Here is a 144,179-nt window from a genome sequence, read left to right on the forward strand (position 1 = left end):
AGTTTTAACTCCTCCTTCAGTCTGTCTGGCCTACAGACTTTGGACTTGCCAACTCCCAGTCACATGAGCCTATTCCTTAAAATAAATACCTCTCTCTCAATATACACACGGATATATCTACATCTTACTGGTTCTGTCTCTGGAAAACCCTGACCGTACATGTGGCTTAAAGTTCTGTAGCCTTGGGGCTGGCCCCGTGGCCGAGTGGTTAAGGCCGAGTGGTTAAGTTCGTGCACTCAGCTGCAGGTGGCCCAGTGTTTTGTTGGTTCGAATCCTGGGCGCAGACATGGCACTGCTCATCAAATCACGCTGAGGCAGCGTCCCACATGCCACAACTAGAAGGACCCACAACAATAGAATATACAACTATGTACTGGGGGACTATGGGGAGAAAAGGAAAAAATAAAGTAAATTTTAAAAAAATAAAATGAAGTAAATTTTAAAAAAAAAGTTCTGTAGCCTGGCTACTCAAAGTCTGGTCTGCAAGCCAGCAGCAGCATCAACCCCAGCTGGAAACTCATTAGAAACCCACAAGCTCACCCCACGCAGAAGCGTCACTCCATCAGAAACTGGGTTTAATGAGATCCCTAGATGATCCCTAAGCCGTCAGAGTTAGAGGACGTTTAATGCAACACGAAGAGGATAAACCACAACGCGTTTTACCTGAATACAATCCTCAACACTTCAGCCTTGAGGGACGTCCACTCTGGAACTTCTGAAAAGAGAATAAAGACCCCAGCTTGCACCCTTTGAAGGAGATAGCCCACTGGCTGCCTGTGTCAACGTCATAAACCGGATGTACCTCCTCTTAATCCCCTGGTTGTGGAGGTGGTCGTGGCCCAGGAACAGGCCTACTTGCTACTATCGAAGATACTTCTCGCCTCTCACTGTACTCACGTCCCAGGTCGCATCCTTCCTCAAGGAAATCAAGCATTTCTTTATTCTTTTTAATTATAGGAAAATAAGTCCTAGGCTGACGAAAGTATTAACTGATATTCAGTTTCTTCTAAAAGCAGTTTCAAAATAATGATCTAAAAGACAGACTAAGACATCTTACAGGCTCAAGTCAGATGAAATCCATAAGATTTAATAAAATTGAGAATTTCTTTCCTCTGACTGAAATTCCACCTGCCTCTTACGAAGCCTCGCGCTCAGTCCCCACATGATGGGAGAGAAGATGAGGAGAGAATTTAACCGCTGCTTCTCAGCCCGTTTGTCAGGCCGGGGTCCTCCACACCTGACACGATTTATGTCATCCTCTGCAGCTGGCTTCTACATTATCAGCAGGAAAGCAAGTCACCACCTGCACTGGATAATATAACTCAGAATTATTTAAATCCTTTCCCGCTTCTGCTAGAACCATTTCCGTAATTCATTTAGTATCCCAAATAGCTTTTCAGGATGCCGTTTTACATCCCAAGAGTCAAAACAAATGACCTCATCTGGTAGGAGACGGGGAATGCCTTTGTCCTCGGGCGTCATAGCAATTCTTCTCAAAGAACTTAAAACGCTCATGAAATTCCCCCTGGTGGGCAAAGGCCGTCCTGCCTTGTCTTTTGTGTCCCCCTCCTGTGGTTCTGGGGTGCTGCGAGAGGAGGAAACCAACCTGACCCAAGTTGAATGCTGAGTCCCCAGGATTGGGCCTTCTTCCCTTGCTAACTTGGTGGCCAGACCGGAGCTGGTAACCCGGGTTAGGTCGCCCTGAGCATCAGTGGTCCTCAGCTGGAGGGAGTGTGCAGAACAGATCTGTGACAGGCACTTCCTGAGGCTGCAGCCGCACCTGGAGCTTCTCGCTCCACAGACCTGGGCCGGGCACAGAAATGCGTGGTGGAAACCTCTCCACAGGTACTTCTGAGAATGTCCTCACCTTGTTGGCTCTCTGACTTTAGGTAAAGGTACCACCTTGGCTACCAAAGGCTCTACACCCAATTCTGAGTGGAGGGGTTTCCCACACCAACAAGCAATTCTCCAACATCAGCTGGGTGTCCTACAGTTCAACTCGATTCTGACACTCTCTAATGTGTCAGAGCGACAGGTTAGGGGCTCAGTCCTACAGGACTGCCCTCCCCCACACCCCGCCACTTCAGACGCCAGTGGAGAGTCCCGGTTGTTACTGACCGGCTGTAAATCAGAGATTCTCACCACCCCCTCTCTTCTGTTCAATGAATTTGCTAGAGTGGCTCACACAACTCAGAGAAACATTTTACTAACCATACTACTGGTTTGTTATAAAAGGATACAACTCAGGAACAGCCTCATGGAGGAGATGCTTAGGGTAAGGCACGGGGAACGAGCGCCAAGCTTCCTCACCCTCTCTGAAGGCACCACTCTCCCAACACCTCCACAAGCATTCCCCACCCGGGAAGCTCCCCAAACCCTTTCCTTTCGGGGGTTTTATGGAGGCTTCATTATGTAGGCATGATTGATTAAATCATTGGCTATTGGAGACTGATTCAACCTCCAGCCTCTCTCCCCTCCTGGAGGTCTGGGGTTGGGACTGAAAGTTCCAGACCGCTAATCAGATGGCTGGCTTGCCTGAAAGCCAGCCCCCAAGCTTAGGTGCTCTCCAAAAGCCACCTCATTCACAGAACAAGAGACACCTTTGTCAATCTGCACTCTCGACACTTAGGAAATTCCAAGGGTTTGGGGAGCTGTGAGCCAGAAACTGTAGACAAAGACCAGATATATATGAATGAGAAATATCTTTTGGTCATCTGAATGACCAAATATATGTTTTTTACAAATCGCAATAGCACAGCTATACATTAGAATCTTTTGGGGTGGAGGTGAGGGGGCGTGAAAAAATATTAATGTCCAGATTGTGCCTCAAATCAACTAAATCTGATGTTCTGGGTGTGAACCCAGGCACTCGTATTTTTAAAGCTTCCACGTGATTCCAGTGCACGGCCGCGACTGAAAACCATCGTATCAGGGCCTCTCAAACTTCAACATGTGCACATTTCGCCTGGGGATCCGGACGCGATGTGGATTCTGATTGAGCAGGTCTGCAGTGGAGCCTAAAATTCCGCATTTCTAGTTAGCTTCCAGGTGATGTTAATGCTCCTGGTCTGTGGACCAAATTTGACTAGAAAGGCATTTCTCCAGAGCCCCAGTGTTAATAAATTTGAGCTAACTGAGGTTGTGAGGTAACAGATAGGATGCCCGGTTTAATTTTAATTTCAGATACACAACAAATAATTTTTTAGGATAAGGATGTCCCAGATATTGCATGGAACATCCTTTTACTAAAATAGTGTGCATTGTGTATCTGAAATTCAGATTTAACTTGGCATACTATTTGTTTTGTGTTGTTTTTGTTAAATACGGCAACTTTTCTGCTTTGTTTTGATGGCAAAGTGTTGCTTAGGCAAAAGTGATGAATGTCAAGAAGCTGATCTTACTTTATGTCCACGGTCCTTTATCTTTTCAGGATGTGGATGCCTGAGAACATAATGAGTGTCCCGGACTGTCTCCCTGGGAAGAAAGCACATGCCTGTACGCACACTCGATGCTGTATACATGTTTCCTGGGGTTTGTGGCACTGATCAAGGCCACCCGTGGACCGGCCAGTGGTCCGTAGACCCTGGGGGAGAAAGCCCACGTCATCCTCTTGCTCAGCAAAAGGAAGTTGTCCCATCACCTATGTTTCCCAAAAAGATATTCTATGGGTACTAGTTTCACGAAATATTTACAGATTTTGCATGAAGAGTGTGTTTGATGGAAAATGCTGGATTAAACAAAGTTAAATAGATTTCTTTTTTGAAGGCTCTTGCAAGTGTTCAATATACTATTTTGTTTGGGGACTCTCCCAGAAGAAGATAGTGTCTAATATTTCCCCTATTTATTTGGTCAGCTATCTTATTCCTTGCAGGATATTCCCAAGGATTAGTATCGTCTGGAATACTCTGCGTACATGCACCCCTATGTTCATTGCAGCATTATTCACAATAGCCAAGACCCGGAAGCTACCTAGGGGCCCATCAAGGGACAAATGGATAAAGAAAATGTGGATATATACACAATGGAATACTACTCAGCCATAAGAAACAATGAAGTCCAGCCATTTGTGACAACATGATGGACCTTGAGGATATTAGGCTAAGTGAAATAAGTCAGAGGGAGAAAGTCACATACTGTATGATCTCACTCATAAATAGAAGATAAAAACAACAGCAAACACATAGAGACAGAGATTGGATTGAGGGTTACCAGAGGGGAGGGGGGAGGGAGGAAGGGAGAAAGGAGTGATTAGGCGCGTGTGTGGTGATGGCTTGTGATTAGTCTGTGGGTGGTGAACATGCTGTAATCGAAACAGAAACTGAAATACAATGATGTACACCTGGAATGTATATAATGTTTTAAATCAACGTTACTGCAATAAGAAAAAGAAAAAATACTCTGAATAATGCTGCCTAAATAAATGTTTCCTTGTTTTTCTTCTTAGTGTGAAAAGAAAAAATGCTCATTATGGAAAATTTGGTAAGTACAGAAAAACATAATAAGAAAATGTTACTCATAATCTTGTGATTCAGAGGTAACCACTGTTAACATTTTAACCTATTTCCTTCTAAACTATGAAGGTTGATGGCTCAGGAAATGGAAGTTTTCACGAGGAAAATAGGATTTGTGTGTGTGTGTGTGAGGAAAATTGTCCCCTTATTTTGTATGTGGGGTGCTGCCACAGCACAGCTTGATGAGCAGTGTGTAGGTCCACACCTGGGATCCGAACCAGTGAACCCTGGGCTGCTGAAGCAGAGTGTGGTAACTTTACTACAGCACCAGGCTGGCCCTGGAAAATAGGATTTTTGAATGTAAGAAGGTAGTCTTGATGGGCTGGAAGAGAGAGGGTGGAGTAAGAAAAGATTTAATGATTTGAACATTCATGGAAATACATAGGAGGGATCAGGAGAGAATTTTCCCATTTTAGAGTCTCTTACTGTAGATAAGAGACCATATAATTAGATTTCTGGATATCTATTCCAGCTGCTAAACTTCTGAGAAACGCTGCTGAGATCTGGCCCAATTCGCATGGCAACGGCTCCATAGCTTCAGCTTGTACTCCACCATTATTTCCTGCATTTACCACTTCATTTGATCTTGAAGGCAAACAGTATTGCTCACTCAGGCAGTTGAGAGTTTTGCTCTAACCATTGAAAGAGGATTATACTCTCGATGGTCACAAAGTCATAATATGCTTACATCCTTACCTCCTCACTGTAAAGAATAGCTAATATTCTTACAACCCTTAATAGTTGGCTCTATTACTAATCCCATAAGTTACGTCACTAGAGTCTAAAGCCACCCTGGGAGGGGAAGAATTTGGTGGGGATAATTGCTTTTTAAATTTTTAGCAGATAAAGAAAATGAGACTCAGAAATCAAGTGGCTGGCAGACTAGTAAGTGACAGTTCTAACCAGAACTAACATCTTGGACTCCACCTTCTGTGATCTTGCATAAAACAGCCAAGAAAACAAATTTTGTGCCATATTTGGTTTTATAAAGACTTCGACAGTTTTATGTTTTCATGGAAGACAGAAGAAAATGCTTTCTGAGGTTAGGATGTATAGGCACTCCTTCAGCGTGAAATTGATTTTTAAAAGGGTCTCATATCTCCTTCTTCTGCTGCACCCTGGGCCCCACTATGTGAGTGTTTCAGAATAATAATAACGCGTCCCTAATGCTGAGCACAAACCTGAACCAAATCTTGAAACTTTGACTCCATAGCTATTTAGCGGGCGCTTTCCTGGGTCCCACGGCGGGTGCGTCCAGGGGTTCTGACTCCCCGAGCCATGCTGTCGACGCTTGCGAGGGACTCGCCAAGCATTCTTTTGAGGCAAATCCTGAACAGAGTAAATTTTTTGTTTTTTCCCTGAAAGTTGTTCCATCTTGAAAAGTAGTTTGAAGGCACTGTCTCCAGTGAGCAATGGATAATATAATGCTGTCATGTAGTCAATATTTCCTGAGCACCTGCTGCTCCCAAGGAGTGGGGACACAGTAAGGAGTCAGACAGAGAGGATGCTACACTCAGGGACATTCTACAGAAGACAAAGAAGCAAGAGAATTTCAGATGATACATGCTGTGAAAAAACCGAAACTGGGCAACGTGGTGACACAGAGTGACGTGAAGCAGTGAGCACTGAGAACCAGATGGCAGCTGCTGACCCGGTGCACAGGGAAAGTCCTCCGAGGAGCTGGCGTTTGGGCTGAAGATCTCAAAGCTCCACAAAGCGAATGGGTGCCCCAGTTTGTTTTCAACTAACGCTCAATCCAAATGTTTCTACTTCCTGCGGTTTCATTGCTTTGGTTTAATATTTCCAAATATTTGAAGTTTTCTCCTGTTGGCAAGGTTTCTTTGTGAACAGTTCTATATCAACGTGATGCTTGAAAGGCAGGTTGGTAAGATTTATTTTTATATGAATTAGTTCTCTATTCCCCTTTTTCTTCTCAATGTGTCTGCGTCAGCTGCATCAACAAACTGGCCTTAAAACCACGTTCGTTCCTGGTGCGGGAGACGTAGGTCGGAGCGTGTAGGGTCTCCTCGCCTGGTGAGAGGAGAGCAGGCATTCCCAGAAGGGCAGGGTGTTTTCCCCTCTGCCCCCAGGCAGCCTCGCACAGTGGAAAAGAAGCTGCCTCCACTCCACCCAACTCACTGAGCTGCTGTCCATCTCTTTAGCATCTGAGCAGCCTGGGAACTCCAGAGCCCAGCGCCCACGGGACAAATGCCTAGGAAATGTGTGGCTTCTGAGTGTTTCTCTTTCCTCAGGAAGATGAGAAATAGGTGGATCATAAGCATCTGGGGGAGTCTTTTTGAAATACACCCCTTCCATCACCACTACGTGTGTGGACAGGAAGGGAGGAGGAGCCAGACAAGGCTTGCGTGAACCGTGTGAGTTCCACACCACCACGCCCTTCTTACACCGCACGTGAAGGCAGTGGCCATGCCTAAATTGTAACTGATGGATCGACAGTGATGAATTATCTTTCATCCAAGACAACTATTGGGTCAGAATACTATACTCAGCAGTAGGGAATAAAAGGATAAAAAAACATGATTTCTACCTTCAAGGGCTCACAGTTTAGTTGATTTATTTGAAGGCAGATTTGAGAACAGATAAGCTATAATGAAGTGAGATAAGTGATTCTGTAGAGACTTAGGTTCCACTTAGTGTTGTATTTCCTTAAAACACAGTAAGAACTAAATGATCACCAAGACTATGAGACTATTTAATAAATGTTGCATTTAAAAGGAATAAAATTATAATGAATGAGCAACTTCAGGAATCTTCCACAAATGTTTCTTTTAAGGAGATGGGCATGTATCTGTCAAGGCTCAGCTTACAGAATGTAGAAACTGCTTCATCGCTAGGCAACGTGAAATGAGGTGGGGAAATCTTCCAGGCGGAAACCATCCATCATAGATCCACATTTTCCACCACAACCAAACCACCATCCTTTACCGAGTTTCATTCATGCCCATTGAAACAGGACATGTGAACAGGCACAAAAACCCTCAAATGAATTTGATAGGAAAGTTGTTGGCCCTGTAAATTTTAGCATTGACAAGGACTTTAGAAATCATCCTTTTACCGATAATACATCTGAAGCCCGGAGAGTTTAAGTGGCTTGCTCAAAATCACACGGCTGGTTAGTGGCCGAGGCAGAAGCCTAGCATCTCCCAATTTCTCTAGCACTACTTGGCAGATGGCTTCTCTGATTTAGCTGGAGATGTTTGAGTAGAAGGAAATAAATAACAAAAAAAATCCTTCTCAGCCCACTCATATGATAAGATGTGATCAAGAACAACAGACTATTTAAAAAGAGACAGTGACAGGCTAAGAGAGGTGTATAGGACGTATTTGGCATCGTGCCTTGTTCCCTCCCCCTCCCCCATTCCTGGGCCCGCCGCTGCAAGGATCCCCTCCCAGGCTGGCGCTCTTCCTCAGGATGGACATGCTGTTAGTGACTCTCGGAGACCGCACCTGGTCTGATCCTACACCCCTGTTCTCGGGTGCTTTTTCTATGTGGGAATTTGTAAAGCATCACGTCAGATCTTAGTGGTCGTCACTGCAAAAACCTGCCTCTGACTGGGGACTGTCCTGGTTTAGGACCCCCCCCCCCACACACACGTACACACACACACACTTCTGTCCATATACTGGCCCCTCCTCTACCTGGTATTGGTTCAACAGTCCACATGGCCAGGTCTCACTCGCCAATGCCATCCGGAACCATCCTTCATTCCAAACTGAGTGTGAAGTACCTCTTTTACTCCTCCTTCGACTCGAGGTGACACAATCATCAATAATTTTCCGTAAAATCTTCCACAGGCTGACATCTGCTTTTCTTTCCTCATCTCCCAAAAGGAGGCCATCATAAACAGAGCTTCCAGAACTTTCTCCTACAGCTGTTTCCAGTCATCATGCTACAGCTTCTCTAGTTTCAGCCCCGAGGCTGTTTTCTACCATCTGTTTATATTTGTGTTACCTGAGAAATAAATCCTCTTAATTTAAAAGCAAATAAACAGTGTGTGGTGCAAAGTTCTAGGCACAATATAAATCTCACCAAATTAATCCTGTTCCCTAAGATCTTCCAAAAAATGGCTTCAGCCTCGTCCACACCCCCCATATTACAGAGCAGTCTGGTATGCCACCAACAGTAAAGGCTTGGTGTTCTCTTTTCAAGCGCCCATGCTGAAGACAGAAAGAACTCTGCGTTTGCTCAACAAAGGGGGTCTTTCTAAGGAAAGACTCTTAAAAAATCCAGACAAAGGAAATCCCTCCTCCGTGTGAAGAGATTTGTGATTCTGGATACGTGCCTGATTGTTCTGTAAACCATAGGTCTGTTGCTGAAAAGAAAAAAAGTCAACCTGTCACACACAACCCAGACCACCAGGGCCACAGCCCGGCAGAGGCCACAACGCGGGCCATGCGGAGTGTGAGGTGTCCGCGTCCTCGCCCCACATCTGCCCCCTGCCTGGAGAGCAGGCCCACAAAGCTGTGGTGGGCGCTGATTCTGCACTCAACAGTGATCTGCATCCTGATCCAGGTCCACCGATGACAGTATCTGTGAGCAAGGTAACTTTTCCCAAAGGTAAAACGGAGTTAATTGTATTACTTTCTTTGTAGGGTCACAGTTAGGATTAACTGAGATGATTCACATAAAATGCCTAGCCCTGTCCCCAGCAAACAGCAAGTTTGCAATAAATGTTAGTTAATAAGTAAGTGAGTTGACCTGGCAGCAGAAGCAGTGGTGACGCGAGCCGGCAAGCTACCCTTGGAGAGGAACGAACGCAGTCCCTGTGCTACGGGGCCTGAGCCAGAATTCCTGCTCCTGGTGTGGCAGACGGCAGGGCATGCCCACTCGTCCAGTGTGGCCAACGATGTTCCCGGCTGATTTTAAAAGTTGCTCAATCCGTTACAGACTTCAAGGATAATTGAGCATTCTTTGTTTCTCTTGGCAAAATCATGCTTTGCAAGATCCTATTTGGCAAGAGAAATGTTCCAGAGTTCTTTTTTTTAAAGAAAATTATATTAATAGCAAAATGAGTTACATGGACAATCTCTAAGTTTCCTTTCCAGTGAAAGCATTCCATTTCTCTACCCGCGTGGAGGTGGTGGTGGAAGGAACAGGCTTGGGCTTTGGTGCCAGACTGACCGAGGGCTCCGCCTCTCACTGTGGGTGACTTGGTCAAGGCCCACCATCTCTCTGAGGCTCTGCTGTCTTCTCTGTGTGCGTGGGGAGGGTAACACCTACCTCGCAGTATGCTTGTGGGAGTAAATGGGAGTGCTGTATGTGGAAGTGCCCAGCACGGTTCTAACCCCATGGCAGATAAGGAATTAATGGGAGTGTCTCTACCCCCACCCCTGGGGTCATCCAGCAGAATGAGGCGCGCCTCTGTGACCTCCCCCAGGAGAGCTCTTCCTTAGGGAGTTACAGCTTTTGGGTGAGGCTTTGCTATCTGGGCAGGTTGCGGCTTATTCCTTAAACCACCCCTTAAGAATGTCTTTAGAAGGAAGGGGAACGAGAGAAGAAGTCACTGGCCGAAACTATGGGCTGGCATTTTGGCCTTGCTCACCTGGCTGCTTTGAGGACATCACCCCACCCTCTATCCATCCAGCTACCTACTCATTCCACAGATATTTACTGAGCACCAATTTCATGTCAGCCCTGCGCATGGGGCAAGGGAGGCACAGCGGAGAGTCAGCAACCCCCGTCCTTAGGACTTCACAGTCCGCAGGGAGAGACAGAGAAAGACAAGGACGCAGGCAACTGACATGCCATCCAGCGAGGTCGTGCCAGGAGAGCACGGCCAGAAGGAGCTGTGTGCTGCCTGGGGCCATGCCTTTAAACTTATTCCGTGAGAGGTGGGGACAACGGATTTTTAAACTATTTTTTTAAAGAATAATATAATAAACACTGGTATATCCATTACACCACTTAAGAAATAATACACACCAGGGAGTGGGGAAATGGGTTGAAGGGGTTGAAAGGTACAAACTTCTGGTTATAAGATAACTAAGTCCTGGGGATATAATGCACAGCATGGGGACTATGTTAACGATACTGCCTTGTATATTGGAAAGTTGCTAAGAGGGTGGATCTTAAAAGTTCTCATCACAACAAAAAACATTGTAACTATGTGTGGTGATGGATGTTAACCAGACTCATTGTGGTGATCATTTCTCAATATATACAAGTATCAAATCATTATGTTGTACACCTGAAACTAATACAATGTTATATGTTCGTTAAAGCTCAATAAAACCAGAAAAAAAACCAAAACCAGCCCACTATCAATACAGTTGAGACCTCCTCGGTACCTTCCTCCCCGCCACACCTTACACTTTCACTCCAGAGCTGTGCCGGCGCCACTAGATACACAGAACATTTTTAGCGAAACAAATATTCTATTAGTAAAACTGTTTAGGGTAAATGTCCCTAATTCACTTCCACCAGCTGAAAAGCAAAGCAAATCAAAGTGCTGAAAAATTTGGCAAAGATTTTTATTTTTCACCTTTTTATAATTATTATTTCCCAAGTTTGCCTTTGGGTTTCTGAACCCCACACATTCTTGGTAGGACTATTAATATTTTTTAAAAATTTAGAAAATAGAATAAATCACTCACTCATGGTAAGTTTCACTATACCCTATATTATTCAGTTTCAGAATTTCTGCTGCCTTGACTGTCACCGCATATGCACACTGTAAAGATGCTCCGAAGAAATAGGGCTGTGCTAACGAGGACAGCTGTTTAATCTTTTTGTTAACCTTCCATTCTGGAATGTTGTTTGCTGCAGAGGCGTAGGACCGATTTGCACGTCCTCAGCTATGTCAGAGCTGGGTTTGCAGGTATGTGACAGCACGCTCTGGATGGGCACCCCGGGAACTCTGGCTACGAGAGCACATGAGACGGGCACCTACCTGGACATAAGGTTTCGGGACATTTTTGAACATTGCTGGATGGAAATGTAAAGGGTTGGTAGAAATTACCAGACCAACAGGCAGAGGCGAGGAGAAGTAAAGGCACCATTTCAGGCATAAGGAGAGAAGACTCAGTCGCGAGAAGGAGCATGGCACATCTGAGACAGGAGACGGCACTGAGCGTTGCTAGGGCGGGGAGTTGGAGGGCATGGGAAGTGATGAGATGTGACCTAGAGGCCGGGTGATGCAGGAGAGCACCATCAGAACTCCCCACACCGCAGACTGCCGTTACAGGATTAAACAGAGTGCGCAGCGCATGGGAACTGCAACTTGATGTAGAATTTGAATGCCCTCAAATGCTCAGCGTAATTCCCCCTAATATTCCTCTACAATGCCAAAAATGCACCCTATTCTTCATCTGTCTTGCTGATCATTTGCCCTGTTCCTCGTTTATCCAATAATGGAGCAAAATTAAACTAAAGAACAAGCTGAGTGAATTACATTACATCTCCTAATGACTTGTGCAGGAATGGCCCTCTCCTGTCCTGTTTATTGTGACAGGAGTGTGCCCGTGGCCTCCACCGTGAGAGGAAACAGCACTGGAGAACCAGGCCGTGAGGTCAGCAAGCATCCAACAGGGATGCTCTGTCGGACTGGCTTGGAGGGCGTTTTTTTTTTTCTGGAACTGGACGGAGTTTGCCCCAGCAAGGGTTTGGGGTCTTCCACTTGGAACTCCAGCCCCCCAGTGTGTCTGGAGAAGGGGAGAGGGAGCTGGAGGGGGCAAGCAGGGACACTGGGAGGAACTCAGAGCCGGGCACCCTCCCGAGGACAGACGATCAAAGGCCAAACACGGACAGAGAGTTTCAGTCCAGTTTTAGACCTGCCATCCAAGGTCTGGACAGAAACTGGACCCCCGTGCGCAGGGCACGTGGACACATGGCAGGTAGCTAGGCACCTGTTGAAAAATCGTCATGGAGACGAGCCCGGGAATTCAACCATCCAAAAGGAAGCAAAGGAAACAAGAACTGGAAATATCCCCAGGGAGAAGCAGATCTCAGGCAGTCCCTGGGGGCAGTGAGGGGTGGGAGATGGCAGAGTAGAACTATACGGATTATTCCAGAGACCCAGGAAGAGAGGGGCTCGCCAAGGTACAGCCTCCAACAGCATCATGGAGTGCTGACCTGGACTCTTGCAAGAGCAGGAAGCCACATGGTCTGTACACAGGGGCGATGGGAGACGGTCCCAGAGCACTTGGAAGTAAACTTCCCCTCTGAGTTACAGACACATTACACCAAGTGCCCAGAGATATGCAGTCAGCTCAGAGAGAGAAAACGGTCCTGAGGCCAGCAGGACTTGACCCGGGTGAAGGCATTAAGAGATCTAGCAAACGTTAATACAATGCAAAAAGCAGAGGCATCCTTGACTTCTTCTCTCTGTTACGTAAGCTACACCTTTGTATATCACAGACACTCAACCACCTTTTCATCCACTTTCTTAACTCAGCTGACCAGCGGATCCTTGGAGCCACCACAAGGTGGCACTGCCTGCCACCCAGTAGCTTACCCATCGATGTGGAGCTTGTGGCTCTGCGGATCACTGAAATGGTCTGCATATTTGATTGCCTTTTGCCTATTACCGTCTAAAGGGAGAGACTATAGGAAGTTGCCGCAAGGAGAGGCTGTGCTGGCAGGAAGACTCATTACCTAGTCCCTTTTGTAGTTGTATTTCCTCTGTGAAATATTAAATTGTCATTCCCATTTACAATTTTCAATCTCTCCTGAAGCTTCAGTAGTATAATTCAGCATCCCCAATCACAAGATCTCGCACAGTCCCCGGCAAGGTCAGCCCCTGCCCGTGGGAAGCCCATCCGATAGATAGCACTTTGCGAGTCTCTTGGCAGATTTCTGGCTCTTCCTCTTTACACAACCCTCATTTCTAGTCACTGTGTGCTTTTCCATTTGGATTTCTTCTGAAGAACTAAAAACTGCACCGACTCACAGGGTGCCTCGTTTGGAGGCCCTCTGTGCCCCACTCAGGGGATCAAGCAGACAGGACGGTGGTGTCGGGTTAGTGGGAACCAAGGGGTGGACAAGGACAGGCGTGGGCATGAATCCAAGGGAGGGCCCCTGAGTAGGAGCAAAAAATCAGGATCAGAAAGACCCAAGGCCAACGCCAAGGTCAGGAAAGGAAGAGGATGTCCGCGGAAGAGGAAGTCAGAACCCGGCACGGGAGAGGGGAGCACAGAGAGAAGCGTCGGGTGCGACGAGAGGGTCTGGGGAAACATCCCACCTGTGCAGATAGCTTTTGCACCTTGGTGAGGCTGCCTGTGCTTGGAGTGTGCATCAGGTGGGGTGAAGGCTATAGGATCAGGACAGAATATTGAGTTCTTGACCTATCATGTTCTCATTGGCTGACTGGGAGTGGGAGGAGCATTCTGCAAAAGACAAGAGCCTCCGACGGGCTCAGAAACTGACAGACGCCTCTGCTCCTTTAATCCCATGGGCTTGGAGGGTCCAGCTGACTTTCATTCTCCCTAATAGATGGCAGTGCATCCTTCTCAGGTTCCCACTGAGTAAGGGGTGTGGCTACCAGCATCCCGGAGGAGCAGGGCAAAGTGGGGAGGCTGAACTGAGAAAGAGTGAAGGGAAATTCGTGGCAGCTGTCATTTTAGTCCACATAACGCACCCCCTCCCTCTTCTTGGGGTTACAGCACCGCCGCTCCTTCTGTTGGGGAAAAGCTCTCTCCTGACTCTGTGGGGTTTTGGGGGCTGCCAACCCCAGTCCTTGCTGAATACTGGCTGCCCACAAGGGTGGGCATGACCAAGAAGGTGCCTATCGTAGTACTCACTCCCTGGCCAAATTGTTGGCCCAAGAAGTAAGCATGTAATTCAGGGTGGACCAGGGTCCTCTCTGGAATTTGTCAGAGCTCAAGGAAGATCTCTCCTCTTCCTTAGATGGAAAGCTGTAAGAATGTGACCTAGAATGGCCAGCAGTCACAACCTCCGCTGGATGCGTGGACAAGATCCCCTTCCATGAAGGGCTCGCCCCAGCTGCTGGCAGCATTGTTGGCACACAGCTTTTGGCAGTCAGTCTTCAGGGCCGGCCTCAGCTGCAGAGAGCCTACTCACCCGGCAGACCACATCCAAAGACCGGTTGGTGCAGGAGCCAGGCCATGCCGGTCCAGCGTGGGGCAACTCTGAAGGACCCTCTAACCCCACAGTTCCTTGTGGGGTCCGCCTAGGCTGGCACTGGGCCTGCATCACAGCTCGACTTTCCTTCTGCCTATCCTGCATCCTGCTTTCCTTCCATAGGCGTGAACCCTGGGGGCACTCCTCAATAAAGTGTCACGCTCTGAGCATTGAACTCCATCTCAGGGTCTTCATTCCAGCCCGCAACACCCACCACACAGGAAACTTGGAAGAATGAAGTCATCGTGCAAAGAGAATCTGAACTAGAGAAGGAGAGACAAGCAGTGAGAGAACTGGCTGGATGCCATCACCCAGGGGCCCGTTCCAGTCTTGGCATCCTCTGGCTACACTGTGTGGGCCAGCTTGTCCACACTTTAGAAGTTTTGTTTTAAAGCTGGTTTGAGCTGGCTTTCTGATATTTGGAGCAGACAGAGTCCTGACTAATACAGAGACCAGCTAAACAAACTGCATGGGTTGCTTTTTTAAAATTGATTAAAAATAGATGACTTACACATGATACTGTGTGATACTGTATAAGTTACTTAACCTCTCTGTGCCTTGGTTTCATCGTCTATAAAATGGATACTATTACCTATTCCATTAGATTGTTGTGAGGATTAACTGAGTTAGTACATGTAAATCGCTTAGAACAGTGCCTGGATATGAATTATTAAAAACAGATGCAAGAGGGGACTGGCCCCGTGGCTGAGTGGTTAAGTTCGCGCGCTACGCTGCAGGCAGCCCAGTGTTTCGTTGGTTCGAATCCTGGGCGCAGACATGGCACTGCTCATCAAACCACGCTGAGGCAGCATCCCACATACCACAACTAGAAGGACCCACAACGAAGAATATACAACTATGTACCGGGGGGCTTTGGGGAGAAAAAGGAAAAAATAAAATCTTTAAAAAAAAAAAAATGCAAGAGGAAACTTTCTCTTCCTTCTCTTAAAATCAGTGGTACCAAGCTCATGCCAGTCCTGAACCAGTGACTCTTACGTAAATTCCTTTTGTTGCTGTGTGTGCTGATGACACCACGGTACAAGACATGGAGGTTATTTATTACTGTACATCTGGGGCTGCAAACTCCAGTGCCTAGAGAGCAAGCCCACAGCCACATCAGAAAGCAGCCTCAGTCGCGTGTGTCAATGGCTTCTCTAGGGGTATCCCGACTGCGGTTGGGAGCCAGCAAGGCCAGATGGTGTGCACTCCTCTCAGTTTTGCTGAGTTTGAAGGATGCTTGTGGGGGTAACGTGCCTCCACCATGGTCCCCGCTTCTCCAGGGAGGGCTGCGTGCCTTGGGGTGGCTCCTGCCTGGCTGGCTGTGAGGCTCCACGTCTCACACAGAACTTCCCAAACCCAAATTCCTGGGTTCACCTCAGCCTCCACATGGTCCCCACAACGTGGGCGTGATAGTGTGTGAGCAGAGGCGAGCTGAGGGACCACAGCCCGTCGCGAATCCTCAGGGTGCAGATGTCTCCTGGAAAGCTGGAGTAGATCCTAGAGGATCTCCTGAGGTTCCTGGGACCAACTGGAAGCAGAAGGTCCCCGTGCATTAAGTGCCTCGACCGTGTCAGGCTGCTGATATTTGGCATTCGATAGAAGCAAATCGAAACAAGAATGAAGTTAAAATCTCACTCAGTGGCTTCTGCTCACATCTCATTGATTAGAACCGGCCACCCCTGGTTGCAAAGGAAGCTTACGTCGCAGTCCTAACCCTCAGCCTCAAGTCCTGTGGACAGGAAACAGATGAATGAAGAGCACACTCTCCAGGAAAAAGGAACGCTCAAGTGACTTCAAGGAAGATGTGGCTGTGGCCGTCTCTTCTGGGTGGCACTGTTCGCTGGGGTTGGCCTCATTCTCAGAGCAAATGCTATCTCTACAAGGTTGGTTCCCTTCACAGCATCTCAGCTGAAAGGCCCCGTTCCCTTTGCCTCAAGAAAGGGAATCCATAAAGAAGAGGCATAAATCAATGATAGGGAAAATACACTGCCATGTCTAAAGGAAAAAAAAAAAAGGAAGCAACTTTAGGCAAGACTACTCAGGAAGAAAGCAGGGTCGGGTGGGGACTGTGGCTAAATGAAAATCACAGCCTCTGTCTAAAGCGGGCAGCCATTCCAGCAGAGCTGGGTGTTACCATATGCAGATGAGGGCTTGGTACTGCCAAATTTTCTGATTTTTCAGGAAAATTTTTAAAACCTGGACTTTTGGGGCCAGCCCCGTGGCCGAGTGGTTGAGTTCACACACTTCACTTCAGTGGCCCAGGGTTTCACAGGTTGGATCCTGGGTGTGGACATGGCACCGCTCATCAGGCTATGCTGAGGTGGCGTCCCACATACCACAACTAGAAGGACCTAAAACCAGAAAATAGAGCTATGTACTGCGGGGCTTTGGGGAGAAGAAGAAGAAAAATAAATAAAAAGAAGATTGGCAACAGATGTTAGCTCAGGTGCCAATCTTTAGGGAAAAAAAACTAGACTTTTATGCAAAGTATTACATTTTTGCAATATTGGCCATTTACAAAATACAGTGAAGGCCAAATAAAACACATCTGTCAACTACCAGCTTGAGGCTTCAGCTGAATAACGTTTATAGAGTTGTACATCCGTAACAGCATAGTTTTCTTACAATATTTAATCAAAATAATATGTGAGCTTGGGTTTTACAAAATCACGTAGAAGAGCTGAGCATGGAAAGCAGCAAGCCTCTGCCTCACTTCTCTCAGGGCCCAGGAGAGAAGTCACATTCTCCGAAAAAGCGTTGCTGCCTGGTGCTTCGTCCCTTAGACGTTGCGTATTTAATTCATAGCATGATACAGGAAGACTGAACCTGTTTGCAGTTAATTCTATTCTTAGATTCAACCATGGATGTCTTCAACCTTCCCCTAGTCATCCAGTTTCTTCTTTTAACACTGTTGAGAGCCAACTCAGTCAGGATTCAGGCTTTCGTATAAAATTAACTGAAAAGGGCAAAAAGAAGATTCTTTTTTTCTTGAGATTTTATTTTTTTCCTTTATCTCCCCAAAGCCCCTCGGTACATAGTTGTGTCTTCTTAGTTGTGGGTCCTTCTAGTTGTGGCATGTGGGACGCCGCCTCAGCTTGACTCGATGAGCGGTGCCATATCCACGCCCAGGATTCGAACCAACGAAACAGTGGGCCGCCTGTAGTGGAGTGCGCGAACTTAACCACTCGGCCACGGGGTCAGCCCCCAAAAAGAAGATTCTAACACAGTTTCTCCACTTGGACACTGTTGACAATTCTGTGCAGTGTGTGTGTGCATGTGCCTGTGTGTGCACGTGTGTGTGCATGCGTTTGCCTGTGTGTGCCTGTGCATGCATGCACGGTGTGCATGCCTCTGTGTGTGCATGCGTTTGCCTGTGTGTGCCTGTGCATGCATGCACGTGTGTGCATGCCTCTGTGTGTGCATGCGTTTGCCTGTGTGTGCCTGTGCGTGCATGCACGGTGTGCATGCCTCTGTGTGTGCATGCGTTTGCCTGTGTGTGCCTGTGCGTGCATGCACGGTGTGCATGCCTCTGTGTGTGCATGCGTTTGCCTGTGTGTGCCTGTGCGTGCATGCACGGTGTGCATGCCTCTGTGTGTGCATGCGTTTGCCTGTGTGTGCCTGTGCGTGCATGCACGTGTGTGCATGCCTCTGTGTGTGCATGCGCATGTGTGTGTGCCTCTGTGTGTGTGCGTGTGTGTGTGCATCCCGTGCACTGTAGGATGGTTAGCAGCCTCCCTGTCCGCTCCTCACCAGATGCCAGAAGCACTCCCCGTGCCTCCCCTGAATTGTGACAACTGAAAACCCCTCCAGAAGCCGCCACATGTGCCCCAGGGCAGACTGCTAGCTCTAGGCAGCCAGCACCCCGGGGCTGGGGGAGCAAAGAGAAGAAGCTGGGGTTATTGGAACTTAGACGTACGGCAGAAGGGGCCCTCGGACCCCTAGGCCTCCGCTGGTCCTGGGATCTCCCAGGGGGCCTGCCGAAGCTGGCTCTGCGGCTGCTGGGAAACTGCAAGCTCCATGTGACTGCTGCTGGAGAAGGGCCCTGTGGTCGAGGAGGAGTGGCTCTCCAGAACAGAAGGACTGGGGGAGCCACTGGTTCACTTTTTCCGCCCCTAGCAGTGCAGCCTCCTCCAGTGCCCACTGTGGGCAAAGCCCAGCAGCCCGCCAGCTGGCAAAGGGCAAATGCGGTCTCCAAAGTCCTGGTCCCAGCATCACAGAGCTGATAGAGAAGGTGGTGTGGAGCTGAAAGCTGTAACTGGCACAGGTGCCAAGCTCGCTACTGAATCTTCATGCATTATCCCACGTGACTCTCGACTTCGAGGTGTTGCTGATCACTGGGGATCTGAGATGAAGTTGGAAAAGTAGGTGCAGATAATGGAAGGTCATAGTAAGAAGCTAGAACTTATTCCCAAGGACAACGGACGGCCATTGAAGGATTTAAGCAGAGAAGACGCACTTTTATTTTCTGAGGGAGATTAGCCCTTAGCTAACACCTTTGCCAGTCTTCCTCCACTTTATATGTGGGATGCTGCCACAGCATGGGTGATGAGCGGCGTAGGTCCACACCCAGGATCTGAACCTGCGAACCCAGGCCGCCAAAGTGGAGCACTCTGAAATTTAACCACTACACCATGGGGCCAGCCCCAAAGATGCACTTTTATAGACAACAAATTGGATAAATTCTCCTGATGGCTAATATTATCCACTGTGATTCTGACTGGTTTTGCTCTCAGTGTAACCTGATTTCCTGTCTGGGGACATTTCCCTTACACCCCCCTGGACTATTATCTCTGGAGTCAGTGCCTCCTCCACCGGGGGCTCAGGGCTTGCTGCAGGCACCTTCGTGTCCTCATGGTTGCTGTTTAAATGTCTATTTCTCCCACTTGATTGTTAATGCCTTAACAGGAATTATGTCTTATCGATTTTTGTTCTCCCACTGTCTAACATAACAAGTGTTCCTTAATGGAAGGATGAACCAGCAAGAGGACAGGAGGAAATAAAAATATAAATGTACTTGGAAACCTACACCTCCTAGATGCATAATGAGTTCTCAGGTGACAAATCTTTAAAACTACAGCCCAAAATTATATAGTTAATAATGTAGAATTGATACCGGATGTCTTAGTCTCAAGTTCATGTGCCGGATGTGCAGTGAACCCATCACTGAGACATGGTGCCTGAAGATGGAGCGGGGCTTATTCAAATTGGCCAAAATGGGAAGGCAAGGACAGGTTCTCTCAAATCCGCCTTCACAAGAGCAGAAAGCAGGGGGTTTTATAGCGCTAAGGGGCTTGGAAAGAGGAGTTTCGGAGAAACAAAGGGGAAATCCACGTTTCCTTCACTCCAGATAAGCCCTTGGGCAATCAGACTTCTGGGCATCAGCTGGGGGCTGGTTATGGCGATCGTAACTTTCTTGAAGGTGTCTTATTCTTCTGCAAAACAACTCATAAATCTTTGCAACCCTTGAGCCACCCCTCACATTAAACAAGAAAACAGCAAATTGACAAGATGAACCTCTTTTCATCTGTGTCTGTGTTGCTAACAAGGGCCAAGGGTAATCCTATTCTTACTGAATATTTACAGGAACCCTCACGTACTGCTTCAGAATTAGCAGCTAACTGGTAGAACATGTAAGTGAACCCTCTTGTTAATTATACGTCAATCTTCCCTAATATCTGTGTAATAAATTACTCTGGATTGGTGGTAAATCTACAACGGAGAAGTAGATTTTCCTAAATGACAAAAATACCTAAAAATTGCAGGATGCAACCAATGTTACACTTGATTTAAAAGCTCCCTGAAGGACGTGTCCACCCCAGTGACGTACTCCAGGACCCACACAGAAGTCGTGCTGGGTTGCGGATTAAGACTCTGAATTGCTTCACTTGTTGGCTCCCTCAACTCATTCCTCCTTCTCTACTTTGTTTCTGACTCTTCTCACCTGCGGAGTCTTGATCTCGGACTTCCAAGTTGGGTGAAAACGTCCATTTCTCCAGCCCCCAACCTTGACTCTTTCCTGGCTTCATTGCTTCCTCACAACTCAGCGATTCCAACAGCCTCCTGATCTGACCCACCCCTAGGCCTCCCTACCCCCGGTTCCCACCGTATTGCCCCAGGCTCTGGGTGGCACCTGAGTGATGAGAGCCGGCCAGTCCAGTGAGAAGAGTACAGCTATGGAGCTAAGCCTCTGCCACTTCCTAGCTCTGGGACTTTGGAAAATTTATTCAACTTCACTAGTTTTCTGTGTCCTCGTCTCTAAAGTAGTTAATAATGTTCACCTTATGGGGTTGTCAGGAAAATTAAAATATATGTCACATGTAAATAGCATACGTTTATGCCTGGCTACGTGTAAACCAGCATAGTGCCTGCTGTCTTAGGTGCATTTCTGTCTCTGCCCCTGAGAGGCAGGTTTGCGTGCAGGAGTCCTGTTAGAGATCCCGGGGGATCAACACAAGGGGGGATGAAGAAATGGGAGTGGGCAGAGAGGGCAGCTGAACTAGAGTGCACTCACAGTGAGGCCTGGAGCCAGAAGGCCCTTCAGAGCCGCTCTCCTGGGCCCCCACAGGCCAGTCACTGAATGCCAACTTCGCCCAGGGAGGGTGGGGACCTTGGGTGGGGAGTCACCTCCTCCTCAGCTGAGGGCAATTCCAGGGAGCAGCCTGGCTGAGAGCTGTCAGCTGCCAGCGCTCCCAGCAGCTGGGGGAATGAGGCTCACATCTGAGGCAGGGATCTTGGCCGAGTCATCTGAGATACCAACAACGGGGGTGTGGTAGAATGCAAACATAGATATGGTCTTGGTCCCTGGTCCTGGGCACAGAGCTCCTAACAGCCTGAGAGACAGGAGTGTCTTTTGTTATTCACAACAAGCCCCTTCAATCACTCCTGAGTTTATGCTAATGAGGTGACCTGGTGGGGCCCCCAGATATCCTAGGTTGGGCTGGTCCCAGAAAGGCCAAGTGATTAGAGTTGGAACTTTCAGCCCCACACGAACCTCGGGAAGAAGGAGGGTTGAGGATGGAGACTGCGCCCCACGCAAACTCTTGAATGAGGTTTAGGAGCTTCTGCACTGGTGAACACACTGAGGTGCCAGGAGGTTGGTGTGCCTCGAGAGGGCAAGGAAGCTGGGTGTCCCCCCACCCCATATGCGTCTCTGGCCTTTGCATCTCTTCCATCTGGCTGTTCCTAGGTTGTATCTTTTATAATATACTGGTAAGTGTAAATAAAGTGTGTTCCTGAGTTCTGTGAGCCATCCTGGCAAATCATGGGACCTGAGGAGGGGTCACGAGGACCTCTGATTTGTAGCCAGTTGGTCAATGTTCTGGGGACCCGGGACTTACAATGGCGTCTGAAGTGGGGGCAGTCTTGTGGGACGGAGCACTTAAGCTGAGGGGTCTGCACGCACTCGGGGCAGTCAGTGTCAGAACTGAATTGAATTACAGGGCACCCGCTTGGGATCAGAGAATTCATTGGTGTCAGAAAAGCCCCTCAGTGGGTACTTGATCAATATAGCAATTTTATAAGTTGGAAGAAAAGTAAAGCCAATACTAACACATGGTGGACATTCGGTAAGTATCCACTGGACAAGCGGAAAATGTCATCCTGGGCACAAAAATCTCCTCTACGATTGTTAACTGGTACTGCTCAGTTTCAGTGTACCTTTAACCAGACCTGAGTGGGGTTCTTCACCTCATGACTTGACGAAAATAGCAAAAGGATGAACAACGGAAGCCTCACAATGGAAAGGAGCTATATTCTGGCATGGTTCTAGGAATATGAGATAACTTACAAATGTGTGTGTGTTGTCACAACTATGACGTTAAGTGAGAGTGGTCAGACCAGCCAAGGAGTGTCGGCCCAGCCCTTTACACCTGTGACGCAAGGGCGACAACAGGAGAATTTCTCAGTCCCTGTGCAGTGGGGACCCCTTCTCTCTTCCGCCTGGTCGAGCGCCAGCCGCTCACCCCTGGGCCTCAGTCTTCCTGTCAGCTTCTGAAGGGCCTTCTCCAGCAACAGGGGTTTTGTACACACAGAGGGTATTTTCGATGTCTACCTGTGATTTCCCCGAGCTCTCCCTCCGAGAGCATCATCACACTGTATTTCTGAAGAAATCTGTGTCACTGCTGTCCTGTGAAAGGCATGCCTCTCGCTGCTGCCTGCGGGCTCTGCCTCTGTGCTGAGCTGCAGGGATGCGGCCCTGTGGCCAGGAGGGCAGAGCTGCCGGGAGGCACGTGACCTGCAAACGCTCCATTTAGCCCAGACTAAAACAGTCGCTGGGAGGAATTCAATGGGGAAGTAACAAGTGACACGGTAAACACAGCACAGGGCCCGGGCCCGGGTGGGGCTGGACGTAACCTCTCTGCAGACTCCAGAGCACATGCCCTTCCTGGACCTGCACTGGGGCTCCCTGTATGACCCAGACTCGCCCAGATTATCAGTCACAACCACCAACCTCTGTGACTCGAACACTGAAACGACACGGCTGCCACAGGCCGCGGGATTAGGTTGCCATGGTAACCTCTACTCCCATCTTCCCCCAGCCTAATTGTTCAATTCTAGGATCACCTGCTCTTGAGTTCTTCAGGCTTCAACTCTGCCAGCCCTTGGCTGGCAGGAAACTGAGTGACTGTTATTGTTCACCAGAATTATTTGCTAGTGATAATTTATGTTTAGAAATAGCAGAGACTATAGAAAAAGGATATTTAGGGGGGCTTTCGATCCACTTAATGCTGCTTTAAGTATTGGTACTGGCTTTGCATGCTGTAGGAACACTATTTTTACTTTCTTGGCCCCCAAAAATACCCTCTCCTGCCCCACAATATGCCTCTATCTTTCAGTCATATTTGTATCCCAACATAAGACAACTGAACTTGCTTCCCTGGTCTCCAGTCCTTTAGGAGACTCAACCAAAGAAAACAGTCCTTGGAGAATTTATGATTGATATAGTTTACATTGTGAAAAGTAAAGTCCTAGTTATTAAAAAAGAAAATGAACCAACAAAAAATTCTCAGTTTCTTGAATATTTGGGAAAAATAAGACAGTCATCATCTAAAAAATAATAAATCTGTTGTAGCTTGGGTAATAAAAATAAAGGTGAAGGGCTGGCCCGGTGGGATAGTGGTTAAGCTTGCGTGCTCCACTTCAGCAGCCTGGGGTTCGTGGGTTCAGATCCCAGGTGCAGACCTACATACTGCTCATCAAGCCAAGCTGTGGTGGCATCCCACATACAAAATAGAGGAAGATTTCTCGGTGACAATCTTCCTCACCAAAAAATAAAGAAATAAGCAAAAAATAAATGCGAGCTTCTTTATACAACTTTTTCCGTTTTTAGAAAAATAATTACAATCTTTTTTTTTTTGAGGAAGATTAGCCCTGAGCTAACACCTGCCACCAATCCTCCTCTTTTTGCTGAGGAAGCCTGGTCCTGAGCTAACATTGTGCCCATCTTCCTCTACTTTCTATGTGGGATGCCTACCACAGCATGGCTTGCCAAGCAGTGCCATGTCAGGACCCGGGATCCGAACTGGTGAACCCTGGGCTGCCAAAGCAGAATGTGCACACTTAACTGCTGTGCCACCAGGCCAGCCCCAATTATTATCTTTATAAGCAGATTAATTTTCTTAAGAATGGAATAAATTTATCTCATTTTCTGGTTGTATACGTATTTTTCAAATCAAAGAGGGCTACTGGCTCCACACTTAAGCTTAACCCTAAGCCTTAACAGATCCTGGAGGTCTGCATCAAGCAGTGACAGTGGACATTAGAGGGGAGAGTGCAGACTTGAAGGGTATTTATGAGATGGAATCCAGCCTCGACTGAATACAGGCATGGGGGGGAGAGAAAAGATAGGTTCATTCTCTGATTTCCAACATGAGCAAGGGGGTGGAACAGTGGCTTGGCATTGCCGCCACTGAGTCAGGGCATCTTCCCCCAGAGGGCTCTTGAAAGAAGATGGAGATGCCATTCGGGGCCCACGGCCCAGCTGGGTGGAGCGGGTCAGCCGGCAGTTGTGTGAGCCGGTCAGATGAGAGGTGTGGACAGGAACTATACCTTTGGGAGTGAGCTGGACAGGCTGCAGAGGCTGGTCCAGATTCAAGGATTCGTGAAAATGACAACTGAGGACTCAGCAAATGCTGCTTTTTACTGTTTTATTTCCAAACAAACCCTGACAAAGATATGCACCAACGGAGGTTACGTGGAGGAGTGAGCAGACATGGCCCCCTGGGCCCAAGTTCTCGTCTCAACAGTCCTGAGATGACAGGAATGCGTAGGTCAGGGGAAGAGAATCATGGGGCTCAGTCTGCAATCTTTTATTCTGTTTTAGGCAAGGCTTGAATGTGGTAGTGAAGAGAGAGGAAAACAGGTCAGCATTGAAATTTCCAGCTCGTCTCCATATAAGGACTCTCTGCTGGACCCTAGCATCAGACTTCTACATTTTATTTCCTGCCATACTTTGGCCTTTTGAGGTTCCATATATCAGGCTCCCCCAGGGAGTTATCAGCATGCTCCCTGATAAGGTTGATGTGAGGGAAGCCATATTGTAGACAGGAAAACATATTGTAACCTTGAATGACCTCTGGTTAACTGGCCCTGACTCACCAGCCCTTTGACCCTTTGCTTTAGTTTGCCCAGATAAGCAAGGTCTGTCTCCTGGGGATTTGCAGTCTCTGTACGTCTTCTGGTCCCTCCAGCTGCTGTAAGTTGATAACTTCATTCTTTTAAGTTCCTTAGGAATGTGATGACCCCCGGGCAGAGAGTCTATGCTGAGAGCCAGCATCCATGACACCTGAAAGATCAGGGTAGAGGGGTTGCTCTGGACTCTGTGGGATATCTAGTAAAACAGAAGACTATCAGGAACTAAGACCAGGTGTCTGCCCCACCCAGAGACCAGGCCCCTCTATAACTGGCCTGTGTTCTTTGTTCTGTAAGATGATTCTTTCGGACAGGAGTCGGCTGTCTTCCCTCATGCTAGCAATCTGTAATAAACCCTTTCTCTCCTACCTTGCCTCCTGACTATTGGCAGGACGGCGAGCAGAGGATCCCCCACCTTGGGCGGTAACAGCATCTACACAGTAACCGGGGCTTTGGGCTTGGTTGAAGTCTTGGAGGAAGGGCAAGCAGAGCAATAAAAGAAAGAGCCAGAGATGGAGCCCTGTGGAATCCTAACACCTAGGACCAGAAGGAGGGACTGCAAAGATAACTGAGAAGAGTTCCCAGAGAAATAGAAAGGAAAATGGGGGGGAAACGGTTCTGGAAGTCAAGGTTCTAGGAGTCAAACGTTGAGTAGGCGACAGTGTCCCACTGTGCCGAATGCTGCAGAGAGCAGGGAGAGGGGCTGAGGAGTCTGTGAGCTTGGCCGTCAGGAGGTCACCGTGACCTTGGCCAAGCCGAGTTTTACTCCTTCAAGCCAGAGAGCAAGGCTAGACCAAGAGATGAGGACAGGGACCATGTCGAGCTGGCTAGAAGCTGGGGGTGACAGGATTCAAGAATTTTTCTCAGTCCAAAAAATAGGATTTTTCTTATATAGATTACATAATTTATATTGAAAGTACTTGTAGGTTTTAAATCGCCATTTAGCTTATTGTGTGTATGGATGCATAGGGGAGGGGAGAAGGAAATATACTCAAATTCTCAGAGTGCTTGCGGGAGCACGGTGAGTTCATGGGTGTTTCTCCCTTCTTCTTCAAATGTTTAATAATATGTGCATGTTACTTTCAAAAGGAAACTATTTTTAAAGATAAAAATATATCTTGCAAGGTGTTCATTGGAAGTTACTCCAAATGAGTAGAGAGTGACAAGTATTGTTTCCAACTTGATTCAAACTTTTCGTTAGAGCTATCCCACAGAGAGGATTTGCATCTGAACATCAGAGAGAAGTGGAGGACACTGAAACCACCAACACGTAGATTTACACAGTAAGCTCTTAGCCCTGCTGCATTTGAGAAGCACGCAGAGTGCTAGGGAAAGTATTGACACCCAGGCTGATTAGATCAGACTCTCCGGGGGTGAAGCCCGAGCTTGGGTATTTGTTAAACCCCCCCAGGAGACTCCACGCGCAGCCGGGATTGAGAACGGCTGGATTAAGCTGCATTACAGCACTGTGTCTAAAAGATCGTTCCGCAGCTTTTTCTCCCCTGCTTCCCTTACAGGTCAAGTCTCCCTGACACAGCTTCAAAGCATGCTACACCACTCTTTCTGTCCATTTCTAATCATCTACGTGTGCACTTGTGTGACGTCTCCATTAACGTCTGCCTCCTCCACCAGTCAGTCAACCAGGTGATGACAGGACCCCTGATGGTTTTATGCCCTCTACCCAGCGCCCAGCACAGGCCTGGCACAGAGCAGGTGCTCAAGAAATACCTGTTGAATGGGTAAACCAGGATCAAAATATTTACAGATTAGATGATGGGTATGTTTCACACTCAGGGGATAAATCTTGTTCCATCTTCCCTCCCGAGGAGGGCCGGACTGGCCCGAGGGGAGAAAAGGAGCCAAAGGGAGCCACAGCCTGGGATAAGGCTGAAGCTGGGGGAAGCAAAGGTGAATGGAATACACAGCAGGAGAGGCCTGCCCGGAAGCCAGGAGGGCCCAGAGCTTCAAGTCCTAGAGACAAGAGTGAGGACAAGAGAGGTGTGGGTTTTGCAAGACAGACGCAGGAAGCAGGTACAGAGGGAGGTGAGAAGAGCTCCCATCCCAGGGCTGAGTGCCTTTCCCTGATGCCCGAGGCCAAGTTTCTGTGCCAGGGGACACTCAGGGCACCTACGCTGTCCAGACAAGCTCCAAAAGGGCCCTGGGAACCCTGAGATCCTATGATACTTATTTAAACAGTAACTGTCAGGTCGAAAGATTGGAAAGACTATGGGAAAGTACAAACTTTCATTTCACGAATAAAAGCCCCAAATTGGTGAATTGATGTTATGTTTGTAAGTTTTCCGCTTCAAGAATGTGCACAACTAAGGGAAAAGATGGCTTGAGATTAATAATAAATGTAATGCCTTATTTAAAGAACATCTTAATTCTGTAATAGCTTCTAAAAATATAGTATGGAGGAATAAGTGTGTTATGTAACCCTGATTTCTAAAACCACTCAGATATGTGATTGATTTAGTATTTAAAACAGTCAGTGGTTCAACTTTCAAAGGTTGATTCGCAGCCCATTCACGTATTACTGCAGATATTGTCTATCTAGATACAAAGGCACTGAACCGTGCCAAGGACGCGTGAAGAACACCCACAGCCTGAGAGGGAAGGACCAGTTTGTCTTTATCTTCCTACAGCCGTTTATTTTCTTCATGTAAGGTATTTGTCTGATTGGGGTCATTTGGTACAAACCTTGTAAATAAAAGAAGAAATTAGCACAGATATTCTAAATAAGGCTTTAGAATTGTTTGAAAAGGGACAAAAGTATAGAAACATTTTTGTGTAAACAGCTAAGAATGAAGATTCTAGGTAAATTTTGAAAAGGTAATAAATAGCATCATTTTCTGAGACCTTCATTGTACAGACTGTACTTTTAATGTCGTGGAATTGATGCAGAGACAGGATTTTACAATTTCTAACTGGCTCAAGAGAAACTGCTCCCAAAACCTTCCTGGTTTTTTCGTTAAGTGCGAATTCTGTTTTCACAAAATGACTTAAAATCAGGGATGTGGATCAATGAAGGAAAGCAAAAAGGACGCTAGGGCCAATTCCTTTAATCAACAGGAGCACATCTGTACAAAGAGTGGGTAGGCAGTAAGTTTCCACCCCCTTAAAATACCTCCAGTTGTACACAGCACACACGGGAATGGGTTCCCCCAATACCGCAGATTTCCTCTCACAGAAAGCTTCCACGTGAAGCACGTGAAAAAATGGAGAGTGTCTTTCTTCCCCGGAGTCCCCAGTCTGTGTGGGAACGTGGCCGATGCCGTCCTCCTCCTGGCATGCAGGATGTCACTTGGCCCACAGTTGCATGCCTGCCTCTGGCACTTGTTTCTGACCCCGCTTCTTTTCTGCTGTGCAAAACCTTTCCCGAGACAGAACATCCATATTCCAGCTTGCTTGCTGCCTGCTCTGCCACTCCATCTGCCACCAGCATCTTCGCAGTGTCGCCAAGCTCTCATCTGGCTTCCTGAGCAGCTCCGTCAGCATTGCGGCCGTGACAGCACACAGGGACCGGCAGAAGACAATCACCACAGCAAAGCCTGGACTGCAGCTGTTCTGCACAAAGCTCTAGGTAATCTCCATGGAAATCGGTCCCCAAGCTGGGCACGACTGAAGAATAAATGAGTACACAGGTGCTGCTGTCACCGAGAAAGAGACGGGCAGAGTGAGTCAGGAGAAGTCCCGGGCAAACACCTTAGGCATTATTTATCTGCTACCTGATTCTTTCATTATCTGCCACTTGTTCTTACACACGGGAAGAGAAGCTCCTTGGTGTGAAAGGGGACACCCAAACTCAGAGCCCATCTGAATCTCGGGTCTTCCATTGACCAACTGGGTGATCTTGGGCAGGTGTAATTAGTCATCCGCACCTAGTTCAGGGGTGCTGGCAGAGGTCAACCAGGCCCCTCTGGAGCTGAGGCAGGAGGGGTTTGCACCCTTCCAGATCACCCTGGGTGGCTTCCTGTCAAGCCGCTCTAACTCCATCCTTCCCAGGGCCGTCCACTCCTCAGTCCTCTCCTAGTGCCAGTTCTCAGTACTGGAATGAGTACCTAAAGTATTCATGGGCTAATTCAACATAGATTTGGGGTTCCTATTATGTTCCAGGCCCCGAGCAAAATGGGTACATTCCCTGCCCTCATGGAACGAAGAGGTGAAATGAGAGAAACAGACATTCATCAAATAATACTAACGAATGATGAGCAAGCTGGGGAAAGTGCTATGAAAAAGAAGCCCGGGAGCTATTGGAGCGAATACCAGGGAGACCAAGCTTTCAAGGCAGGATTTCCGGGGAAAGATTGCTAAGCAGAGAGCTGCCGGATGAGAAGGAATTAGCTGGATGGAAGGGAGGCTGGGGATGCAAAAAGCGTGGCCTGAGAAACTGAAAGAAGCCAGAGTGGCTGGCTTGGCCTGGAGAGCATGTGTGGGGTTGGGGCTCCATCCCAGAAGAGATGGGAGGTCACTGAAGGGCTATACATAGAGTGACAGCAAAATCAGAGTCACATTTTAAAGCCCACTGGACACTGTGTGAACGGCACATTGAACAGACGAGAGTCAAGGGAGAGACTAGTCTGGAGGGTCCTGCCATGATGTGGGTGAGAGCTGACAATTGCCTGGCTGGGGTGGCGAAACCACAGCACAGAGCTGACTGCTGTGGTGACAGGGCTCGACAGCACAGGCTGTTTCTACGTTCGCAGAGCTTATGGGGAAGACAGTAGCTAGAATCCACAGCTGGGATGGGTACAACAGCGGGGTACTGAGTCCTACAAGTGCACTGAACAGAGGTTCTAGAATACTGTGCTGGTGCTCTGTGCCCTCCTGGAACTGAAGGCTGGCCTCGAGACAGCCCTTCCAAGAATAATTCTATTCCTTTAATCCCAAATTGGTGGCTCATTGACAAATCAGCTAGAGGTTGACTTCTCACCTGGATTTCTGACCTTTTTGAGATTTTACAAACTCTGAAAAGTGGGCACTTGCTAAGCATCAAACTGGTTCCAATTTCTGCATCTTTGTTCTCTCGTTTCTAACCCCAGGCCCAGACTAGAACCCACAACACCCAAGTTTGCCAGTTAGGACCTCAGTTACCAGCAGGTGCAACCAGGTTAGCATCCCCAGCACCTGACCCACCCCAGTGAGGGATTCTGTGCCAAATGCTGGACCGCCTCCTGGTTAGACCCCTCCTGAGTCCCAAGACACAGGAGCAATCCTCCTCTAGCTATTATTGACAAGATGCTTTCATTAATCCCTTCCTGCACTGAAAACTTCTGGAACATAGGAGAATTATACATCCTTGTCTCGATAGATTAGTGACTGGTTATCTTGAATTATTTTTATCATGGTGAAACTGCTACAATAGCTTTGTTAATGCACACAAAGGCAGCAAAGAGATACCACTTTTGATAAGCACTTGTAAAAATATTTATTGATATTCTTTTCTGAAATAGGTCACTTTCTAAAAATTCTGAAACCATTGTGACTTTCATTTTAGGTTTCAGAATCTGAAAGGAAAAGGAGAACCTGATAGAAATCCTGAACTCATGAAGATGAACTATCATAAAGGAATGAAAACAGAATTTTAGAATAAGTGCTTAATTGTGAATTTCCATATATAAAATTCCACGATAGAGTGCACGATCAAAACAATTGTGCACGTTCAGTAGTGAATTGCTGAGTGATAATTTGCATTAATGGTGTCCTCACATTAACCAATTCAAGCAAACTTAATAATGAGAAGCTTCAAGGGGAAAATAAGAGTCTGGCTAAGTTAGAATAATGATTAATTCACAACTGCAATTAACACCTTGAAATGTTTCAATAGCGAAGCTGGCTGGATGTCAGACTTTATGTCCAGGTTGAACTGCATCCAGGACGTGGGGCACAGGGTACTGACTCTATTGTTAAAGAAAGAGAAGACTAAGGTCTTCCAAAACTAAGGTTTCTACAATGATTTGACTTTATAATTTAAAATAAATTCTTATACAGAAATAGGATGCCTTCCTCTCCCCTCAAACACACACATGACCATCCCTCTTCCGATTTCTTTAGGAAACGAACGAAAGATACATCAGAATGGTAAACCGTAACTTCTATTTCTGGCTCTCTGTCTGATCTTCTGCATGATTGTAGAGCAGTTTATGTAAAAAACTTCAATGTCCAAATTAAAATTTGGTTTTTAATTTATGCTCAAAGACCAAGAACACACAGGTGTTACTGAAATGACTAGGGCATGACCAACGGTTTTCCATATCAGGCGCGAATAAAGGACCGTCTTTTGGGTTGTGATTACAGCAGCTGTCACAGGGCCTGCCTCTGCAGTTTGCCCCTGGGAGTCGATAAGGAGAGCAGTTATCAGTCTGATGGCCTCTCTGCCCTCAGTCACACCGCCCGCCACACACTGGATCAGAATCCGTCCTCAAGACAGACCACAAAGCGGCAGACTGAGTTGTGGAGACACTGAGCACAGCTAAATCAGATCTCTGCCAGGCAAGGTGATCAGTTGCTCGGTAACTGGCTGCCATGGCAGCAAAACCCACCCAGTGACTAAGTCTGGGTTGATCTGGGGGCACTCAGGGGCAGCAGCCCACTGCTTCTGGGAGGCGCAGCGCGGGATGGTAGGCTAAGCGGCTGCTGTGGAGTTCGACGAGCTGGGTTGGAATTTTTACTGAGCCTGTAACTGGACGGCCTTTGACTGTTTCTTAACCTCTTTGACGCCGAATTTCTTTATCTGTAAAATGGAGAGATAATAAAATCTACTTTGTAGATTGTTGCAATGATTCAAGATAATATATAGGAATCCTATCACAGAGCCTCGCACACAGCAGGTTCGCAGCTAAAGGTAGCTGGTTTCTGAGACCCCCTCCAATCCGTCCTCCCATTGCTGTCAGACTACACCTTCCTTAAACACGATTTCTATTCTGCCTTCTGTGGGCAATCCACCTGCCAAACATGCCTCCCTGGTCCATTCACTGTCAAGCACATGCTTCTCGCTTATCCTTGTCCAGATGTCTTTCCTGGCCAGGAAAGCCCTCCTCTTTTGCCTCTGTTCATGCAAATCCTTCCCGTGTTTTCGTTTGTTTGTTTTGATTTTTAAAACCAGTGTAAGTCCTTTCTTCCTCAGAGGAAGCCCACTCACTGACCTCCCGCTCTGTTTGGTGATGGCACCTGCAGTCCATACCTCACACTTCGTCATGCCAGAATTTCTCATGCTAATCTTCTCACCATCAGATGGTGAGGTCCCCGTGCAAGGACTGTTTCATGTCACAGGCTGTATCTGTATCCACCATGGTGCTCAGTGTTCACTGACCATGAAACAGACTCCCACATTTTTGGTCTTAGACTCATTCATACAGCATTATCACCTTGTTAAAAAGAAACTACAATCCCCACATGGGCTTGCTTATGCTAAGCCCCACTAAGACTTAAAACCTCACCTAACAGCAGTGTCAGCCTCTCCCAGGAATGGAACTTTAAACCAATCAGTCTGGAATTTCCTGGTCAATTCCAGGAGGTGATCCGCCTGATAAGACGTCTGCTTTCCCCTAAGGCAAGGTGACGCTGCCAGAAATAATCCACTCTTTTAACTTCCTTGTCCCACCCTCTTTCTACCTAGAAAAGCCTCCCATTTTGTACAGCTCCTATCTATTTGCTGCATGGGATGCTGCCCAATTCATGAATCCCTGAATGTAACCAATTAGATCTTTAAATTTATTCTGTTGAATATTTGTTCTTTAACAACCTTCATGTTGATCTTACTTGACGGGTAAGTACCTGTAACATTCATGCTTTCCTTGGAGGCGGAACACAGGTTTGAATGAAACAGAAGTCGAGTCAGTTTAACGCCTTCCTTAGAATTCACTTATAGAATCACAGAGGCACTGGTTTAGAGCTGTGTCCTACGGAGCCATCTAAACCTGACCTCCTTATTTCACAGTGGAGAAAACTCAGAACCATAAAGATTAAAGGACACGTTCATGTGGGATCCAAAAGAAGCCTGGGTTTCTGACTTCCCGGGCGTGACACAAGCACGGGGCAGTACCAAGAATGCCCGGCCCTGAGGTGTACACACAGTTATGTGGGTACTGGTGATGATTAATTGATGTGCCCAGATGTTGGGTTGAACACTGTTCTGGGTGTGTCTGTGAGGGTGTTTCTGGGTGAGATCCACATATGAATGGTAGAGGAGTAAAGCAGATGGCCCTCCTCAGCGTGGGTGGGTCTCATCTAACCTGTTGAAGGCCTGAGCAGAGCTGAAGCTGGAGGAAGGGAGGACTTGTTCCCTGTCTGGCTGTCTTCAAGCCGGGTCACTGGTCTTCTCCCGGCTTCGGGCTCGGACTCGGAATGAAACTCATGCCATCAGCTCTCTTGGTTCTCAGGCCTTCAGGTTCAAACTGGAAGTACAGCATCAGCTCTCCTGGGTCTCAGGCCTTCAGGTTCAAACTGGAAGTACACCATCAGCTCTCCTGGGTCTCCAGCTTGCTGCAGACCTTGGGACTTCTCAGCCTCCATGACCACATGAGCCACTTCCTTATAATGAATCTCTTTATAGATATAAAATCTCCCATAGGTTCTGTTTCTCTCTCGAGAACCCAGACTAACACAGTACTCAATAATGAGTGTGGGGGATTGAAATTTTGTACATTTCAGTAGTGAGGAGGCCCCAGAATTGTGAGCTCCAACATCCTAGAATCGAGTCCTGATTCTGACTCATTGTGGGTTTTCCACAGAGCCACTTAAGCCATCCGAATCTCAGTCCTTCACTGCAAAACAGAAAAGGAGATGGAACTAGACTCACATGCCTCACCCCTCACTCATCAGGTTGGTGTCAGACTCCAAGAAGATGAAGGATGTAAAGGTATTTTACACATAAAAATTATTATTAAGATATTGTCAGCTGTGACAAATGACATGAGTGGAGCCATATTAAAACAGAGCCAAGGCAGCCATTTCAGAGGAATTGCCTTGCACATCTTGTCTTCTTTCTTTTCCAAAACTGGACCAAATCGCCAACATCCCAAGAAATCAGCAAGGACAAGACTATCCTGTTTGTAAGAACTGATGACACTGGCCTTTGCCGACGACCGGACTGCTAACCAATCAACGAAGCACAAGTCTAGCCTTTTGCCTGATGACGGAATCTCAAGCCAATCAACGAAGTACAAACCCGGCCTGACCTCAGCTGGCATCAGTGAACTGCTCCTCAGCACAACTCACTTCATCCCCTTTTCCCCCACAGAACCCCAGGTCCCTCTCCTGTAACTGGGACACTATTTGGGTTTCTACCTGAATCTGTGCTCCCTGAATTGCAACTCTTTGATCCCAAATAAACGCTCTGCCTCTTCAACTGGTTTCTGTTTTCACAGGTTGCTATGGCTTTTCTGAGCGACCTTTAAAATGTCACAGAAAGATCACACTTAAATGCTGCTGGTTTCGCAGGCTAGCATCTACAGGAGACAACTTCAAAAAAGCGAGATGGACACTCTGCTAAGGAAGGATTTTATAAAATAAAAGTAGTTTTTCCTAATTAAACAGCAACTGCAATTTCTTTCCATTCCTAATAAAAATCAGATGTGTAGGGCTAAAAAGTATTCTGGTATCTTGTTTGTTCCATTTTCCTCCAGCAGGAGTCCCTTGAAGCCATCTAAGGCCTAAAATGAAATGAACGAATGAGCGGATGAGTGAAAGGACTGGAAGGAATTCAGAGGGAGAATTCAGAGCATCTTGACTGCAGTAGACTTTTCTTGTCTTGGGGAGGAAAATGCTTGGCACATTTGCTGAGCTGTGTAGACAAGCTTTCAGAAAGGGCCAGTGGTGAGCCTTCTGCTAGGGTTTCCTTGTTCTCTTAAAGGGATAAGATACTTGTATAGCAATTATTTTCAATCTAGTTTAAGAAATTCTAAAGTATCTCCAAAATCTACAAACCAAATTAATTTCCATTTACTTTACAATTTAAAAATAAGTGGAGCCCTGAGAGTACTTTTTGTAAAAGGATATGATACAAGGGTTTCAAAGGTAAACAACCCATTTGTCTGCTTCCAAGAATACTGATGACTACGGGTCTATATTGACTGAATAAACGTGTGCAATACGGTGAACGCAAAACAGAGGCACTGGGCAGGAGAGAGCCCCAGACCGAAGGCAGAGTGTCTGGAGGGCTGAGCTGAGATCTGCCGCATCTGCGGCTGACAGAGTGAAGAGTGGGAGAGGGCTCCCCACTTGCAGACAATCCAGGCGTGGCTGGAGGGGACGTTGTCTGTGGTCAGCAACTACCAACGGGAATCCCAGGAGTCAAGTAGCAAGGAGGAGCACCCTCACTGGAGAAACGGACGACGGGACTCTGAGCATGGGGTGAGGAACATCTGGAGTGCTGCCTCTCCGTCCTGGCTGCAGCCTGAACCACATTTCATGGGAGCTCTTAGAATATCATGGTATCAGGCCCTCACTCCCATAGACGGACGTAATGGGTCTGGGGTGGAGTTGAGCAGTGTGTGTGTGAGTGTGTGAGTGTGTGTGTGTGCGTTTTACTCTGCTTTAACAAAGTTTCTCAGGGGGTTTTACTGTGGAGCTGGCACTGAGAACCACTGGTCTGGGTTAGTTGTAACTCCGAGAACCAACGTGTTTAACCGTCATAACTCGGTGCGTTTAACTGCCATAAGTAGGGTCATCCCTTCTTTAGGCCAATCCCATTCCCAGGCAGTTACCCCTCCTAAAGAAGTTAATGCACATGCGCTATTGATTCCACTGTGCCCTAAGCTGAGCGCCTCCTTGGGCCTGGGCAACAGGGCCCTGAGCTTGGGCCCTGCATTTCCTCTTTCTTTTAAGTATCTTCCTCAAAATTTTCCAGTCCTCATCCAGTGCTTTGGACTCAAAGCTGGACAAGGATCTGTGTGGGCCCTGGTCCCCATTTCTACTTTTTGGGGCACTTTTCAACACTATACCCCTCGACACTCCCTATTCAACCAGAGAGGTTGACCAGATGCCCTGAAGGGCTCTGGAATCTGGACCCTTGGGGTCATCTTGGGAGCCCATGGGTGGCTCCAGTTCCAAGAGGACACACTGGTGATCAGACGGCTCCATGGGTCAGCGGCCACCTTCCCTCCTTGTAATCATGTGAAACTGGGCCACGAGAATGATGCTGACACATCATTTGGGGTGACTCCAATTGTTTATAAGCAGGGGCCACACCCCCTGGGGTCATCCTGGCCAAGAGAATATTAACTCATTTCCTTGAACTAAATCCTTGCATCTGCACAGGGTCCCCTACAGTTTTTCCTTTCCCCAACTTCCCCCAAACAGAACTCCTTCTGGTACCTTGTTCTTGGCAGAGTCTGGAATTCTTGCCTCTAAATTCCAGTGTCCTTAGGATTGAGGAGCCAGTATCAGCTGATAACCATCTGGGATGCCAGCCGCACACAAAGACCTTCCAGGTACTGGTGATTTAAGTCCCAATACTTGCCTGTCTTGAGTCCTAGATACCCAGGATCCTGAATTCACTATAAACAAATTGGCTAATGATACTTCCATACTTTTCTCTCCCCTCTGACCGCTTCAGCTGCTTTCTCCCACATAAGCTGATGTCCCAAATTCAGTCTTAAGCACATGTCCCCTGCCTTTGTTCCTGTGTTCAGACTTACCCGTGCATCTTAATCGTGGATCTGCTTACATTCTGGCTCTGACCTTCCCCAGTCTGCACTGATTGTCCCTATCAAAGACCACTAATTCTGATAGATGTTGCAAAATTCTTGCTGGAGCAAGAACCAGCATCAGAGTGTGGACAGTCTAAGGTTTGCAGATGTAGGTAGTAAAGGAAAAAATAAAATAACCGATTTTTGCTGAAATAACTGATATTTGCTGGAGTTTTGGCCCAAGACGATGATGATGGCAGCTAACATTTATTAGGCATTTACTCAAAAATGATTTCTGACACTAAAAAACCTTAGTATTTACTGAGTGCTTACCATATTCCAAGTGCATCAACCCTATGAGCTGGGCATTTTATCGCTATCCCTGGAATAGAGGGAACTAAGGCAAAGAGAGGCTGAGGAACCCGCCCATGATCACACAGCCGGGCGGGAGCAGCAGAGGAGGAGACCAGGGCTGTCTGACACAGGGCCTTGTCTGAGGGCCCCTCACAATCCTGCCTCCTAAGGAGTCTTACCTAAAAAGGCAACTTTCTCGTCTAACACTTAACGCCGAAAAAATCCTGAATGTTTGAAAGATGGGGTTACCTTTGTCTACTTAAATATGCAAACCCTTAGGGTCAGTGAGGATTCTCAATAAAGAAAGAGTCTAGTCATCCACGCAGAAAAAGCGAGAAAGAATTGTGCATTTAACTCAGAAAATTTCTGATAAACATCATTTCTATTATTATTGTAGAGATGTTTAAGATATATATTAACCACCTATTCTCTATTTTAAATATTACACTCATTTGCACGTCAGATGATTTACTGTCCTGGCAACTAACGCCTGTTTAAAACAGGGCTCCCAGCCGCTATCCTGGCAGGACTTCCTTCTGACAGAGAAGTTCAAGAGGGATGTTGAGGCATATTCCCATCTTCCTTCTTCCCTTATGCTGTCCTCCCAGCTGAACCCGGAGTTAATCAAAATTCATCTAAATTCTCAGATCCAGCGACTTACTTTTCCGAGTCTGAAAGCCTGACATCGGTCTTTCCATTCACAGTCACACGTCCGGTGTGACGCAGACCCTCTCCGTGACTTATTCATGTCCTTTAAGGATTCACGACAGTTCCCGTTACCGAAGAGTCAGCTAGGAGTTTGTTATTTTTGCAATCTAGAAAATGCTATAATGGAACATTTAATCAGACTGAAGGAGCAGAGTTTCACCAAAGAACACTCTGATAGATTTCTGATGATGTCATTTGTTTAGGAACATGATTCAGCACAAAAATCACTTGGGACATCCTACAGAGAACAAGAAAATGAGCCGTTTCCCTCACATGGCACACCGTGCCAACAGGCTATCATCTTCTCACTGCTGACACCTGACGGTTGAACAAAGCGTCTAAATATGTAGTTGATTATTTCTAAATTAATATAGAATTTGTATTATTTTATGAAGTTTCAAGAAATCTGGTGGATGTTTTTTCGAGTCGTTTTGATTGATGTTTCGTTTGAGAAGGAGGCTTTTACACACGCCGGGCCCTGGTCCACACTCGGATAGGCTGGCAGCAGCTCAAATCCGACTTTGGTGGAGTTTCTAAGACCTTCCTTGCTCTAAAAGCAAATGCACTCTGTGTCTCCTACTGCCCTCTACTGGCTGGAGCAAGAGGTGCTGGCTAGACTGGACTTGGTAATTCAGGAACCGAGTGTCTGCTTCCAGTAATGGATGTGCGAGGCGCTCCACTCCGCACAGGTTACCCTCCAGGACAGTGTGATTATAGGACTTGACAACAAGACTAACTGGCCCACCATGTAGTGGGGTGGTGTGGGAAGCCCCTGAAATACTGCTCGGGATGAAGCCACAGCAGAACACCTGCAGGGGCCAGGTTTCACCTCACGACAGCCTCCTGAGCTTGCAGACAAGCGTGGCAGCTAAGCCCCACACAAATGCGGTCTCAAATTCCACGTCTGCCAACACCCCACGCCGCTTCTCCTTTGTGCAACTAAAGCAGGTGGGAGTGCGGTGCTGCTGCCACCAGGTTACTTCTCCCCAGGACTCCTCCCCGCCTCCCCAGGTTAAAAGAAAAGTCTGTGGGAACTACTCCTCATTCATAGGGGGATGCCACTAAATGTTTTTCAACATTGATAAAACTGGAAACAGAGGAGATTACAGAGAGGTAACAATCAGGAAAATAAAGGTAGAAATAATTTAAAAGTGGCTACCTGGGCCGGCCCAGTGGCACAGCGGTTAAGCGTGCACATTCTGCTTCGGCAGCCCGGGGTTCGCTGGTTTGGATCCCGGGTGTGGACATGGCACCGCTTGTCAAGCCATGCTGTGGTAGGCGTCCCACATACAAAGTGGAGGAAGACGGGCATGGATGTTAGCTCAGGGCCAGTCTTCCTCAGCAAAAAGAGGAGGACTGGCGGCAGATGTTAGCTCAGGGCTAATCTTCCTCAAAAAAAAAAGAGGCTACCTAATGGAAGTGGGGCTGGAAATGGGGTGAGAAGGGAGACAGGAGACTTTTCCTTGATTTTGGACTCTTTTCTTTTGTATTGCTTGATTTCTTTTACATGTGCATGAGTTAATTTTATAATTATCTTTATAAACTTTCAAGCCTTTCATAAACAGTATAGTTCAGAGACACCTGAAGACTGATTTCTGTGCCGGGGAAGGGTACGGCACTATGGTGGGTATATGAGTTAGGGTAGGCTGGCTGCTGTATACACCAACTCCTTAGGAGTTCATTTCTCTCTCAGAGCAAGGAAGCTCCAGGCAGTGAGGTGGGGCTGGGGCAGTGGGAGGAGGGGGCGGGGGAGATGCCATGTTGTGTGTGGTCGTGCAAGGAGCCAGGCTGGCAGAGGCACTACTACCATCAGCAGGTGGTTTCACAGGTCACCCGAGAATCAACACTGAGCCAGCAGAGGGGAGAAAACACGGAGAGGAAGGCGTGGGAGGATGCTGTGGCCAGGCCTGGGGATGGGGCCAATCACTTCTGCTCACATTCCATTGGGTGGATCTCAGGCAGTTGCCACACCTCGCTGCAAGGGAGGCTGGGAATTAGGGCCAGCAGAGCGCCCAGGAGGGAGAGAACGTGGATTTCTGGTTAGCAGATAGCAGTCTGTCACAGAGACAGCCATATTTACTTCTAGGGTCTCTGATTTGGAAACCCACAGTCAGGTTGAATGATACTAGGATAAAACCCTTATCCCAAAGAAGGGATGGAGACAATGGTTTCTGACACATCCCTCAGCCCACCTCCTCAGCTGAAGTCAGACAGTTCCCATGCTCACTGCCAGGTTCCACAGGGAGGGCCCCTGTGACTTTCGGCTCTTCTGCCGAAAACCTCTCCGAGGTTTTTCTGAAGCCACAGGAGTTCCTTCACCCGTTGTGCAGGACAGCCCAAAAGTACAGGGGAATTAACGCCCTGGGGCAAACCTGACCCAGTGGTGGGCAGAGTAGATGGGCCCCAGGGCACATCCCACATGGGTTTTCAGCAAGTTTCCAGCAGAGTTGAGCCCCAGTCACCGTGGTGGTAGCCAGCCCACTAAGGCACCACTCTCTCTGCTGGTCACTCTGCCTGTCGCTCTCTCTCCCTCCCCCCAAATAAACTATCAGAACTCAAGTCCTTGTCCCAGGCTCTGTTTTGGGGAAGAACGGCCCAAATTAAGACAGAAGAGTTAAATGCTTCCCCTGGCTTCTCAAGAAAGGGAGCTCTAGGAATTTAAGAGCCCTCCCTGAGGAAGGATGGAGGAAGGGTTTGTCCCCTGTCGGAGGATCCTAGGCTGGAATGTGCAGAAGGTTTTGCTGGATGCTTGAAAGTGTGCTTACCAGATACCTGCTCGACTCCCAAACACCTGCTACCATTCTCTAACAGAGGGAATTGTACACTTGACAGAGTAAGACCCCTTTGGGAACTGCAAGAGCCACCTAGTCTAGTGATTTGTTTTCAAGAAACAGAAACCTCTTCAAGGAGGCTTTTATAGTTAAATAGTTGAAGCAGTTTCATTACGAGAAGACAGGGGCCTTCCAAGGAACTCAGTCGCAGTAAGGATAGTCAGGCCATATGGTACCCAGAAATCATCAGGCACCTTTTCTCTGACTCTCTGTGACAGCATGTTCTCTCAACTCTACTTTATGTCCATGAACAGTCTCTGAAGTCTGGCTTCTTGGCAAGGCTCTTAGTTTCTGCTCCTCCATAGCACCATATTTCGTGTGGCTTTGCATCAAAATTGCACCAACTCTGGCTCTAACACTGAACAACCATAATCCGGCGCCTACCTCTTTAACTGGGGCTTGGTCTGTGTGAGGTTGGGGGGATGGTGGTCAAACTAGAAAAGGAAGAGGGACGTGGCAGGAGCGGCGAGGTGGATGTACGTTTGAGGTGGAAACTTTGGGGCAGAGTGATCACAGCAGAAGGGATCAAATTAGTTCTCTAAAGATCAAAGCGAGTTAGGACGGGAGCCGGTGAAGGTCTGCGGTGTGAGTGTGTCTAAGATGGAAGGCAGAGTTAAGGCTGGGGCCGGATGGTGCAGGGAACTGAGACGAGTTATGGCACAAATTAGAGAGCAGAGGCGTCATGCCAAGAAATCTATGCATATATGGCTACAAGTAATAGAATGCCTGAGTGTGGCTTAAACAATATGAATATTTAATTCTGTCACATAAGAAACCTTGAGATAGGCTAACAAAGGAGCTCAAAGGTGGCGGGGCTCTGGGCTGGCTTCTCTGTCATTCTCTGGGTTTTAACCTACAGGTCAGAGCTCGACAGCAGCAGCACCAAATATCGTGAACTCCCACATGCAAGGCAGGGGGTTTCTCTGAAAGTCTCCCTTTCATGAAGGACAGACACCCTCCCTGGAGGTCCACAACATACTTTCCTCAGGTCCCAGTGCTCAGAGCAGGGTTTCATACTTAGTCTCTATCCAATCACTTGCAAAGGGAGATTCCATGAGAGCAGGGACTTTACCTGTTATTAGTCATTGCTGTATTCTCAGAACTGAGAATACCTTTGGCACATAGTAAGTACTTAATAAACATTTGCTAAACAAATGAGAGGAATATAGCATGACCACGATTGGCTTGGATCAATCTGTGACTCATTTCCTGCGGCGGGGGCCAGAGTCCACCTTCTCTGACCACATTGCTGCTCCATAACGATACCCCATTTGGCTTTGGCCCCTGCTTTATACTATGCACAAAAATTATCACAAGATGGATCACACAACTAAATGAAAAAGGTAAAACAATAAAATCTCTAGAAGAAAACAGAAGCATTTGCCAATGACTATGCGGATCTTTGGATGTGTCAACTTAACTAGGCTACAGGCCTCAGTCATTCAGTCAGACACTAATCTAGGTGGTGCATGAAGGTATTTTGAATGTGATTAAAGTTGACTTTAGGTAAGGTACATACCCTAGGGAATCTGGATGGGCCTGGTTCAATCAGTGGAAGCCCTCAAGAGCAGAGTGTGTCTTCCCTGATGCAGAAGAAATTCCACCTGTGGATGGCAGCTTCAGCCCATGCCAAAAGTTCCATCCTGTCCTTCCTGACAGCCTGCCCTACAGATTTTGAACTTGCCTAGCAGGCCCCCACAATCACATAAGACAATTCCTTGCAACAATCTCTTAATATGTATATCCCAGTGGTTCTGCTTCTCTAGCTGAAACCTGATTGATACCATGACATTGGCGCAGGCAAAAATTTTTTAACCAGGACTCAAAAAGCACTGCTATAAAAACTTGATAAGTTGGACTTCATTAAAGTTATTTCATTAGAATATACCATTAAGAGAATAAAAAGACAAATCACACAATGGAGAAGTTATTCACAGTACATATTTCTGACAAAAGACATGTTAGGAATACGTAAATTACTCCTACAAATCAATAAGAAAAAAATGAAGAACTCACCTAAAAGCGGATATAAGACTTGAGCAGGCATTTCACAAAATAAGACATCCAAACATCCATTAAGCATATGAAGATGTGCTCAGTGTCATTACTCATTAGGGAAATGCAAGTTAAAACCACAATGAAATACCACTAGACACCAACCAGAATGGCTAAAATTAAGAGGATCAACAGCGCAAATGATGACAAGGATGTGGATGAACTGGGATTCTTATGCATTGCTGATGGAAATATAAATAGTATAACCATTTTGTAAGCAAATTTGCAGTTTCTGCTAAAGCTAAATGTAGCTGACCCCGTGATAGCAATTCCAGTTCTAGGAATTTACCCAAGAGAAATGGGTATATATGTTCACAAAGGATGTGCATAAGAATGTTCATCACAGCTGTATTCATGTTAGCCAAACTGGAAACCACTCAATGCCCATCAACGGAAGAATAGATAAATTGTGGTATATGCATAAAATAGAATACTACAAAGCAGTTAGAAACAACATACAGTGATGAATGTCAATTATTTCTCAATAAAACTGGGTGGGGAAAGAATATAGCTATGAGCTAAAAAGAAAAGAAAAAAACAAACTACTGGTACATGCAACAACATGATGAATCTCATAGATATTAAGCTAAGTGAAAGAAGCCACATTTAAAAGAATGCATATTGTATGGTTCCACTTATACAAAGTTTAAGAACAGGCAAAACTAGTCAATGACAACAGAAGTGAGGATAGTGATTACCTCCCGTTGGGTTGGGATGCAGACTGGGAAGAAGCAAGAGGGACTCTTGTGAGGTGCTGGAAGTTTTCTTTATCCTGATCTAGGTGGTGATGACACAAGGGGATACATATGCAATAATTCATCAGGCTATGCATTTAGGACTGGTGCTTTTGGGGTACACTTATTATCCCTGTAAAAGTTTAAAAAAAACATTAGGGGGTTCTATTTCCAAGGAAGTATTGGGTAAACATGGACAGCATCTACCACACCCACTCCAGGGGTCTGAGAACAGAGGTTCCTGGTCTTCCTACCTACCTCAAGGGCATGCCCGCCGAGCCTGAGGAGGAGGGTCTGAGAAGCACTGTCTCAGGACGTCACCTGGGAGGCTGGTGGAGTTGGAGTCCTGGGAGCTCAGTCAACCCTCCACTGATCGTTACCTGGGTTGGTGCAGTGGTGTGCAAAAGGAACGCGGACAGATCAGACGGGATCTCCTCAAATGTAACCCTATTGCCTAAAATTCACTTTCATGAACGTTGTGGGATGCCAGAACCAATGAAGAAGATGGATCTGGGCACATAATTATTTATGGTAAGCACAGATATGCACAAATCTCAGCTGACCTGCGAGGCCTCCTTCCTGCCAGTATCATCCTAAGACTACACTGACATTTGTAGTTCCAAGGTCTTCACTGGTTGGTACCCAGGAATATCTCCTCACATATCTCATTTGGTTAGAAGGCTTAAATTAAACAAAGCATCAGGTGAAGGACTTGCTGCTGTCAAAACTATTCAAAGCCTGTTCTAAATGACCTCCTCCAAAATGCAGACCCACCCAGTTGTTAAACATTCCATTTAAACTTCATGCTTAGGGGCTGGCCCTGTGGCCGAGTGCTTAAGTTCACGCGCTCTGCTTTGGCACCCGAGGTTCGCTGGTTCGGATCCTGGGTGCAGACCCAGCACCGCTCATCTGGTCACCCGGCCATGCTGAGGTGGCGTCCCGCGTAGCAGAACTAGAAGGACCTATAACTATGTACGGGGGTGCGGTGGGGAGTGGAGAGTGGGTTGGGGAGGGAAAAGAAAAAGAGGAAGATTAGCAACAGGTGTTAGCTCAGGGCCAAAAAACTTTATGCCTATTTCTTCCTTAAAATATGTCAGACTGAGGATTTCTGGACCAATATTTTATAGAAGATTCAATAAAGTTGCAAGCACAGACACTATACTACTACCTAATGGAAAAAATTATCAAGAATAACATAACAGATTGTTAGTGGCCTCACATTATTGGAATTAAATGGGCATAACTTAAAATTTTTAATAAATGAACTATAGAGTTGATTTTTCCTGCTTGTTTTTAATTTACTTCTCCTCTGCCTTTACCCCTGGACGAGAATGAACGACTCTGGGTTAAGCTTCCTGAGCACAGTATTAACTCCTATCTATTGGTTCTTACACAAAAGCTGCATTTGAATATCTTAGCAAGAATCTGTATCTGTCTTCTGACAGATCTGTCTCCAGGAAACCAGATAGCTATATTGAGGGGCTTAAAGCAGGACTATGAGCTCCCTCCTTCCCACATGTTTTAGCTGTTCTTCGAGTGACAAAAAAACACTTGGTGACCGGGCTGCATCGTCCCTGCTGGAGACATGAACCAGGACTGGCTTCAACATTACTCAAAACTGGACTTTTCATGGGAGCATTCTACAGTTTTCACTGTCTCTGATGAGTGATTGGTAAAAGCTTCTTTGAAAATCTTGCATGCTAAGTCCCTCCTCTACATTCTATGATACAAAGACTTGGGGAACTTGAATCTGTTCACTTATTGAAGGCCCAGAGTAGGCCTTCAGGACAATCCTGCTTGGTTCCAGGTTCTCCCTGAGCGGCCCTTTGAAGTGAGGACGGTGGGCAGGTGGTATTTTGCAAGATGGCTACAACAATATTTCTGGTCCCACATGCTCTTGCAAACCCTGCTGCTTCCCCATCAATATCTCCTGGAGTCTATGTTCTTTCTTCTTGACCCTGGGCAGAACTTTGTGCATGCGTCAATGAATAGAATGTGGTAGAAATGACAGTGTGTGACTTCCAAGTCTAGGTCAAGGAGGCAGATGACTTCCACCTGCTTCTCTTTCTCTCTCTCTCTCTCTTCCTGAGCCACCATGTCAGAAGTCCAGCTCTCCTGAAGCCATGCTGTGTGAGAGACCGTGTGCCGAAACTACACTGAGACTGAGTAGCCCGAAGAGCCCAGCTGTTCCTGCCCCGGCTGACTGAGTCTTCTCAGCCTCGCACCAGACGTGTGCGTGAGCAGGACTGCAGATGACTCCAGACCCAGTCACGAGAAAAGCTGAGCGAGAACCGCCTTGTTGAGCCCAGTCAACCCCCATAACCATGAGAAATAATTATAATGACCACTGTTGTTTTAAGCCACGAGGTTTTAAGACAGTTTGCTAGGTAGCAACAGACAACCAGAAGAGAGGGCTAGCGAGTCACCCACCCGGAAGAGGTTTTGGTAAGATGCCTCAATCTTCATAAAAGCTTGTAAAAAAATCTCCTTTGATAGCTGTAGTATACGTTTCCACTCTAAATGAACACAATAGAACAACGTCCCTTCAGGCCTCGAGAGAAGACAGAACTCCAATGACCTGCTCCCAACCCTTATGAAAAGTCTGGTTCCAGGAGGCGATCTTAACGGAGAATTGTCTGAAGGACTTGCACTCATCTGGATTTTCTAGATGTATTCTCTGAGTCAGCCAAAATTTTAGAAAGTTTCAGTGTTAAACCATATTTCCTTGGTCTCCGATAAAATCGCTTTCAATGAGTTGCGCTATGGGACGGGCCTCAGGTTTCACCTGTGAGATGATATTAGAAAAGCCCTGTTGGATTTGCTGTAAGAACATCGTTGAGGACTGTGTTTACATCACTCAGTCTCCAGGTACAGAGCCCCATACCAGAGATTTATTTTAGAGCTAAGCTCCAGTAAAAGCGTGAGAAACTAGAATGCTTTGCCTTTGTAGTCCAGAGAACTAAGGCTGGCCTTCATTTTTTCAGCGGAAAACAAATCTGAATCTGTGGCTCAGATACTTATATGGAGCCCTATTGCCTGCATAACTCTTTCTCTCCGCTGACTTGTTTTTGTCTAATGTATGTTTCTAACGATCCTGGCTTCATTTATTATTTATATTTTCTATTTGATCATACGTATGCTTATAAGCTTTTCCAAATCCCTTGTGAAAGAAGACATAATGGAAATAAAGTGAGAAGTAAATGAACGTATAAGTAAATTACCCTTCTGAGACATCACCAGATTGTTGGCCTCCCACAGGTCTGGTCTGATGATTAATCCATTTTTCCCAAATATGGATTAAGCATCTGCTCTGAGCCAGACACTGTATTAGGGAGGGTCTGAGCTAAAGAGATTTTTTTTAGAAATCACAGTCCTTGCCCTCAGGGAAATGGGATGGATGCCTGAGGGTGGTCCAGAAGTTAGGGGCCCAGCTGTATTAGGTGGTGATCTCAAATAGTGAGCTCTGTGAGGTTCCATGGTCACAGCAAAGCCACAGCTCCCAGTATTCTTCATAAATAAGCCGGGGGTGGGGACAGGGGTGAAGGTAGATATTAGATGAACCTGCACTTTGGGTTCCTAGCCAGGAACTTTCGCGGGCTACCATCTTAAAAACTCCCTCCAGTTCTGGACAAATTGTTGGCAAAACTTGCCCCTGAGACCTGCACTGCCCCTCCTGTGCTGACCAATCCATTAATCCCCCGTGAGACCGACACTCATAACTCTGGTCTGTGACTTGGCTGCTCATTCTGCTTCTGGACTGATTCTCTGACTCCTGCTCAGGTCATCCGCAATCTTCCTTTGTGCAGTTGGGTAGCCTTTTACGCCTGTCGCTCAGGACACAGCAAGGCCCTCCAGCCCTGCAGGCTCTCAGCTTCCCCTGCCATGGGTGACAACAGACCCAGTCTGCCTTGTCAACCTGAACCTTCGCCTTCTAAGCCACCTCACTATTTCCAACAGCGTTTCGTCAACGCTTCTGTTCAGTCTCTGTCCTTCTTTGCTGGTGTTTGCCAGCAGGGGGCTCTGTACTCTTGTCTCCGGGGGTCCCCCCCACAGCTTGGGCTATTTTGCCCTCTTTTTCTAAGACAGCTGCCCCTCTCAACCCTAATATTGACAAATGTAGTTACTAATCCTATTACCCTGGAATCTAAATTCCAAAAAAGATGCTTGATTTGCTAACGCAAATATTCATAAATACTTTAAAATTAAATATTAAATCCCTTCTGGCTTCTCAAAATGCCAGGTTCTGGGTACTTAAAAACGGAAATAAGTCGTCCTTCTACAGGCCCTTGTCTACGGAGTTTTAACAAACCGTAGTACTCTGAGCTAAATTCAAATAGGTGTAAATTGCTTTTTTGAAATATTCATAAGCTGTCTTCCATTTACCTAATAAGAGATATGTGACCTCAGCTAATTTCCCTGGCAAATAACTCATTGGAAAGTGTGAGTACTCTTTCTGGCAAATAGTCCTCATGGCTGCCATTTGTTCTCAACAAAACATAAAAAGGAAAAGAGAGTCCCCCTTTTGCATGTAGGAAAATCATTTAGGGGTGACTGGTAATTGACCACATCACCAGCCACTGAGCACTCTTTGTTTAATGATTACTTGAAGTGTCGATGCTACAGAATGAAACCACATTTAGGTGATGATGGCCCCGTGACTGCAACATAACTGTGAAGGTGGAGGTATCCCTCATCAACGTGGCACGTTTTGTCTCCTGCTCTCGCCCTCCATTAACAGCGTCCACCCTCCTTCTCCCCAATACTTTGTCAAAGAAATATCCACCTCTAAGAACTATCCCCAAAAACCCCCACAACTTTTCACATCAGTTTGGCTGCTGTTTTGAAGGATACCAGTCAAAAAGATATAATTTTGCATCCTGCTGTCCACCTGGTTGGGTGTGTCAGGTACGTCTTAGAGCAATACCTCCACGCTGTGCTTCTACAGAGAATAATCAAAGCAGATTTTATACACAACTCACTGCATTTCTCTACCCAGAACACATTCTTTCACAGCAGCTGGTTCCACATCTGCTACTTACCCATACCTTTAAGCACCACATTACCCCTTGCAACTGGCCAGTAGCTGTAGAAGCCATAAGCCACTAGACAAAGCCTGCAGGAAATCCACCTGTCTGCCAAAACGCACTATGCGGTTATTGCTACTGAACACCAAGGAAATATATTGAGCAGAGGACATAATCTAGTTATTTTTCTTACGGAAACATATCACCTGCCCATGTTAAAACTGAGATGACCAGCACTGGGGTTCCTCGAGCTCTTGAAAAACATTGACCTCACAGCCTACTCTATCAGTCAGAATGCTTTGTATTACAAGTGACAGAAAATCCAGCGTAAAGCAGTTGAAACAACTAAGTCAAATTGTTAGCTCATGACTCATAACTCCAAGATTCAGACTGAAGGCTGGCTGGGAGAAGCTTGAACCTGCAGCACAAACCATGTCATTAAGGACTGGGTTTCTCTCCATCTGTCCACTCAGTGTTGGCTTCATCCCCTGTCTCTACACCAAGGCCCTCGGGTAGTTCTAGAATCCTCCCATGAGAACAAAACGACAGCAGCAGTTCCAGCACATTCCATCACACCACACCATCCAGGCAGATGCAAGTAGTTCCTGAAGAGCTGAGAGGATTTCCTAGAAGTCTCAGCAAACATTCCTTGCATCTCATCAACTGTGACTAGCACACATGACCAACCCTGAACAAATAACTGAGACCTACAAAATGAGATTGGAGCTAGGGTGGTTGTCTCCAAAGAAAATCAAGATGGGGGGCTGGCCCCGTGGCCGAGTGGTGAAGTTCACATGTACTGCTTTGGCGGCCCAGGGTTTCACCATTTCGGATCCTGGGCACAGACCTAGTACTGCTCATCAAGGCATCAAGCTGAGGCTGTGTCTCACATAGAAGAACTAGAAGGACCTACAACTAGAATCTACAACTATTTACTGGGGGGCTATGGGGAGAAGAAGAAGAAGAAAAAGACTGGCAATAGATGTTAGCTTAGGGCCAATATTTAAAAAAAGAAACAAATCAAGATGAGGAATGGATTTTGGGTAGTGGAAACAATGTCCACAAAATCTTCTTATCCCTGTGCATTTACCCCGTCTTTCCCAATTCCCCATGCTGCCTGACGCCAGGGAAAGAAAACTGTGCTCGTCTGAACTGATGCAATTCCTCTGTTTTCAACCAGTTTCCTTGGGTTATTTCATCTACTGCCGAGGCCTTAAACACCATCCACATGAGGATGCCTCTTGAGGCAGTACCTTCAAGCTGGACCATTCTCCTGAATGTTAAAGAGATATGCTCAACTCTACTAGATAGCGGCATTTGTTTTACTCAAAAGCATTTGAAACTCTTATTCTTGAAAAAGAATTCTTATCTTTTAGAAATACATGCTAAAGTATTTACAGAAGAAATGATATGATATTTGGGATTTGCTTCAAAATACTCCAGTGGAGAGAAGGGATTGTGGGTTTAGCTGAAATCAGATAGATGAAATGGTAGTTGTTGAAGCTACAGGTGAGTTCACATGAAGCTATTATACTATTCTTTCAACTTTTGTATATGTTTGACACTTTTCATGAGAAATTTCCTAAAGCACCTGAAACTCGACATGTTTGTGAAAGTTAGATAGATTCAGCCACACAGATAGGCTTAAAATAATAAGTCAAGTGCTGCATCTCGATGTCGTGGTCAACGACAGACCACATGCACAACCGTGGTCCCATATAATCTTATAATCTAATCTTATAATCTAATCTGTGCCTTAGAGCCTAGGTGTGTAGTAGGCTGTGCCATCTAGGTCTATGTACCTACACTCTGTGATGTTCATAAAAATAACGAAATCGATTAACGAGCCATTTCTCAGAATGCGTCGCTATCACTAAGTGACACGCGACTGCACTGGCTTTACAGGAGAAAGGATGTCTCTCTTTCCTGTGAAAGTCAGCTGTGTCGCTCCGCAGCGTCAGGCCCGAGTTCTTCCATCTCGTTGCTCCGCCATCCACAGGGTGCTCTCTTGGTGTACACGGTCCCACATGGCTCAAGGTCATATCACATTTTGACCAGCAAGAAGGAAAAGAGGAAGGGGTATGCTACTCCTTGAAGAGTGCCACCCAGAAGCCACAAATATCACCGCTACTCTGATCCCATTACCCAGGACTTAATCACGCGAGTCCTCTAGCTGCAAGCAAGGCTGGGAAGTATACAGCCTTTCTGGGCAGCCACACGCCAAGCTGAAGACTCTGTTGTTGTTGTTGTTTTTTTTAACAATCTCCATTCTTTCGGGGGGGTGAGGAGGGGGGAGATTGGCCGTGAGCCAACATGTGTTGCCAATCCTCCCCCCTCTGCCTAAGGAAGACTGTAGTCGAGCTGACATCTGTACCAATCCTCCTCCACTCTGTATGTGGACGCCTGCCACAGTATGGCCTGATGAGCAGTGCGCAGGTCCAGGCCTGGGATCCAAACCTGCAAACATCAGGCTGTCAAAGCAGAGCATGAGAACTTAACCATTACACCACTGGGCTCACCCCTTTTCCTTTTTTTTTTCGGTGAGGAAGATTGTCCCTGAGCTAACATCTGTGCCAATCTTCCTCTATTTTGTATGTGGGATGCCACCACATCATGGCTTGAGGAGCAGTGTGTAGGTCTGCACCCAGGATCTGAACACTCAGCCATTGAAGCAGAGCACACAAATTACGCCACCAGGCTGGCCAAGACTTCTAATACTAAGAAAGAAGAGTTATTGAGGGGCCACTAACGGTCTCTGGCCTATTCTGCCCTGTAGCCACCCCAATATCCACATGCACCCTTCCTCCACACATTTGTTTCCTCCCTGGGGTCAGAAACCACCAAAGTCCCATCCAGTTTCTGCATCCTGCTAAATCACAATCTCTGGACGTCCACATATAATTCCTTATGGTCTGGCAGCCTATAAACTAGAAGACAAGTTCCTTGCCTCCAATCTTTCTGCTATAAGTTGTAGAGCAGGAATGGGATAGCCAATATATTTTTTTAAAACAATCTACTTGAAAAAGAGACGAATGGGGAAGACCCAGGTGCCTGTGGTCCACAGCAGTCACCAAACCCAGCAGGGCAGTCATTGCAGTGTCCCTGCCCTGGGACTGGAGTAAATTCCCAGGTTATCCCACTTGGCGTTGCTATTCTTGCTGCCTGGGAGTGGGTGGGCGGGGGAGGTGGGAACCTCTCCCTTGAATCCTTCTCCCTTCCTCTCCATGACCCTAGGTGTTGTCCTATGGGAGGGTCTTCCTGTCCATACTTCTCTGTGGCCAGATCTGAAGTGGGCTTTGCAGAACGTATCCTCCTTGGGGCTGTTTAGTTTTCAAAAGGGACGTCTGTGGTACAGGCTTGGTGGCCTCCATGCAAGCAACCACACAGCCAAAGGTTTCCTCTAGACATCTTTTAAGTCCGAGGACTGATCTTTTATGGAGAAGGCATGGAAACAGACTCTCCACTGTAGCCTCCAGGAAGGGGCGCAGGCCTGGCAACACCCCGCTTCCAGGCAGTGAGACCCGCGTCAGACGTCTGACCTCCAGAACTGTGAGATGATAAGTCTGCGTTGTTTTCAGCCACTGGGTTTGTGGTAACTTATTCCAGCAGCCACGGGAAACCAACACAGGGCCCTCCTCCTTGTGAACATAGGGAAGCTGTGACACCACCGAACCCATGGAAGCAAGTAAGGTGAGGGGGGTGAGGAGGAGCCTGTGGGTGACAGTGCTGTTCCTGACTCTGAACCCACTCCTTGCACCATATGGAGGTAAATGCAAGAAAGCCAGCAGAAACAGGCCCAGACTGCAGACTCTGCATCAAATCTCTCTTCTGTTCCTGGCTTTTCAAGTCCTGGCACAATTCTCTGACTTCTAATGTCTGCCTTTGCCCCTCCCCCTCAGTCTGCAGATCCAGCTCCTCATGTGGCCCCATGCTGGGCCTGCTCCCTTGATTCCTGGGACATCACAGCTTCAGGCAACGGGGCCTTCCCAGCAGTCCTCAGGAAGAAGAGAAGCAGAGATTCAGGGAAGAACAATGTTGCGAATCGGGGATCATGTTACCAAAGACTTAGCATCAAATAAATCCTAGATTTGCCCCATTAAATAACGAAAAAGCAAAGAAGCAACTAGAAAAGGCTGTAACACCTAAAAATTGTAAGAAGCTGCTGAAATCTTATAAAACAGAAGCCACTGTCTTATCCACATAGATTTCCTAAGAAGATTGACTGTACTATGAAGGACGTAATCAGCAATTCAATTCAACATTATTAAATCATAAATTTGACTTACCCAGGGCAAATATGCTCATTGTATAAGTATTAATTACTAATTAGACATTCAATTAATGCCTTGCTGATGACTTCCTTGAATTTAGAATAACTTTGGGGGAAAATCTAGGGGACTTAAGTCTCATTAAAATAATTACTCTGGGGCTGGCCCCAAGGTGTAGTGGTTAAGTTCACACACTCTGCCTCAGTGGCTGGGGTTCACGGATTTGGATCCTGGGCAAGGACCTACACCACTCGTCAAGCCACACTGTGGCGTTGACCCACATATAAAATAGAGGAAGATTGGCACAGATGTTAGCTCAGGGCTAATCTTCCTCAAGCAAAAAAAGGAAGATTGGCAACGGATGCTGTCTCAGTGAATCTTCCTAACCAAAAAAAATTACTCTGACAAGTGATTATTGTTGCAGCATCTATAAGTGAAAAATTGTGAACAACTTAAATATTCAACAATAGAGTAATAAGCTAAGTCAGTTATGCACAGACATAAAATATTATTTGATCATTCAAATTTATCTTTATGAAAAAAATCTCAATAACATGAGAAATTGCTTATTTTATAGTAAGTGAAAAAAGCAAGATGGAAAATGATACACAGTATTATTTCAACTTTGTGAGAATGTGCATTGAGAAATGTCAGTGCACAGTTACACAATGGATAATATATATGCATTCAAGCGATACGGAGGAATATTTATTGATACAGATTTTTACATTATATCCTTGGGTGAAAGGGGGGCATATATTACAATGCCATTTTTTTAAAAAGATGTATATTTATACATTTGCATCAAAATATCTGGAAAGATATGTGTGAAATGGTAATAGGATTAGCTCTGAGTATAAGGCTAATTTTTATTTTCCCCTTTTTACTTTTAGGCATTGTCAAAATTTTTCCATAATTATCATATATTAATTTTCTATGGCATAAAAAACTACACAGCTATTTCCAGTCATGGAAAAAGCAAAGGAAAATATTCAAAGAAAATATCCAAAATGTTAACAGTAGTTGCCTCTACACAGTGATTTCTCTTCTACCCTGTACTTTTTCATGCATTCCTACATTTCTTTAAAGGATCTATTCCTATCTTTATTTTTATTAGTGGCTAAGTTCTCTTTTACCCGATCTTAATAGAGCCATGCTCTCTGTGGTTCAGCCAGTATTTCCTGCTGCTCCTTTCGTATCCCTTCATTTTCAACCCTCCTGCAAGTCTTTGCTTAGCTATGTCTTCTGGACGATTTCAACATCAAATTGATTCTGATAATCTTTTTTTTTTTTTGAGGAAGATTAGCCCTGACCTAACTGCTGCCAATCCTCCTCTTTTTGCTGAGGAAGACTGGCCCTGAGCCAACATTGTGCCCATCTTCCTCTACTTTATATGTGGGACGCCTACCACAGCATGGCTTAGCCAAGTGGTGCCATGTCTGCACCTGGCATCTGAACCAGTGAACCCCAGGCCGCTGAAGTGGAACATGTGCACTTAACCGCTGTACCATCGGGCCAGCCCCTAACCTAAGTCTTTTAATTGGTGAGTGTAGTTGGAGATGCACTGGTTGTGTTCTGATGTATTTGGACATACTCTATCATCCTATTTTGTGTTTTCTATTTATACTTCTATTTTTCTTTCTTTTCTCCTTTCCTGGTTCCAGTTAGATTAGCAAAAATTTCTTTTTTCACCTGGTGTGAAGGCTATATATCATGTCTCTCTGATTTTGGAGGTTACCTTTAATTTTTTGAATAATGTATTTAACATATATAACAGTATAACATATAATTTTTTTCTAACAACATCTGAAGTTATTTAATAGCTCTATCATACTCCAGAACAGAGCTTTAGCACAGGCTATCTCTGTCTATTCTACTCTCTTTATCATGCTGGCTTTTGCCTACATATTTATTGCCTCTTGGTTGCAATATGGTTGCCATAAGGTCATTAGGTACCAAGTTTACATTCAAGGCTGAAAAAAGGGAGAGGACAGGGAGAAAGTTTATATCTATCCTACGTACGAAGAAAGCAAACACTTTTCTCCTGTGCTCCTAGCAGAATTCCAACGAGGTTGCACTGGCCAGAACCAGGTCACAATGCTGTCCTAGCTGCAAAGGAAGCGAGGAAAACTAAGGCAACAGTGTTTCCCAGTAGATCAGGATTCCATTCCCACTTCAGGCAAAATTCAAAAATGGTTCTTAAGGAGGGAACAAAATGCATCCGTTCTAACTATGACCTAGAGTAAGTCACTTTCCCCCACTGTGAAATTAGTACTTGCATAGATTATCTTTGCTGGTGATGTAAGTGATGAAGGCCTGGGTCAGGATAATAGTACAACAGAAAGTATTTGAGAAATATTTAAAGGAAAATTCGAGGTTTGAGACTGAATGAGCCCAGGCTTTTCCACAATTTGCATTTTTTTTCACTTTTTTTTAAAGATGGGCACCTGAGATAAAATCTGTTGCCAATCTTCTTTTTTGTTTCTTCTTCTCCCCAAAGCCCCCCGGTACATAGTTGTATATTCTAGTTGCAGGTCCTTCTAGTTCTGCTGTGTGGGATGCCACCTCAGCACGGCTTGACGAGCGGGGCTAGGTCCACACCTAGGACCCAAACCCGTGACCCCTGGGCCACCGAAGTGGAGTGCATGAACTTAACCACTCAGCCACAGGGCCAGCCCCTCCTTTCATTCTTTTCAACACTACCTAGTAAACCCCTATATTTCAGTCCCAATTACTTTTGCCTGTTTATTCAAAGATTTGTATAGTGGGACCAACACTGCTCTACCACCAACCTATTTAGGTTTAGGTTTTCTCTTCTGTAAAAAAAGGGGGGACTTGGATTCATAGATCCTTCTCAGTTCTGAAATTTGTTGATTCTTTTTACCGATTAAATTAAGTCAAGATTCATTGAATACCTTATACAACTAAGGCATTTTTCCAGATGCTATGGGAATATAAAGATGAGTAAAATGTGTTCCTTGACCTCAAGGAATTCACAGAATAGTAAGTGTGATAGAAGGGTTTATCCTCCTCCTCCTTCTCCTCATCACCTACGTTCTTTTCTTCAGCTCTGCTTGCTTCCAAGGCCAATCTTAATGCTGTTGGAGGCTAGTGCAGAGAGTTTGTAACTTGATCTAGGTAGTTCCATTCCTGGCCCCATGTAATCGGGATTGTTTACTGAAGAAGAGAGACCACATACAGAAAAAGGGGTGAGTGGCAGGATTAGCTTAATTTGGGGAGGATCCATGAAAATGAGATGGAGTTTGGGATACAGCAGCTTGCTAGTCAGAACCCATGCTCCATAACAGCTTACCTAGCTCTTGAGATGCAACATTTCTTCTTGACTTTGAGTGACGAGCAGACATTTTTAAAAACTGGTGTAAGTGCTCACTGTTAATTTAATCACTGAATTGGCCTTGTGGAAGGCTTAATCAGAGTTGACTAACACACTGTAATCTCATCACCCTTGAGCTAGAATTTAGAACAAGGCAGGTTCTGATGTAAGCCCAGCCTAGAAAGATCCTTTCTCTGAAGTCCCTGGTCTCCAAAAAGGTGGATTAAATCTTTCTGATCCCACAAGAGAACATATATACGAGGTAACTTTGCTCATTTCTACACTTTCTGTGCTAGATATTCTCCTTTGCCCCTGGGAATCCACTTTCCACCCTTTTCCACCCTGCTCTCTGCCCCAGTGGGTGACCTTCTCGGACCATATCAATGGTACCTCTTTCCCTCTGACTTCCAGTTGGGTTTAACTGATGGGAGGCCCTACTAGGAGGTCTAAGGTCAAGAGAAGAGTAATATCAGGTCTTTGTTTTCCAGGTGCTCTGCACTGTGCCTCCACGGCAGGCCACAGCAGAGTCGGGCACCTGCTCTCACACGTCTCTTCCTGAGTTTTAGTTGCTGACTACTCCTTTGTCCCTTCAGGCTTGCCCTACAGTGCTTCATCATCCTTTATTGGTGTCTCCTAACTCTGCCCACACCCTCATAAATGGTTACTCCATTAAATTCTCCTCCATTTTTCCCGTTGAGTGTGCCATCTCTTTCCTGCTAGGTTGTGACTGACACATCCTCCCAGAGAATGCTAAAGTGATATCTGTGCTTCTAAGGATTACCAACTCCCCCATCCCCCACACTGTACATATACTTTCTAATTTGAGTTGATGCATATAAAGCATTCATCTCAGGGACTGGCACACATTACTCTATGCTCAATAATTGTTGGCCCCTTTCCATTCCTCTCATCCTTAACCTAATGCTCCATTTGAGGTAGATATTATTATCCCCATTTTTTTCAACAGGTCCCATTGAGGTTAAGTAACTCTTGCCCAAAATGGCACAGTTGGGTCAAAATGACACAGTTGGGTCTCAAACCTCTACTTTGCCTTCTTTGGTTTCTGCCTGTTTTCCAAACTTGCTTCTAAACCCTTTTAGTCAATTTTGTGAGTTCACCAATATCCTCACAATATGTTTCCTTATTGTTTATGTCAATTTGAGTCTTGTTTCTTTTACTTGCAGCTGAATGCATCCTAAATGATATATTATGGTGAACCTATGAATTTTCCAATGTTAGACCATTTTTGACCTATAAAAACTACAATTTTATATGGTTCGGTCTAACAGAACTTGGTGACAGAAGTGCAGTGCTTGAAATGTGTGAGTGACCAATTCAAGGAGAGGCAGTGGAGGGTGGGATGCCCCATTTTTCTAGGCGTGCAGCAAGCCTTTCTTATTCAACCATAGCAAAATAGTTGGTTTGACCCACTGTCTCTGAAGGGGAGCATACAAATCTCGTCACTGAGATATGGAAACATATTAGACCACGTACTTTTATATTTTTTATTTAAAAAATTGAAAAATTAAGTTTAACGACTATTTAATATATGAATTGACACTATTGTCCTTACTCAATTCATATGTCAAATGGTTTCATGTCACTCAGGTATGTGGCAGGCATGAATCTAGGTTTTTTGTGGCCTGATACAACCATATTTTGGGAGCTTTCTTAAAGAAAAAGAACAAAAAATTATGAATCCAAAATAAGGAATGAAAGCAAATTGTTATTTAGAAGAAGAAAAGAAACACAGAAATTTCAATTTCATGTGATTTTCTCATAAGGAGAGAAAAAATGGGGGGCTGGCCCCGTGGTCAAGTGGTTAACTTTGCATGCTCTGCTTTGGTGGCCCAGGGTTTTGCCGGTTTGGACTCTGGGTGCAGACATGGTACTGCTCATCAGGCCACGCTGAGGTGGTATCCCACATGCCACAACTAGAAGGACCCACAACTAAAAAAATATATATATACAACTATATACTGGGGGGATTTGGCGAGAAAAAAAAGATTTGCAACAGTTGTTAGCTCAGGTGCCAATCTAAAAAAAAAAAAGAAAGAAAAAATGTGTGGTGAGTTGTTAATTTTATATGCCTCATTATTTAGTGTATTCCTGCCAGTAGAGACTTCCATTTTGACTAGGCATTAATGAGAACCAAATCTTCCACTTATAATTTTGCATGTCTCTTTAGACAAATTCTCTAAAGAACAGTATCTGATTCCATACATTTCGAACTGTTTCTCCTCCACTACCCCCATCCTCCTAGTGCCCAGCATGGTTGGACACACTCAGATCACGATCTGACCTCTGGCCTTGCATCTTCGTGTCCCAGGAGCCAGATGAGTCGGCAGTGTAAAAATATTCCTGGAAAGCATTCCTACATCAGGAAGGCTAACGATAACTTACACATACATCTTTTCCATTAAACCCAAATTAAATGCACCAGCCCACTCAGCTTCCACTTAGATCCCAAAAGATGCCTGCTGCCAGTCCAACACCCATCCAACACGAAGGATGGATGTATGACAGAGGGGAAAGTGGAATGGAAAGGATTAGGGGCCCATGAAAGCGAGGAGCTTTGAATCATTAACTTCTTTCACTTTCTACATAATCCCTCTCACTGAGGGCAATCCTGAGGAAAGAGGGGGATTCCCCCTCCAATGCAGAGGATTCTAAAGGGATTCCTCACACAGGCACTTAATACACTTCACGTGATAGTATATTATGACAGCTGGCAGTTTGAGAGTCCAGTTACATCAACTCATAGATTATATTTTCCAGTTTTAACTAAGCTAACCATCACAAAACGCCTGAGTGTCTTAAAAAGAATCCTAAGAAACCATGGTTCATAACTGATACTAATAATGAAAGTACAAGCGAAATACAAGAAAACGGCAGAGCCAACACTTGTCCACTTCTGGTACGAACTCTTGTCAGCCACATACTGAGATGAAAACAACCAGACTTGACACGAGGAGGCTCAAAAATTTCAAGACGACTATTTGAAATATGGATTTACATCCACTAATGATAATATGAAGCCATTATGATTAGCAAGACATTTAAAAATCTTGTTCATTTCACTCTTTAAAATTTTATATTTGCATGTTTGTTCATGGTATAAAAATGTTCACATGAAATGCCTTAATAAAATATTTACATATTCATATATTATGGGTGCATGTTTAAAAAGGTCATACTGAGAGGAATATTTTAAAAAGATTGGGGACCACAGGGCTAAACTATGGCCTGTGGTCTCTTAGAACCAAAATCATGTTCCTACAGAGATTATGACATTGGCTTATTTGGAGCAAGCCAGAATGACAGCATGTATTAAATACTTATGGATTTGAATCTGCCTCTCCCAACCATCAGGCCTTCGTCTGTGTGCTGCCATCCAATAGGTGGAACGTGTTACACAACCTTTGGGGTGTCTGCTTAGCTCAAAGCAACCGTCTTTCACTGACAATTCTCCACCCTTCCTAACTGACAGAGTAGAATTTGCAAGCCACGTTTTCACTCTGCCACCCCACCCCTAGACAAACTTGATTGGACTAGGAGTAGACTCCGATAAAAACTGAGCTAGTCAGTTGCTTTCTCCTTAGATTTTGTAACTGAAACTAAAACAGCTGGCCATTTTTTGGAATGGTGGTTATCTGAACTCTGGAGCTGAGGACGCCAGTGTCGCACAGCCGCATGCAAGGAAACGGAGAGCAAGTTCTCTATAAAGAGAAGCTGCAGATGTACAGAGAACCTTAGAACATTATTTATCTCCTTTCCAGCCTCTTTGCCACTCTTCTAAAATACTTTGATTTTATATTGTTTATATTCTTGGAGTGATGCAACTGTGGGAAGGGCATCACAGCCAAAGAATGAATGTGGGCAGCCTCTAGAAGATGGAAAAGGCAAGAAAACGGATTCTCCTCTAGAGCCTCCAGGAGTGCCCCGCCAACACCTTGATGTCAGCCCAGTGAGATGCGTCTGGGACTTCCGATCTCCAGAACTGTAAGATGACAAATTTGCATTGTTCCAAGCCACTACATTTGTGGTAATTTGTCATAGCAACAATAGGAAACTAACGCAGGTGGGCTAGCAGGAAGTTCCTCTGCAACATTTAACATACCACCAGCAAGTTCCTCCCAAGGTGCCTTGGACGTTCAATTCTATGTAGATTTGAATAACAGAATTTAAGAACTGAGAGGGATCTTCATGGAGGACTTGAGGTTGGTCTTGTCTAAGTTACTTGGCTCATCAGTTGTCAAGCCAGGACAAGAACCCAAGTCTCCAATCTTTCCTCTACTTACATTAAGGACTATAAGACGTCCAACCAAGAGGCTGGTATGCAGAAGGTACTCAATAAGTGGTAGAGTTTTTTGTCATTGTTGTCATTATTATTACACATTACCCTTTGTAATCTATAATAATATTTCATTTTTTGAACATTGCCAAGTATGGAGGTACCCTGTAACAACATTTTTAAATCATCAAAAGCTAACCAGGTAGTGAGTGAGAAATTAGCTGGCCAAGAAGCAGAAGAGGACAGGGTCCACACATGCAGAGCACTTTTGCCCTGGGGGCATTTCCAGATTCAGAAGCAATCTAGGGAACAAAATATGGAGTCTAGGACCTGTCAAGAGTGGTGACTCTGGTAAACCTGTTTTCAGCTGGTCCTCAGAAGGACAGCACCCTGGAAGGTGGAGTGAACCAGACTAAATCAGTCCCCCCAAGTGCCCAACGCTCTGGATTAGAGTGATCCTGTTTGTTGGCATCCTGAGGCACCGGCCAGAAGAAAATGAAATCCTCTGTGGGGAAAAGAAATCATCATATGTTTCACTAGGGTTTCAAGTGTTTCTGTTACAATGTCCAGCATACAAAGACAGGTGACAACAGGAGCAAGAACCAGCTTAAACAATACACAACAAATAACTAGAACGAAGAACCTACAACAGACCCACTGGGACTCCAGATATTGGACCTATCAGAGACCCAGACTGGGCACCAACGATGCCTACTATATTCAAAGAGATAAAAGCCAAGATTGACAATTTTGGCAAAGAGTTAGCCATTATAAAAATGAATCTAGGGGCCGGCCCTGGGGCCAAGTGGTTAAGTTCGAGTGCTCCACTTCGCCGGCCCAGGGTTTCGACGGTTCGGATCCCGGGATTGGACATGGCACGGCTCATCAGGCCATGCTGAGGCAGCGTCCCACATAGCACAGCTAGAAGGACCTACAACTAGAATATGCAACTATGGACTGGACAGCTTTGGGGAGAAGAAGGGAAAAAAAAGATTGGCAACAGATGTTAGCTCAGGTGCCAATCTTTAAAGAAAAATAATGAATCGAACAGATTTTTAAAAGAATCAAGTACAAATTCTAGAACCTAAAATTCCCTCTCCCCCCCCCCAAAATAGCTCAATACATAAGTTTAACACCATAGAAGAGAGAATTAGTAATCTAGAAAATATAAAAAAAGAGAAGGTAAGAGAAACAGTGGATGGAAAAGATCTGACAGACACCTAATTGGAGTTACAGAAGGAGAGAAGAAAGGGGGGGCAGAAGCAGCATGTGAAGAGGTAACGGCTGAAAATTTCCCAGAACCCATGAAAGGCACTGATCAACACATTCAAGAGGTCCGGTGTATCTCAAGCACCATAAATGAAAAGGAACACGCTCCCAAACATACATAGCACAGGAGCAGAAATCAAACCTACGAGAAGAGCACCTTATAAAGCAGCCAGCGGGAAAACCCCACGGCCCGAAAGCAGCCTTTTCGGGGGCATCCGGTTTAGGGGCGGTGAAGGCACACGGACGGCCTCCACCCTCACGGCTCCTCCCCTCGCCCCGCTCCCGCACTTAACCTCGGGATCACCGCGGGCCCACCCGGACACCGCAGGCTCTCCCTCCGCCAGGATCCTGCAGCATCTCTGCAACGTCCCTTTTGCCGGGGAGGGCAACCCGCCCCCAGGCTCCGCGGTGGACGTGGCATCTGACGGGCCGCTGTTGCGGCGACCCCATCACCCACGGAACACACGCCCTCGCCCCGGATCCTAAGCGGCTCTTTGCTGCCTTGAAGCCCCCGGGAAACAGGGCATCTTATTTCCCAGCGGCACAGCAGCGCGGGGCTCTGCCTGTTAACCCGTCTAACCCTCCCCAACCTCCCTCCTTGCGGGGCCGACGCTGCCGCCGCGACTCTGCAGGTTCCGGATGGAACCGGAGCGGGGGTCACGCGCCCCGGGCCGCGAAGGGCCCGAGGGGGTCCGTGCGTCCGGCCGCCAGGCCCCGGCCCGGCCTCCTGGGGCCCTGCCGTCGCCCCCAGACGCGCTCCAGCTGGCGGCCTAGTTAAGTGAGCGAAGCAGCAAGGCGGGGGGCCTTCCGCCGGCGGACGCCTCGGACCACAGCCGGGCGGGAAACGCGCCGGCCGGCCCCCGCGGCCGCGCCGCCTCGGCCTCGGCTCCCCGCTGCGGGGCGTGCGCCCCCGGCCCGCGCCTTCCGCCGACCCCCGCGCGTCCGGGAGCCTCGCCTGAAGAGCCGCGCTCGGGGCGGAGGCGACCGGGGGGCGGAGACGAGACCCGGCCCGCCGGTCTGAGGGCGCCGCCGGCCGCGCTGAGGGACCGCGACCCGGAGACGTTCGGGCGCGCGCCCCGGAAGCGCCCGCCCGGCCCGCCGAGGCCGCCTCCCCCAGCCCGCCCCCCGCCCGCGCGCGCGTCCTCGGGCCGCGGAAGTGACGCAGCGCGCCCGCCGCTCCCCGCCCCGCGCCGTCGACCCGCTGCTCTGCCGCGGCGGGCGGGCCTGCAGGAGGCGGCGGCCGAGGCCGAGGAAGATGGCGGACGGCGTGGACCACATCGACATCTACGCGGACGTGGGCGAGGAGTTCAACCAGGTACGCGGGCGCCGCGCGGGCTCGGCGGGGCGGGCGAGGGGGCTGCAGCGGGCGCCGTGCGCGGGGCGCCTCCCGGCCGCCGGCCGCGGCCCTCGTTCCACCGCGTCGTTGCGCGGGCGGCGCGGGGCCCGGGCGCGGGGCCGGAGCGCGGAGGTGGGGCCCGTGCAGCCCCGGCCCTCACCGCGCCCGCCGCCCGCGCCGCATTGTCGGCGGCGGCGCCTTCCCGCCGCGCTAGGCCGGGCGCGGGCCGCGTGTCGCCGAGGGAGGCCGGGCCCGGGCGCGCGCCGCCTTCCCGCCGCCGGCCTCGCCTCGGGGCGCCCGGCCCGCCCGGGCCCTTTGTGCCCACCGCCCCCCCATTCCCGGCCGCGCGGAGGCTGCTCGGCGCGCACGTCCGCGGGGTCTGGGGCCGGGGCCGGGGCCGGGGACGCGGCCGCCCCCGGGCGCGGGGCGAGGCCGGGCGGGGGCGTCCTCGCGGGGACCCGCCTTCGCCCCTCGCGTCGTGACACATTGGAGACAGAACCGTGCCTCCTGCGGCGCCCCGAAAGGCCTTATTTTTTGTATTTTTCAGGTCCGTAGGAGAAGCCTAATAAAATCCCACGGGCTCATGGTTTTTGGGTTTTTGCCCCTTCCACTGAGGATCTTGTTCGTGCCTAGGGCTCAGGATTTTTTAAAAACAGGGGAAGCTGGAAATCCTCACCGCGCCTTTTGTTTTTTTTTCCAGGAATGGCTTGGTGCCCTGGTTTACATATTAGAAAAGAAAACAATTTCCAGTTGGCTTTAAACGTGTCCCGCCCCCTTGAAACGTTTAAACGTAACCCGTTGTAGTGAAACGTTAAGCCGTAGCATCTTTGTTGGTCTCGCTGCGTTTGTGCTGGGACGTGCGATGCCCGGGCTGCGGGAGCGTTATCTGGGGCTGCGCGGGCTCTCGTGCTTTTAAGGTCAGCAGACAAAGCGCTCTAGGAAACTTCTTTTCCCTGTGTTTATTGAATGAGCGTCGCATTCCATCCGAAAGAGGGCCGCCCCTGCGGTCCGGGTCCAAGGCTGTGCTCAGTAGTGGCCGTCTTTGCCTTTCCATCCGCAGAAAAGGAGGAATTGGGGTTTCCTTCAGGGCCTCTTGGTGGGGTGTCCTGTAACCTTCGCGCGTGCTTTGGGGTGGGCCTGCTCTAGGCTGCACGGCCGGTGGAGGGGGCCCTGCTCATCCCCGTGCACCGACCCGCGCCGACTGAGCGGGGGCTAGGAAGACGTTGGAAGTTCGTGGCCCCATACACTACTTTAGAGGGTTCTTTTCAGAAGGTGATTTTCTGTTGGCTTGTACCTATAGCGTTCTATCTCGCACGTAGCTGTATGATCTTACCAGAAAAATCGTTATACTTTTGGATAGATTAATGGGGGGGTTAAACAGAGGCCTTGTTTCTGTTGTTTTGCATATCGTTGGCTTTTGTAATCTGCTTGCTGTGGTAATTCCTGTACAAAATGTGGCCACAAAAGGATAGTTGGTCATTTTCATGGTTCATCCTGTTTTTTAAAATGTTACTTTCATTGAAATATTTTTCTGAAATTTTATCAGAATTAGAGGCAACTACAAAATTATTGCTGATTAATTTAATTTGCACTCTTTCATTAGCAGGTGGCTTTATTTCTACTGGTTGCTGTAGTAAACTATGACTTTTATTTTATTGTAGTTGAGTGAAATGTTTTACCAAGTATAATCAGTCTTTTTGGCTTTTAAACTGCTGTAAACATTTAAAAAAAACTTTGTTCTTCAATGTGAGCTGCAATTTTAGTTGCGTTTGTATACTTTGAAATTCTCTCTAATCTATGTATTTTCCATTTTCTTCTATTTTAAATGGTCATACTTTTATGAAGCTGTGTGTGTGTATTTTGGTAAAGCACAATATAAAACTATTTCCAAAAGTGTGAGGCATTCAGCTGTTTCAGAAGAAACCTTAATTTGGGGATGAGGTGAGAATAAGGTGGTGGACTGTAGTAGAGTTCCTTTCTTCACCAGATGAATTTGTGAGTGGGGAATAAGGTGGAAGAAAGGAGAAGGCACAGGGGACTCGGCGATTCGTTGCGGGTTCTCTTTAGTTCTCAAATGGAAGGTCTTTGGATGTAACCAAGTTGAGAACAGTTGCTCCAGTGGATCGAGAGGTGAACTACTTGCAAACCTCTAGATTACTTGAATTTGGAGTGGAGAAGAAAGAGGTTCTGTTTCAGCCTCCATAGTTGTATCGATTTACTTTGAACTGGGATTTGAACTCAAGTGTAATATTTACTAGTCTTGTATTTAATAATTATAGTTTTAATTTTGACCAAAACTGAATAAAAAATTTTAAAACTCCGTTGTTCAAAACATACTTCTTGAGTATCTGTTTTATGCTAACAAGGAGGCTTATAACGTTTAGATCGTCTCTACCCTTGGAGTGCACTGTAGTGGGGGTGAGAGACACCCACATAATTATAATACTCTGACAGGTGATGTATTATAGAATCCACTCTTTTATGTGTATCTTTAGATGTAGAATTTTGTTGGTCGGGGAGAGGAAAGTCAAAAATTCTGTGCACTTCAGGAAAGCTTACACTGTGTGCGTAGAAGTAGTGTGTACTTTCCTTGTCTGGGGACCAAAAGCTCTTGCTGTAGGATTTAGTTATTGCTCTGTCTGGCAGTAGGTCACTGATGGCAGTGCTGATTTCGTAGTCTGACCACCCAACTTTGCAGTGAAGATGTATTTGGGTAGTGACTGGAACAAAATTCACTCACGAGTTATGGACCTAGACATCCTGCTAAGTCAACTTGCCTTTAGTTCCTGATCGTTAGACTTCCGTCATCGTGTATCTGCTCCAGCCAGTTGTCTACCCAGTTTTGGAAAATAAGTTTGTTAGACAATTATCAGTGAAACCTTATTTCTGATAAATTTGTGTTTAGTAGAAAACCCTTTAAAATGGAGTCAGTAAGGTCAAGAGTGAGGCAGGTTGAGCTGTTCAGGGGAGCTAGAACTCTTCTCGCTCAGTTTTTATTACTTACCGGTGTGGTTCATTCAGCTGCCTGTGAATTGTCCACTTTGTGGTTTATGTGGCATATTTTTAATACCAAGTTGGCTTCCCTTACCGTTAGTTGAACTTTTTATGGGGATTACAAACTAATTTTGATTTCTACTCAGAACATAATTAGACAAAATCAGAAAATCATGTATTTCCTAAAAAGATATATACATATTAGATTATTTGCTATTGGATTTTGCTTGCTAGTATTTTTCTTTCTTTTTTAAGTACAAAATGTAACGTTTCCCCTTGGTTATATTTCTCTAAATGAAAATGAATATTAAATTCCTTTTATTTATTTATTTTAAATAGAGGGTCTTTGAAACAAGTGGCCTTTGCTGTGCCATTACTGGTAGTATCATATAATTCAGGAATGGTATTATACATTACAGTTTAAGACCACCAGATGTGGTGTTGGGCCTGTCAGGGAGAATGAAGAGTGTAGTACAGCTATATCATGGGCATCCCAATAATGGAGTACAGTATATCTCTGATACTAAAATTTTATGGGAGGTGATTAGGGGAAATATCTCTAAAAATAACTCCTTGGAGTAAGGAGGGCAGTGATAATGAAAAAAGGGTTGAGAAACATGGCCTTAAAATTAGGGACCTAATAGAATTTTGGTTATTTCAGTAGCCATATTATTATTAAGTGTTTTCTCTGGCTTAGCAACAGCTTCTTGTATATCATGTAGAACATAATCTTGAAGTGTAAAATCTTGAGAGAATACCTTGCCTTTAGAATGATTGTAGTGATTTAGAATGTCGGGAATGAAAAAATTACTTAGTGGATTTTTTAACAAACCGTAAGATCTGTTGCTTACTGGAATTTACATGTAAAGTCCAGCTCTATTGGTGATTAACTACTGTGAAAAGTAGATAGTAAAGATTGGGCAGCATTTGGTACCTGAAATAATTAAAGGGCGTAATGTTGATTTTTTTTGTTTTTGAATGCCATTAAAATTTCCCAAAAGTACTAATTGAAAAGACTTTTACATAGAACTTGACACTGTTGACCATTTCTCTTTGACAAAGTAGACCCCATTTTGTTTGTTCAGTAGACTTTCAGAGTTCACATTCTTTATATGTGACCTGTGATACACAGTTGGCATAATTTCAGAATATGCATGTTTTCCCCCTTTTTAAAGTGGGAACAGAGAGTAGGATTTTTTTTCTAATGTGAAGGATAGGTGTAATATGCTGAAGCTGGAAAGGAAGATTACTTATGCTACAAGAGTATGTGCTTTGAGTTGCAGTTTTAGTAATGGCGGCAAATGTGTTCAGATTCATTAATATTTTTTCACCACGTCCAAATGTATACCGTTGGGGCTAGAAGTACAGGCTGTGGCCTTGGAACAGAGCGAAGCTAACTAGCCCACATGGAGATCAAACCCCAGGACCATGGTCTCATTTAGCATCACACTTCAACCACTTGGAAGCAGTCCAACTACCAGACAAAATGGCTCATCCTAAATATTGGTAGAATCATGTCAATATGGAAAATTGGTTGGTGTCAACATAGGAATTCATGGACGGACAAAAATAGTAAGTGATTGTGATTCACCAGGTTAGTGTAGCTGCAATTATGCTTGTAAATTATTGTCTACTTATGTAAATATTTCCCTGGATTTACAACTAATGAAAAAACAAATAATGTATTGACCTATTTCATGAAAGTGTAAATTTAAATACTTTTATTTTAGTCCTGCTATTAATAACTCTTGCATTCTTTTTTACTCTCCCTCAGACCATATATTGTGATTATAGTCTCTGCTGAGGAGGATGGAAACAACTCCTTTTTATAATAATAATAATAATAATAATAATAATAATAATAATAATTCTGCTTGATAGACAGAACCGGATTGCAAGAGACCTTAAAGTGCCCACTGCCCCTGTGGGAAGCCTTTTAGTATCTTAAGTGTATGGAACCTCTGCTGCAGCCACGCCACCTGAAGCTTCAGCTACACTGAAATTCCTAACAAAACTCACCCTCCTTTTTTCTAATTTTTACTGTCACTGCAGTTTGAGCATGTTACTTTGCTTAACAAAAACTCAATTCTGAAAGATTATTTTTGGTATTGTTGTACAAACAAAATAAAATTATGGCATTATTCAGTGACTTGTGGTCTTGGTTTCTGCCCATTGCTAAAGATGGCTTTGTTTTCTGATTTCCCTAGGATCTTGGGTCCCTTACTAAATAAATCTTGCAGACATTGTGCCTCATAAGGAAATTATTATGTAAAGATTCTGTTATATAATTAGTAAATTAGTTAACTCAGTTATACAGAAGATTACCTGAAGATGACTTTACGAATTTCAGGTCCTTTTGGCTGTGTATGTAAATGGCATTTCCCTTTCTAAGTTTTTCTTTTTTTGTTTGTTTGTTTGTTTTTTAAAAAAAATTTTACTCTGGATCCCTTCTGAATAACAAAACAATAGTTATGTTCTCTTGGGGCCTATAATAACAATATTTTGTTGGTCTGTTTACAATCGAATTACAAATGTTTTTTTCTGGGTCATTCTTTATCCGTGTAACACTTAGTACCTAAAACTGTTAGCTGTTCCTTACGTGCCATTGGTATAACAGTTCATCTGTAATGAATTGTGTTAATGGGAAAGGATATGAGTTATGTCTGAACTCTTAAGTTGTTTTGTAATTGTAATTGCCTCCTCTTCCTTTGTTATTTCAAATATTCTACCTCATAAGAATAAAACAGTTCATATCGATTTAGGTACTTACTGGTGGAAGGGGAGAAAGATAAAAATAGTTTTTCCTCTAATACTGACTGTGGCCCAGGAATGGTTACTAAAGGCAATTTAAATAGTATTGAGTGTTCTGCCAATACCTGCATTTCATTTTTCTCCTGTTTACATATGTTTCTTTTTCATTTTCCTTGCTTATCATTTAGGCATGTAAGTGGCATCCACTAGCATTGCTTTGTCTGCTGGTGACACTCAATGGCAAAGCTTTACTGTTTACTAGATCCTTGTTGGTATCAACTTTCTGTTGCTAATTGACTAGCTATCTTTTGCTAATTGACTAGCTATCTAAGAAGTCAGGTAAGCATTAACTCTTTGTTGACTGAGAATAATAAAACTACTCCTAGATACTAATTTGGATAGTTTTACCTTTATTTTATTCATTGTTTCTCTTTCCTTTGTTTATTTGTTACAACATTTGGAATTATTTACCTACCCACGTTTCTTCATCCCTTCCTTATGGCTTAGCTCACCCTGCTTTTTTCTAAAACTAATAGCTTTCACAGGGTAGGGAAGCAAGATCCTGGACACCATAGAAAATAAGTTGTATTTTTCTGCAGCCAAATATTAAAGATTTGTAATGGCTCTGATTTTTGTTTGTGATATTGTCAGTTTTTTTCAAAGCTCATCTATTTGCGTTCGTGTATTATTACTTTTACTTTAACATTTTACTTCCAAGGAGGGCTTTATATTACTTTGTCTACATGCCATTCTTTTCCCAGAGAAAATGTTTCCCAAACATTATTTCCTACACTATAATAAATGTCAGTGGGGAAATACGCTTCTTTGTGTGGAAGTTAACTTTACATCGCTGTTCAAGAATCCATTTATGGCATAAAGTGAGAGAAGATTTGTACTGGGGTCTTTGGGCTTTTTTCTATCTTCTACCAGGTTTTTCAGACAAAATAGTTGAATGAATAGTCTGACTGTTATATAATCTAGAGCATTATTTCTGTATCTCAGGAAGCTGAATATGGTGGGCATGATCAGATAGATTTGTATGATGATGTCATCTCTCCATCTGCAAATAATGGAGATGCCCCCGAAGACAGGGATTACATGGATACTCTCCCACCAACCGTTGGTGACGACGTGGGTAAGGGAGCAGCACCGAACGTTGTCTATACGTACACCGGGAAGAGAATTGCTTTGTACATTGGAAATCTAACGTGGGTAAGTAAGCTTAACAAAGCACTTAATTATTGCTGATTGGTTTTGAACTGTTCCAGTAGTTAATGTTTTTCTCCAGTTCTATAAAAATGAGAATTTGAAGTTACTGGATTCGTTGTTTTGTATGCTTGCATGCACAGTGAGGAAGGAAATACAGGTACATTTACAACATCGTAAATTCCACATCTTCTTAGTTTTGGATTTTGTGGTCATTCCGCTTGTTTTGGTAGAGATTCCAGTTAAATATAGTTCAATTATTTTGTCTTCAAATCACTTTTTTTTTTTTTTTTTACCTTACTACTACTGCACTTCAAGTATCCCAATTTTACAAAGAAAAATGCTCACATAAGCTCTCATCAGGATTTAGAACTGTAGAAGGAAAGAGACAAAAACTCCTGGTTTTAAAAAGCTTTCATTATCTACTTAACACAGACTTGTTCAGTGTCATTTCTGCTCTTACATTTGAAATCTGTTTTATGGAAGTACTACTATATACATTTTATTTTAATTTGGGTGGTTTTTGAGAATATAAGATGATTGGTTGGGAGTTTCATTAACTAGATGTTCGATGTATCTATTTATAATTTTATTAGCATTAAATCTTAAATATTCACTAAAACAGTCCTATAGAATTTTTACATCTCTACTTAGAAACATCTGTTACATATACTTGAAATTTTAAAAATTGTCTAGATAGCAAAACTTGTCACCCTTCCACTTCCTTAATAGCATTTTATTTTAAAATGTTTAAATTTTTTAAAAAACTAATTGACTGATCCCCCACCACCCAGTCTGAGCAATTTTATAATATTGGAGACGCTAGCAGTGTAGTTATGGAGAGCGTGGTTGCTAAGGAAGACTTTGAATCTTAGCTGCTCTGTTGGTGCTCTGTATTAGTCTGTTGCATTTTACACATGATGCAGTTAGTCATTGTAATTAGTCTATTGCATCATGTGTAAAATGGGAATCATAATAAGACTTACAGGATTGTTTTCAGAGTTAAGTATTTGATACTACTAAGTACATGGTAGGTACTCAGTACATATTAGGTTTTCTTCTTTTCATCTTATATTCAAACATAAGATGGGATTTATTTCCCCAAATAATTTCCTTTAGGGAGAGGAAGTGACAAGTGAGATTGGTTTTACTGAAAATTTAAAATCATAGCAGTTTAAAGATGGAAGAGATCAGAAACTCTTTAAGAATAAAACATCTGTCTTATGTCTAAGGGTGTGTACCTTCTGATTTCCAAAACTGTCAAGGGATGAAGTTACATCCTCAGGTGCTTTTGTGCTGTTTAAAAATTGGAGACTGGCTGGCAGTAACCGCACTTAGATTTGCACTGAGCATTCGTTTTCTCTTGTTTATTCTGAGTTTACTCTTACAAACTAAGCAGTAAACATCTTGGATATGTTTTGATGGTTAATGAGGGGGAAATGTCTTGCAGTGGACAACAGATGAAGATTTAACTGAAGCAGTTCATTCTCTGGGAGTAAATGATATTTTGGAGATAAAATTTTTTGAAAATCGGGCAAATGGCCAGTCAAAGGGGTAAGAATTTTAATTCTGTTTTTATTCTTAGTATGAGTTAGTAGCTAGTGCTTACAATTTTGGGGGTAACTTTCCTTAAAGGTAATGCTAACTGTCTGCATGTGTAAGATGCTTTATCCACATTGGCAGGAGTTTCTTGGGCAAAGCTTTGTAATCATTTCACTTCCTCTTTGATCTAGCTCGCTAAAACTAGTGGAGCTGGAAGTGTGGGCAGATTAGGTCTGTTCTTTAATTTTCCTGAGTTTTCTCCATCTGTGATGGAAATGATTATTGAAATGACAGTTTGAAGAAGCGTTACTATCCCAGTGATTAAGGGATGGGGGAAGATGAGCAACTGGAGAATAACATGAGGAACATAGATGTTGTGCTTTATTTTCTTAGGCTGTTAAATTATACAAACGAGGTAGGATCATTATAGGAACATTATAAAATACAGATGTCCAAAAGTAAGAAAATAAAAAGCCACAATCTCACCATCTGTAGATGATCACTCTTAACATTTTAGTGAATATATTTTCAGGGTTTTTCCTACTACTTATATTTTTATTGCAAAAAAACCCACCAGGATTACAATTCACATTTTATAACACAAGGAATAAAACAAATATTTGTCAGTAAATATACATCCTCTCTAATGTCTAGTTCTTTCCGTCATACTTTGTATGCTACTGTAGTTTATTTTACCATCCTTATTTTTGGTTATTTGGGTTGTTTCCAGTTTTTGCCTATCATAGATAATGTAGGGACTGGCCCCATGATGGAGTGGTTAGGTTTGCACTCCGCTTCCGCGGCCCAGGGTTTTGCCAGTTCGGATCCTGGGCTTGGACATGGCACTGCTCATCAAGCCATGCTGAGGCAGCGTCCCACATGCCACAACTAGAAGGACCCACAACTAAAAATACACAGCTATGTATGGGGGAGCTTTGGGGAGAAAAAGGAAAAAATAAAATCTTTTAAAAAAAATAGAAAAGAAAAATTAAAAATAAATAATGTAGCAGGTTTCATTTATATAAATCTTCAAGTGCAGATTTTGGAATTTTTTTTTAAGACAAATTGCTGGATGCAGAAGAATGAAGAATATGTTTATTTTATGTTGGTCTCTGTACAGTTTATGCTAACTAAGAATATTTTCATAAATATACATAAAATATGTATGCAGAGTCTGACCACTTCTCACACACTTCACTTCTACTCCCTGGTCTGAGCCATTGTTCTCTGTTAACTGAACTTTTGCAGTAGCCTTCTACTTGGTGTTCTGCTTCCACCCTAATCCCCTACATCTGTATGACACATAGTAGAGGTTGAAAAAAAGTGGCATCAATATTCGTGTGCTGAGTCTTCTCATGTCTTCCTGTCTCACTCAGAGTACAAGCTGGAATCTGCAGCCTACCAGGCACTTTGGGGTCTGATCCTGCCACCTCTGACCTGTCTTCTACCTCCCTTCACCTTCCTTGGCCGGTTTGGCCACATTCGTCTCTCTGTTGTTCCTCAACACATTCCTACTCAGGACTTGAGCAGTTTTTCCTTCTTGGTTTACATTCCCCCGATACCCACCTGGATCTCTCTCTCACTTCACTCAGTCCTCTGTTTAAAGAGTTCGTCCCTGACCGCTGCGAAGTCCCTTCTGCTCCCAGCACTGTTTCCTTCCTTTATTTTTCCTTTATTATTGTGTATGTTACTTGTTTATTGTCTTGTCTCCTGCTAGAATGTAAGCTCCATGAAAGCAGGGATTTGTTCTGTTAACTGTTGTATCCCAGGCCATAGAATGGAGCCTGGCATGCAGGAGGTGGTGCTCAATAAATATTTGTTGAATTAATGAATTCATTAAATAGTTTGTAAATGTTGTGACCCAAGATAATCTTGAGTCAAACAACTTGTTTGTTGGCTGGAATAAGGGATCTAATTAAAGGGCCATCTTGAACATTAGGGAAAAAAGGGTTCGAAGCTCCTGAGCACCTTTCTGAGAGTAACCTAGAATATCCTGTAACTATATGAATTGGTAGTCACTCATTTTTTTCTGTTTTAATCTTTCTTTCTTACTAAGATATAAATCGCGTACCGTAAAGTTTGCTCTTTTAAGGTCTTCGGTTAGGTCAGTGGTTTTTAGTGTATTTTCAGGATTGTGCAACCACCTCTGCTGTCTAATTCCAGAAAATTGCACCACCCCAAAGAGGAGTCCCGTACCCACTGGCAGTCTGTCTCTGGATTTGCCTGTTCTGAACATTTCCTATAAATGGAATCATACAATATGTGGTCCCACATGACTGACTGCTTTCACTTAGTTTCAAGGTTTTCACGGTTCGTCAATGTTGTAGCATGTTTCAGTTCTTAGGACTTTGTATGGCTAAATAATACTCTGTTATATGGATATACCACATTTTTCTATTTTATCCGGCATTTGATTGACAGTGGGGTTGTTTCCACTTTTGCTATTATCAGTAATGCCCCTATGAATATTCACGTACCAGCTTTGCATGAACATATGTTTTTAGTTCTGTTAGGTATGTGTATATACCCAGGAGTGTAATTATTGGATTGTGTGTCAGAGTCTATGTTTAACCTTTTGAGGAACTGCCAGATTGTTTGTGAAAGTGGCTGTGCCTTTCTGCGTTCCCACCAGCGGTGTATGAGGGCTCCGGTTTCTGCACATCCTCACCGACACCTGTTAATTGTCTGTTTGATTATAGTCGTTCTAGTGGGTGTGAAATGGTGTCTCATTGTGGTTTCATTTACATTTCCCTGATAGTTAATGGTGTTGAGCATCTTTTCATAGTAGTGTTGTTCATAATAACCAAAAAGTGGAAACAACCCAAATGTCCATCAACTGCTGAATGGATTTTTAAAATGTGGTATATTCGTTTAATGGAATGTTATTCAGCCATAAAAAGAAATTAAGTACTGATATATGCTGCAACATGCATACACTTTGAAAACATTACACTAAGTGAAAGAAGCCAGTCACAAAGGACCACATATTGTATGATTCCATGTATGTGAAATGTCCAGAACTGGCAAATCTATAGGGACAGAAAGTGGATTCGTCATTCCTTAGAGTTGGGGGATGGGAGGAAATGGAGTGAGAGCTAATTGCTGTGGGTTCTCATTTTGGGGTGATGAAAGTCTTCTAAAATTGGTTGTATTGGTGGTTGTAAAACTGAATATACTAGAAACCACTGAATTGTATACTTTAAATGAGTGAATTGTATGGTATGTTGCTATAAAAAAGTTAAAGATGAAAGTGTGAACTTGTATAATTTTATTTTAAGAAATATTTTCAGTTTTCTTAGATAAAAGTAAATTAAGGCCATATCCGTTTTAATTGCAGTAGCGTTATTAACCCTTCTCAGGTTTGACCCTCACCCTTTTAAACATCTTTTAGGTTTGCCCTTGTTGGTGTTGGATCTGAAGCATCCTCAAAAAAGTTAATGGATCTGTTGCCTAAAAGAGAACTTCATGGTCAGAATCCTGTTGTAACTCCATGCAATAAACAGTTCCTGAGTCAATTTGAAATGCAGTCCAGGAAAAGTAAGCAACCCCTTAGAGGTTTTAATTAAAGATGTGCATTTAATCAATGTTGCTAGCATTTGTTAGATGTTATTACTAGAAAAGTCATCTTAATATTTAGTTCATTGGAGAATCCATTTTAAAAAGTCCATGCTTTGAATTTGATTTAGTTACTGGTTATGACTGTGATCCCGTGTACTAGAAATATACTCCATTTTTCTCTGTATGTCACAGACCCAGTATTATTCAACAGTGTGCAAGGTTTATAGCCCTGCCATTCTTGTCCTGTCGTTCCCATCCTAGAGAAAGGAAGATCTGCATTCTGACCCTTAGGTTGAAGGATGTGTGTTATGGGGGAGAAATCACTAATAATCAGAAAATATTCATTGACTTTATGCTGGGCACCAAGGCCTTTCACCCCTTGGTAAAATGGTTGTGGAGAAGATTTGCCATTACACACTTAGGAATGTTACCACTTAGAGATAAGATGAATGATCACGTAATTAACAGAAATTCACGTGGTTGTTTTTCTTTTAATGTTTTAGCCCTTAAGATTTAACTGAAGAATATGTTACAAAATTTAAATGGTCTGTGCTTACTGAAATTAAGATTTCTGTTGGAGAATTTCGGTCTGGGCTGCTGCAGAGTACTGGTATTTTGAAACTAACTCGTATTTGCTCATTGGAAATACGTTTAAGCCTGAATGTTTTGAGATTTTGAAAGAACTTAAATATATGTGAGTGTTTTCCTAACCAGTGTTTCTCATGGAGTTTGGACAGGCCCAAGGCATTTGCAAGTTAGTGTATAGTATAAATGAACTTTGAAATAGCGTTATTTCTAATAACAGTGGTTACATTTCAGAGAACTATTTTAATCAATGCTATTTATGAGTATTTGGATATTTGCAGCTACACAATCAGGACAAATGTCTGGGGAAGGTAAAGCTGGTCCTCCAGGAGGCAGTTCACGAGCAGCATTTCCACAAGGTGGTAGAGGACGGGGCCGTTTTCCAGGGGCTGTTCCCGGTGGGGACAGATTTCCTGGGCCAGCAGGACCAGGAGGGCCACCCCCACCTTTTCCAGGTAAAATTTTTCTTAAATTACCATGGATAAAATGTCTACCTAATACCTCTTTTCCTTTTCTCTCTTTTTCAAGTAATGCATTATTAATGTGACTTACTCTCCTTGTTATGCTATTTTTGGAATCCAGGAAATTTGATCAAGCATCTTGTTAAAGGAACTCGGCCTTTGTTCCTGGAAACTAGGATTCCATGGCATATGGGGCACAGCATAGAGGAAATACCCATTTTTGGCCTAAAAGGTCTTTATTTTTCTCCAAACTTGCTTGACTTATATATAGAATATTTACATCCGTCTTATTTTCTTACCTCTTAAAAAATCCTTTCAAGACCATTTTTCCTTGTTTCACTTTCTAGCTTGGCATCAGAGTAGACTATAAGGTGGGTGATTTCACTGTGAGAAGTGTATACGCTGAAAGATGGAAACTATCTCTAAGCATTGTAATCTTTATTAAAGTTTTTGTTTTAATAATTTTTCTTAAGCACAAATTGAGCTAGTTAAATTTGTAAGGCTATACATCACCTTTGTAGTTGTTAGTGTAGCATTTACCGTATGAGTTTCATTTAAAGAGAAAGAATCTTGGTCTATGAGTTACGCTTTAAAAGTATAATCTTGGCATAAAGGTTAAAATACTTTATTGAAGTGTTTCTCTCTCTCTCTCTCTCTCTCTCTCTATTCTATAGCTGGACAGACTCCACCGCGTCCACCCTTAGGTCCTCCAGGCCCACCTGGTCCACCAGGTCCTCCACCTCCTGGTCAGGTTCTGCCGCCTCCTTTAGCTGGTCCTCCTAATCGAGGAGATCGCCCTCCACCACCAGTTCTTTTTCCTGGACAACCTTTTGGGCAGCCTCCATTGGGTCCGCTTCCTCCTGGTCCTCCACCTCCAGTTCCAGGCTACGGCCCCCCTCCTGGTCCACCACCTCCACAACAGGGACCACCTCCACCTCCAGGCCCCTTTCCACCTCGCCCACCTGGCCCTCTTGGGCCACCCCTTACGCTTGCTCCTCCTCCGCATCTTCCTGGACCACCTCCAGGTGCTCCACCGCCAGCTCCACATGTGAACCCGGCTTTCTTTCCTCCACCAACCAACAGCGGCATGCCTACATCAGATAGCCGGGGTCCACCACCGACAGATCCGTATGGCCGGCCTCCGCCATATGATAGGGGTGACTATGGACCTCCTGGAAGGTAAGTTAGCACATAGCTGTGAAAGTAAACTTGGTATATTTGTATTTGATCAATAAAAGATACTCGCCGCTCCATTGCTAAGGTTTTTTTATTTTTTTAAATTATGGCCTTTTCCTCAAATATTTAATTTTCTGTGTTGCTTCCTCTTCCTGTTAGAAGAGGTGGTTATGATATGGTGAAAAACATACTGAACAGGGTTGGGAATAATCCAGCTCTGCCACTTACATCGCCGTGTGATTTAGGGCAAATCACTGAATCCTGGGATTCATGTCCATCATTTTTTAAGTTAAAAGTGGTTAATAAAGATAATTAAAGTGAGCAGTTGGGATCCTGGAGCTATTTTTAAAATTTTAAAGTCTGAATCTCGTTTACCATTGATGGCACTACGAGAACACTAAGGTTTTTTTCATTGTTTTGGATACTGGATCAGTTTGTTAGATACTGTCGATGATCTCATGCTGATCAAGAGTCTTGAGTAGCAAATTACTAACTTAATTAAAATGGGAACATTAAATAATTTACAAGTATTTTTGGGTAGACAAAGGCTTGTAAGACATAGGCTTTATGGAAATTAAAATAATTAACGGCGATCCTTAGAGAAAAGCTGGATGGAAACTGTTGAACTTTGTGATCTCTTAGCCCCCTCCAGAGTAATTTAAAAATGATCCATACTGAAATCATAATTTGGAGAGTTTGTGTTTATAATCTGTAAGAACTGTCTTAATTTGTGCCTTTCAATTTTATTTATTTGTTTATTTTGCTGAGAAGATTGGCCCTGAGCTAACGTCTGTGCCAGTCTTCCTCTATTTTGTATGTGGGTCACCATCACAGCATGGCTGATGAGTGGTGTAGACCCACACCTGGGATCCGAACCTGTGAACCTGGGCTGCCGAAGCTGAGTTGTGCCAAATTTAACCACTAGGCCACAGGGCCAGCCCCATACCCTTCAATTTTTCAGTTTACCATTTGATTTTGTATTCTGTAACTGTCAGCATTAAGCTACTTTGTATTTCAGTTTGTCTAATAATGAATTTGAGCATCTGCCTAATTCTGTACAATTACACAGGCCCACGGGAGTAAATTTGATGTGAACAAAGTTTATTGACAGTTATCTATCTGTAGAAGTTCCATCTTTTTGACTGCCGGTGTTTTGTTTTCTTTAGAAAAATGTTGTGTAGCTGCTGAGCTGGTGTAACTTGTTCTGTTCACTCTCATTCCAGTGAGCAGCTGCGTGTCCGGTGTTCACCCTCACTGTGTAGGAGGGGTTAGGTGACTTGGTTGGACAGTTTAAAATTGGAGTCTCAAAGCCTTTTCCTAACATGCTGGACTTTCTGCAGTATCAGATTTTCAAGAATCTGGGGCAGGGGGCGGTCTATTATTGACTAGTTTTTTCTTGAAAATTGGAGAAAACTGAGTATCTTAGTTGTGATTTTTTTTAGGGGGTACGATGGGCACGAGTTAGCATTTAGTTGAAGTCATGCATGAACTTGGAACAGCTTGTAGTTCGGTCAGGATGTTTATAAAGTTTGGGGAATAACAATAATATCTTATCTGCATGCAAATGGTTAGATTAGCTGTTTCCTCATTTCAGTAGAATGAACTGCTACTGCTCGCCTCAACTCAGTGTCCTACCTAGTAATGAGTAAATAAGATGGCGAAAAGTTCACCTTTTCCTGACTGTACATGTACAGTTTTTAATGTTGTTAAGCAGCTTTAGAAAATCTTGGCATTTGTTCATTTTTTTCAACAAATATTTACACTTATTGAGTACCTTTTATTTTTCAGATATTATGTTATGTATTCATCAGAGCAATTTGTTATCTGTTTTTGTATGACTCTGAAAAATATTACACTGTAGATATGTAAGTATGTCATTTCTGGCCTCCAGGAAGACAAGGTTTCTGAGTTGCTGCTTTATTTCAGCTGAAAGATAGTAGTGTAAGAGAATTTTGCTTGGACTTAACTGTCTTCATAGGAGAAATAGCACGCTTCGATCTGGAAAAGTAACTGCTAGCCCTAACGCACTCGTCAAAAGCAACCAGTATGAATTGCTTGTGCTGTTATGACTAACTTAGAAAATCTGTTGAGTGCGATTTAAGGTTTTTTTGATTTTATAGGGAAATGGATACTGCAAGAACACCATTGAGTGAAGCTGAGTTTGAAGAAATCATGAATAGAAATAGGGCAATCTCAAGCAGTGCTATTTCAAGAGCTGTGTCTGATGCCAGTGCTGGTTTGTATATTTCTTCCTGTATTAATATTTCTCATGTATGTTGTTAGGAATGACCTAAAACTTTAAGTACAATCTTGAAGATGAGTCATTTACATGTAGTAGTTATTTTTATATTTCCGACTCATTACCTATACTTTATTTAAAAGGCTTTGAAGGAAGCTGTATGTTAGAGTGTAGTGGAGAGACCTCTAATTTTACATTTTTAGGTGAAAATTTAAATCTTAGTCCTGACATTTAGTGGCTCAGGGGCCGTAAGGCAGCTCATTTATTCTCGTGTTTACAAAATGGTAACCTGCTTCACACAGCGGTAATAACAAACTTTGCTGACTCCATGCGCATGGAAGCCTTTTCCACATGGTGAAACAGTAAAAGAATTACATCTCTGTAGTCACGTGAAAGGGCACTCCTTCTGTAAAACACGTTATCACTCTTAGCACAAGTGGTTTGGTGGTGTTTTGAAAACAAAATTTATTTGACTTTAGCCCTCTCCTTCCCTCATAGGTGATTATGGGAGTGCTATTGAGACACTGGTAACTGCGATTTCTTTAATTAAACAGTCTAAAGTATCTGCCGATGATCGTTGCAAAGTCCTTATTAGCTCTTTGCAAGATTGCCTTCATGGAATTGAATCCAAGTCTTACGGTTCTGGATCAAGGTAAAACTTTCCTGTCTCATGTCTGTTTAAAACCGCTCTTTACAAGTAGGAAAAATTTTGTGTTTGGGACTTTAAAATAGGACTTTGATTTTCTTATTACTGTTTACTCAGCAGCTAGTTGTTTTTTGTTGTTTTTTTAACTCTAAATCAAATGTCAGGTGTTTGCTTAAAACCCTTCCAAGGTTTCCATTTCCTCTTAGAATAAGACTGTGAGCCTTGGGGCGCTGTGTGGTGTGGTCCCTACCCCACTGTTCAGCCTTGTCGGGCCTCGCCCCTTGCTCACTTCTCTGCACCCACGCTGGTCTCCCTTCACTTCCTCCCGACACGTCAAGCACTGGACCACCTCGCTGTCTTTGTGCTTGATAAACCTGCTGGCGGCTCTTTTCCCTTCCTCTGCACATAGTTGGCTTCTTATCCTTCATGCCTCAACTCAGTCTAACTTCCTAGGAGGGGTCTTCTCCCAGGTTATTCTGTCATGTTGTATTTTTTCACAGCACTTAATCTATTCTTATTATTAATGCACTTTTCACTAGAACACATGTTGAAAGATGGAAGAGGCCTTACCCGACCTGTTCACTATAATACTTCTACTGACTAAACAGTGCTTGGTACTGAGTGTTGCTAAATAGATATTTCTTGAACAAGGGAATGAATGAATGAATGAATGAATGATCTGTTCATGGTTTTTTAATTAGGTAATTCATTTTTGTAGCATTACTGCTAACCTTGAAGTTTTACATATTTTTGGAAGGTAGATCTTTAGTATTTCCATGATATTCTTACATCTCTTTTCACTGTGCTTTCCTTGGTGGTAAAGTCGTCTTCATTAAATTAAGGGAGAGGCGCTTGTCTTTGTCATGGTCTCCAACTTTGCTACCTTCTTGACCCAGTGTAAAGTTCTTATATATCCAAACAGAAATCTTGTATGGTCGTTTTAACTTTTTAAGTCCAAAGTAAGAACTTCTACCTTGATCAAGGAGCTTAGCGCCTAGTAATGTTTGCTAAGTCTAGCTGTCTGGTGCAAAATACAAGATGGAGATTTACGGGGCTGGCCCGGTGGCCGAGTGGTTAAGTTCGCGTGCTGCGCTGCAGGCAGCCCAGTGTTTCATCAGTTCGAATCCTGGGTGCGGACATGGCACTGCTCATCAAACCACACTGAGGCGGTGTCCCACATGCCACAACTAGAAGGACCCACAACTAAGAATGCACAACTATGTACCGGGGGGCTTTGGGGAGAAAAAGGAAAAAACAAAATCTTAAAAAAAAAAAGATAGAGATTTAATTATTTCCTTATTGTGAATTTCAGAATTTAGCACAGCAGAATTTCCAGAAGTATTTTAGGCAGCATACTTTGGTTAAATTGTCTGGTTTTTTTGGAAAAACGATAGCTCAGGAAACAGTTCTCATTTTTAAATAACAGTGTGAATAGTATCCCAAACTTTTCTAGTGGTCATAATTACTAGATTTCTCCTGCTTCCCACCACGCCCCCCCCATGCCCCAGCAAACATATGTATATGTTATTAGGAAGTTTCTTAGTGGAATAGTACTCATGATGAACCATACTTTTGTAGTTATCAATGTAAAATTGATACATAAATAAGTTTAGGTAACCTCTGTTAATGGGTGGTAATTTTTATGTAAAGTCCCATTGTGTATATTGAGTGATTTCATGAATTCTGTATCTAAAAAACTACCTTCTCTATGTTCTTTAGCTTGAAACACAAGTCCTTTAAAATTTTCTCTCCTTTATCTTTCTATTTTTCATTCTGTAAATGCTACATGTCTGTTTTAGGCTACTAGTTATATTAGGTGTAATAGATGATATGGTGCATTGCCCTGGTGTGTCTGGTTCCCAATTTTTGGGTGCATATTTTAAAAAATGGAATTTCTGGTTCATGCTTGAGGGTGAGTTGCTAAGGCATTATTGACATTTCATGATTTTGTAAGTCTAAACTACATTTATAAAGAATTTTTTCCCTTCTTAGGTATTTTTAAATACCAAAATATTTAACATCTTTTTAAGCTGTCTAGGTTTGGAGAGCATTAATCCAGTAATTTCTTTTAGAAGACGTGAACGATCAAGAGAGAGGGACCATAGTAGATCACGAGAAAAGAGTCGACGTCATAAGTCCCGTAGTAGAGATCGTCATGATGATTATTATAGAGAGAGAAGCAGAGAACGAGAGAGACACCGGGACCGCGATCGTGACCGAGACCGAGAGCGTGACCGCGAGCGCGAGTATCGTCATCGCTAGGAGGTGGGTATGCCTTGTTCCTGTTGTGTCAGCATGTGTATTATAAACAGGAATTGTGACTCCAAGGCTGTTGTTTATACAGTATATACCTACATTTTAAATGGTCCAGCTACTTGTTCCGAATTTAATCTGGAAACATCTGAGCCAAATGACAGGTAAGTAATGACAGGTAAAAAGTTTGGCCTCTTATCCGTGAAATTGTATTACTAAGTTACAACTTTTAGGTTTCAGATTGTTAATGTTCTTAAGAAAGCAAGAAAATATTCAAGAGGACTCATTGTCTACTTCTGAAATCCAAAAATTGGAATTCTTTTAATCACATACATAGTTTGCATGTGATTTAAAATATAAAACACGGGGAGTTAATTCATATATTTATCTATATATAATCTGCTTGGACTTCTAAAATTAAATTTAGTTTCTCTCCTGAACTAACTTCATTTATCCCTAAACTTCTAAAGAAAATCTAACTCTGTGATAGTTTATAATACAAGAGGATGGCTTCTCAGCATTGAAGGAGATTTTCTACTTTAAAAAAAAATTTTTTTAGAAAAGAAACTTTTCCTGGCATCTGGTTTTTGTTTTTAAAAGATGAGAAATAGGGGCTGGCCCTGTGGTGTAGTTAAGTTTGTGCACTGTGCTTCGGCAGCCCATGGTTTGTGGGTTCAGATCCCAGGGGCGGATCTACACACTGCCAAGCCATGCTGTGGGGGTGACCCACATGCAAAAAATAGGGGAAGGTTGGCACAGATGTTAGCTCAGGGACAATCTTCCTCAACCAAAAGGCAGAAGATTGGCAACAGATGTCAGCTCAGGGACAGTCTTCTTCACCAAAAAAAATAATAAAAAAAGAAGAGAAATAGTATCCTTTAATTTGCAAAAAAGATACAAAACTTAATTAAAATGGGTCAGGGTAGTCCATATATAAGAACTTTAAATTGTATCAAATCATACATTCCAGGTTAGAATAACCTTGAAATAATTTTTCTTTGTTTCATTCATAAACCATAATCATTGTGTCCTTTTTTTTCTGTATTTTAAAACTATTTCTTGTGTACATTTTTCATGAAGTGGGAGGGATTGTCTGTTTATACTTCATTTCCACATGTAATTTTATTTTTATATTTGTGAACAGCATTTATTCATGTGAAAGGTTGGGGGAGGGCGCTGTAAGGCTTGTGCATGTGGCACAAAGGTTATTCTGTAAACAGGTATTTTTTTCTTCTATATTGGTGGCAGTCCAAATTAAATTAGGCTAAAACATACCCCTTTTAGGTAACTGCTCTTGACACGAGTATTCTTCATTAATCACAGGAAACATTGAAAATTCAGTCATGGTAATTGTTAGCATTTAAATTGTTGTGGGCAAAATCAAAGACTTTATTGAGTGTATGTAATTCTCTGATAGAATAGCAGTTCCTTTAACTATAATAGATACATTTCATCAAATGAGATTCCTTTTGAATACTATTTAGAAAATAAGCATGTAAATCTTATTTTTATGGTACACAAATAAGCTATTACATTACTTAGAGTTTTAAGGGCTTTTTGAAGTGAAAAGACCAGTTTTAATAATTTTCCTTGCATTTAAGTATGCATCTTGAATATTTATCAAAACTTTAATTTTAAAATACTTCTACATGTATTGTATTACAGAACTTAATATAAATCTCAAAACATTTCTTTAAGGCAAAACATCTTTCACTTTTAAAACTAAGCTTATTGAAATTGATGCTGCTTCTGGATGTAAGAATTGAATGTTGTGTTATGTAAATCTAAACACTAAATTTTCAATATATAGCTTCTTTTCCCCTTGGGTTGAATAGATCTGATCCCATCTTAGGAAAAATTCTCAATGACCATCAGTTGTTTAAGGTGAATTGTGGCCAACTTACTACTTGAAATGTGTAACACTATCAGCTATGTCATTTATAGTAAGATTCAGGTCCTACAAGTTATGTTTTTGTTTCAACTTTGTCAATTATCAGCAAGCTTCTAGTTAGCTAAGACATGATAACGAAACTTGCATATATTTTCAGTCATCTCCAGGGTTGGATGTGCCCATCAAGGGGCTTCCGAACCAGTTTATACCCAACGTTAATTAATAAGTTTTCCTACTGGTTTCAGTTAAACTAGCATAGTCAACCACATAAACTCCTTCTTGAGAAGTCTGTTGTTTTTTTTAAATACTTTGAATTGACTAACATTACATTTCTAGTAATGGGTACACCTAACTATATCATGGCTTGAGTTTCATTACATTCAGACATTAACTGTGAATTTCTAACTTGCAGACTATTGTTGACATTTTCTCTTAATCACTGATGTGTACCATACCCAAATTCCCATGTTTTGTTTGTACATTAATCAGAATTGAGTTGTAATATTGTTATGTGCCTTCATCCAAGCAAAATTTTACGTAAGCATTTCCAGTGCAAAAAATTCTGTTATCTTGGAATATTGTGTACCTTTGCTATACCGAACAGTATTTATTGTGGATGTAGACATGAATAAAGAGGTGGGGGCTGGGACTAAATATATTCAAGTTAAAAACTTTTTTAAACAGAAAACTATCTGCACATTTAATCACCATCATAATAAGGTCTGTTGGCCATTTTAGAAGTTTTTAAATATGAGTCCTTTTGACCTTTCGTGTAAATCTTAAATGGGCGAAATGAAATAAGAGCAACTTGGAAGCTAATGTCAGTGAATGTCAGTAAGTCTGTACATTAAACAGTAATGTAATCTATTATTAAAGTGGTGATGAATGGCTAAACGGGCAAGTTCTTAATCTAACTGGAAACTTAATGATGTTGGCAAGGTGTTTATGTCTGTCCCATCTTAATTTTTTTGTGTTTGAACTGTTGGTAATGTTAATTGCATTCTCTCATTTAAAAAATGTATTAGTTTTTCTAAAAGCATTCAGTATCTAAGTTCAAATAGATAACATTTTAATGGGAATATCAGTATTGTAAATTTTCAGTATGTAAATACATTGTGCTTCATATTCTGTAATCTCTGCCTCTATTCTCAGACCACTCTGAGCAAAACAGAAGTTGTTTAGTGTTTTAAGATTGTACACTTCTAGAATAATTTTACGTTCATAGTTTTTATTTTTTTAGGTTGTGTTCCTCTTATTGTTTGGAACAACCCTACTTAGCAAAGTTCTGTGAACAATTCAGTTTTTCTTGTGTTTTGAAGAGTAATGAAACAAAATTATTTTTTAAAATACTCTTTATGCTTTTCCTCTCCCTGGTATATGAGGTTTTACATATTCTCAAATCATTATCCATTTCTTTGATAAGATTTTTAAGTATCATGTATGGGATATGGATTAAGGAACTCTACACTTTCTTTTGTTGTATGGTTATTCTTCTGCTATAATTACCATCTTAGATTTCGTTTTTATTCACAAGATTTAGAGTGCTTTGCATTCTTTGTTCAGTTTATAGCTTTTCACTAATTTGGGAAAAACAAAAGCCAAAAGAATGAAAAGTTCTTTCTTCTATGTTAAAATGTTTTATCTCCTTAAGACTTAGTGTTGCTTTGAGGCTTATGTGAAAATTAAATTCTCTTAATTATCTGATGAATGATATGGTGGTAATGAGATTTAAAAATTATTTCTGCATCTCTTAGGTCATCTGCCTAATACTGTCTGGCCCAGTGTTTCTTTGTGTTTCGCATATATCCTAACTTCTCTACTTCCCCTGGATCTGCTAGTTTTGCACTTCTTTCACTCTAAGAATCTGTCTGACTGCACAGCTCTCTTAATTGAAGTGACAGGGTAAGAGGTAGGAAGTGATCCTTGAATGGATGTGTAGTGTTTTTTTTGCTCACTGTGGTTTAAGAATATGGTTTTGTTTACAAAAGATTAATGTTCCCTGTTAAAAAAAAATCAGTGCCAAGTGTGAGTCACTTTGCTCTCTCACCTTCATCTCAGTGTGAAATTTACTACCATTGTTTTAGTTTGTAAATTAGATTGTTTTGAATACAATATTTTGAATGAATATTTAGTTAGCATTGTTTAAAGAAAACCTAACAACCAAAAAGGGATAAGGGTGCCATATATGCTATCCGAATTTACTAATTTACTTTCTGTGGTAGCATGTTTTAACTCTCACAGTGAATTCTAAATCACATAAACAGCTTATTTTGAAGTGTCCGTTCTGTGAAATTTGGAGGACAATTTTTCTTTGACTGTGGTGAAATTTATTTCTACAATAGTGAACTTTCTAGAGCAACAATCATGTATGTGTTTCATAGTGTAATAAGAGGCTTTAGTTAAAATGAGGTAAGTACTATCTCCAGAGGTAGAAAGATGCAAATATGAAATGCTTTGGTAGTAGGTGAATTTGTTGTAAACATCTACAATAAACAGAATTTTGTGTGATATGTTCTAGTCAATGCAAGAAGGAATTTTGATTTTTAAAAAGAGGTAACTTATATTTAGATACTTATATTTCTTTTGCCCAACCCATCTCCATTCCTCTTAAGGAGAAATTTTCAGATAAAAGTGAATTTTATTTCACTGAGGAATAGTACATCTCTAAAATTATGTTAGAATCCTTTTAATTCACTGTATTGTGAAAACCTTAGAAAAGAGCCATATCAAATAAATGTTTGAATCTTTTACTTGAAAGATGACTTTGCCGTGAGTTTAGAAACACTGATGCTAACAAATTTACTTAGATAAGTTTCTAACAGAAACACTCGTAATTCGAGTTGTTAGTATTGGCTTGATCTTATATTATCTCAAAATGCGGGTGCTTCTCTGTGTTGGAATTATACTTAGTGCTCACTTTACAGACTTCATGAAAGAGCTGTCGATTCCATTTGTCATCTTAGTTTTTGAACAACTGTTTACCTGGAGCTTCCTTTTATAACTGATAGCTTAAAGCAAGGAATTGTGTGGCTTTGACAATAACAGGTTTGACCAAATGGTATTCTGAAAACATGAGCATTGAATGTATTTGTCGCTTTTAAGCTTCTTTTTGATATCTTTGTTTATGTAGATGTCTACTTAGGAATTTGAGACTATAATATGAAATTGGGTTATTGGAAATGGGTTATATTGTCTTCAGATTTGCTTCCGTTTGAGATTGTAAAATTTGTATTTCCAAATGGATAAATGTAAAGTGTTTAGAAACAGAAATTAAAACTGTCAGACTGTCCCCAGATCTTACGTCTGTATGGTGAAAATGAGAGATTTATTAGTAGTAAAGACCTATCTATAAAGTATAATCAAACAAAATATGAGTGCCCCCGTCCTGGGTAAAGATGTGTGTTGTCATTTCACTAACAGGGCTCTACATAAAAAGTAGTAACATTCCCCACTGGAGTGATAGATGATAGAAAGTTGCAGTGTATGCTGTGTGTTTTTTGGAAGGATTGGGTATTTTTTTTTGCTTACTGTGACTTTAATTTTCCCCCTAACGTCTCTTTTTTAACCCTCCAAACACAACAAAAAAACTAGAGAGAGGGCATTCTTTTGCAATAAGAATTATGAATTTCCCAGTAATCCATTTCCTCAGATTAGGATATTTTCCTCGTCTGTCTTTAATACTTTAACATCAGTTCTTCAAAGGGCATTGCAAATAATAAAAATAAAACATATGAAAGCTGCCTTTCTAGATTTTTTCCCATGAAATAATTACACCAAAAGCTTCATCAGCATAAGATAAAGGTACAATAAAAGGTAACATTAGAAATAGCTTAAATATCTCTTTGAAAAATAAGGACAAAAAGAAGCTATTTAAAAGAGAAAGTTCAGGATTGTAACATCTGCTTTCCTTCTTGCAGTTGTAAAATTTAGGTTTTTACTGCCAGGCAATGTGAATGTTTATGTGTACCGATGCTTACAGCCTAGTTGGGGAGGAAAAGTCATAAAAGATAAAAATTATAGTTCTGACATACTAATTAATTACTCTTAATTATAGAGCAAAAAGTATTTTTTAATTACTTTTCTGGCAAAATATCCTTAAATATTATGCCCTTTTGCCTCTCACTACATCATCTTACTGAAATAACTCTTGGAATTTATATTTTAACCCTCTGGTGTTTCAGTAATTACTTATATCTGAGTTAATTGAATGTTTCTTTTGTGAACCTCTACCTGAAGTGTGCGTATTTTTGTATTCTTGAAATTTTAGTTTATCAAATTTATTGCTTTTTTTCTTTATGTGAGTTTTCAATGAAATTTATCATTGTGGATTCCTATTTAGCTTACTTTTGGTTTGTATACTACATTAGATATTTCAATATAGGTGGAATAGAGTGAAAGTAAATGTTTTAAATTTGTATTATGTCTAAAGATTTGTACGTGGATGTCATTATATTTCTTTAAATGTGCGTACTGAACTATACATTTATAAATTTTATTTATAAATTTTGTAACATGGAGTACCATTTGATTTATAACATTTGCAGAAGTTCCTGTATGCTGTCAAATAAATACAACTAATTTGTAAAATAATTTATTGCATTTTATATTCAGTTCACATTTAATTGTTAATTACATAGAATTGATATGTGGGTGAATGGAAAACATTTACATTGAAATCATCAGAGCATTTTTTCGTTTATTTTTGTAGTATACATACTTTAGAAAATGATTTATAAATGTTTCCATCATCACAGAAACACTAGCTGCTATATTTTCATTTCTGTTCCAGTCATTAAATATGTAAGGCAAAAATATCAAGAACAAAAGCAGAATGTCTGTTTTAATCATCACATAAATTGGGAGCATTTCTCCACCACAAAGGCAGCTACTGTTTCAGTTAATTCTTACTTTGTGTTAGAATGCGCAACGGTGAAGTAGATGCACGGCTTGTGTATGTATAGTTAAGCCAGCGTTTTTCTGTGTATTATGGGGAATAGCAAAATCTACATCACAAATTTTGACACATTACAGCTGAAGGAAGAGGAACACCATCCAAGACAAAACAGTCTTCATGGGGGAAAATGACGCTTGTCCAGCAGTTTGCTTCTTGTGACTGAACTGAACCCACAAGGATTCACGGATAAAATGAACAGGAATAGATCTGAATAAAGCAAATCTGCATAAATGGTAACCAGTAGCTCTACTTTTATTTTTTATGTTGCTTAACTGTTTTATTTGAAAGAAACCTGTGTGATTTAAAAAGTTATAGCTTTTGCAACTTTATTACTGGTTATATACATTTGGCCATTATAATGTGCAAGCAATTGGAAAAAAGTCAAGTAAATGCTTGTTTTTATAGTAGTTTGTTCTTGTTAAAAATGTTCATATGATAATGTCTGTAAACAGCACCAATTTGATTATAATAGATGTAGTGTTGTAATAAACTGTTTAATGGGGCTGATGTGTAAAGCTGTTCAAGTTATTTGATGTTTACACCTCAGGGAAAGTCTTGTGTTCAGCAATATCTAAAGATACTGTTACTCTGACGTTTATACTGTCCTTCAAAGAAGCATTGCAATAGCGGTTTTGGAGATGCATCAATCTAATCTTGCGTTCAGTGAATTAAACATATTAATTAATTGTCTCTTGCCCTTGATTTTGATATTAGAGTAGGTGATTACATGGATACTTAATATTTCTATATTCTGCTTTTCTAGCTGTTTTTACCTAGTTAGCTTGTGATTTTGCTGAATGGTATGTAAACTTGTAAAAACTGAAATTTCACAGACATAGCAATCCAGTCAATGTGTTAGGGGTCAAAAAAAATGTTGTGGTTTTAACATTTTAGAAAAAACCCATACGTTATTTGCTACAGTAACGCAGCTTAATTACAACACAGATGTACTGAAATGCTTAATTGTAAACTGCTAGCATTGAAGAAATATTTTGACAGTTCTGATTTGATGCAGCAGTTATTTGCTGTTTTATATTGATAATGCTTATGGTTTATTTTTGAAGCCATGGGCAATGTAAATACAGCCGTGCAGCAGACAAATGTGAGTAAAGAGAGCCTTAGTTTTATTTTCCGGTTACTGTTGATTTCTGAAGGAGTCATGTTTATTAACATTGGGTTGTATCCTCCTGTGTGTGTAATGGGAGAGTTTGGGTGTACCTATCTCCAGTTTAAGGAATTCTCTGTATATTCATGCAACCTATTGATTCATGCTATAGTTATTTGCTTAATCAAAGGTTCTTTCAAACCTGCCTTGCATACAGTCCCACATTAAAAGCACCTGGCTCACGTGTTCTTAACTGCAAAATTAGCAGAGGCAGTGTCCACTTGATTAAGCATTTTTATGGGAAGGTCATTCTCAATCACTACTTCAGAAATTTGAGTTAAAAATCCTCAAGCAAATTAATTTGTTTTTAATATCTGATTATCTTTGAGAGATCTTTTGATAATACACATTAGTATTTAAAAAGTATAGCCAAGTTTTAGGGCAATGCTTAAAGTGTTTAGGTCCCCAGATGTTATGTCATGTGCAGCTGTAAGAGCCCGCCGGAGATTGCCCCTGCAGCTCTGCACGTTCATCTTGTCCATGGTCAGGCTTGTTCTTACAAAACCAGCTGTTTCCAATTATTCACATAATTGCCAGTTTTATTTTACAATGTATTGTTATTGGAGTATTTGTGCATGGGACCATTGATATTGATCAGAACTGCTTGCTCTCAGAAATTTCAGTGTTCTATCTTGTTGAAAATGCAGTTGCCTTTTTAACATTTGAGAGTTGTATCAAAATCAATTTTCTTGTTTTGTGTATAGGTGGTGTTTTTGTCATTTCTTAGCTTTTTTATATTTTAATTGCAATGCCCTAATGCAAAGAAGTGTGGACATAAATATATTACAAGGGAAATTAGTTAATAGTAAGCTTAAAAGGTAAGTAAATGTCCATGAGAATAAAATTTTCTCTGAACAAGTTTAAAATGGAATCATATAAATCTAACTGTGCTTGAACTGGAAATTTTGTACTAATTAAATCCTTCGTTTACCTTTTCATTTTTTATCAGTGGAACCTTTAATTATTCATTCTCTGTCATTCTTCTCCCTGCTTGGCTGATCTCATTCCGTGACTTGTTGCAGACAATGTGAGTGTGCTAGAATTGTTGGCTGCTAGTCCATTATTTTTAAATGTCAGAAGGTAACTGTTTGGTTTGACCAATTAATTTTTACAAAGTCTTTCTCTACCTGATAACACATGAATGTATAGCAGTAAAGGTGAAAATTACAAGCCTTGTTTAACTTTTCATATCCTTTCTGTTGTTTATGGGCTGATGTTATTGGAAAACTTTCTTTTCTTTTTCAATGTTTAAAAACAATCCAAAGAGATAAATCTTTACATAGACACCAAAAAAAAAGAGAGTCCCAGAAACCTTTTCATTTCTTCTTAATGATAATTGTAGTGGGTATGAAAACAAACTTGAGTTTAATTTTAAACCATAGCGTTTACTAGTGCTGTGTGGCCACATTCCTTTCAGCTGGTAAAGTTATGAAGGAGGGAGACAGCACCCGAATGGTATTGCTTCTGCAGCAACACTGAGTTGAACATGCTGCTTTTAGTTAAAAGACATCTGTTGCAGGAAGGATATTCCAGTGTAAATTTAGAAGTGTTTATTTTGTCAAATTTGCAAAGCAAGATTTGGACTAAGTTGCAGTGGCTGTTGATCATAGTTTAGTCCATTTAATGGGCCCTTTACCTAGAATATTCTTAAGCAGTTAACTACAATTTGGAGTTTACAAATAACTTATGGATTGTAGCTTAAGGTATTGTTTTCATTTAATTCTCCTGTGGAGAATATCACTTTGTTTTTTACTAGTTTAAGGTCAGTTCTTAAACATGGAGGTTTTAATGAATGTTGTATAACATTTTATAGTGAAAGGGGAAAATTGTTGGAAGGATTAAAAACTTTCTCTTTCCCTTATGTATTTCAATGTGCCAATCACCTAAATACATACTGTTTTATGAATGAGATGCTACTACAAGACTTTCTGTTTAGTGTTCTCGACACCTGAATGATAGTTACATTTTCTGTATCTTGTAAGACGGCTCCATTTTTGTTTTAAGCTTCAGCTTGTTGTTTTGAGGAAGTTTATGTTCTAAATCTTTACTAAGAATACAGTATTGAGAGTCTTGCTGTTCTACACATAACTACCTTTTGAATTTTATTCAAGTTCATTTGCATCCCATAGCTGCCTGTAAATGTTTCCTGTAGTTGTATGTACTTCAATGCACGCTTATCCATTGTACATATTAGACATTTTTGTGCTAAAATATATTAAGTGGGATTTTTGTAGCAAAGCATTCTATTTTTCTGTTCTTACAGTGTGTGTATTTTGTTGTTTGTGTGTTTTTTTTTACATTAACTTTCAGTTTAAACACTGGTGTATTTATTTTTTAGCAACTTGACTCTTAGAAGCCTTAGACTAATTTTTTAATGTTCAACCAAAAATTATAAATTTATTAAGATGTGGCCTTACATATAGCATTCCTTGTGTTTGTAATGTGAGATTTTTGATTTAGAGAAAACGAAAGATTCGGGATTAAAGTTTCATTGTAAGTTGAACTAGAAAACGTATTAAAATGTCTAGGCTTCTGGGAGGAAGTTCTTAAACTCTTCTTTCTTGACATGAGAAAGAAGCAATATGAGTTTTTTGAATATTCAGAATATTCAGGCAATTGTGTCCTGTTCAGATGATTTAGGTCTGTCTTAACCAATGTTTCTTTAAAATTTCAGGTTGTTGGCATTCACTCTGAGTATGCAGCTAGACTGTGGTTTTCGTATGGGATGTATAAACAATAGGTTAGGTATAGACAGATTTTCATGTTTTAAAGACTTCCTGCTGTATTAACTAACCTATTGTGATGAGAGTCTTTAAAAATATTAGATAGAATTTAATTGAAGTCACACAAATCTTGAAATGGTATCTGTGGATAGTAAATAGTATGGGGAATTATTCCTGTGAGAGTATCCTAAAACTCCGCCATGGGTGTAAATGTTTTACATTCATTCCATAGTTGGACGGACCCTGCGTTTAGTAGAAACATTTCATTTTGAAGATGTTCTTTTTGTCGCACTGTTACTGCATAACACTTCTCAGCATTCTGTAAGTTATTTTAAAATACAATGGTGAATTCATGTTTACTTTTTTACTTTGAAAATTATAGTACTCAGGTGGTATTTATGGGAAAGGATCCTTTGGGGTAAATCATAATGTATTCCAAGGAATGCGTCTATGACATTGATGACTTTAGCCTTAAGAAAAGGTCTGTTACTCTTCCTTCCTCGTCTTCATCCCTGGTCTATTAGCAAAGCAGTTTACAGCCTTGTGCAGCCTTACAAAGTTGTTTTACAATTTTTAATGGAAAGCCCTTAACAAAAAAAATTGTATCATATTACCAGTATCCATGAATTACTGAATCACAGTTTGTAAATAATTTGTCTAATACCAGAAGGCCAAAGAAAGTCTTAAAATTTTAGCTATTGACTCTATGGTGACTTCAGAATAAGATTTCTGTGCAAAAGGTAAGGTGATATTTGATCAGACATCTTTTTGGTGTCCGTGAGAACTAGACTTCCATATTAGCTTCTATTAAAAAGCATTCCATTTTATTAAAATGTTTGTAATTGCAGTTTTGTGTTTAATGTTTACTTTCTGTCTTTTCTTTCTTTAGCATTTAGGTGACTGTTCAGCAGTTTGCTATATGGCCATTGTTGGCCTTAAACTGCACTAGTAACAAGCATGGTATTTATCTTGTATTGAAAATAAAACACAGTTTTGATAATACTTTGCAGTTTGTCCTTTTTGTTTGATTTTAATTTGTTGACCATTGTGCGTGGTTTGGATAATTCATATTTCTTGGCAGTATGCAGTATACCAGAGATTGAACTGTTGTCCATATTTTATCTTTAAGCCAGCCTCCTAGATAGTGGTTATTTTCGTCTGTATTGGTGTTTTGATGGTTTTTAAACCCGACAATATCTGGCTAAAATTAGAACTTAAAAACCTGAAAGTTTTCTGGGCTGTTTTATGCTTAAATCTAAGATTCAGGAAACGTTTGTCTAGTTTTAAGGAATTCTTAACTTTACTAGACTTTAATCAAGTAAAAATGTCTCTTGATTGCAGCAAAAAACATCTCATCAGCTAGCTTGGAAACAATATAGAGTACTTTAACAAGTTTGACTTCATTAAGGATTTGTGTGCCAGGTATTTTATCAGGCCCCAGATTTCTCACCTGTGTGCCTTAAAGTATGTTGAAGGTAACAATCTAAACAGCTGAAATAACCATATGAGAAACAATAAGTTACCATTACTGGGATTTCTTTCCCTGCCGCCATTAAAATTGTGGTTCAGGTTTTGTTAGTTTCCCTTTCACTCTTTGTTGTATGTTTACATTTTAAAGAAGATTGCATTCACCAATCCTCACTTGCATTGAGTTAATGGAGACTTCTTGCAGAAAGTACTTGAAAGAAAAGACTGTTAAGGAACATCTTTTAACCAGATGCCACACAGAGCTCCATAGGAGTTGGTCAAGGCCTGACTTAGTGAAGGGGTTTTTTTTTTTTTTTTTTTAAGATTTTTAAATTTTTTTCCTCAAAGCCCCCCAGTACATAGTTGTATGTTCTTCGTTGTGGGTCCTTCTAGTTGTGGCATGTGGGACGCCGCCTCAACATGGTTTGATGAGCAGTGCCATGTCCGTGCCCAGGATTCGAACCAACGAAACACTGGGCCGCCTGCAGCGCAGCACCGAACTTAACCATTCGGCCATGGGGCCAGCCCCGGGGCGGGGGCCGGGGGGCGCTTTTTAATAAAGGATTTGTAGACACAATTTGCCCAGTCTTCTAGATTTACTTCTTAACCATTACCATGAAACAAGAAATGTTAATTAGAAATGGTTTCCAATGCTGTCTTGTCCTAAGTCTTTGTCCCTTGTATATTTTACTAAGAGCGTTCTTGGTTTTTCATCTTATGTGAGTTCCAATCAACTGCTATTGTCAGTGCCAGATAGGGAGATATACATTCTTTACCTTTCAAAAATCTACATTCAGCTTATAGGAAAACTTTAGAAAATAGAGTTTACTTCCTTAGTTATTACACTGACATCTTAATGAAGGAATAAGGCTTAGCTTGGTGAAGAGGGAAGGGAAGTACCTTCTAGACAAAGAGGTTTGCACAGAAGGCCTTTGGCACTAGAGAGCACATTGGAAGGAACTGGAAGACAGCCCGTTTGGCTGAAATAGAAAATGAGGAACATAGATTATGTCTGAGGCTCCAGAAATAGGCAAGGGCCAAGGCTGCAGGGCTTCTAAGTCACATTAAAGATTGTCCCAAGAATGCTGTGGGACCACTGGAGTGTGTGAAGTGTCACAGTTACATTAGCATTTCAGAAAGCTTGGCTGCAGATTAAATTGGGAAACGAATAGATGAGGTAAACCAGTGAAACTTAGCAGAGGCTTCAGGCAGATAGGATCATAGAGGCACAGAAAAGGTGACTGAGTGAAAGAGGAGGCAAAATTGATAATAACTGGAAGTTTGGATATGAGAAGGATGACCAGAGCTTGTTGAAGGGTGTGCCATTGTCTGAGATGGGAACTTTGGAAAAAGATGTGCGGATAGTGTGAATTTAGTGCCTTCGAGATCCAAGAGAGAGCAAGTAGTCATGTAGCTGTATGGTTTTGGAATTTAGAAGATGTGGGTTAAAGCCATAACTTTGTAGTAACAGATAAAGTAGAGAAGAAACCATCTAAATGCGGGGAGAATGTGGACAGTGGGTAAACGGGGAAACTGAGTCAGGCACAACTTCCAGGTTTTTGGAAACAGGCTGTTACTCATTGAGGTGAGTAGTAGGAAAGGAAGTGGCTTTGGATTGTGAGAGAAACACCCTGTCCTCAGGAGGGAACAAGAGAATAGACCAAAATACGTGGAAGTTTGTGGGCGGTGGGTAGGTCGTAGAAATTTTAAGACAAACCTAGTGACTTTTCTTTGAAATTGAAGTTGAGGGCATTGTGCAGTGGGTCGTGGCTTAAGTTTGGGAGAAGGACTGACGTTGGTATGTAGAAGGATTGTCAGGGCTTGGCTAGTCTACCTGAGCGAAGGCTCCATTTTTTGTTGGTGATCCACTTAGTAACACATTCAGTCACCCAGGAGAAGGCCGGTAGTTGGATCAAGCTGTGGGGTGGGAAAGGCATTAATAATTCTCTTCATCACTTTTCAGTTTAATGGTTGTCACCCCAGCTGTAGAATAGAATCACTCATGTACCCCTTGTTTTTTTGGTGGGGGGGGAGGTTGCCATCAGTGTTCTTTCAACTTACCTCCATAGTTTCTTGAATCACCCTGTAGGATAGTATTCTCCGGTGGGCTCTTGAGAGGTTATGACTAGCAGAATGGTGAGTCGAAATCAGAATGGATTTTTGATTCCGGATCAGCTTCTTTCGCAATTTGCTGAATGTTACCAAACTAAACCCCCCCGCAGGAAGTGCTAACTTAAGCTGTACTGATGCCTTCCCTGTCAGCATTTGGGAATATGCTGTGACTTTATGATGTGTGACAGGCCGTGGCAACTTAGTAGTATCTTGTTACTCTCATTTTTTGAAAATATCAATACTTGCACAGGTTCTACCTATGTAATTACTACAGATAGCTGTCCTGTCAGATAGAAGATGGGCATAACATTTGTGGAAACTTTTGGCACTGACTCAGGAATTTGGCCCCACCCCAGTGCGGAGTAGAAATTTGAGGACCACTGTGTACCACTTGAGCTCTGCTTTCCCCAAAACTTGTTTTCATTTTACTTGATTACCTTCAGCTTTCCCCAAGTTGAGGGGCAGGGGGCAGGGGGCATCACCTTAAATGAAAACACAAAATGCGTGACTCTTCCTAAACGTCTAACTCATCCTAAGTACCTGCTTGGTTTATTAGAAAGTGTTTTGCCTGAAGTGAAGACTGGAGCTAGGTTACTCACTCAGTTTGGTGATGGCTGGCTTTTCACAGTTAATAGTGGATCCATTTAAACACTTATCTGTTGAAGTCACTGTTTTACAACTCAAGTTATTCCAGGATTGCTGGCGACTGTCTTCCCCGGATGTGTGAACTTAAGCTCTGTTCTGTTTCACGTGACTTGTGCACGTGCTCTGTGTATCTGCACACTGGAAGCTGCCTACCTGTGGACGTCTGCAGTGCACCATCTCCTCTTGTCCATGGCCTTCTGAACGGTCTGAGTATGTGAGTGAACACTAAAGAGAGGAGCAGGGTGAATGGCACAACACCTCATCCCTCCTGAGGATACGTGGGCAGAAAGCTCCCGAAGTAACTTCCACCAGGTGTTCCCCTTGCTTGCTCACATACTGAGGACGCAACATGTCATTCTCTCAGAAGTCGATCAGACGATCAGTTAGCATAAATAGGCAGATAAAGCAGGGAGGCACGAATGAAGATTCTAATAGGTTTTCATTCTTCCTTACATTCCTGTCCATCTCCTTTGCAGTTTTTCTTCCCTAACCTTTCCCCTTTCAGGGCACTTCCAGGAGGCTTCGTCTTTCCATTCCGTAGCACTCTTTCCTGCCTCGTGGCTTTTAAGTATTTTGATATGCTCTCATTCCTAAGTTTCTATTTCCAAATTAGACGTTTTTCCCAGACTGGAGACTTAACTGCCTAGTGGACATCTGTACTTGGATAAGAGTTATCTCAGATGCCAAGGTGGAGCTCACCTGCTCCTGCCCACGCAACACCTGGCCAGCCCAGTCTTGTGCAACAGCTAACACCAGCACCACCATTTCAATTGCTTAGGCCAAAACTGAAATCATGCTTGACTGTTCTCACACTCACATCCAACATGTCAGGAGATCTTTGTCTACCATCAGAAAATACCTGGAATCTGACGACTCAGTACTACTTTCATCCTTTGCCTGTATTATTGCAGTAATACCTAATAGGTCTCTGCTTTCTGCTTCTGCCTCTCTACAGTCTATTCTCAGAACAGCTGTCAGTTTTCTATCATGTCTGTTCAAAATCCTGCAGTGGCTCTCCATTTCTATCAGGGTAAAGCTCCAGGACTTAAAAGATTCCTCCCTGATTTGGCCCCTGTTACCTCTCAGCAGATCTCCCATCACCGTCCCCATGCTTACTCCATCCTAGCCACTGTGGCCTCCCTGTTTTTCATACAGCTAACGTGCTGCCGTCCCTCGGCTTTTGCATGGGCCATTCCTCTTGCCTGGAATGCTTTGAAGACCCACGTGACTGTTACCTTAATGAGGTTTGCTTTCACCTTCCTATTGAAGAATGGAACCTGCTATCCCCCTTGCTCTGCTTTATTATTTTTCCAAGCATTTCCTGCCTAACACAATACATCTTTTCTGGTACAATATATATTTGCTGTCCATTAGAATGTAAAGGCCCATGAAAGCAAGGATCTTGTTTTATTTTCTCAGTCCCAAGTGCCTACATCAGTGGTGACACATAGATGTTCAGTATAGTTGAATGGATGAATGTCCTTTTAGTGTAAGTCTATCACATCTTGTTAGCTTAAGCTTATACTACAGTTGTAAGAGCTAATTTGGCGGCATCTTTCAAATTGTAAAATACGTAATGCAAAAATGGCTAGTTTCACCATTTTTAAGTGTACGTTTCAGTGGCATTAAGTACACTCAAAATGTGCAGCCATCACCATTTCCAGAATTTTTTCATCATCCCAAACAAACTCTGTATACATTCGACAATTCCCAATTCCTGCCCCACCTCCAACCCCTAGCAACCTATACTGCACTTTCTGTCTATGGATTTGCCTATTTTTGGTACCTCGTGTAAGTGGAATCATACAATACGCAGTCCTATACGACTGGTTTATTTCACTTAGTGTAATGTTTTCAGGGTTCATCCATGTTGTAGCATGTATCAGAATTTCATTCCTTTTATGGCTGAATAATATTCCATTGTATGTATGCCACGTTTTGTTGATCCATTCATCTGTTGATAGACATTTGGGTTGTTTCTACCTTTTGGTTATGGTGAATAATGCTGCTGTGAACGTTGGTGTACAAATAGCTGTTTGAGTCCCTGTTTGCAGTTCTTTTGGGTATATACCTAGAAGTGGAATTGCTGGATAATATGGTAATTCTATGTTTAACTTTCTGAGGAACCCTCAAGCCGTTTTCCACAGCAGCTGCGCCATTTTACGTTCCCACCAGCAATGCATGAAGTTTCATTTTCTCACATCTTGACCAACCCTTGTTATTTTCCAGTGAAGTGGTATGTCGTTGTCAACTGCAGTTTTTAAAGTGACTCATCTTTGTTGAGTCTTTCCAAGTATTTACCTCAATTTTCATTGAACTGGTTCTGTATGCGCTTGCATTTCATTGGTTTACAGAATATTAAGTCATGAAATCACAGGAGAAAGTACTGTTGACATAGTTTAGGAACAAACACAACTGGCTGTTAGTAAAAGTATAATGTACTTAGAGCAGAAGTTCTTGGACACGTGTTGTGTGGGTCAGTCAGTTTTATAGGGAAGGTATATGGGGAGGTTATTTGGGAGCATTTGAATGTGCTTACTGTATCAGCATTTTCTTACATCACTCAATGGTCTAAAAGCTTGCTATTCAGAAAGTGTGCTTTCAGACTGCCAGTGTCAGCTCACCTGGACTGGAACTTGTGACAAATGCCAAATCCAGGCCCCCAGACCCAGGGAGTCAGCATCTGCATTTGGACAAGATCCCCAGGTGACTCATATGCACATTAAAGATCGACAAATTGTGTTTTTAATGGCTACCTGGCATTTGAACTTACATCATAATTTTAATGCGTTCTTGTCACTGGGTATTCAGGTTATTTCACTAAATTGTTGACTAGTACAAAGGATACTGCAGTGAATATCCTTATATGTAAATCTAAATCCACGTTTCTGTTTTCCAAAAAGTGGTTCCTTGGAGTGCTTAATTCAATGAGGGGGAACATTTGAGGTTTTTGACACATCAGGTTACCCTCTGAATTACCTTCACCTCACCTGTAGTGAAAATGCACATTTCTCCACATTCTTTTCAATAGTAGGTGCTTTAGAAAAGTCTGTCAATTTTAGGGGTGAAAACTGGTATCTTATTTTTAAATATTTTGTGATTTTTGCAGTAGTTTAAATACTTTTAAATGTTTTAAAATATTAGTGTGCTGCCATCTAGTGATAGCTTTAAGTAAGAGTTAAAGGGTAAGTCATGATTTGGTAATTCCCTTTTATAATTGAGGAAACAGTTCAGTGTATGCCTTCAGGCCCAAAGTAACACAGTCGATAAAGTGCAACCACAAGAACTGAAAGATCCAAGCCAGGCTCCAGTGTGCAAGAAAGATCTGAAAGATGCTTTTCTAATCAGTGTCCGTAAGTCACAGCAGCACAGCCAAACAAAAAGGAAGTAAGAAGAATAATACCCTGATTATTCTGGTGAAATCAGTTAATAAAACCCATTAATAATCAGTTGAAACCTTTTTTTTTTTTTCCTTACACTGAAAACATTTCTAAATTTGTCAGTGCACACAGTGAGAGTCATTTGAAGGGAAGGTATTTTGTACCTACATATATTGTACTTCTGTACATAGATATTAATTAGAGAATGTGTTGAAGAAATGTACATATTTATCTGAAGAGGTGTGGAGTATTCTGCTTTCATTCTGAATCAGTTCCCGGGGCAGCTGTAGAGTGGGCCTGGCTTGACTTAGCTGTGTAGTCCTGCTTTGTCTGTAACCCTGGCTGAAATCCTATCTTTTTTAGATTGGAGTGTCTGCTCCGTGCTAAGTATGGGATTCAGGAAGGAGGATAGGCCAAGAAATATTCTTTTAGCCCTTTGGGAGCCAGAAAATGAAATAATTCCTACTCAACACTCATAATGACTGCAATGTGCAAAAACTACCTTGAGAAAGGTAAACAAAAGAAGAAGACTGAGTGCCATGTGGAGGAGAGAGCTGGAAGGCTGACGTGTTCTGCCACTTCCCATGTCTTCCTGCATGGAAGCATCAGACACTCCTCTTGGGGCTCCTCATCTTAAAGGTGAGGAAACAAATTCAGAAAGATGCAGTAACAAAGCAGTAAGCCAGGGGCTGTCCTGATGGTGTGGTTGTTGAGTTCGCATGCTCTGCTTCGGCGGCCTGGGGTTCATGGGTTTGGATCCCGGGCATGGACCTACACCATTCAGCAAGCCATGCTGTGGCAGTGACCCACATGAAAATAAAGAAAGGTTGGCACAGATCTTAGCTCAGGGCTAATCTTCCTCACCAAAAACACCCCCAAAAATCAAAGCAATAGTCCACTTTAGAGTCATAGGAGCCAGCCTGGAGAATGTGACCGTGGGACTTAGTGGTTATTAATTTACAGACAATATGAGTTGATATGAAAGAGTACAGATTCTTTTATTAGAATTAAAAGTTTAGCAAGCCCTGTGAACACAAGATCCATATAGAAACCAGAGATAAAGTAGCTAGTATTTAATAATAAAAGTGTACAAGCCCTCTTGGAGAAAGCTTTAAATCTTTCATGGAAGACATTAATATAGACCAAAGCAATGAACTTACCATTTTGGTGAATAGGATGAGTCAGTATTGTAAATTTGTCAGTTCCCCCCACATTGATCTAGCATTACTTCAAATCCAACTAAAATCCCAAGAGATTGGTTTCTTTTTGTTATTGAACTTAACAATCTGGCTCTAAACTTTATGTAAGAGTTAAAGGCAAATGGTAACCAAGAAAGAGGTGGGAAGACTTGCCCTCTCAGATCCTGAGACCTGTGATAGGATACTACAGACTTGGTGCAGGAATAGACAAACCGCCCAGGGACAACATAGACCAAAAGCCATATAAATATGAAATTAGATTTATGCTAGAATGGAAGTTGTCGTGGACTCTACTGAGATAGAAAAAATAGGATCTTTGCCTAATGCTATATAGAAATGCAATTCTAGGTGGACTTAATGGGAGAGGCGAACTTAGGGCTGTTTTAAGAAGAAAGTATAGGACATAATTTTATGACCTTGGATTAGAAAAGGATTTCTTAAAAGTACAAATCATAAAGAGGAAGATTGATATATGTGAATACATTAAGTTAAGAACTTCTGTTCATTAAAAGACACCACAAAGAGAGTGAAAAGAGAAGCCCCAAACTAGGAGGAGATGTTTAAAACACAAAACTGACCAAGGTCTAATACTGAGAATATATAATAAACAACAGATCTATCAGAGAACTACTGAAACCCAACAGAAAAATGGGCAACAGATGAACTGATATTTCACAGAAAAAACACAAATATTCCGTAAATATGTGGAATGATAGTCAACTTCATTAGTAATCCAAGAAATGCATATTAAAATCACAGGTGCCATGTCACACCTGCAAGATTGGCAGAAGTTTAATTCATCAATTCTAAGTACTGGTTAGGACATAGTGCAATGAAAAGCAGAAGGGGTGTAAATTGGTACAACCACTTTGGAAAACAGCCTAACATTACTTTATAAAGTAAATGTGTATGTATACACTAGGGAAACTTGTATCTCTGCACTAGGAGGCATTTGCAAGAATGTTTATGGCAACATTTCTTCTAATAGCAAAAAACTGGAAAAGCTCAGATGTCCAGCAACAGTAGAGAGGACTTTTGTGCAATGCAGTGCATATACCCTAAAAATACAAGAACTCCAACTGCACAAGCAACATAAATGAATCTTAAAATTACATTGGCTGGAAGAAGCAAGTCACAGAATTCACACAGTCTTATTCCATTTATATAAAGTTCTGAAACAGGCAAAGTTGTGTGTGTGTGTGTGTAGTAGAGATTCCTATGTTAGGGAGACAATAGAAGAGTAATACAAGGAATCATTAACAAAATTCGGCATGTGGCTCTGGGGCGGAGAGGTGGAGGAATGCAATGAAGGAGGTGTGGCATAGGGGCTCCTAAGGTGGTGTCACGTGTTCGTTAATCAGAATGGTTGATATCCATGTGTTTTGGCTGTGAACTGCAAGTATATGTTTTAATATACCCATACTTTACAGTAAAATTACAATGATAGAAATATGCCATTTCTTGTATAAGGCTAACTGAATTCAAGCTGCCGTCATACCTGCAATATGATACTAACAAGTACTGAAGGTAATACTTAGGGTATTTCTCCAAAAAACATAAATGTCCTTTAAAACAGTCTCCTATTTATGTGTGAAATCTTATTTGAGTACAGTTGATGAAGTGGGAGACAACGAACGGTCCAGTGAAGCTGTGGAGACAGCAAATAGGTAAGGTTATAAACAGTCTCCCGCTCTGTCAGATTCTCGACGTGGAAGAAAGGGGCATGTGTGGTTTGAAAAAGCATACTTTAAAACTACCATTGCTTTGATAGGTTTTATTTCAAAATTTCAAATAATGTCAAAGGAGAGCATTGGGTTTACATTTATCAGAAGTGAGCTCATGACACTACTTTCCCACTGAACAGCCTCAAGGTTGGTCTTCACACAGTGCTGGGTGGAGGAAACCAAGTGCCTGATCACCAGGATCCAGGGTGCTGGCCTGGGTGTGGGAGAAGTGCAGTTACTTGCGATGGTTAGTGACAAGACAGACATTCTGAAACTTTGAGTTGCATGTGAGGCTACGCAAAAGTGCCTGCGTCATTGTCTTGGATGGGGTGCAGTGATGAATACGAGTAATGTGCTTTGCAGTTTCCTGAACGGCCATCCTCCCTCACCGAGCAGACTGTCTGGAATCTTATACCTCCCAGGGTCACTCTCGTGGACACCTTTGCACTTAGACGGTAATCTACCCGTGCCAAACCATTTCTGCCCTTCTTATGGTGATATGGTGTCTCCTTTTTTCAAATACTATTTTGAAAAACAGCTGTTTGTGCTAACACTTCAAAATCTTGGATTGAGGACCTTAGTTGGAATCTGCTTCATGAAGAAATCGGCTAAGATAGAGGTCACTAGAACCAGAGATTTCCTGAGGCGGACTGGGCCCTAGCATGGTGCTGGAAGCAACTACCATTGGGTAGCGGCCAGGCTGAGATAGGGAAGCTAGTACTGGGTGGCAATGGATAGTGTCTTCCAATACTTGAAAGGCCTCAGTTACCAGTGGGTTTCATGTGTTCATTCTCTCATCAATTACTGAGTTGCCCACTGGGTGCCAGACACTGTTCTAGGGCCAAACTAAAAAAATGCCTTCATCTCAAGATTAGTGAAGAAATGAGAAGTTGATTTTTCTGTGAAGCAGTGGATATACTGTCATCCATTAGGAGGGCTCCCAATCTACTATGACTAAGTTCTTGTTGAATATTATGGAGATAACTTGATTGAAGAGGATGTAGCGCAGGAATTTCACTTTTTGAATGCTTTTATATATATACTTTTCAGGGTTAACCCCAAAAGAGGTAGTACTGCAGTATTCAGGAAGTCTTGGAATAGGGGTTTATGTGAGGTCCAATATGGGGTCTGCATCAGGACATCCTATAGTTAGCGTCTCTTTCTAGATAGGATTCATTCATTCTTTCAACAAATATAGTGGCTTGATCTAGGTGCTAGAAATGCAGCACTGAATCTGCAGACACCGTTCCCCTTCTCAGAGCTTATTTTTAGTCAGAAAAGATAGACAATGGTCAAATATACCAGTTGATATTAAAGTTATTAAGTGAAGTAAAGCAGAGTGTTTTTATATAGGTTCATCAGGGAAGGCCCTCCTTGTAAGGTGTAGGTTGAACAGAGATCTGAAGATCTTGAGGGAGTCAGCCACGTAGACCTCAAGGAAAAGACCGTTCTGGCAGAAGGAATAGTAAATGCAAATGCCCTGAAGGTAATGGAGCAGCAAACGTTGGTAGAACGGTCGGACATGGGTTCAGGGATGTATTTGAGGGCATGATTCTGTAGGGCTTTATAGGGAATGGTAAAGGTGCTAGCTTTTATTCACGGTGTGACAGGAATCTTGGAAGGGTATGAGCAGAGGAGAGACATCCTACATTTTATCACTAGTTGCTCTCTGAAGAGTAGGCTGTTAGGGAGCAATTGTGGAAGATGAACCAATTGGAATGATTTTGCATTATTGTAGGGAAGAACTGCAGTGGTTTAGATGAAGGTAGTGGCAGTGGAGAAGCAGTAAGATTTTGGTTATATTTTTAATGTAGAGCCAACTTCATTGGTTGATGGACAAGAGGTGAGTGTGAGAGAGAGAAGTCAAAGATAATCTCTACAGTTGTTGACCTAAGAAACAAAAAAGTACAGTTGTCTTCTACATTACCGGAGAGTGGGGTGGGAACTTTTTTTGGTGGTGCAGGGGAGGAAGACATTTCCTCTGCCCAATGTGGGTTCTTCTGGCCGGAGAACGAATTAAATTCACATGAGACAGAATAGCAGGAGAAAATTAAACAAAGCTTTATAACATGTATACATGGGAGAGGTCAGGCAAGCTGAGCAACTCGCCAAAATGGCTGAAGCCCCCACCTTAAATATCACATTCAGCTAAAGACAAAGGAGGATGTTGGGGGTGAGGGGAGTCAGTTACAGGAGGTTACCAGACAAGCACAATAAACAAATGCAGATTTAAGTCCTTGCCTTCCCCATTGATTAAGAGTTTCTAGAGATAAGGTTACTCCTCTTCTTCCTGGTCCAGAGATGGAGACAACTTTACAGATGGAGATTTCCTTTACAATATAAATGTTTCCCAACAAAGGGCAAGCAAACTCCACTCCTCAGAGTTGCTTTTATTAAAAGTAACCAGCCCCAAACAATCCTCATGCCAAAGAGACATATCTTGGGGTGGCCAATTCCAGGCCCCCACAGTGGGAATGGGAATCCAAAGTTTTGTATTGAATATCTTGAGTTTGAGAAAACTATTGGACCACCAAGTGGAAACATCAAGTAGTCATTTCGATATCTGGAATTCAGGGGCAATTTCTGGTCAGGAGATAGAATTGTGGGCGGTGTGAGTGCCCAACAGTATTTAAAGCGGTGGGACCAGGTGAGATGGATGAAGTGAGGTGATGATGGATGAAGAAAAAAGGGCAGCAGACTGAACCATAGGGTGCTCCTATGCCTAGAAATAGGGAAAAAAGGATGCAACAGAAAAGATTGATGGGGCCAGCATGTGAAGTGAAAGAGTCAAAAAAAAGAAAAGGAGAAGTGGGGTGGGGGAGGAAAAAATAAGAGGGTGTCTCAGAAGTCACGTTTCACAAAAGAGGGAAGGAAGTGTCACCTGATAAGGGTTCCATTAGGTGAAGACTGAATTGACCATTTGATTTGACAATCTGGAATTCATTGGTGACTGATTTTAATGGAGTGGTGAGGATAGAAGGATGGTGGGAGGGGATGGGAGGTCTTTAAAACAGTGTTGTTGTAAAGAGCAAAGAAATGGGACAGTAGCTGGAAGGGGAGGTTATTGATCAAGGGATGTCTGGGATGCTCCACAAACCAAGTGTCATGAGGCCGTCTCCACTTGTTGCCCTGTAAGAAGTTGAAAGCCCCCGTTTTTACAAAATATCCACCCTCCAGTGAGCTACTACTGGTCAGCAAGTAGCGGGAGTATATAAAGGTCTGGAATAGTGACCTCATGGAGGCCTCCACGGTCCTAACCTTGAAGCTTCCCATTCTTCTCACGTGGTGAACCTGCGTCCTCATAGGGGATTGATGGATTTTACCGGGACTGTGTGTCTCCTTACAGGGCACCTCTGTTTCTAACAGTGCATGCTTCGTGAGGACATAACTCACCACAACTCAAAGCCTCACTGCTGTGGTCAGACTTAGGCTACGAAGTTCCTTTGCCTCCATGTTTGGAAATACTCCATATACACTTGTTTACTCAGGATCCTTTGTGGGTTAGCATACGGAACAGGAACTCATTCCTTTTGGGGCATTCATATAGGCAGTTCCAGTGACAGAATTCTTTTGTAAAAGTGGAGAAGAGTGGGCAGACAGCTCGGTGACAGCTTAGATCCAAAGTTCCTTCCCCTTTCTCTAGAAACCAACCAGAGCCGCGAGGGAGGGACACTGTGTGTGTCACAGACCGAGTGCTGCTGTGGCAGTACCACAAAAACAGCAAATTTGTTGACTCAGTTCCAGGGGCTAGAAGTTCAAAATCCAGGTGTAGGAAGGGCTGTGCTCCCTCTGAACGCTGTAGGGCGTTCCTTGTCTCCTGTCTTCTGGAGGTTGGCTGGCCATCTCGGGCAGTCCTTGGCCTGAGCTGCGTAACTCTGGTCCCTGCCTTCATCATAACATGACGTCCTCCCCATGAGTCTCCGACTTTTCATGGCCGTCTGTTTATAAGAACACCAGTCACGTTGGGTTAGGGCCACCCCACTCTAGTGTGACTTAGTCTTAATGAATTACATCTGCAGTGACCCTGTTTCCAAGGTCACAGTCTGAGATACTAGGTACATACCTTCTGGGGAGGAGGAGAGCGGGGACTCAGTTCAGCCCACAACACCCTGCACACTGTTTTCAGCCGAACTAGATTACAGATCCAAGTCCACAAATGACAAAACATGTCAGTACTGTTGAAAACAGGTGTGAAAGGACAGGCCTATTGGAGTAGTGGGGGTGGGGGGCAGCTCTTAGAAAGAGCCGCAAGGATGTGTGGTGTGAAGTGGTTGGCATGGCACTGAAACAAAGATATAAAGAAAAAAAGTGACCAGAAAAACATTCCATAGAGAACATGAAAATTACAGCAGTATGACCCTCAGACCCAGACAAAAGGGGCCTTGCTCTGGGTCCCACACCTTGGAGGGACCCGCATCTCACAAGCACACAGATTTATTAAAGACCCAACAGCTGTCACTTTGGATCCGGCGCTCAGGGCCAGCATAGTGCAGTTACTGACTCTGAACTCCTGCACCTGTGGATGGCACCATTCAGGGCCCAGGGAAGGGCTGCTCCAAATCCGTCTCTTCAAAACCTAGTGCTCTGTGTCCGAGCCTCAGCCCGGGGTGTGGGTCGTCCCGCCCTGACATGCTTCATACAGCAGGATTTGTGTCAAGTTTTAGGGAACAGAAAAGACAAATTAATTAACTTGTTAAATTCTTCCTCTCAGCACAATGCCCAAGATTCCTGCGTAACAAGGTGCTGTTTCCCACTAACTGCCAAGCATTGATTTTCTTTTCTTTGTGTTCAGAGTGTACCAAAATCTATACACCTCTGTATAAATTTGGTATACTTTAAGTAAAATTATTTAAATTGGTAATCCTGTAGATAATTACTATTTACTGTAGATAATCATGTAATTTCTATTACTTAGTACTAATTACTACTAATGTAATTATTAGTAGATAATTAGTAAACTGTGTGAAAATAGTATAACAACATTATTGATGATTGTGCTGAAATAAAGGCAAAAAATAAAATTCGTAGAATAAGTAACATAAGCTATGAAGTGTGTGTGCTCGTTTTATTTCTTGTGCAAACACTGCTGGACCATCCAGAGAACACCTAGACATGTGCAGAAATGATAAAATTTAGTTATCTCTGATATTTACTGAATTTCAATCATATAAAAACCATAGCTGTACAAATCTTTTATTGTTTTGAAGGTATATTTGTCAAGGTAGAAAGGTAGAGTATATTTTACTTAATAGTTTTAAAGCTTGCTTTGTAACTTTTAAATGTAAACACATGGTCGGCAGCTCCCATTTGTGCTCTTGCCCCGGAGAGCAGCCTGCCCAACATTTGCCATGAATTAAAATCAACAGACAATGAAGCAATACTGCTACGATGGGAGAAAACAACACAAAATATGAGACTGTAGATGGCGCAAGAAGATGGAATGTGAAATGAGAGAGTAAAGAAAGAAAAGAAAAAAAACCAGGGTAGAAATGAAAATAAAATTGAAAGGAACACAGGGAGATAAAAGGGTTTTTTAAAAGGTTTAAGAATTATTGCTTTTTAAAAAGGACTGAAAAATGACAGAAATAGAAAGCCAGGCAAAAAAAAGCCTAAGATTCATAATGGAAGTTCTAAATAGAAAATCAACATAATGTCCTGAACTGAAGACTCACACCCAGGCCCACCGTCTACTAGGGATACTCAAAAGTCACACCATACACTAGGAGATAGTGACCCCGAGTGGTTAGTACACAGCAAGTTTCCAGCAATGGCAGAATAGATGGTTTCGGCCAACTCTCTCACTGCAGATAACTGGAAAAGCTGGAGAAATTAGGTATCTTTGAAAGCATCAGAAAGCAAACCATGCACGAGGAATTCCAGAATTAGCCTCTAGGAGAGGAAATAGGAGTCTGGCATTCGAGACCACCTCTCTCTGCCAACTCTGAAAGTCGAGGCCAAGAGTTCTGGAAGCTGAAGACAGTTTTAACAGCTTCATGGGGCCGAAAGGACAGAAGTTAGAGTTGAGGGCTGCAAGGAAAAAGGGTGCGCCTCAAGTTTTCACTTGGCACCTAGAGGGCTCCTCCAGCTTCAGAAATTTCAGTCCCTGTTTGGATTAAAGGGACTGCAGGTGACGTTAATCTACCTGCCTGGCAGAAGCAAAAGTAAGTTCTCTGGAAGAAGATGAACATCATCCAGAGCTTCAAACTATCGACAGTGCTTCAAGGGCAATGCTGGCACGCAATCGAGAATAACCCAACTTACCAGAAGACAAGAGATGAACGAGAGCCCGGAGAAATAACAGACAGTGGAAACAGGCCTGTGAGGGATCTGATGATCTAAGCGAGGGGGCAGCACAATGTGGCCCACAGGCCAAACCCAGCCCCCTGCCTGTTTTTGTAAATAAGGGTTTATTGGAACACAACCACACGTGTTCGCTTACGTGTGTCTGTGGCTGCTTTGGAACTCTAACAGCATAGTAACAACAGACACTGTGTGGCTCAAAGCCAAAAATATTTATCATCTGGCCCTTTACAGAAGAAGGTTGCCTCCCCCAATCTATGAGGCTACCTCAGTAAGATGCCAGAAGAACAACAAATTAGAAAAAAAAAATAGAAGGAAGACAGTTATAGAGATAAATGCAGAAATTAGTAACATAGTAAACAGAGAGTCAACATAGCCAACAATTGGTACTTTGAAAAGATGGTAAAATAGATAACACCCTAACGAGAGTGATAGAGATTGTGAAGGACAAGGTAAAACTGACCAATCTCAGGAATGAAGATGGGGAGGTAAGACAAGTTTTGCATGATATAAAAGATAAGATGATTTAACAAACAAATTATGTGAATAAACTTGAGATTTTAGATGCAGTGGACAAATTCCTAGGGCGAAAACCTGACGTGAGAAGACAAGTGAGTAGTCCTTTGTTAAAGAGTTTTAATTCCATAATTCCCACAAAGAAACCACCAAGTGAATTTTTTCAAACATTTAAGGAAGAAATAATACCAATAGCCCAAAACCTTCCGGAGAATAACAAAGGGTGACCCGGCCTCCCCTGAGCAGGTGAAGAGGGAGCCCAGGCAGGTAGCTGGACCAGGGTGTGGTGTCAGAGCCCAGGCAGGGTGATGAGGCTGCCCACATGGGGGCGGCCTTACCCAAGCTGTCAGAGCCCAGATGGGGTGCACAGGGTGTGTGTGTGGAAGAGGTAGCCTGGTGTGTGTTGTCCGGGGGGAGATTAGAGCCCGAAGTCCACAAGGAGGAGCATCCTTGTAAAGTGTTACACCCAAGGCGAGTGAGGAAAGTGTCCACGGGGGCTGCACCTTGGCCTGGGGAGTCCAGGCCTGAGTAAGATGAAGGACGCCTGTTGTGGGTGGCCACAGCCTGTGGGGAGGAGGGCATCATGTAGGAGGCTGGCCGAGTGGGGGGTGGCAGAGCCCCAGTAGGGAGACGAGATATCTGGGTGGGTGAGAGGGTAGCAATGGAGGTGGGAGATTGGTTACATATGGGGGAACTGATTAGGGAAAAGGAAAACAGAAGGCTGATTTCTTACTTTCTGAGAAGGGAGTTAAAAATACAGAAAGGGTGAAACTAGAATGGACCCTGTGGTTTTGGATTGGAGTTCCGTGTAAATATATACATTTTCTCTCTCTGTCCACTGAGAACAGTGGCACTTTAATATCAGAGAGGACACCCAGCATCTAGGTCTCAGCTGTTAAATGTCGTATCCACTACTAGGATTCAGGGCTCCTCGAGAAATGGCTGATTTTGAGGCTGGCAAAGGCCAAGCAAATAATAACAACATCTCATTTCAGAAAGCATCAAAGAATGATGGAGACACATCAAAGCAACCCAGAAGCCAGACAGAATGGGTGCTCCCCTGGCCACACTGGGGGCGGCATGAACAGCAAAGAATGGTAGTACGGACTCAAAGAACAAGGAAACCAAACAGAAAGTCCAGACGTAAACTCTTGTGTATATGGTCAAATGACCGTTGACACGGCACCTGGACCACAATGGGGAAAGGACAGCCTCTTCAACAAACGGTGCTGGGTAAACTGGATATCCACATGCAAAAGAATGAAGTCGGACCTTTACACCATGTACAAAAATTAACTCAAAATGCATTAAAGACCTAAATGTAAGACCTAAAACTATAAAACTCCTAGAAAAAAACAGGAGAAAAACTTAATGACATTGGATTTGGTTATGATTTGTGGGTATGACACCAAAGACACAGGCAACAAAAGCAAAAACAGATTAATGGGACCACTTTGAACCTAAAAACGTCTGCATTCAAAACATTAAAGGAAACAATCAGCAGAGTGAAAATGCAACCTGTGGAATAGGAGAAAACTGTAAGTCATATATCTGATAAGGAATTCATATCTAGAAGATATAAAGAACTCTAACAATTCAACAACAAAAAATCAATTAATCTAATTAAAAAATGGACAAAGAACCTGTATAGACATTTCTCCAAAGAAAATATACAGATGCGCAACAGGTACATGAAAAGATGCTCAACATCACTAACCATTAGAGAAATGCAAATCAAAGTCACAATGGGATATCACCTCATACCCATTAGGATGGTCACCATGAAAAAACAAAGCGTTGGTGAGGATGTAGAAAGATTGGAACCCCGTGCACTGCTGGTTGGAATGTAAAGTGGTGCAGCTGCTGTAGAAATCACATGGAAGTTCCTCAAAAAACAAAATATAATTACCATGCGATCCCGCAATCCCTCTTCTGAGTACATATCCAAAAGAATTGGAAGCAGGATTTTGAAGAAATATTTGCACACCCATGTTCACTGCAGCATTGTTCACAATATCCAAGAGGTGAAAGCGGCCCAAATGTCCATCAACAGATGAATAAATAAAGTAGTATAGACAGACAGTGGAATCTTATTCAGTCTTCGGAAAGAAGGAAATCCTGTCACATGCTCCAACATGGTTGAACCTTGAGGACGTTATGCTGAGTGAAATAGGCCAGTCCCAAGAGGACAAATATTGTATGATTCCACTTATACGAGATATCTAGAGTGCTCTCCCAGTCTAAATCATGATTGCAAATTTCCAGTCAAAATCATGGAAACAGAAAGTGGAATGCTGGTTGCCAGAGGCTGGGGGTAGCTGGTGGGCAGGAGAAATGGACAGTCGTGTTTTGCTAGACAGAGTTTCGGTTTTTCAGTTTTGTAAGACGGAAACATTCTAGAGATCTGTCACACAGCATTGTAAGTGGAGTTAAGGCTGGTGAACTGTACACTTGAGAATGGTTAAGAGGATAAATTTTATATGTTTTTACCACAGTTTTGAAAACTGCAAAAAAGAGTGATAAAAGATTTTAGTATACTGTCAAAATAAGCACAAGCCTATACAGACATAAACAAATAGATTGAAGATATGGGTGAATTGATAAGGAATGGGATATTTGCGTAGTTTCAAATATCGCCCCACAAAGTGCTTGCTAATTATAAAGGGAAAACATTAATTTGACAGTGGAGATGCCTCGTAGACACCTTAATCAAGTGATCAAGGTGAATATCATGAGCAACAGGGCAGACGGAACCCGTGTGCTACCTGATGAGATGCCCTGGGAAGACCACAGCCCAATATCCGAAATATTCCTGCCAAAGACACATAACCTAGTTGAATCATGAGGAAAAATCAGACGAACCAAAATTGAGGGATATTTCTACGAAATAAAAAGACTTCAAAACTATCAAGGTCGTAAAAGTCAAGAAAAGACTAAGGAACTCGTCTAGCCTAAAAGGACTAAAGAGACATGGCAATTAAAGTCAATGTGTGATTGTAAACCAGACCCTTTTTCTCTAAAAGACTTTATCAGGATAATTAGAGAAGTTTGAATGGGATCTGAGGCTCAGATGGTCATAAAGTAACAGTGCTAATCTTCTGATTTTCGTTGTGGTTCCCTTGGAGAATGTCCTTGTCTGTAGGAATACACCTAAAGTGGTGAACATCACTTCAGTAGTTTGCTCTCAAATGATTCAGGGAAATCAGTTCTTTATAATATTCTTTAAACCTTCCTGTAAGCTTGTAATTGTTTGAGAAATTTAGTCGTATATTTCAGCTTTATCAACTCTTATAAAACACATGTTGCATCTTCTTCACAATCAGGTTTCTCTTCAAATCTTTGAAAATGTACTTCAGAGTCTTTAAAATGTTTTTGAATCCATGTGGCGACGTTTGAGAAGTTTTATCATGGGCAGATCATCTAAGTTGGCATGTATTTTTAAAATACTTTATCTGCAAGATGAACCTGAGAAGGACACAAATAATAGTTGCAAAATGCCAAATCCAAGTCAACAAATCCTTTTAGTGAGGAAGCAACATTTTTCTAATGAGATTTAGGAAACTAGCTAGACAGCATATATCGTGTATTTATTCATGTTTTTAAAGAATGCTTGGTTACACCTTTCATTGTAGCTATATTGTCATAAAACTGACCACAAATGCCATTCAACAGCAGTTTCAAATCTTCCAGAACTTGCTTCACTTTGTTGAATAAAGTCACAGCTAGATCGTTTTTAGTTGACAAGAAAATTAAGAATCACTCATAGGGTTTTCTATCATAACTATATTACACAATAATCAACGATTGATCAGAGTCATCATACCTGAAGTAAAATCTCCAATAGTGAACTATAGTTTGCTGTCTGATTTGTTTATTTTCTTTGCCACCTAATTTTATACATATTTTCTCATTTTTTGATGAATTCTTAATAAAGCATTTTGGATAACTGTTAAATTTGCTTTATTATTTTAGTATTTTCTCAAATGCTCATGGATTAAAAGCAGCAATTATTTTGATGATTCCTCTGAAATATTGGTTACTTAGGAATGCCACTGTTCGTTATAACCTCAAAAGGGAATTCTCTATTTTACTTTAAAATCTTAATAGCCATAACTATTAGCATTTCAGAATAATACTTAATTTTCTTTCTTGTCTATGTTTTAAGACTTTGATCTAGTTCATTTTTATTTGATTTACGTGTAGACCAAGAAAACAGAAGAAGACATTAAAACAAATGCAATGTGGTATCCTGGATCGGGTCCTGAAACAGAAAAAGGACATTAGTGGAAAAATAAGCAAGATCTAAATAAAGTTTAGAATTTAGTTAATAGTAATGTACTAATGTTAGCATCTTACATCACGCCATTCATTTGTCAAAACTAAGAGATTAACGTTGGGGAAACTGGGTGACGGAATTCTCTGTACTATCTTTGCAACTATTCTGTAAATATAAGAAATGTTTTAAAGACACAAAGGCAATGTAGTGGAGAAAGCACAGCCTTTCCATGAACAGTGCTGGGACAACCAGCCAGCCATGTGCAAAAAAGTGAACTTGGATCCGTACCTCACACCGCATACAAAGAATAACTCAAATGCATCATAGACCTAAATGAAACACGTAAAACTTCTAGGAGAAAAAACAGGAGAATATCTTTGTGATCTGGAATATTAGGCAAAGATTTCTTAGATACAAAACCAAAATGGAATCAAGAAAAGAACAAATAAACAAATTGAACTTCAACATAATTTAAAAACTTGTGCTTTTTAAAAGATACTGCTAAGGTAGAGAAAAGATAGGGAGAAGATCTTTGCAAAGCATATATCTAATGAGACACAAGGAAACTTTTGGAGGTGAAGAGTATGTTCACTGTCTCAACCAGTGATGGCCTCATGGGTGTATGTGTGTATAAAACGTAACAAAGTGTATACTTTAAAAATGTGCAGTATTCCTTTATACCTCAATAAAGCTATTTTAAAAAAAGGAACTGAGGGAAAATTCAGGTAAAAAACTAATAGAATATGAAACAAAAGTGATTAAAAAATGAGCATATAAATGAGTGAAAATTATCCTGACACTGAGTAGCCAATTGTAACAAATATTTTCAGACCATACAAAAGTGGTAATTCATAAGAGAAACTTTTAATACAAGTAATTCATAGGCTTTTGGATCGTCTGATAATACAATTGAAGAAAAGGAGAGAATTATGTGAGAACACATTGGAAAAAATACAAATTTCTTCCTGATTTAAGAAAATAGTGGTATCTACAAAGATAAGACAGAACTCATGTCAATACAATAAGGACATTGGTAAAAACTGGTCATTAAGAATTTAGAATTAGTCATTGCACAAGAAAATCTTGAATGCCCTGAAATCTGACAGCTCATTTATGAAAAAAACTTGATAGAAGTTGTGTCAAGTTTGATCATGACCCTAAAAATTTACTTGAAGTTACCTTTACTTTAATCATGAAGCCAAAACTTTTTGGTATCATCAATAGCAAAAGATAAATTTGACCAACCATTCTAGAACAAAGGCTGAACTCCCTTTCCACCTCCCATAGGACATATTCAAAATCACCATCATATGGAGAGGTAATCACATGATATGCACTGTGAATTTGTAGGGGGCAGGAGTATTAGAATTTTCAGCCAGCATGGACCCACCCCCAAGTATTACCCATTAAAGATAAAGTAAAATGCATCAAGTGTGTTTGCATAAGCCCTAGCAATTTTGAGGGGCTTTCTCTCCCACGTAATTGTGAAACAATTCACCAGGACGGCATCTTTTATTACCTCAGTTACTATGCAACTGTTCCTTTTAATGAGGATGCAGTGTTTACCGGAAGCTGAAACAACCCCCTCTCCCCACATTTATACAGTGAGAATAACAACTTGGTTGGATGATTCCTTCTTTAGAGGCCGTGTCACTTAGGTTAGGTTATGCTACAGTAACAAACAGAATCCTGAAATCTCAGTGGCTTAAAAACAAAGACTTTTTTCTTATTCGTGGTGTACATCCGTGCCAGATCACTGGTCCTCATTCAGGGACTCAAACTCCATCTCTGTCATCTACAGTCTACAATGGCAAGTCAAAGGAGTGAGTGCGGTGCTGTCTCCCTGGCAATTAAATGTCACTGTTGTATTTCATTAAGATAAGTTACATGCTGTATTCGTTTCCTATTGCCACTGTAACAAATTACCACAAATTTAGCAGCTTAGAACAACACACATTTATCATCTTCCCGTTCTGGAGGTCAAGATCTGAAACGGGTCTCCCTGGGCTAAAATCAGGGCGTCATTAGGGCTGCATCTCCTCCGGAGGCCCTAGGGAGAACCTGGCTTTGGTTTGTTGTTATTCCCTTTCCAGCTTCCTCAGGCTGTCCTCATTCCTTGGCTCATGGTCCCATTCCACCTTCAAAGCCAGGACTGGCCAGTTGAGTCTTTCCAGCATCACCTCACTCTGACTCTTCACTGACTGTCCTTGCCTTCCTCTTCCACATTTGAGGGCCCTTGTACTTACACTGGGCCCGTCCAATGTAATTAAATTTCAAGGTCCTCTGATTAGCCACTTGAATTCTCCTTTGCCGTGTGTCATAACATGCTCACAGGTTCTGGGAACTACGTGGGCGTCTTCGGGAGCCATTATTCTGCTTCCCACACATGGCTGTCTACATTTAACATGGGTGGGAAGTGTAATTCTGCCACATTCCTATAAGGAAGAGGAAAACTGGAATATTTGTGGACATCCTTAATGATTTCCACAAAGCCCCTAAAATTACTTAAATTGACTTAGTAAATTTAAAATTGCTTAGTAGATAACCATTTATTAATGCAGAGGACACAAATCCAAATGCGTTCATGGAACCGATAGGTGAAGTCAATGAGAGAAGAAGGCCAGCGGGGGTGACGGGGAGGGGCAAACTCGAGAGCACATGGTCCGTCTAAAGGACTGTGTCTTGTTTCTACGAGACCCAGTAATGGTACATGTTCTAATTCTTTGAGAAAAGTGGGAAATTTCAGATTTTTATATGAAATCTCAGATTTTTAAATTTTGGGGACGAATTGAAATTTTAAAAAACAAACACTGCTGGCCAAACAAAGGATATCTATGTGTCCTATTGGCCCATGGGATGCCATTGTTCAAACTCTCACTTAAAATTTTAGTTTATGCTCAGATCAGCTTCTGAAGCTTTGAGAGCAGTCATTCAACTCATGTGCTTATTTTTTCTCCCGTGTTAAAGAAACAGACAAAAATAACCCCCAATCCTGGGCCTCTTTCAGCTGCTCTTTTCACTGACACACTCACAGCTCTGCCCTTCCTGCTGGTGCTCTGTGCTCCAGGAGACCTCACCTACTTCAGCATTTTCAGTTACTGCCTACAGGGTGATGCCTCTCAAATGGCTCTTCTGATAGTTAAGATCTTCTGTCCGTCCGTTTTAAGGTAAGAACAGACGATACAGTTCTGTCCATGATGGAATAACAGAATATGGATTTACCCTCCTTCCATAAAAAATAAGGAAATTGGACAAATACTTAAAAGCGACTGTTTTGAGACATTAGACAACAAGCAGCCCAGGACTGTGATCCTGAGAGAAGGGAAACAGACGAACTGAACTCTGTCACGGCCTCAGTTTCTGCCTCGAGGCACATTCTGGATGCAGCACAGGTAGAAGGATCCCAAGCAGAATTGAGATAATCCCATGTTGAGACTGGACATCAAGGAGCCAGGCTGCAAGAAGCAGCTCAGAGGTCCAGAGAAGATGATGCCCAGAAAAACAGCTCCAGAAATCTGCGTAAGGATCTTGAGTCTTTACTGAATACCAAGCCGTGCATATGTAGAGTGAAGCCAGAGGCCAGCCAACGAACACCCAGAGAGCTGTACTACCTGATGTCAAGGTGTACTTGGTGCAGGACACACGCTGATGCATCTCGATTTCAAGATTTACTGTAATCAGATGGTATGGTAATGGCGTAAGATTAGACATGTAGATCAATGGAACAAAGCAGAGAAGTTAGAAAGAGATCTATACCTACATGGTCAATTGTTTGACAAAAGTGCCAAAGAAATTCAGTGAGGAAAAGAGTCTTTCCAACAAATAACGCTGGAGTAACAAGACACCCCTAAGAAAAAAAGTGAACTTCAAATCTCATCTCATATCATACATGAAAATTAACCTGCAATACATCCTAGACCTAAATATAAAAGCTAAAACTGTAAAGCTTCTAGGAGAGTACATAGAAGAAAATCTCTTAAACTTTAGGATAAGCATAGATTTTTAAAATAGGACACAGAAAACACAAGCCATAAAAGAAAATATTGATAAATTGGACTTAAGAATGTCTGCTGCTTGAAAGATACTGTTTAAAAAAACAAAAAGGCAAGCCACAGGAGAAAGCATTCACAATATATTTATCTGACAAACGATTATTATCCAGAATATTTTTTTAAAACCCTACTCAATAGTAACTACCACAATTTTAAAGTGGGCAAAAGATTCAAACGTGTAATTCACAAAAGTAGACATATGAATGACAAACACATGAAAAGATGTTTAACATCATTAGTTATTAGGGAAATTAAAACCACAATGTGATACTATAGTACACACATTGGAATGGCTAAAATTTTAAAGTCTGACAGTACTTAAGTGTGGTGGAGCTCGAACTGCTGTTGGGTATGTAAAATGGTACAAACACTTTGAAAAACAACTTAGCACTTTGTCATAAACAGACACGTACCACAGGATCCGGCAATTCTCCTCCTAAAGGAATGAAAATATATATCCACCCCAAGACTTGAATATAAATTTTCATAACAGTTTTATTCACCATAACTAAACAATGGGAACAATCCAAACGTCCACCAATAGGTGAATGGATAAATTATGGTGTGTCCATACAATAGGGTACTGCTTAGCGAGAAAAAGTAATGGACTAGGAATACGTTCATCAACATGGACAAATCATAAAGACGTGCCGAGCTCAACTAAAGAATCCAGAAGCAAGTGTATATACTGTGTGGTTTCACCTTTAGGAAATTCTAGGAAAGGAAAAATTATCTATAGCAACAGGGAGCAGGGCAGTGGGACCTGGGGCCAGGGTCTAGAAGGGGCACAGGAAGCCTTTGGGATGATGCAAATGTTGTATTTTCATTGTGGTGGTAATTAATCAGGTGTTTACATTCGTCAATACTCATCAAACTGCACTTAAAATGAGTGAATTTTGAATGTAAATTATATCTCAATAAAGCTAACATAGAAAAAAAGAACAGTAGGTACAATCTTTTCCACCCTCACTTCCCCTTCTCTCTTCAGATCGTTGCAGTCTGGCTTCTACCACCGTCAGGCCCCCAAACTGAGCCAACAGAGATCACCAGTTGCTTTCCAATTGCAAATTCAATTTCTCACCTCTGTGACACCCTGTTCTCCTCATTTATACACTTTTCTGCTCAGTCTTTCTCAATCTGTCTTGATAATTCTTGATAATAATCTGACTGGCTACAAAGGGTGTTTCCCAGGGTACTTCTTTAGCCTGCTTTTCTTCTGAATTTCTCTAGGAGATCTCATCTCCTCTTGTAGTTTCAACTCCAGCTCATAATGACCCTCAGATGTTTGCTTCCATCCCAGACTTCTCGCTTTCCAGATCCTGCTAGAAACATCTTCACTTTGAAATCCCACAAGCTACTCAAATCAACATGTCCCAAACCGAGCTCATAATATTTACACCCAAATCTATTCCTCTCTCTTGGTGATGATACTACATCTTGGTAACAGCATCCTCATTCATCTAAGTTAGAAAACTGAGAGTGACACCTGCCAAAGCCTGTGCATTGCCCTCCCGTGACTATATCCCAGCCTCCCCCTTTTCCAGATCATCCCCACGCTTTACCCAGGGAAGCGCAGTCCCTGGCATGGAGTAAAGCCTTCGAGTGAATGAACCGTGGAACTTCCTCTTCAATGGTTGCTCAAGGCAGTCGCAATCATAATAGCCTTTGGGAATCAAAGACAGTGAAAATTTTGGACTCTCTCCCTAGAAAATGTGCATATGCACGTACAATATTCTGCATAGAGTTTCAAAGTGTTTCATGGAACTCCTGATGGTGGTACCTAATTAAGAACATTATAGGACAAAACTGAAACTCCTTAGCCTGACCCTCCTCATCTGACTCTCCTACACTCCCATCTCTTCTCTGCTGTGCCCCCTTTGCGTCCTGCGTCCTAGCCGTGTAAAATACTTGCATTCATGAAATGAATTAAGCTGTTTAAAGTCTTCTCATCTTCACATTGTGCTGCTCCCTTTGCCTGGAATAAAGCAAGATGTTCTGTTACAAATATTTTGACACTCCCGTGCCATGAGATTACAACCTTAGTTTTTGTTACCAAACATTTAATATAGCAGACATCTCTGATACGTGCTACTTTGGGGATGGGAGTGGTGAGGGATGGTGTAAGGATCAATATTGATATGAGGCACAAAAATGGAATTAAAATGGCTTTTTTGTATATTATTTAAAAATAATAAAGAATTTTGAAATGGAATAATTTATGAAAGTGATAGGAAAATATTTAGGCAAATATTTCTAAAGTTACAGGTGGAAAACAACTAGAAAATTTGATACAAGGTCCAGAAACCATTTTTTTTAAAAAGTTTTAAAAATGACAAGTGAGTTTGGAGCATTGAGTACGTTTCTGATAGGAAAGCACTTCTGTTTTGACTGTGCGTTGACAAGAAGCTCCTTCTCCACTTACGGTTTTATTCGACAACTGGAAAAAATTTCCCCGGATGGTCTCGTGACTCTGTAGACTTCAAACCGTGTTTCTCTCCCGCCCCATCCATGTGTGGCCCCGAGTTTGGTAGGACCTGTTCATTGTGCAATATGAGTTCCATCCCCATACCATCTTATCACAACGCAGGATGAATGCACACAGTGGATAATAAGAGAATTTCTGGAAGTCATTTCTACACCAGGCCAACTGGCGATAATTTAACTGTACGTGGATGGGATTGCCATCCGCTTAACCCAAACTGAACGTGTCCCTTGAGTCTGCTTTCCCTTAGCCGTATCCTACAAGTGTTTACAGCCAGATTCCCCTTCTTCCTCCCCGACACATCTCACAGAAGGGGAAGCGAGTGGAGGGGAATTTGGAGAGGGAAGATTAGCTGTTTGAGGTTAACATGTCTCATTTTAAAAATTTCACAAAAACATGTGACCATGTAAACGTGTTATTAGGGAAGAGAACTGGTGGCTGAGGGGCATGTTTGGAAGAAACTTTATGTTGTGTGATCCTTTTGTACCGTTTGAATTTTATACCATGTGCAGTGTTCGCAGGCAGATTTACCATGAAGCTAATGAAGTCTAAGCTTTGGGGCCCCTCACTCGCATGGGCCCTTCACAAGGCCCTCCGAGGGGCCCTAATCATATACGAACATGGTCAGGTGTTTTTTTGTTGGATTCTTTCAAATGCTTTTTCTGCATCTATTGAGATGATCATGTGGTTTTTGTTTTTTATTCTATTGATGTGATATATTACATTGATTTTCAGATGTTAAACCAACTTAGCATTCCTGGGATAAATCTTCTTGGGTCGTGGTGTGTAATTCTTTTTACGTGTTGCTGTATCAATTTGCTAGTATTTTGTTGAGGAGTTCTGCATCCATATTCGTAAGAAATATTGGTCTACAGTTTTCTTGTGATGTCTTTGTCTGATTTTGGTATCAGGGTAATGCTGGCCTCATAAAATGGGTTGAAACTGTTTCTTCTTCTATTGTTTCGAAGAGTTTGTGAAGAATTGGTGTTAATTCCTCTCTTGTCCGTCTGCATTAGCATCATTACTGATATAGCTGGGCTTACATCCGCCATTTTACCGTTTGTTTTCTATGTCCCATGTCTTTTTTGTTCCATTATTCTTCCTTTACTGCTTTTTTTTTGTATTAAGTGAATTTTTCTAATGTAGCATTTTATTTCTTCAATGATTTTTTGATATTTTGTTATCTTTTTAGTAGTTGCTCCAGTTTTTACCATATATGTCTTAATTTACCAAAATCAGCTGTGGATTTGTACCACCTTACTCCCAGTGGTATATGGGAATGTATATGGAAATGTGGCTCCCGCGCAGCCCTCTTCTCTTCGCCCTGTGCTGGTGGTGTTGTGCGTGTTACATCTAGTGTTGCTGCAAACCCAGCAGCACTTTGTTAAATATCACGTCACCGTCTGTGTCCTTTCCTGAGCTCAGTACAGCTTTGCTCCCACCCACCTCCTTTGTGCTGTGTAATATATTTGCCAATGTTTGTTGGAAACGGGACACTTTAGATAATATATTGTAGTAACTCTGGGTGCTGGTCCCCCACCTCCTCCAGGACTCCTTATTCTTATCATTTGATCGTTTATTTGTTTAGTGCCTGGTTGGGTTATTTCAGTGAAGTCTCTTTCACCTCCCACAGTATTAAAGCCTCTGCATCTTACCTTTTAGTGTTTAGATGTATCTTGCAGATATATTATATATGTATATAATTAAATTCCTTAATCTTTTTTTATGACTACATATTATCTCATTGTATGTGTGTGATGTAATTTATTTAACCAGTTCCCTTTAAATGCATTTAAGCTTTCATAATCTTTTGCTATTTAAAAAAAATGCTGCAGAGAATAACTTTAGACATACCTCATTTTACACGTGAGACTGTATTGATGAGATAAAATCCTAGAAATGGATGTGCTGAGTAAATTTGTAGTTTGGACAAATAACAAAAGTGCCGAAATGATCCCGTAGAGACTGTAGCAATTTACTCACCCAGCAAGAAGGCACAGCGTTTCTCGGTCCCAGAGCCCACAGAGGCTTCTATCAAACCTTTTCATCTTTGCTGATCTGACAGATCAAAAGCAATATCACTCTGTAGTTTTATTTCACATTTCTTGTATTATGAGTGTCATTAAGCATCTTTTCCTATGTTTAAAAGCCGTGTATATATATTTTTTGACAGTTGTCTGTTACTCATTTTTTCATAGGGTTGTTGGTCTTTTTCTTACTGATTTATAGCTCTTCATGAATTAGGAAGGGAAGTGCTTTATCTGTGGTATGAGCAGCAAATATTTTTCCCAGTTTGTCATTTGTCTTTGTTCGTTATGTTTTTGCCGTGCAGAAAGTGCATGTGATCAAATTTATCAATCTTTTATTCTAAGGCTTTTGAGTTTCCACTCAGAAATTTTTTTTCTCATCCCTGTTTTTTTTTTTTAATTAAGATTATGATAGATTACAACGTTGTGAGATTTCAGTTGTACATTATTGTTAGTAATGTTGTGGGTACACCACTTCACCCTTTGTGCCCTCCCCCCACCCGCCCCTTTCCCCTGGTAACCACCAATCGGTTCTCCTTGTCTATATGTTAACTTCCACCTATAAGTGGAGTCTTATAGAGTTTGTCTTTCTCTGTCTGGCTTATTTCACTTAACATAATACCCTCAAGGTCCATCCATGTTGATGCGAATGGAACAATTTGGTCCTTTTTTATGGCTGAGTAGTATTCCATTGTGTATATATACCACATCTTCTTTATCCAGCTGTCAGTTTCTGGGCATTTGGGTTGCTTCCACGTCTTGGCTATTGTAAATAATGCTGCCATGAACATAGGGGTGCATGGGACTCTTGGGATTGCTGATTTGAGGTTCTTAGGATAGATACCCAATAGTGGGATAGCTGGGTCATAGGGTATTTCTATTTTTAACTTTTTGAGAAATCTCCATACTGTTTTCCATAGTGGCTGCACTAGTTTGCATTCCCACCAACAGTGTATGAGCGTTCCTTTTTCTCTACAACCTCTCCAACATTTGTCACTCTTGGTTTTGGATATTTTTGCCAATCTAACGGGTGTAAGGTGATATCTTAGTGTAGTTTTGATTTGCATTTCCCTGATGATTAGTGATGATGAGCATCTTTTCATGTGTCTATTGACCATACTTATATCTTCTTTGGAGAAATGTCTGTTCATGTCCTCTGCCCATTTTTTGATCAGGTTGTTTGTTTTTTTGTTGTTAAGCTGCATGAGTTCTTTGTATATTATGGGGATTAATCCTTTGTCAGATAAGTAGCTTGTAAATATTTTTTCCCAATTAGTGGGCTGTTTTTTTTGTTTCAATCCTGTTTTCCCTTGCCTTGAAGAAGCTCTTTAGTCTGATGAAGTCCCATTTGTTTATTCTTTCTATTGTTTCCCTCATCTGACTGAGGAGTTATAGTGTCCAAAAAGATTCTTTTGAAACTGATGTCAAAGAGTGTACTGCCTATATTCTCTTCTAGAAGACTTATTGTTTCAGGCCTAATCTTTAGGTCTTTGATCCATTTTGAGTTTATTTTTGTGACTGGTGAAAAAGAATGGTCAATTTTCATTCTTTTACATGTGGCTGTCCAGTTTTCCCACCACCATTTGTTGAAGAGACTTTCTTTCCTCCATTGTAGGCCCTCAGCTCCTTTGTCGAAGATTAGCTGTCCATAGATGTGTGGTTTTATCTCTGGGCTTTCAATTCTGTTCCATTGATCTGTGCACCTGTTTTTGTACCAGTACCATGCTGTTTTGATCACTGTAGCTTTGTAGTATGTTTTGAAGTCAGGGATTGTGATGCCTCCTGTTTTGTTCTTTTTTGTCAGGATTGCTTTAGCAATTCGTGGTCTTTTGCTGCCCCATATGAATTTTAGGATTCTTTGTTCAATTTCTGTAAAGAATGTCATTGGAATTCTGATTGGGATAGCGTTGAATCTGTAGATTGCTTTAGGTAGTATGGACATTTTAACTATGTTTATTCTTCCAATCCATGTGCATGGAATGTCTTTCCATCTCTTTATGTCGTCATCAATTTCTTTCAAGAAAGTCTTGTAGTTTTCATTGTATAAATCTTTCACTTCCTTGGTTAAATTTATCCCAAGGTATTTTATTCTTTTCGTTGCAATCGTGAATGGGATTGAGTTCTTGAGTTCTTTTTCTGTTGGTTCATTGTTAGTGTATAGAAATGCTACTGATTTATGTATGTTGATTTTATACCCTGCAACTTTGCTGTAGCTGTTGATTGTTTCTAATAGTTTTCCTATGGATTCTTTGGGGTTTTCTATATATAAGATCATGTCGTCTGCAAATAGCGAGAGTTTTACTTCTTCATTGCCTGTTTGGATTCCTTTTATTTCTTTTTCCTGCTGGATTGCTCTGGCCAACACCTCCAGTACTATCTTGAATAAGAGTGGTGAAAGTGGGCACAGTTGTCTTGTTCCTGTCCTCAGAGGGATGGCTTTCAGTTTTTGTCCGTTGAGTATGATGTTGGCTGTGGGTTTGTCATATATGGCCTTTATTATGTTGAGGGTTTTTATCATAAATGGGTGTTGGATCTTGTCAAATGCTTTCTCTGCATCTATTGAGATGATCATGTGGTTTTTGTTTCTCATTTTGTTAATGTAGTGTATCACGTTGATTGACTTGCAGATGTTGAACCATCCCTATGTCCCTGGTATAAATCCCACTTGATCATGGTGTATAATCTTTTTGATGTATTGCTGTATTCAGTTTGCCAGAATTTTGTTGAGGATTTTTGCATCTATGTTCATCAGTGATATCGGCCTGTAGTTCTCCTTCTTTGTGTTGTCCTTGTCAGGTTTGGGGATCAGAGTGATGTTGGCTTCATAGAATGTGTTAGGGAGTACTCCATCTTCCTCAATTTTCTGGAATAGTTTGAGAAGGATAGGTATTAAATCTCCTTTGAATGTTTGGTAGAATTCTCCAGAGAAGCCATCTGGTCCTGGACTCTTATTTTTGGGGAGGTTTTTGATTACTGTTTCTATTTCTTTACTTGTGATTGGCCTATTCAGATTCTCCATTTCTTCCTGGTTCAGTTTGGGGAGGTTGTAAGAGTCCAGGAATTTGTCCATTTCTTCTAGGTTGTTTAGTTTGTTGGCTATAGTTTTTCATAGTATTCTCTTATGATCCCTTGTATTTCTTTGGTATCTGTTGTGATTTCTCCTCTCTCATTCCTAATTTTATTTATTTGAGATTTCTCTCTTCTTTTCTTGGTGAGTCTGGCTAAGGGTTTGTCGATTTTGTTAATTTTTTCGAAGAACCAACTCTTTGTTTCATTGATCGTTTCTACTGTCTTTTTTGTTTCAATATCGCTTATTTCTGCTCTTATTTTTATTATTTCCCTCCTTCTACTGACTCTGGGCTTTGTTTGTTCTTCTTTTTCTAGTTCTGTTAGGTGTCGTTTGAGGTTGCTTATGTGAGCTTTTTCTTGTTTAGTGAGGTGAGCCTGTATTGAAATGAATTTCCCTCTTAGGACTGCTTTTGCTGCATCCCAAATGATTTGGTATGATGTGTTCTCATTTTCATTTGTCTCCAGATAATATTTGATTTCTTCTTTAATTTCTTCAATAATCCATTCTTTGTTCAGTAGCGTGTTGTTTAGTCTCCACATTTTTGCACCTTTCTCTGCTTTATTCTTGTAGTTGATTTCTAGTTTCACAGCATTATGATCGGAAAAGATGCTTGATATTATTTCAACTCTCTTGTATTTATTGATGCTTGCTTTGTTTCCCAAAATATGGTCTATTCTTGAGAATGTTCCATGCGCACTTGAGAAGAATGTGTAGCCTGCTGTTTTTGGATGAAGTGTTCTATATATATCTATTAAGTCCATCTGGTCTAATTTTTCATTCAATTCTATAATTTCCTTGTTGATTTTCTGTCTGGATGTTCTATCCATTGGTGTTAATGGAGTGTTGAGGTCCCCTACTATTATTGTATTGTTGTTGATGTCTTCTTTTAGTTCTGTTAAGAGTTGCTTTACAAATTTTGGTGCTCCTGTGTTGGGTGCGTATATATTTATAAGTGTTATGTCTTCTTGGTGGAGAGTCCCTTTTATCATTATATACTGCCCCTCTTTGTCTTTCTTTATCTGTTTTGCTTTGAAGTCTACTTTGTCTGATATTAGTATAGCAACACCTGCTTTCTTTTGTTCATTATTAGCTTGGAGTATTGTCTTCCATCCCTTCACTCTGAGTCTGTGTTTGTCTTTGGGGCTGAGGTGTGTTTCCTGGAGGCAGCATATTGTTGGATCTTGTTCTTTGATCCATCCTGCCACTCTGTGTCTTTTGATTGGAGAGTTCAATCCATTTACATTTAGAGTGATTATTGAAATGTGGGGCCTACCGCTGCCATTTTGTGTCTTGTTTTCTGGTTCTCTTCAATTTCCTTTGTTTCTCATCCCATGGTTTAGTCTGTTCTGATGGAGATCTGCTACTCTCTGTTGTTGCCCTTCTACTTATCTCCTTTGCTCTTGGTTTTGTAGCCCCTTTCCTTTTTTTGACTTTTGAGGAATGAGGGTTTCCCTGAGCATTTCTTGAAGAGGAGGTTTTGTGGCAATGAACTCCCTTAATTTTTGTTTATCTGGGAAAATTTTTACTTCTCCATCATATTTGAAGGATACTTTTGCTGGGTAGAGAATTCTCGGCTGCAGGTTTTTGTCGTTCAGATTTTTGAATATATCATTCCGCTCTCTTCTAGCCTGTAAAGTTTCTGCTGAGAAATCTGCTGATAGCCTGATAGGGGTTCCTTCGTAGGTTAATTTCTTCTGCCTGGCTGCCCTTAGTATTCTCTCCTTGTGGTTGACTTTTGCTAGCTTCACTACTATATGTCTTGGGGTTGGTCTACTTGCATTGATAAAGTTTGGAGATCTATTGGCTTCTGTCACATGAAGTTCCATCTCTCTCTCCAGGTTTGGGAAGTTCTCAGCCATTATTTCTTTGAATAGGCTTTCTGCCCCCTTCTCCCACTCTTCTCCCTCTGGTATACCTATAATCCTTAGGTTGCATCTCCTAATTGCATCAGATAATTCTCGGAGAGTTTCTTCATTTCTTTTTAGTCTTAGTTCTCTCTCCTCCTCTGCCTGCAGCATTTCTATATTCCTGTCCTCCAAATTGCTAATTCTTTCCTCCATATTATCGGCCCTACTGTTCAGTGCATCTAGATTTTTCTTAATCTCCTCTATTGTGTTCTTCATTTCCAGTATTTCTGTTTGGTTCTTCTTTATAGTATCGAACTCTTGTGTGACATAGCTCCTGAACTCGTTGAGTTGTCTATCTGAATTCTCTTTTAACTCATTGAGTTTTCTAATGATGGCTCTTTTGAAGTCATCATCATTTAGGTTATATATTTCATTGTCTTTGGGATTGTTTTCTGTGTGTTTGTCATTTTCCTTCTGTTCTGGAGATTTAATATATTTTTTCATATTGCTTGATGGTGTATATTTGTGCCTCCGCATAGAGATAGAGTTTAGTTACTGCTTCCACTTGTTTCTACTGGTGTGGTGGGGGAGCAGCTGTTTATTCTGCACCGACCAGGAACCCTATCAGCTGTTGCTAACTGGGCCTGGGCCCCTCCTCGCAGTCACAGTGATCCTGTGGGTTCCCTCTTCAGCTGTGGGGGCCATCACAAGGGGGCTTCAGGCTGCTGGTGCCTACTGTTGCAGACCACCTAGACGTGCTCCCTCCTTAGGGTCTGCAGTGGTGTTATGGGCTTTCCCAGCGGCCAGGGGCAGGATCACTTATATTTGCATCTCTGTCACTGTCGGCGCCCACAAAATCTCACTTGTACACTATGGGTCACAGCAGAGCTATGGGCATCTTCTGCAGTCTGTGGTTACCTCACCTAGCTATGCTACTTTTGTCCCGGGCTCTTCCAGCCTTGTGGTTGCCAGGTGGGTGCTCTCTACTAGTGCTGTGCAGAGGCTATCACTGAGGCTGCTGTGAGACTGTAGAGTTTCCCCCTGGGCCACGGAGCCGGCCGCTGGAACTCCACCCAGCCCCAGTCCTCTCCCAGGAGATCTCTGGTAGTCCTGAGCCCCTCCAGGGCGAAAGCCCGGTCAGTGGAGCCGGCGGCGGCAGCTGGCGGGCTGCCACGCCGTTTGGGATTCTCTCTGGGAGCCTCCCGGTGTTGTGGATGCTAGGCAGGGCCTCTCCGCTAATGGCGAGTAGGGGTTTTCCCCGCAGCCTCCGGTGTGTAACTCTGGAGCTTCCCTCTGGGCTTAAGTGTAGTTGCGGGGGACTTAGGTAGGGCTCTGGTCACCTGTTTCCACCGTCGCTCCTCTGGTGTGCGCTCCCTCCTGCCCTTGGTGTGTGGCGATGTTCTGAGGGCGTCCACTGGAAGAAGGCCGCTTGCAGGTACTAGGCTGTTTGGGGGTCAGGGTTGGAGAGTTTTCATCTATCTCCACCTCCTCCCAGAGGGAAGTCTGTCCGCCTTCTGATGTATAGCAGCGTGGGTCTCTCAGGCGTCCTGAGATGCTATATGGATATCCTTTGTTAAGCGATGAATGTCCAATTAGTTGTAGATTGGAAGGGGGAGAGACAAAGAAGACTACTCATCCGCCATCTTGGATCTTCTCCCTCCCACTCAGAAATTTGTAAAAGATTTCTCCCATAATTTATTTTAATGCTTTTTTGATATTTAATATTTAAGTATTTGATCTATCTGTAATTCATTTTTTTACGAAGTATGGATCCAACTTATTTTTCCAGATGGTTCTCCAGTTGTTAGAATGCCATTTATTGAATAATCCATCTTTTCTCCCATCAATTTGAAATGTTGCCTTTACCATATACTAAATTTTCACATGGACATGTGTATTTGTAAAGTTTCTATTACATTTCTCTCATCTGTGTGTCTAGTCAAGCCAGGAACATTGTTTTAATTATTGAAGCTTGAGAATATGTTTTACTATATGATCAAATTAATCCCCCTTTATTCTTTCTTTTAAGATTTCATGGCTGTTATTGCTTATTCATTATATTAGTTACCTATCGCTGTACAGCAGATAACCCCCAAACTTAGTGACTCACATGGTAAACATTTGCTATCTCACCGTTCTTGTGGACCAGGAGTGTGGGAGCTGCCTAGCGGGGGACTTCTGGCTCAGGGTCTCTCCTGAGCTTGTGGTCAAGATGTCAGCTGAGGCTGGAGTCACCCGAAGCCTTGACTGGGACTGGAGGATCTGCTCCCAAGTGGGCTTTGGCACGAGGCCTCAGTTCCTCACCACATGGACCTCTCTGTGGAGCTTTCTGAGTGTCCCCACAATGCTGCAGCCGGCTGCCTCCAAGAAAGCAAACAAGGAGGGGGCCACATAACTTTCATGACCTTGTCTCAGAAATGACACTCTGTCACTTTGTCATATTCATTAGGAGTAAGTCTAGCCACACTCAAAGAGAGGGGAATTAAGCGCCACTTCTTAAAGAATTTATAGATGTATTTTAAAATTACCACACTCATTTTTCTGTGTGAACTTCAGGATTAGTTTACTACTTTTCGAAAAATAAACTCAAACCACTTGGTATTTTTATTAGGATCTATTTTAATTTGTAAGCAGGAGAATTCACTTTCTTTTTTAAAACAATTCTATATTGTTTCCAATTTTGCAACATCTTTGTTCTTTTTATGGTCATAAAACAAAATACAAATTAAGTAAATAAAACAAAAATAAAAACAGCATTGAGGTCCAAGCAACCTGCAATACATACAGGAAACATTTTTAAAATAAAAGGTACTTTTTTTTTTTTTAAAAGATTGGCACCTGGGCTAACAACTGCTGCCAATCTTTTTTTTTTTCTGCTTTATTTCCCCAAACCCCTCCTGTACACAGTTGTATATCTTAGTTGCAGGTCCTTCTAGTTGTGGGATGTGGGACGCCGCCTCAACGTGGCCTGACGAGCGGTGCCACGTCTGCGCCCAGGATCCAAGCGCGCGAGCTTAACCACTCGGCCACGGAGCCGGCCCCAAAAGGTACATTTTTATGCCCAGTTTATTGTTTGCTTTTTCCTAAAGTGACAGAATGTCCAGCTCATTTATGGCCACTTGGCCGCCATATAAGTATATTACTCACTGGCCTGTTTTGCTCATACTAGCTTCTAATTGTCAAAATAATTCTGTTGAAAGATTTTCCATAGAAGGGAAAAGAAGGAATGGGTTTTAGTTTCAGGAAAGGTTTAACAAATATAAACGTCTTTTCAGAATATCTGGGAAACCTATTTATCATAAATAAATTATGTATTTTTTAAACCGTCATAGCAGCTTTTTTTAACTCTTTATTTTGAAATAATTATAAATTCATAGAAATTTGCAAAGAAATGTACAGAGGAGTCCCATGCCCTGTTCCGCCAGCCTCCTCCAGTGTCGGTGTCTTGCAAAGTACGGTGTGGCATCAAGTCAAGAAATTGACGGTGATACAATCTGTAGAGCCTACTTAAATTCCACCTGTTACCCACGGACTCATGTGTGTGGCCCTACGCTATTTTGTTACTGTGGAACCTTGGATAATCGCCACCACAATCAAGATATCTGACTGTGCCCGTCACCACAAGACTCCTTCCTGTCGCCACTTTACAGCCACACCCATCTCCTCCTTCCCATCCCTAACCCCTGGCAACCACTACTCTATTCTCCATCTCTATTATTATGTTATTTCACAGACATTAAGTAAGTGGAATCATCCAGTATGTATGCTTTCGAGGTTGGCCTTTCCCACTCATCATGATTTCCTTGAGGTTCCTCCAAGATGTCGTGTGTATCAATAGTTTGCTCCTTTGTATTGCTGAGCAGTATTCCACGGTGTGGGCATACCACAGGTTGTTTAACCATTCACCCATTAAAGGAAATTTGGATAGTTTATAGTTTTTGGCTATTAGGGATAAAGCTGCTATGAACATTCATGTACAAGTTCTTATGTGGAAATAAGACATTTCTCTGGAATAAATACCCAAGAGTGGATTGCTGGGTTACATGGTAAGTCCACTTTTAATTTGACAGGAGTTTCCAGGCTATTTTCCAGAGGGGCTGTGATATTTTATGTTCCCATCAGCAGTGTATGAGTGATTCAGTTTTTCTGCATCTTTGCCACTATTTGGTGGTGTTGCTGTTTTTTATTTTTGCCATTTTCATATGTGTGTAATGCTATGTCATTGTAGTTTTAGTTTGTATTTCTCTAATGGCTAATAATGTTGAAAATCTTTTTATGTATTTTATTTGCCATCTGTGTATGCTCTTGGGTGAAATGTCTGTGGGTGTCTTTTCTGTGTCAATGTCCAGTTTTCTAATTGGATTATTTATTTTTTTGATGTTGACTTTTGAAGGTTCTTTATATATTCTAGATAAAAGGCTTTTGTCTGATAAGTGATTTGCAAATATTTTCTCCCAGGCTCTAATTTGTCTTTTCATCCTTTGAACAGGGTCTTTTGCACAGCAACAGTTTTTTATTTTGATGAGGTCCAATTTATCTATTTTTCCTCTTATGAATTATGCTTTTGATGTCAAGCCTAAGAACTCTTTACCCAGTGCTAGATCTCAAAGATTTTCCTCTATGTTCTTTTCTACAAGTTTGATAGTTTTTTGTTTGAATTCATGATCCATTTTGAGCTTATCTTTGCATGAGATGCGAGGTTTGGTTGAGGTTCTTTTTTTTTTTTTTGCCAATGGGTGTCCAATTACCCCAGCACCATTTACTGAAGAGGCTATCCCTCCTCCATTGAACTGCTTTTGTTCTTTTTTCAAAAATTAACTCAGGGACCAGCCTGGTGGTGTGGTGGTTAAGTTTGTGCACTCTGCTTCCGCAGCCCAGGGTTCATGGGTTTGGAGCCCAGGCACAGACAATACACAACTCATCAAGCCATGCTCTGGCAGCATCACACATACAAAATAGAGCAAGATTGGCACAGATGTTAGCTCAGCGACAATCTCCCTCAAGCAAAAAGAGGAAGATCGGCAACAGATGTTAGGTCAGGGCCAATCTTCCTCACCAAAAAAAAAAAAAAAAAATTAACTTAGCATATTTGTGTGGGTCTATGTTTGGACTCTCTATTCCATTCCATTGATCTATGTGTCTATTTCTCCCATAACACCATACTACCTTAATTAGTGTGATCAATTTTTAATAGCTGTCTTTCCAGGTGGTATCTTTTTATTGTTTATTTTTTCCTCAAAAATTTCTAAAATTAATTAATAAATAGATATTGTGAAGGGAACAAATTTTGTGATTTCTTATTCTAATATTAGGTTGAGTCAACTATGATAAAATCTTCTCATCTTATTATTTTTTTTTTTTTTGAGGAAGATTAGCCCTCAGCTAACTACTGCCAGTCCTCCTCTTTTTTGCTGAGGAAGCCTGGCCCTGAGCTAACATCCGTGCCCATCTTCCTCTACTTTATATGTGGGAAGCCTACCACAGCATGGTGTGGCAAGTGGTGCCATGTCCGCACCGGGATTCAAACCGGCGAGCCCCAGGCTGCTGAGAATAGGAACATGCGAATTTAACCGCTGCGCCACCAGGCCGGCCCCCTCATCTTATTCTTATCTACCTGGATTTGTGGTTTAGTCAAGAGAGTGTTTTATAAAAATGCTATCACATGTGATGTATTAAAAGTCTGGAATTTTTCTCCAGGGTCTATTACATTTATAGACTCATGAGGTCATACACATAAGCACTTAGAATAGTTTTTAGCGCATGGTGAGGGCTCAATTTATATCAAGTTAATTGTTCTGGTTACTTTATTTAATTTTATTTATTTATTTATTTATTTATTTTGAGGAAGATCAGCCCTGAGCTAACTGCTGCCAATCCTCCTCTTTTTTCTGAGGAAGACTGGCGCTGAGCTAACATCCGTGCCCATCTTCCTCTACTGTATATGTGGGACTCCTACCACAGCATGGCTTGCCAAGCGATGCCTTGTCCACACCCGGGCCCGGGATCTGAACCAGTGAACTCCGGGCCACTGAAGTGGAATGTGTGAACCTAACTGCTGCGCCGCCGGGCCGGCCCCTGTTCTGGTCACTTTATAACAAGTTGTTTTTATTGTTTAGAAAGGAGAGACAACTGGAGGGCAGAAGAGGAGGAGCTGTCATTTCTAGGCTGTTTAAGATTTGCAGTGATCTTCACGGTATGATTTCAACAAAGCTCCAAAGTAAACGTTAGTACTCTCCTCTCAGAAAGGAGGACACTGGGCTTCGTGGAGTATGAATAACTGGCCAGGATCATAGACTTTCATACAGCTTCTCCTTTTTTTGGAGAAGTTACTTGGGCACCTGGAGCCAGGTTTGTACCCTCCTCAGGCACGTGGGCTCTGACGGCGCTCGGTCAGCCGTGGGTAAGCTGTTCACGGCAGGAGGTGTTGGGAGGAGAGCTATTGATCCAGCGCCTGGGTTTCCTAATTCTCCGTCCTGAATGGTGCCCTGTCTTAGTGTCCTGCTTCCCCATTCAGAGGTGCTTTCCCAGTTAAGGTCGTGTAACCGAAAGTTCGGTCTCTGAACCCGATGCCAATCCAAATAACGAGAACAGAGTCTTGAGTGGAAGAGGAAATGTTTTTACTATGCCAGGCACAGGGAGCAAAGCAAGGGCTCATGCCTCAAAAATTGCTAGCTCCGCGATGAGGAATGGGTAGGGATTTTTATTTGGGGTTTTGGGTAGGGGAGGCGGGAACATGTAGCTTGTGCAGCTCTGTGCTTTCCCACCAGCCTGCGTTTGGCCTTGAGAGGCTGCTTGCAGCGAGGCGGGGGGAGGGTGAGATAGGAGGATGGCAGGTGGGCGTCCTTCGCCGTTGTCTCTTCTTCTCGTTTGAGGCGGGTTCGAGCGCCGGGAGTCGAGGAGTTGAGCTCTGGGAAGCCTCTGCTCCTTGATACTCTTGAGAGAGCAGCTTTCCTGGCAAACTCAAGGACACATGATTAGCTAAACTTTAGTGTGCCTCCAACTCCAGGCCACCTGGGCTTTTAACAATTTGTAACTCCCATTTAGTTGTAAAGCTCAAGGAGTCCAAGTTTAAAGAAACAGGTATTTACATGTGAGTGGGGCTAGAGAAGCAGGAAGGGGTGGTGGGTTTTACTTTTAACCCCATATACACTGGGTTCAATGTGGGGGAACTGATATTGATGGGGATTTGGGGATTTTTAGGCTGCTTAATTTTAAAACAGTTTATGATGAGGATTTTTAGGCTGGTTACTTTTCAAACTACAGATAAGAAGCAGGCTCCAAGGAGTGGAATTTGTTTGCCCTTTGATCAGAGACAATTGCATTTGTAAAGGAAATCTTCATGCCTCCCTCTCTGGAATTTGTTTGCCCCTTGTTAGGAAAACATTTACATTTCTAAGGGAAACCTCTATCTGTGAAGATGCCTCCCTCTCTGAGCCAGGAGGAAGGGGGGATGGCCTTATCTTTGAAGACTGTTTGGCAACCTCATGTAACTGACCCCCCACCCCAAAATCCTCCTTTGTCTTTAGCCAAGGATAATATTTGAGCAGTGACTTCTGCCATTTACTCAATCCGGTTTGATTTGTGGGACCACCAAATGGCCAGACCAAACGGGCACTAATAAAGAGATAACTCACACACCTATGCCTTAAATATTGGCCCTAACCCTCAGTTCGGGGCAGCAGCAGGAGCTCTGACTGCCCGTGGGTCCTGTCCCCACGCACCAGCTCTGCCTGCCCATGGGTCCTGTCCCCATGCCAGCGGGGGCAGCAGCAGCGGCTCTGCCTGCCCATGGGCTCTGTCCCCATGCCAGCGGGGGCAGCAGCAGTGGCAGCAGCAGAAGCTCCGACTGCCCATGGGTCCTGTCCCCATGCTATTCCACACTATTCTCTAAATAAAAGAGCACTACTGCCAGATCTTGAGAGTCTAAGAAATCTTTCTTTCGACTCCTCGGCTCACCGATCCCGCATCATTTCTGGTGGCCCGTACGGGGACTTGCTTCATCGGCTTGTGAGCTCGAGTTCTGGTAAGTGCCCTTTTTCCTTTCCTTGTGCCTTTCTCTTTTTCAAGGATGGATCTAAATTCACTTCTCCATCGGGAACTTTCTTGGATGGCTGTATGAATCCACGTTTGCTGCCCATGGCTGCTCTATGGGGCAAATTGTGGCATTCAGCTTGAAGAGATTCAGTACCTTAAGCCTCAGGGTGGTGGAGAATGAGTTAATCCATTCCTTTCTGCTCTTTTTCAAAGATGGATCTAGATTCACTGCTCCATCGGGAACTTTCTTGGATGGCTGTATGAATCCACGTTTGCTGCCCATGGCTACTCTATGGGGCAAATTGTGGCATTCAGCTTGAAGAGATTCAGTACCTTAAGCCTCAGGGTGATGGAAAATGAATTAATCCATTCCTTCCTGACTCTATCTCTAATAGACAAATTTTACGTGGGTGCGGGTCGGCCACTTAAGTCATTAGGACGGCCGCCAATCTCCAAGACTCCCGTGGAAGGTTTCTTTTCCTAAGGCTGGATTGGCATCCCTCCCTCTGGCACCTGAGCACGCTCTGAACTGCGAGGAAAGTCCCACTCGGGACTCCAGTTCAAGGAAAGTACCAAACTCTAACCTTTGGTGGAGTATGGGAACCCCTTCTTGGGAGAATGGCTCCAGGCTGCAGTTGGGTAGAATGTCCCCCCAGACTGGTGGAAAATTCCTCACTGTCTTTCTCTTTCTCACTGTCTTTGTCCTTTTCTCTCCTGGGGACCATACGCCAGGCACCTATTACTGTCAGGCAGAATAGGGAAGATGTTCAAGGGATGCCCCATCATCCCTTGCTACAGGAACTCCATTGGGGGGATTTTCAAGGTAATGGCTCCCTTTCTCTGGGACCATACGCCAGGCACCTATTCCTGCCAGGCAGAATAGGGAAGATGTTCAAGGGATGCCCCCATCATCCCTTGCTACAGGAACCCCAATGGGGGGATTTTCAAGGTAATGGCTCCCTTTCTCTGGGACCATACGCCAGGCACCTATTACTGTCAGGCAGAATAGGGAAGATGTTCAAGGGATGCCCCATCATCCCTTGCTACAGGAACTCCATTGGGGGGATTTTCAAGGTAATGGCTCCCTTTCTCTGGGACCATACGCCAGGCACCTATTACTGTCAGGCAGAATAGGGAAGATGTTCAAGGGATGCCCCCATCATCCCTTGCTACAGGAACCCCAATGGGGGGATTTTCAAGGTAATGGCTCCTTTTCTTTCTCCTTTTCTCTCGGGGACCATTCACCAGGCCTATGCTGCAGAATAGGCACCAGGCACCTGTTACTGCCAGGCATAACAGGGAAGGTATACAAGGGATGCAATGCCGGGGGACGCCCCCATCACCCCTTGCTATAGGAACCCCACAGTAGGAACGACGGGTAGGACGCTGCCCTAGGTTCAGGGGGGATTTTTCATGGTAATGGACCCGTTTCTTTCGTCTCTCTTAAGAGTTACAACGGCCATTTTCGTCTCCGTTTGAGCTTTGTGACTGGGAAACAAAGAAATCTTTAAAGAGTAAAAGGCTCCACCCCTGGGAGCCCCAACTTTGGGTTTCTGGGCCTGATCACCCCAGCAACCCTAAGTGGGGGTGCCCTCTCTTGACAGTTGACTCATTGAGTATTTTAGTCACCTACTGAGTCGGTTATGAGGGTAGGAGACCTGTGATTTATTCTGTGAACTGTCGTGCTAGGGTAGTGTGTCCCAGCACGGGAACTGTTGTGTGACTCTTATCTTGATAACCCTCTGGAAGAGGCCAGGAGGGCGAGGTCTGATCTCTTCTTTTCCTTTCTTTGTCTGTCTTGTTAATCACCTTTGTTGTCATCAAGTCGAGGTTAAGTTCAGGCTGGACCTGAGCAGAACCTTGACCTTCTGTAAAATCAAAACTTAAGCCTTTTTGCCAGGGATTTAACTCTCAAACCTGGCTCTAGGAGCCCCAGCCTCCAGCCAGTTCCAGGCCTTTGCCTCCTGCTTCCCTACCTCAACTGTGCTGGCTCGGAGACAAAGTGCCCTGGCTGAGCGGGACTTGACCAAATCTTATAACTATGTCAACACCCACAATCAGCCTCTGCACACCAGCAATCAGCCTCTGCACGCTTTCTCCAGCTGCTGTCAGTCAGACACTGGCTTTACCGCCATGGGGAAGGCTCCTAAGCATCCCCAGAGACCCACCCTGCGGATGCATTCTAACTCCATCTGGGAGAAAATTTGAGGGTTTTCTCTGTGCCTTTGTGATGCAGCTGGACAGGTAGATCAACCTGGAATGTAATTTGAGTTACAATCCAGTTTCTGGGAAATCAAGAGCAACTGTCTTTAGAAAATCCTTGCAAGACTGGAAATACAGCTCTAGAGGCAGTTCGGACTCCACCTAGTTCGTTTATCACGAAAAGGATTATCATCTCCCCTCTCCAGGAACTACTATCTAAGCCCATCACTAATTCCTAAGACTGAAGCAAAAAAAAAAAAAAAGGAAAAAAGAGAGGAGGGGAAAGGCAAAACGGCCATAAGCGTGCCCTTGCCAAAAAATCTAGCATCTTGAGTATCTTCTCCACAAATATTGGTAAAAGAAAACAATAGCTGTGTAGTCTCTGTGTACGTGTGTCTATGTGTACGTTGTATGTGTGATATTTTACCTCCGGATGGTATGGCCAAATTAAGAGCTCTGTTTAATTGGCTTCAAGTAAGCGCTTACATAAATTCTAAATGTAGTAGAAATTAATCCAATGCCTTTCAAGTTAACGTGATGTGAATTAACCTTTGGTAAATGAAAGCTTGTTTAAGTTTGTTGGTTTGATTGAAAAGGCATGCCCTCAAGAGTTGTTGGTGTTTGCATATGATGCAGGCATGCAGCCTGGGTTTACTAGTCAAATAAGTTCACATTGTCTGTTAGAAATTTGTCAGCAAAATAATAGGTTTAAATGATGACCAGTTTTGTCTAATGTCTCAAGTGATGTTTTTGTAGGTAACCTGAACATAATTGTTGGAAACAAACGGTTTAAATAGATAAAAGTGGGTATAATAACTGTTTTATGGTCTGTATACTTGGGGAAAAAAAACAGCTTTGAAATTCTTTTTGGTAACAATCTTGAGTTTTGCCAAGTTAAGTTAAATGATAAAAATCTGAGTATCTGGGTCGTTTTTAAATTGGATAGAACACTGAAACATTATTGCTAAAACATATCTAAGTTATTTACTTTTGGCTTCTTGTTGTAAAGAGGCTAAAAGCGTTTGGGTCTATTAAAAAGCGTGCCTTGTGTTTTATTGTGAAGCGGCGTGTTTCTAGAAATTATGAAGTGTTTAGAATGCTGATATAAAAGATTGCTTACCTTTTCAGTGTTTACTAGGGTCTGTTAAGGGTTAAAAGTTATTAACTTATATAATTAAAGCTACTGGGAATTAATAAGGAAAACGGCTCTGTATTCAAGGAAAGTAAGGTGTAAGTTTTCAGTAAAGAAGGTACAAAGAATGGAAGTATTTTTGTTTGATGGGTTAAGAATGATAAATTTGTCCTAATGTACTAGAAAAGATTATGACACAAGATTCTAAACTACAGGTTTCTGATAAACTTTCAGAGTGTAAAACTGAACTGGGTAAGAAATTACAGAATTCTAACAGAAACTGAGCTCATAGATCTGCTAACAGAAGATTAAGCTCAAGAATTGATTATACAGGACTATGTGAACTGATGAGGATGATTATAACTTTTTATGACTTCTGTTTGAAATATTGTTGAGTTTTAATGTTTTGTTTTGTTTTCTCAGATTTAAGGAAATCTTTTCTCTTATGCTGACTATGACTTACAGCGATTTAGTGAAGTTATACCATTATGAGCGAAACTGAAACATTTATCTTTTTCTCCCTACCTGATCCCTCTAGAATTTGGAAACTCTTTGTGAATGAGTATGGTTATTTAGTGGCAATATAGTTCTTTGCATAAGTTCAATAAGAACCTATTCTCCTTATAACAGGACACATATTACCAAGGCTTTGACTGGAATGTCATATTTGAAACATACAGGCTCAGATATGACAACACAGATTTTCAGGAACAAAGATTGGACTTTCTGGAATACAGCCACTTGGAATCATGGGCCTGGTACCTTGTTTACAGAGATTCTGGCAATCTTACCTGGTAAGTAAGGAAGCTTGCTTATCTGGCAGGTGCAAGGAACCTCAGAATATTTTGGAGGACCTCGAGGAGAGAGGAGTCCACCCAAATCTGGAGGTACTGCAGGCAAAATCTGACAGCATGTCCTTGGCTTGGCTTTTCAGGCCTCGAGAGGCCTTTGCAGTTCAATCTGAGATTCCTCATAAAAAGTTCCAGCAAAGCAGATTTAAAAGAGCCTGTATAATCAATTGCTATTCTTGCTGCACTTATGTAAATAATTGGACCAAGTTTTATTGAAACTACACTTGTTTTGCAAACCGGTTTATCTTAATTTGACCATCTTTTGTGAAAATGAGGGTGATTTTAGAGAGAAAAAAATTATGTTTCATTAGAAACTATAGTACGCATTTATGGATATTAGATTCTAACTCTTCTCCTCTACAAGATTCATCTATTACTAATCATAATGTCTCCTTGTGGCCATCCGTCTCTGACACCTGGGAGAACCCTGGCCACAATCAAACCTTTTCCTTCAATACTACTGCTCAAATACTAACTAGATTTGCCTTGTCACAGGTGGATGATAAACAAAAAGTTCCAAAGGTAAAGTCCCCAACTTATGGATACACACAGGACGGACTATATCAAATTTGGGACGAATATATTTGGCTCACTCCTACTAGTGGTCAACTCAGTCAAAAGGCCACTATATGTTGGGAACAAACCAATCACACCTATGACACATTCTTGCTTGTATTTCTTATTATAATTTGTTGTCTATTTCGTTGTTTGTCTTCCACATGTCAACAAAGTTTCACCTCTTGGACCGCCTCTCATCAAATGATTCTCTCGTCCCCAGAGGCTCTGGATGCCTTGTCAGCCTTGGACACCACGGGCGCAGCCTTCCGTTCCGCTAAGCCTCCTACCTGTACCCATGGCCCCATTTAGGGACAGCTCTACGACCTTGTACAGCCGGAAGTAGTTACAGAAGACTGACCATCGTCCATATCCCCAAAAGATTTCGGGGCCAAAATGGGTTCAGGGGGGGTTTATGATGGGGATTTTGGGATTTTTAGGCTGCTTAATTTTAAAACAGTTTATGATGAGGATTTTTAGGCTGGTTACTTTTCAAACTACAGATAAGAAGCAGGCTCCAAGGAGTGGAATTTGTTTGCCCTTTGATCAGAGACAATTGCATTTGTAAAGGAAATCTTCATGCCTCCCTCTCTGGAATTTGTTTGCCCCTTGTTGGGAAAACATTTACATTTCTAAGGGAAACCTCTATCTGTGAAGATGCCTCCCTCTCTGAGCCAGGAGGAAGGGGGGATGGCCTTATCTTTGAAGACTGTTTGGCAACCTCATGTAACTGACCCCCCACCCCAAAATCCTCCTTTGTCTTTAGCCAAGGATAATATTTGAGCAGTGACTTCTGCCATTTACTCAATCCGGTTTGATTTGTGGGACCACCAAATGGCCAGACCAAACGGGCACTAATAAAGAGATAACTCACACACCTATGCCTTAAATATTGGCCCTAACCCTCAGTTCGGGGCAGCAGCAGGAGCTCTGACTGCCCGTGGGTCCTGTCCCCACGCACCAGCTCTGCCTGCCCATGGGTCCTGTCCCCATGCCAGCGGGGGCAGCAGCAGCGGCTCTGCCTGCCCATGGGCTCTGTCCCCATGCCAGCGGGGGCAGCAGCAGTGGCAGCAGCAGAAGCTCCGACTGCCCATGGGTCCTGTCCCCATGCTATTCCACACTATTCTCTAAATAAAAGAGCACTACTGCCAGATCTTGAGAGTCTAAGAAATCTTTCTTTCGACTCCTCGGCTCACCGATCCCGCATCAATATCAGGGTTGATGTTAAGAGCCTGTAACAGTCCCACTTGGCCACGTCAGCAGAAAATTATGTTCTACCTTCTGTAAGTATCTATCCCTTCAGAGTTCAAAGAATCTGAGGATACTTACTCAGTCCAGAGATCGAGCCTATTTACTCTCCCTTCATCCTGAAGCTGGACAGCCCAGACAACTGGAGAAAGTGACCTGTTCCTCATAGCTGTTGCCACCACAGCTAAGCCTCCGTCCTTCTGGAGGAGAGGCCAATAGACTGTCCCTTCCACCAGCCTGGGGACAGCTGTGGCTGACGCACGTGGGAAGCCCAGGCACGGGAATGGGTTTCTGCGTGTCTTGTCTGTTGCAAGGATGCTGAGGCGTGGGGACCCCTGATTGACCTCCTGTGGGGCTTCAGGCTGGGACTCCCTCTCGCCAGTCCCAGAACAGGGTTGTCTGTGCCCCTACAAAGCTGACTCCTCCCAGACTACTCTTGTTCCCTAATCTTGCCACCCCAACCTGCAACAGAGCCTAGAAGAGCTCCCTGTTAATGGGGCTGTCAGCCTTATCCAGGCAGCGCGCGTCAAAATGTGGCTTGACAGAGAGAAACCCGGGCCTGGGTCACCCAGAGAGAAAAACCAAGTCATCGCTCAGAAGCTGCTGAGGGGAGAGTGGGGTTGACAAAGACAGGGAGGACGAGGAAAGAGTCAAGCACTCAGCAAGTCCGTACTAACACACCAAGAACTAGGGTAGTGTATGAACCATGTCTTTAATTTTTGTATTTTATGATGGTTTGATATCTTGGGGTCCTTGCTGGCTTGGGAGAGACTGCCCCTCCCAAGGCTAGCTAACTCCTAGAGAGAGTAAATACCCTGCCTGGGAACGCGCCTTTCACACACAAACCGACCAGCACCAAGCCCGCACTCCCAGCCACCTTTCTCTAACTCACACACCAAACCAGTATTTCTCCTCTCTGAGCCTTAGCGACCCATTTACCCACAAACAGTTTTATTTGTAATGGCACGGTTCTCACATTATTGAGAATGAATCTCTGTTCTGCTTCTGATTCAGTTGTAGAAAGTCACAAAAGACTGTCAATCTTGTGTTAACAAGCCAGGTGTTGTTTTTAAAAATGCTTCAGAGAGCTGAAGACACAAAGGGACAGAGGAAAAAAGAAACACAAAGACCCTCCAGGAGGTGATGACCCCTCTCACAGCCACTCTCCTCCCTGGAGCAGCAGGAGGAAGAACCCACTGTAGGTGGGTGTAAGGAGAAATTGGCTAAATGTTAGTCAACATTTAGTGGCCACACACAGGCTGGTGTGACAGATTAAAATTACAAGGACACCCGGCCACAGAGCGAGTCTGCATCCACCCATTCTCTCTCTCCTATGGGTCTTTACTCAGCGGTAGCTGGCAGAAAGTAGGGAGGAAGGGAGGACAAGTCAGCCAGATCCCCTCCTGAGGCACAGGGAGCCTCCCACTAGTTCAAAGCAGCTGCTCTCTGGAGGCAAGAGGATCAGGGAGGAGAGAGGAGACTCCAGTGTCCAGCTGCCAGAGTCGAGATGGATCAGGACTCCTCATAAGCAATCCAGACTTCCAACCACCAAACCCTGGGGACTCCAAGGGGAGCTGAGAGAAAGGCCCCAAGGTGTTCCAGACCTTCCTGGAGAGAAGGGCAGCTGCCCTCCAAAGGCCAGAGAGAGAGCAGCAAGGCTGGAAGCCCTCCAAGCACAGAGGGAGGAGGATGGACTGAAGGACACAGCAGGCCAGCCCCAGCAACCCAATAGCCTGGCAGCTTGGCGTAAAGCAAGGGATTCCCCCAGTTCTGAAACTGGGGACACGGCTGCGAAGCCCGGGGGGTCTCTAGGGTCTTAGTGCTCAGACCCCAGGCTCTG

General features: G+C 42.7%; 1 protein-coding gene and 2 long non-coding RNA genes across 9 annotated transcripts; 2 read left to right on the plus strand and 1 right to left on the minus strand.

Annotated features, from left to right (window-relative positions):
* The first annotated feature begins 25,219 nt into the window (after nt 1-25,219).
* Nucleotides 25,220-33,961, plus strand: LOC139041588 (uncharacterized). The gene is made up of 4 exons (XR_011497037.1): nt 25,220-25,303; nt 26,757-27,906; nt 28,627-28,822; nt 30,737-33,961. It is a non-coding gene; the product is annotated as an uncharacterized lncRNA (long non-coding RNA).
* Nucleotides 28,749-62,790, minus strand: LOC123279885 (uncharacterized). The gene is made up of 5 exons (XR_011497036.1): nt 62,696-62,790; nt 43,810-54,952; nt 43,516-43,684; nt 37,885-38,048; nt 28,749-28,889 (listed from the first exon to the last, which is right to left on the minus strand). It is a non-coding gene; the product is annotated as an uncharacterized lncRNA (long non-coding RNA).
* Nucleotides 62,791-62,887: 97 nt separating this feature from the next.
* CPSF6 (cleavage and polyadenylation specific factor 6) lies at nt 62,888-94,222 on the plus strand. 7 transcript variants are annotated; one of them, XM_044755585.2, is made up of 11 exons: nt 62,891-63,055; nt 69,824-70,033; nt 71,478-71,581; nt 74,961-75,106; nt 75,994-76,167; nt 76,295-76,405; nt 76,848-77,352; nt 79,470-79,585; nt 80,087-80,240; nt 82,310-82,499; nt 89,410-94,222. In XM_044755585.2, the coding sequence occupies exons 1-10, from the start codon at nt 62,996-62,998 to the stop codon at nt 82,494-82,496; spliced, it is 1,767 nt and encodes a 588-aa protein (XP_044611520.1). In that variant the 5' UTR covers nt 62,891-62,995; the 3' UTR covers nt 82,497-82,499; nt 89,410-94,222. The 7 variants fall into 7 exon arrangements, with proteins under 7 accessions (XP_044611521.1, XP_044611520.1, XP_070350811.1 ...); XM_044755584.2 differs by having other exon boundaries at nt 62,898-63,055; nt 82,307-82,499; nt 82,579-94,222; XM_044755583.2 differs by having other exon boundaries at nt 62,898-63,055; nt 82,307-82,499.
* The last annotated feature ends 49,957 nt before the right edge of the window (nt 94,223-144,179 follow it).

This window comes from Equus asinus, chromosome 22 (genome assembly GCF_041296235.1).
Source record: "Equus asinus isolate D_3611 breed Donkey chromosome 22, EquAss-T2T_v2, whole genome shotgun sequence".
NCBI lineage: Eukaryota > Metazoa > Chordata > Mammalia > Perissodactyla > Equidae > Equus > Equus asinus.

What these genes read in the sequence shown, in the direction of transcription:
- CPSF6 (XM_044755584.2), top strand. Translation starts at nt 62,996, where the DNA reads ATGGCGGACGGCGTGGACCACATCGACATCTACGCGGACGTGGGCGAG. An exon ending in ACATTGGAAATCTAACGTGG is followed by an intron (nt 70,034 to 71,477) that starts GTAAGTAAGCTT and finishes AATGTCTTGCAG; the next exon opens with TGGACAACAGATGAAGATTT. An exon ending in ACCCATTTTTGGCCTAAAAG is followed by an intron (nt 76,406 to 76,847) that starts GTCTTTATTTTT and finishes TCTATTCTATAG; the next exon opens with CTGGACAGACTCCACCGCGT.